Here is a 144,179-nt window from a genome sequence, read left to right as displayed (position 1 = left end):
CCATTCCAGCTATCCTGGAAGCGGGGGCCCAGGTCTGCTGTTTAACCAGTGGTCACTGTGGCTTCCTTCCAGGGCAGGCTTTTTCTCTACAAAAAAAGAGAGATTACAGTAGCAGAAGAAGACCCTTGAAGACCTACACTGAGACCAGCTCTTCAGACACAGGTGAGGAGGAGTGAGGTCAGTGATTCAGAGGACGAAACAAAGGGATTTGACAGTAGGATACCAGTCATGCGATGTGCTGGTTTATCCACCTTCCTCTTTGCATTCTGTGGGGCTACTGGAGCGGCCCGTCTGCTCCTCCTCCTTGATTCTGTGGGAAGACTGGGGACTCTGCCTTCACCCGGATCGCCTGTACTCTTGTGGTATTGTCCTGGGGGCGGGCACGCCCCCACAGCCTTGCCTGTTTTATCCCAGTGGGCTGGAGAATGAGACCCGGTGTTGCTCCCCTTTTATTTTTCTTATTGGCCTCCTTTGTCCCCCCGGGGAACGCTGCTAACAGCTGGCTGGGCCGCCACACACACGTGGCCTCACACACCATATTCCTTCTTCTCCACTTTGTGGGGAGCGGGCGCGCGAAGACTCGCTGCTCCTTCCGGTACTGCAGGGAGTTGCCAGCTGACCTTGGCGCTCCGCACTTCCACCGCCGTGGGTCCAGGACACTTCAGGCCACACTCACTCGCTTTGTGCGACTGACGCCGCTCCTTCCACTGCTGCAGGCTCGGGACAGTCCAGGCCACGCCCACTCTCTTTGTGCAGCCGACGCTGCTCCTTCCACCACATGGCTGGCACCGCTTCTCAGGTGGCAAACAGGCTTCCAGCAACCCGCACCGAAGTGCACGGGCCCAGTCCACCTCGTTGCCAATGTGGTGACCTGCGGACAGGCACCAGGGCTGGGCGTACAAGGTTCAGGATCACCTGGTACAGACAATAGAACATGCGATCACACATTATCCGGACCGCAGGGGGCACCCTGCAGAGTCCGGATCACCGGACCTGGACACAGGAGTTGGGGGCACCCAGCTGATGGCAGCCTCAGCTCTGGGGGCACCCATGCCGTGGCTGCAACACAGGCAGTGGTCACCCGGCAGCACAAAGACCAATAAGATGCAGAGACAGGGTTGCCACTTCCTGGGGCTCTGCTGCAGTGCCCCTCAGGTACCAGCAGAGCCCCTTTTATTAAGACGAGTCATGACAAAGTCCTGACTCGTTTCCTTAAAGGGGCAATATGCCCACACGGAAATGGGCAATACACAACAGTGGCTTCCTCCAAGGAGATGCCATCTGCAATATGCTGTTGTTCTTCCAGCTTGGCAGTCCCACAGTCCAACGGGTCAAAGCAGACCACAGCAAACCAGTCAATACTGCCGCTCCACATGTGAAATGCAGTTCAGTAGTGTCCTGAACACTCCAAGCTCCACCTTCCAACAGCCAGAGAAAAGTTACTGCCACAACAATAACTCCAAGCAGCAACAGTTGCCCACTCACTGCTGCCATTCCGCAGGAATGTTGACACAAAAGCGTTTTGGCCTTTTCATTGAGATCCACTATCCAATGCAATCTCTTAACTTTTATCTTCTATGATATGATATGGAATTTGTAACGTACCTATACACAAGTGTTTCAAGGCGCGACGAGGCACGGAGGGGGGAACAAAAGGAAGACAGACAACGATCCTACTAGGCCAGGTGTCATTCAGATCGCGCAAGTGCATGGGTAGAGGGGAAGGGAAAAGTGCAAGGGGAAAGGGAGAGGGTAAAGTGCAGTACAGGGGTAGTAGAATAACAAGATAAATAGTAAGGGCCAGCTGGTGGCAAGTGCAAGTTAAGTGCAGACAAGTGATGGGAAGGGGGGCTGTAGGGATACAGAGACAGTCCCGCAGTGCAGGGGTTGCCAGGGAGGCAGTGCAAGGAAAGAGTGGCTGGGCCAAGGACCGAGATCGATGAGAGTGGCCCAGTTGCAGATTCAGTGCAGTTTCAGTCAGGAATTTAGCAGGGGAGAGTGGGAAAGAAAGCAGAAGTTATGAGGTGCTTCCAGAACCGGAGATGGTTCTCCTCAAGTTTCAGGAAGGCAGGAAGGCTGTTCCAAAGGGAGGCCCCTGCCGCGGAGAGAGATCTACCCCCAACTCGTTGCTTGGAGAAGCGGCTGACCCTGAGGGAGTTGGAGGCGAATGAGCGAAGAGCTCGAGAAGGAAGATATTTAGGAAGAGAGAGTTGAAGGTATTTTGGCCCCAGACCCCAGCAGGCCTTGTGGATAATGCAGAGGGTTTTGAACTTAATCCTTCGTCAGGACAGAAACTGCAGAGATCCAATCTCTCAGTTACTGTTAGCGCCTAGTACTGACCTGGCCTTCAGAAACCATGGAGAAAGTACACCAAGGCAAAGAGAGGAATGAGGTCCCGACCATAAAGGTATGTCAGAACCTCTTCCCCTCCCTTCCAGGATGCGACAGAAACCTGGAGTGTTGGGAGCCTTCAGGCGGGCAAGTCTTCAGTCAGAAGAGCTGCAGTAATGTGGAGAAAAGATAGAACACGTGAGTGTATTGAGGTATAACACCCCCCCCCAGCTCCTCCCATCTGAAAATCCTTTTGTATGTGGTTGTTACCTGAAATGGGGAGTCAACCCGTTTGGAAATTGGAAACTGCACAGCAATGCAACAGCAATACTGTGACTAGCAAATAACACTGTGTGAATTGGGGAGGTGGGTAGGAGGCACTCTTCTGAGGCTTCTGCTGTTGATGAAATGCCCACAAAGGAATGGCTAAACACGTGGAAATAGTATTGTAAGGCTAATGTCATCAGTAATAGAACAAATGCAGATGAAACGTTAGTCGTTGCAGTAATAACATAACACCCTGCACTGTTGATCTTGCCAATCACCAGTATGTTTGTAGAAAAATAAATACTAAATATCTAGAATAAGGATGGGTACAGCAAAAGGGTCTTTGGTCCATAGAAATCCTTTTCGCATGATAACATCCGACTGTTCTTGGAGCCCTAGAACTCTCCTGTCGATAACCGGTGTTCGAATGGTAACGCATGTAAAGACTGGAGGGGGGTGTCTGTACTCCTGCTCTCTATGTGGTAGAGGACAGGCACAGATGACCCCAGCCAAGATTCTCTATTACAGTAGCAATGGACAAGCAATCGAGACCTAGCTTCTCAGGTGGTGATGCAGGCTGGTTCTTAAATACAGTGTAGTTCCGAAGCATCCACAAAGGAATGTCCACACACTGTATTAGTTAAAACACAGTCTTTATATAATTAAGGTTCAAGGTTATATACACAATCACAATAACTCACTTTGTGCTCAGTTAATCTACAATGGCAAATATATACAGTTCTAAGTGGTACCACAATTATTATCAGATTTCATCAAACTGCATCAACTGAACGCTGTTTAAAGCAGGAGCCACGGATCGTCGAGATCCCTCGAAGAAAGTGAACTTGGCGTCGAGGCGGCAGCTTCGGTTCCAGCGGTGCTCGTCGATGAAGGTGTGCAGGGCACCTCGATGTCAACTGTTCAGGACCGCAAAGAGTTTGTGAAGAACTGTGGCCCAGCAAGGGCATCGAATTGTCCGGCATCTCTACCGTTGTTGGGTGGCGGATGCTCCTCATTGTGTCGACAGCCTGGCCTTCTCCGGCGGGATAAGGCGGGCGGTGGTGCGGATGAGCATGTTCGTGAATCAAAAGTTTTAGGCAAAGGAGCGTGCAGCTCCGGTCATCGATGGCATGGTCAAGTGGTCCCCTCTTCTGGGCAACACGGCTTCGACGGGCCTCCAGTGGTTGTAGCAAACCTGCAAACCCTGGTCGACGACGGTGGACAGAATGTCCATTGCTTATCTTCGTTCTCCTCGGCAGTCCCAGTTTCCGGTCGGCAGCCTGTCGAGGGTCTGACTTCCAGGGTGCTTCAGCAAAGGTTAGCGGTGCTCGATGGTCCCTTGGAGCACGGGAAGAGGGCACCTAACCAGGTCCTCTCTTGGATCAGTCTCGACGGCTTTCGGCTTTCAAATTTTAGCAAAGGGAGCAAGCAGTCAACCTTCTCCTTCAGGCTCGGCTTCAAGATGAAGCGTCACTTTCAATTTCAGCTTCTGAACGATTTCTAGCAGTGAGAGGCCCCCAAATATACTAGTTGATCTCCCATTCATTCTTCTGGGTCACACTCAGGCAACCAATCCCTCAGAAGGGCATTCAGCAGTCAGTCAGCCATCAGGCATACAGTGCATTCAGGCCATTCTCCTCCCTCTCAGACACTCACAACAAGGAATGTGCATTGGGACAAGTATCCAGCCATTCAAAACTACACACTGCATTCATACCAGTTTCAGGCAGGGCTGTCTCAATCATTGGCCCTCATTCCGAGTGGGGCGGTAAGGGATACCGGGCATCGGTAAGGAGACCAGTGCCGTTAATCCCTTACCGCCCTACTACGAAGTCCCTTCCTTAACGCCTGGTCTGACCAGGTGTTAAGGATGGGACCCATTAAGGGACCTGGGCGCAAATACATACATGGCAACCCTCCTGATTTAGGCGGGAGACTCCCGATTTATCAGCGAAAAATCGGGCTATTTTTCACTGTCTCCCGCCTGAAATAGCTGTAGCCCCAATGCATTATTATGGGGAAATGTTGGTCTCCCGATTTCCCTTTGGTAATCTCCCTCCTAGCTGTGTCTGAATGTTGGCATTTATGCAAATAACAGGCTTAGCATATGACGGCCCGTTATTTGCACCCTCCCCATTCCCATTGAGCCATATGGGGGCTCAAATGGGAATGGGGACTGGTTTGGTAAATGGGTACTTACCGGTCCCTCCAAGGTCGGAATGGACCGGTAAGTCCCCATTGAACCAAACCGGAGTCGGTACCGGTATGGGAGGCAGTCATGGCGCAAAAACCAGACATCCACAACAAGAAGTGCATATTGGTCACACACTCCGTTCACCCAGGTCCCACCCACAGGGTGTACCCACCACATACAGTCACTGGGAAGGCTCCAACCAGTATGGCCTGGATTTCACAACAACACCATATATGGAACTTCCACCCACAGCCAGGTAGGGGTTAGGGACAGTCAGGGCTTCCCAGGTCTTTGGGAAAACAAGGTAACAGGCAATAGAAAGCAAGAGGCAACAGGGGCCATCTTGGTTCCTATCAGGAATCAACTGATTCCCATGGCAGGGTCTGGGTATCCCAAAATGGAGGATACTCCGAGCACCTGTCATTTTCAGCTCCAGGGGCGGACGGACTCCCTAGCAAGTTCTACAAGGCATACAAGGCAGAGTTGCTCCCTGTCTACCAGCAATGTTAAATAAAGCGCTGGAAAAGGGGAAGCTGCTGGAACCTCTGGTAGAGGCGATTATTACTCCGCTTCTCAATCCTGACAAACCACACATGGACTGCAGGTCGTATAGACCGCTATCCATGCTTAACCAAGATATCAAAATACTCACGGCAGTGCTGGCGAACAGGCTGAGACCAGTTATCAACAAACTCATACATCCCGATCAGACTGGGTATGTTCCGGGCAGAAGCATATCCGACAATCTTAGAAGGCTCCATCATGTTATAGAACAAATGGAAAAGGACCCACGCAAGGTTGCAATAATTTTGTTGGATGCAGTGAAGGCTTTCGTCTCTGTCAAATGGCCTTGATTGATGGCGGCCCTGAAGGAATATGGGGTTGGGCCCAAGTATTTGAGGTGGGTATTGTACAGTACACCACGAGCACGAGTTAGGTCGGGAGTGATTATCTCAGATCAATGGCAACTCAGTAGGGGTACTAGACAGGGGTGACCGTGGTCCCCGATGCTGTTTATTTTAGCACTGAAACCCCAGGCGATATACTTGAGGCAACAATATGAAGAGGTGGGGATCAGCACGGGGGGGGCAACACCTGATATTGATGTATGCTGATGATATGATGTTGTATTTAAGATACCCAGAGGAGAACCTACAATATATTTTGGAAGTAATGGGGTGATAAGCGAGGTTGTCTGGTATAACAGTGAATCCCAAGAAATCATGTATATTTCCCCAGGGTAGATATAAAGGGATACCACGAGAGAAATTGCCGGTATTACAGATACAGTGGGAAATTAGGACCTTTACATATCTGGGGATTGATGTGTATCACACGGTCGAGGCCGAATACAAACAAAACACTGAGACGGCGGTGACTAACATTGAGAACAGTATGAGGTTCTGGGCCAGACTCCCCTTAACCATGATGGGGAGGGTGGCATTATTAAAGATGGTGGTGCTGCCTAGGTTGTTGCACTTCTTTGGGAACATACCACATATGATACCCAAGCGATTCTTTGTTAAACTTCAAGGTATATTTAGGGGGTTCATATGGCACAACACCAGAAACAGAATACCACTATGGAAACTGCAAAACACATTTGACCGAGGGGGTATTAAATTACTCAATTTCGAGATCTACTATCTGGCCTGCCAACTACAATATGTGGCTAGGTGGTTATCGGAAGACTCGACATCAGAGTCCAGATTGTTGAGGGCTGAATGTGTCCCATGTTTTCTAAAAGAGTGAATATGGGTGCCGAAACCACAGCAAGAGTGGAGGACAAGAATGTTGGACTTGGGATGGAGGATTTGGCTAAGGGCTTACCAGGTCATGGAGAATCCGGCCAGTTTTCCCCACAGATGCCCCTATCAGCACTGAATGGAGTAGACGGGCAATTGAGGAAGATAATCCATAGGCATTGGAAACCGATTGGTATAGCAATGCTAGGAGATTTATGGCAAGACGGGAAGACAATGGAGTTTGACACACTGGTGGAAGACACCGTCTGCTCCGTAGACAATTTATTACTTTTACTAGATTGGTGCGGAAGATAAAAGGCACTTGGTCAGAAATAGAGCTGGAGAGTCAGCCCGACACAGCCATAGAAATATTTCATGGTATATCAGACGGAGGCCGCAAGGTGTCCCGAATTTACGAACTACTGATGTCAAGAGTGGGAAAGGAGGTGCTCCAGTTGAGAAGGGCTGGGAGGAGGAAGCCGGGCAAGCTACGAGTGACGGATTGTGGGCGAGGGCTCAGCAATATCACAAGAAGGTGTCTAGAAACGGAACGTTGCAACAAATCCAGCTATATATTACCCATAGGGCATACATGAACCTTCATCGGATTGCACGTTTTAATAATGCAGGAATACAGACATGTCCTAAATGTGGGGAGGTGAACGCAGGAATGATACATATGTTTTGGGCGTACCCGTAAGTAGAAAGATTCTGGGGGGAAGTGGCCCACCTCTTGATTGAGAAGGGGATTAGGCTGGAGGTGGATTCTTTGTGGGTGTGCATAGTGGAGGGGTTTTCTAGGCCACGTAAATTGGAACATGTAAGTAAACTCAAAGACTTGGCTTATATACTGGCTAAACGCAGAATTGCCATGGGCTGGAAAGGAAGCAATAGACCAAAGATAGAAGTCTGGTGGCATGACCTTCAGAAAAGGGTGAATGCAGAAACAGTGGTGTGGAGTGAAGCAGTTAACAGAGGGGGAGATGAAGAAGCAGAGAAATTGAGGGCCTGAAGACACTTAGTAGCTTCACTGTCTGAGTCTGTCCCAACAGACGATGACTCCTTGGAGGGTGCAGAGGGGAAGAGTACCTCCAGATAGAGTGGTGGAAGGTGATGAGGTGGAGTAGGCTCGGGAAGGGGGGTAGCGAGAAATCAATGGACAAATCATGATACTTGCCAATTCGTTCAGCTCCTTAATCTCATCTGATCTTGCTAACTACTTTTCTGCCAATCTCTGAACGTTCTGCCTCTCCTGCTCTCCATCATCTGCTCCGGCCCCTCCTTCCACTCCCCAAATACCATCTCTATTTCTTCCTCTTTCTCATCCTTTTCTCCCCTCCATGACTCTGACACTGCCTCATTTATTTCTCATTCTCATCCTGCTGTGTCTCCTACAGACCCTATTCCTCCCCCTAAATCCCTTCCATTCATCCTCTAATTATCCCATATCTTACCAGTGTTCTTAATCTCTCCCACCACCTCGTCTTTCCCTCCTCCTTCAAACAAGCTGTCATCATTCTCCTCCTTAAAAGAATTAGCTTGACCCGTCTCTACCCTCCACCTTCCCACCTTTGTCTCATTTCTGTTTTCTCCAAAATCATAGAAAGAGTAGTCTACTCCCAAACCTCAGCTTTTCTCTCATTCACTCGTACCCCTGAAAGATACTGAACGTTTCTAACTCTCTCATGACAGCATGTCACAATAAGATTTCTTAGACCTCTCAGCTGCCTTTGATACAGTAGACCGCCCTACTCTTCTCTCACCTCCATTGGTTTCTCTGGCAGTGTTCACAACTACAGCACCGTACCGGCACCCTTTCTGGACCACCACACTTCAACGCTGCCTTCCTGGGCCTTTGTGTCCAGCAGGTCTGGCCAGGCGGGCGCAATGGCCCTCGTAGGCAGAGCTGTCACGGAAGCACCGGCACCGTTAGCAACAATACCAGTGCTTCTGTGTCCCCATTCCCACGCCTTGGGAATAGGGACTTAAACTTTTTCCAAACTTATAAAGCCGGGCCGCCGGGACTTGTAATGTCCCGGGAGCACGGGGATCTCAGGCGGGTAAATAGTTTTAGGAGTCTGGCAGCAACCTGCCAGTAGCACCAGCGGGTTACCGCTGGACTCGTAATGAGGCCCCCTGTCTGATCTCCTTGCAGTTTGATTTGTTCGTGAGACTGTTCTTGCTTTCTTTAAAGGCCTCACTGGCATGCCCTCATGCAGCGTCTCATACATTCATTTATTCATTTGCGTCAAAACTGCAATCTCACTATGTGCTCCTGTCACTCGTCTCGGGAGGATAGCTCAGCGGCACCGTGCTCGCCTTGGAAGCAAAACGACACGGAGCAACACAGGTTCCATCCCTGGGTCTGCGCTTAGAAACCTCTGGGTATTAAGCGCGTTATAAATAATTCATCACATCATAGGTACGTGGTGACAAATGCTTCATCCTCACACAGCCTTATATGCATTGCCTGATGACCTCTACACTCCTGCTGCACCATTAGTCACGGATGTCGGGGCTTACTGTGATTATTGCCGATTGCCAGGAAGATGGCTTGAGGAGACCAACCAATAGTCTCTCTCACAATGGTGGTGTGAGAGAGCATAGAGGGAACTAATGATAAAGTACAGCCTCCCCGCGCGCGCGTACGTGTGTGTGTGTGTGTGTGTGTGTGTGTGTGTGTGTGTGTGTGTGTGTGTGTGTGTGTGTATATATATATATATATATATATATATATATATATATAGATATATATATACACACACACACACACACACACACACACACACACACACACACACACACACACACACACACACACACACACACACAAATACTGAAGAATATCCTTTATGCAACAGTGTGTACTAAGGTAACAATTTACAAAACCAGTCAGTACAAAAATCTGAGATAAATATAAACAACTGCAGATTTCTCTGTCTAAAAGACACAGGGTGACCATTTAAAACAAGGAAGCAAGTAGGTGCCAAGGTAATTCACTTTTCAATGCCTAGTTGCAGTTGCAAAGAGTCAAATGTTTTTTCCATAGGCTATTACGCACTGAGTCTGTAGTCAGCTCCTGCTTGCAGGTGAAGGAGGCAGCCGTAAGCCTAACAATGATGGAGGTCACCAGAAACTAGGAGGAGCGTCGGGAGAGGCAGCCGTAGGCCTAGCAATGATGGAGGTCACCAGAGACCAGGAGGAGCGTCGGGAGAGACAGCTGTAGGCCCAGCAATGATGGAGGTCACCAGAGACCAGCAGGAGCGTTGGGAGAGGCAGCCGTAGGCCCAGCAATGATGGAGGTCACCAGAGACCAGGAGGAGCGTCGGGAGAGGCAGCAGCAGGCCTAGCAATGATGGAGGTCACCAGAGACCAGGAGGAGTGTTGGGAGAGGCAGCTGTAGGCCCAGCAATGATGGAGGTCACCAGAGACCAGGAGGAGCGTCGGGACAGGCAGTTGTAGGCCCAGCAATGATGGAGGTCACCAGAGACCAGGAGGAGCGTCGGGAGAGGCAGCCGCAGGCCTAGCAATGATGGAGATCACCAGAGACCAGGAGGAGCGTCGGGAGAGGCAGCCGCTGGCCTAGCAATGATGGAGGTCAGCAGAGACCAGGTGGAGCATCGGGAGAGGCAGCCGTAAGCCTAACAATAATGGCGGTCACCAGAGACCAGGAGGAGCGTCGGGAGAGGCAGCCGCTGGCCCAGCAATAATGGAGGTCACCAGAGACCAGGAGGAGCATCGGGAGAGGCAGCAGTAGGCCTAGCAATAATGGCGGTCACCAGAGACCAGGAGCAGCGTCGGGAGAGGCAGCCGTAAGCCTAATAATGGAGGTCACCAGAGACCAGGAGGAGCGTCGGGAGAGTCAGCCGTAGGCCTAGCAATAATGGAGGTCACCAGAGACCAGGAGGAGCGTCGGGAGAGGCAGCCGTAGGCCCAGCAATGATGGAGGTCACCAGAGACCAGGAGGAGCGTCAGGAGAGGCAGCTGTAGGCCCAGCAATGATGCAGGTCACCAGAGACCAGGAGGAGCGTCGGGAGAGGCAGCCGTAAGCCTAACAATGATGGAGGTCACCAGAGACCAGGAGGAGCGTCGGGAGAGGCAGCCGTAGGCCTAGCAATGATGGAGGTCACCAGAGACCAGGAGGAGCGTCGGGAGTGGCAGCCGTAGGCCTAGCAATAATGGAGGTCACCAGAGACTGGGAGGAGCGTCGGGAGAGGCAGCCGTAGGCCCAGCAATGATGGAGGTCACCAGAGACCAGGAGGAGCGTCGGGAGAGGCAGCCGTAGGCCTAGCAATGATGGAGGTCACCAGAGACCAGGAGGAGCGTCGGGAGAGGCAGCCGCTGGCCTAGCAATGATGGAGGTCAGCAGAGACCAGGAGGAGCGTCGGGAGAGGCTGCCGCTGGCCTAGCAATGATGGAGGTCAGCAGAGACCAGGTGGAGCATCGGGAGAGGCAGCCGTAAGCCTAACAATAATGGAGGTCACCAGAGACCAGGAGGAGCGTCGGGAGAGGCAGCCGCTGGCCTAGCAATGATGGAGGTCACCAGAGACCAGGAGGAGCGTCGGGAGAGGCAGCTGTAGGCCCAGCAATGATGGAGGTCACCAGAGACCAGGAGGAGCATCGGGAGAGGCAGCCGTAGGACACCAGAGACCAGGAGGAGTGTCGGGAGAGGCAGCCGTAGGCCCAGCAATGATGGAGGATGTCCCCTAAAAGGAGATCAAGACCCAGGTTGGAAGAGCAAATACTTTGGTGGGGAAAATTGCCGAACAGGTTCCAAAGAGGAAAAGGAATATTGAGTTCCAGTGGCAGTTTGTATTAAAAAACAAAACTCACAATGTTGTTTTCTCAAATAACAATTTTGTTCAAATAGCACCAACCTCTTTAAATTGATTTTATTTCAATACAGTTTGTGAGAAATTGTTTTTTGTACAGGAATGTCTTTGCAAAATCCATATTTAATTTATAGTATTTGGTGGAATTGTCACTAGTTAATGTCTGCATTAATGATGTTCTATTCCTGGGTAAGTTAAGAAGCATTTAATTTACTTCTAACTAAGGGCAGCATTTGAGCACTTCTGCCCCAAGGTAAGCAGTGGATTTCAGAGTGATTGATCTTGCTACACATCCATTGAAATACACCTAGTGAGAAAGGTCTCAGTGCATGCACCGGAAATAGATGCCAGAGTTGAGAGGGCCCAGAGCTGGTTCTGTGAACAGCCTCTGTGGTTACCTTCAGCCTCTCTAGGAAAGTAAAAGAAAAAGGTGGTCAATAACCCTAGCCACAGGCAAGAAAGCAAGTAGATCGAAGGTGCCGAAGCCCTATGACGAACAAGTTGATAAACAGGATTTCCCAGAGGCTGGTTGCAACACATTTATTACTACTATAGCTGTGGAGATTTCACTGGTGCTTGAACAATCTAGTCCCCAGCAGCATGGGCAGTGGATGTGCATGCAGGCCCCTAATGTGGAGGTATGTAGAGAGGTTTGCAAGGAGAGAGGGCATTGTCTTTTGCTGACTGTGCATACCTTTTGCATCATCAGCCCCAGCCAGTTCTGGACACAGCTCTCCTCCATCTTACATACCACTGTGGACCTTTCTTGGGTGGTGGGGCAGTGCATTCATTGCACTCACCCCACACTTATAGTTCCAATATTTCCATCTGTAGATCGACCTGTGAGGGGTCTTAGTCTTACCTGGCCAAACCCATTTTACACCCCTATATGCTACTGAAAACTGTTATGGGGCTTGAAACCTATTTAATTTGGATTACTAATACGCAACATACCTTTTTTACTGACTACATTTGGGTTGAACATATTACCACCTTATTGTCACAGCTTTATAGTATGGTCGCAATCTTGAGGAAAAGTCTTTCTTAGGTCATTCTGACACTGGAGATTTGTTGCACTTTTTGATTTTCTGCCCAGCTCGTGCCACTGTCAGGTTGAAAGCATTCATGTCTATCCTCCGACATGGATGATTAGGACAGTTTCACCCATATCCGATTCATCTTCATCTGCTCCTAGATTCATGTGTGTGTTTTGCCAATGGCGAGGTACTTAGTTTCTTCTTTTGAACTAAGGAAGTCAGGTTGGCTCTAGCCTGTATTATTTTATCCTAATTCAAGTATCTTCATTGTATACAAAGCTGAATGTATGTGTGTATGTTTGTCCGGCTATACAAATCCACACCGTTCGTTGAGCCCACTGCTACCAAATTTTGCATGGATTCCTCATTTGTCTGGGGTAAGATTGCAGTCTATGTTTGGATGCAAAAAAATGCACTCCGTAGACACCCTCAGTTACTGATGCTCACTCTGATTCACTACAGTAGGTACCAGAAGGAGGAAACATTTTGAAAAGTGTCTGAAGCAAAATGTTTGATGTGTTGGTTATTCCTTTGAAATGTATTACTACTGTATACAGTTCAAAAGTGTTAATTACATTTTTTTTTCAAGGGAATACAAATATTTTATATCCCGCCACTCCAAATATGGGAAATGGCAAGGTTACAGTTTACTCAAGTTCATTCACGAGAAGGGTGCACAATCAAACAATCTTTCTTGGACATTTTCTGAAATCTGCTGAAGCCATTCAGTGACTGGAACAAGGCGCACAAAAAACGAACATCACTTGGAAAAGCTCCATCTGATGCAAAGCAAAAATAAATATCAAGAGCTTCTGAAACACGAAAAACAGCAGCATGATTTGCCGACCAGAGGACAAGAGCAACTTCCTCCAAGATAATTGAGATGCTAGAGCAAACTAAAGCAAGACAGGCTGACATTAGGACACTAGGAATATCCACCAGGGCACATGAGACACCAGAGCAAACTGAAGCGAGACTTGCCAAAAAAAGGACAAGAACAACATGCTCCAGGGCACATGAGACCACTCGATCAGGTCACGGGCAACGCCGGGTACCCCAGCTAGTATACGATATTGTGATTATATAATTCATGGATAAATGATTTTATACGAAAACAAAGCTAATCTGAATCTATTCCTGATCCCAATGAAGACTGAATACAGAAACATATTTAGTTGGCATTCTTAGTATGACTCAGCTAATCGTCACTGAACAGATGTTCATGAAAAAATAGTTCCATATTCTCAGCCCAAATTATAAAATTAATGTTGAGGACTTTATTTTACTCTTATGTTTTGTGTTATTTCATATAGCAATTAACTGGTAGATAGCAAGCAAGTGTGCTGTATTAACCCTAAATGTAGTTTGCCTTTCTATGTCCTAACCTCAGACCTGTAATTGCATGTCTGAAAGGTTTTGCTTTTCATCGTCATGGGAAAAGGAGGCTGTGATAGAGCAGTAAGCAGAAGCAGCTGTGGTTGTGATAGGGATAGAGGATTTACCGGAATTTTAGTGATGGGCATATTGGAACAGTTTACCCCTAGGTCACTCTTTCAAATCACTTATAACCATGTCCCTTGACCTCTACAATTTCTGTAAAATAGGTGTAACCATGTATGAATACATTGAGGAATACATGTTATTTGTAAGTTGGCTACGTTAAGAAGGTGTATCTACGCAATGTATTTATGTGCACATTGGTGCTCTAATAACGTACATTAAGAACCTCTCATGTTATTCTATGTACCTGGTACCAGTTGGTATTGGAATATTATTCATTAACAAAGAGAAAAAAGTATTTGTAAGACATGTCACATATCTCATCAGTTAATGTTTCACAAAAATATACTCAATATATGGTGCTAATTTAATCCACTTTATGTGGTTCCTGACAAAAAGATTCTTCTTGCTTCCAGTTCTTTATTCTTGATCTAAAATATGGAATTAATGTTGTTTTAATGTGGAATGAATGTTATTTCTTCTGTCCATTGTTCTCGGTTTTACTTTGCCAAGAAACCTCAACTTCTCCACTTTATCATTTAAACATTTTAAGTCTTCCAATGTAAGAAAAGCAGGGAACGTTTATCTAGTACCTAATTTGTCCATATAATGGTGTGTTATATATATAGCATTTCCCCCAAAGCACTTTACATAGAACATATATACATACAATTATCACCCAACTGATGTTGGTACTCAACAACCTCGAAGGATGACAGGCTGAGTTTGCCTTGCTGGGATGTGCACCTGCAGATGATGCACAGATCACAGCAGCACGTGTGCAACTTGCTGAGCTATCTTACTGGCATACAAAGTCTATGATCTACACTAATATTGGGGATTTTGAGAATAGTGGAGAGCACACCAACATTGCAGAATACATCCAGCGCCCTAAGCCTGTGCAAAAGTACATGCTGTGAAGGTCCCTGTAGAATGAGCACATAGAGTGGAAGCTAGCAGCCACACACGCACACAGATTCCCGTCTGTAGGTCCAACAAAGCACAAGTAGCCATGTTTTAGTTAACCATAGCACATTCACTGTACAAATGAACATAACTGTGAGCCGTTAGTGCAAACAGCTGCATTTAACATTAGTTAGGGAAACATATACAAGTATTATTAATAATAATAATGAATAACAGTAACCCTTTACACTACACTGAACAGACGGTACATGTAGGCCTCCAAAATCTAGTTAACCACCTCACAAGGATGTAAATGCCCACCCCAATAGCAGGAAACATTAGCCAGACCCTTGGAAAGAAATTCACACATCTCAAAGTTGCAACTTCCCAGAGCAAAAGGCTAAATACCACACAGTGATTGTTTAAGATAAGGGGGGCAAACCAGTTCCCAGGCTTGAGTTGCAGTAGCGAAGTCATGAAAGAGCAACAAAGAGAGATAGCAGACTCCAGAGCTAAAGAACAGTACACTGCACATTGATTGGTCAAAACATCTTGGCCTAGCCAAGTTCCCAAACCATTGTTCAAAAGAAATATAACAATTTATGTTCCTGAGCAGTACAGCAAAATCTATTATAATAAAGGTCACAAGCCAGTAAGGCCAAAACAATAAACAGTGTAAAAACATGCCTGGCGGTATAGAACAAATAAGGCACAACACTGCCCTCTGTAGGATAACTTGCACTAACAGAGCACCAATAATTCAGTGAGAAGCCATGCAAAACCTTATTGCACATGAAGTAGAATTGATTAGGAATCAGTGATGTTTACAGAAGATCACAGATAGTGCTCACAGCATGCACATAATTGTAAAGAACAATTCATGAAATCACAAGTGAGGAATCTGAGGGCAACTTCGCTTCTTTCCCCTTTTTGACCTCTTCTCAGGCAGCCAAGGGAAGCCCGTTGCTCCTAGATCCTGACACTGGGGGTAGATATGTGAGGGAGGATCACCTGGGTAGAGGAGACATGGAGAATGAAAGGGGGGATATCCTTGGGCGAGATGCAGTATCCCCCATTTCCATTCATTATGAACCTTCGACCCCAGCAGCTTTTATGGAATATGGTTACCCTTTTCTTCCTTCCAGGATAATCCTAGAAGATGACATCAAAATAGTGACACTGGGAAGAGGTTGAATAGGAGGATGTCTGGGATCTTCTTTTCCCTTATAAGGCCAACCCTTACCCTCCCTCTTCCTTTATAGGCTGTTGCCAATCATGTCCTCTCACTTCCCCCAAGTGACACCATTCTAGAAATGGGGCAAGGAAGAGCCGACTAGGATTCATGTACATTGACATTCCAGCACACCACTCTAGTAATGGGATGAGGAAGAGGCAAATGGGAGTTATACACGCTAACACTCAGTTACACCACTCTGCTAATAAGACGAGGGGGAGGCTTGGAAACAGGCAGGTCTCAAGAACATTGGAGTCTGGCAATTGTTAACAGGTCACAGGTGCATAAAAGGTGGAGTCACTAGTGGAGAAGGGGAGACTATAAGGAGTGAAGCTGGGCTGGGAGTTATGGGTAAGAGAAGGAAGAAATCCTGCTACAAAGGAGGCTGCTGAGGAGGTACCTGCCTGGATGCCAGGCTGCCAGCAATTGTGAAGGAGAGGCTAGGAGCCCGAGTGGGCTGTGAGAGGGTCAGCACTGCCAGAGCCTCCTTGGTTGTGTGCTCACAGCCGGACCTGTGGAGCATGTAAGAAACCCCAGTGGTGCTGCATGCCACCGCTAGCAGCCGTGAGTAACAGGCGGAGCACCAGCAACCCACAGCAAGACTTCCGAAGAGCGAGCGCTGCTTGCAAACAAAGACAGAGACCTGAGAGAGAAGACGCCCGGAGGAGCCCCAAGGACCAGTGAGTGAATCAGAAAGAACACTCATACTCCTGGGGCTACTACAGGGCAGATGTGACTGCCGGATGAACAGAAATATATGCACAATTGAAAATTAACCCAAAGTGAGGGGTTTTATTGAACAATACAAGCATGTTGAACTTTAAGTGAAAGAAAATGAATACATCATTATAGAATACCAAATTGAAGGGAAGCTTTGATGATGGCATCCTCACAGTAAGAAATTGTAAATAATGTATACTATGAAACTGTATATTATGCATAGGGAGATAAAATTATGTAAATGTATTTGATGTACAATACCTGTATCCTATGTAACTTGTAATGCGCCCATATGCCGGAGAGCTCCGAGTGCCATATAAATGAATAAACTATACAATAAGAAAGGAATGCAAGTATGGGCGAAAATCACATAATGAATAATGAAAGACAAAGAACTAATCATACTGAATAAAGTGGAAAATCAGTATGATCATTGTTAAAGATTTTGGAAGTATGAGCACCACAGAGTGAATGGTGTGGAAAAACACATTGTGGCAAAGTCAAGCCATGGAGTGAATTTTATGGAAGAACACATTGTGGCAAAACCAGAAGACTGGCAAGGAGAAACCAAAGTGAATGTGAACCAGAGTACAGGTGTAGAGATAGAGAAACCTGTGGGAAAGAAAGCCAAGTGATATCGGTTGCGTGACCTGTGATGGGTGGACCTTGTGGTCCGACAACTTTGCCTAGACCGAGGATGCCCTGTCTGAAAAGCCAAGGAGAATGCACATACCAAATCTTCACTTACGAAAATAGATTGCATCCTTTGTAAAATATTCATAGAGTTAAAAGTTGATCTGAAATTCATTTTGAGTATCAAGACACTGGAACTAATTGGGAGTTGGAAAGCTGGACAAGCTACCATCTTGGGGAAGGGAAATGAAATACCTGGTGAACTGTGTTGTCTTCTTGAGGAAGGGAACCCTGAGCCTTTGAGGAACTGTTGTTTGAACTTGGGAAAGGAAAGCTGTAAAGTAAGCCAAGAGCTGGAAGAAGCTCAGGACTTTATTTGGAACACTATTTCTTTTGTTGTTGACATCCCTACACAGTGTGTAGCTTTAGTTGTGAGGGTAATTATAGGTTTTGGACACAGACAGACCTTCAAGTTGAACTTACTGACTCAGACTTTCCTTAGTTTGTTTAGGTAGAGAAATGTGCTTGCTTCGCCATCCATCTCTGCTAAGGCTACTGCCTTTAGCTTGCTGCTGCATCTGCATCATGGCACACCCTGACACCGGAGCCACCTGATCTTGCAAAAGGGAAGGGCAGTTTCCATTGACAAACAACAGCATGGACACTCAAGGCATTTCTGGGGCAAATTTCACCATAGACTTACCCCTCACTATTGGGACTCACAAGATAGTCACACCATTATTGTACAGTACAGAAATACCAGATCTCCTTCAGAAGCTAAATATGACCATTTTATTCACTGACAGAGGAATCGTGTGCTCCACACCAGGGATGCATTTCAACAGAATAGCCATAGCAATACAGGCACTGTGCAGCACAAACAGAATACGAGCATTACCATTACACAATGCGCTATTCACATATGCAGTCACCATTTTGATTGGTTGGTTATCAGTTGTGCAAAATGTAATATTTCACCTGGCAGTAGAATTTATATTTAGACCAGCAGTGCAGCACGAGGAAGCCCCAGGAACAGTCTTCACATTACGGCAGTGATCATGAGGAGGGGATGGAGTAGAGAACAGTACTATGCATATACGCCACACTGCAACTAAGAGATGAACAACTATTTCCAAACATGGATACAGATGGAGAAATAGTTTTTGAAATCAACATACCCAGTCATATGGTAATACAGCATATGGAAGTACCACAGACAATATTGACAGCCGCAACAACACCATCACAAATGCACGAGGATTTAGCCCAAGTGCCTAGTCGACTATGGACTAGTGACCCACATGATGTAAGCAGACTGATCATCATAGGAGCAGTTAAAATCAAATTGAAAGCAGATGCCATACTCCCTAGAGTAAAGCAGTACCCATTGTCCAAAGATGAGGGCATGTATGACACCATCAAAGCACTACTTGACCAAGGCAGTTTAGTGCCTTCATACGCACCATGCAACACGACTATATATCTCCTGAAGAAGGCAAATGGATCGTCGTGGAGAATCTGAACGATATTGTGGAAGCAGAATATCTGCTAGTGCCAAACCCTGCATCAATATTGCTTAACATACCCGCTGATGCAGTTTATTTATAGATCTCAACAACGCATTCACCATACCACTGCATCCAGACCCGGAATACTTGACCACCCGCGTTTTCATATCGTGGAAATAGATTACAGCACACTTGTTTGCCCCAAGGGTACTGCAAATCCCGCAGTGTTTTTTAACAGGGTCCTTCAGATGGACTTGAGAAACATCCAACATGACCAGTGCAGTTCTATAATATGTAGTTGACTTGGTGGTGTTGTGAGAAACCCGAAGGTGTCTCCCTAGCTAGTCCCCAGGGATCCGTCATCCAGGTGGCCAGGACATGGCCATCGGTATTGGATCTAGTTCGGGGGTGGTGGGCCAGTGAGGGAGGATCACCTGGATCGGGGGGTCCTTGGGGAGTGGGACACCGACAGGTGAGACGCGGTATCCCCCCTTCCTTCAACACCTTCTCCCCAGCCTACCACGTAGGATATTCCAAAACAATAAGCCCCCATTTTTCCCACACAAATACTTTTGCACAACACAAAAGACAACAGACTAACACCAGAGCTGTTTACCCTATCCGTCCCAATACAAGGGTCAGGCAAAGTCAGTAAATTGCACAGAATCACACACACCTGTTGGCCTTTCCCTTCCCAACATGGACAAAAGATGAAGCACAAGAGCACAGGACGAGCAAGGCAGATTGCACAACGTAAGAGATAACTCAGCATGGAAGTTCAAGAGGAGGAGAAAAATGGCACAGGCCGAGGGGGTGACAAGGAGAGAATCAACCTTGCATTTTGCTTCTAAGGCCTGTGGAACCTACGCAGAAGGAATAATAAGTCTGCAAACAATAGCCAGCGTGTGTTGCAGCAGATATCAATGGTATGCAAGACCGTCCAACGCTGATAACCAAGCCAGGGAGAGACAGTGTTCTCTGTGGTACCAACCTTGCCTCGAAGGATAAAGAAAGCAAAGTGGTTAATCACAACCAGTGAGTCGAGAGTAGTATCGATAAGAAACCGAACTGCGTTAAATGAAAAGCAGCCAATGGCTAATTTGAACTTTCAAAAGACATTAAGATTCGTGAACCAGGAAGTATTGCAAGACAAAGGGAAGGGAAGTGTCCCCCTTGTCATTTGGGATCCGAGTCCAGGAGTGAAAAGACATCACCCAAAGTTCATTGAGAAAGGAACGGTTCAGTTGTTTGATTGAAAGCAACTTGGGCGAGGTCTGCGCCCAAAGAGGGGGACCCAGGGGTAAAGCCATCACCCAAAGCATTTGTGCAACAGAACTGTGTGTTTGTTGAGAATATCAGGCCTCGAAGGCAACAGACTTTTGTTGAAAAGAGACTTAACCATGTGCTCAGAAAATCCACCTTGTCCCGTGCACACAACCCAGGGAAGGAAGAACCCTGGCAATCACATCCTGACTTATTATTTGTGAACACTTCTTTCTTTATTTGAAACCCTATTCCACACACTTTTTGTAATTATCTGTAAGGAATTGGCAATAGTTTTTTTGTTTTAGTATAGGCCTTTTACTTTGACAAGACACCACAAGAACTGCCTTATTTTCATTTGATGGTCGATGCTTGCTCCCAATCTTAGATTTAGGTTTAGGTTAGGCGTTTTTCCACCATGCATTTACAGTTTCATAAACACCCTTGAATTGTGATCACTTGTGTTGCCTGTCTTTACTGTTGCTACCATGAGTTACTTACAGTGTACAGCACAACAGAAGAGCAGTGCAGAAAGGACACCGTAAAACTACTGACAATACTTGCAGATAAAGGGTACAATGCCGACAGAGACGAGTTGCAATACTACCAAAAAGAAGTGGTGTACTTGGGACAGATCCTATCATCAGCAGAAGAAAGATAAGCCCAGACAGAGCCACGTCAGTGAGGAGCACACCACAACCTGAAACAATCCGAGAGATGCAATTATTGCCGAACATGGGTATTCGACTTTGGAGCCATATTGCAGGCACACAAGGAATCATACAAAATTAAAGGAACACTTGCATGGACAGAAGAGATGACAATGTTTTGAAGACCTAAAAAGAGCAATCAGCAGTGCACCAGTCCTAACAACCCCAGATTATAAAAATCCATTCTTTCTATCCTCACACTCAAATGGACACCTCATGGCAGCAGTACTCGCACAACGATCATCACAGAAACACAAGCCTTTAATATGCTATAGTGGTCTTTTGAATCTAGTAATGCAAGGCCATTTCCCATGTGAGCAAGCATAAGAAGCCACAGAATTTGCTGTACAGAAATCTGCCACCATAGTTATGGGATGTCCACTCACTTTGCACGTTGAGCATGCAGTATTTTCCATTTTAGAGAGAAATAAATTAACGCTCACCACACAGAGAATAAGTGAGCATGAGGTAAATTTGACAAATTCAGCCATCACCATAGTGAGGTGTCACACAGGTAACCCAGCAACATACATCATCAAGACAAAGTCCATGACTGCACAGTATATGAAGGAGAACCAGACAAATAAAGCAGAGTGAGTGAACACCCCCTTGACACAGGAAAAATGTTTTATGAAGATGGGTTATCAAGCATAGACCTGGAGAGTGGTCAGAGACGTACAGACGCAGCAGTTGTGAAATATGTATAGGATAAAGAGGGAGATTTCCAAATAGTGATGCAACAGAGACTACCTGCTCATTATTCAGTTCAAACAGCAGAACTTGTAGCACTCATAGAAGCCTTAGAAATATCATCTTATGAAAATGTTACCATACACACCGATTCTGCCTACACGACATTTATAGTACACTCAGGTTCATTGAGGTGGAAGAGAAGAAGTTACAAAGGTCAGATGGTGCACTCCAAAGGGAAAGATTTCATTTAGCATGGAAATGCAGCTGCCAAGCAGGCAGCTTATATGCCCTTTGCAGAGGAATGTCAAACGCCTGTTACAGCAGTATAGCAGGGAAGAGAAGCCTGCAGTGCATTATCAAAGGAACACAATTGCGTTTCAGGAGAGAGCCCCAGCAGAGGAAAAAGCATTATGGGTGAAAGGAAGTCATACACAGTCAACCCATGAACATCATATGTAGACATAACAGCCCAGGTAAGGTAATAATGCCTATAGAGCTACTTAACATTGCCCTAGAGCAGCTAAGCAGCACATTGTTGCCGAAGTCAGTGAGGACAGGTTTTTACCTAATCTGGCCGAACATGTCCACAAGTTTGTGGCAACACATGCCACAAATTTCATCCAGGACACACACTCAAGACATTGAAGGCAACATTGCCTTGTACCACAGGGCCATTCAAGGAACTCGATTAATATGGAGTATATTAATATGGTGAACCGATGCAATACATAGTCATGTACTAGTGGTAGCATGCCCATATTCCTACTAGATAGAGGCCGGACCTTGTGTCCATGCAGATGCTAAATCTGCTGCTTGGTTTTTAGTGAGGGAGATATTCCCCAGGTGGGGTATATGCGTGGTTTGAGAGCCAATAATTGGCCCCACTTTGTGAACGAGATCCTAGGAGAAGTTACAGACTGTTAGGGATAAGTCATTAGCTCAGCACCGCTTACCACCCACAAGCAAACGGGATGGTGGACAGGATGAATTGTGTGCTAAACTAAAGCTAGCTAAACTCTGCGATACTCTTAAAAGAAGCCGGCGATACTGCCTGACCCTGATCAGTTTGTGTAATCAGCCTGGCAAGGACCATCACCTTGCACCCCATTAGGTAGTGACAGGAAGGAGAATGCGTGCCCCGGCTGTGCCCCCACAAACCGTGCCTGATGCACACCCACGTTCCGATTTATTGGGAGAAGAATTCAATGAATATCTTAAGAATATGTCAACCTGTACAAAGTTAATTTCTTTACAGAAAGACATCAAAGCGTGCAAAAGGGCCCCAACTGATCAGTACAACACAGCAACCTAGGAGCCTCTTCAGCTACAAACAGGAGAACAAGTCTACATCAGACAGCAAGTGAGAAGATAGAATGAGCCTAAATTCAATGGTCCCTGTGAGGTGGAAAAGGCAACAGCAATTGCAGCCAAGCTGAAAGATCATCATGTCTTGGTTCACCTTACAGATGTGCACAAATACACACGCACAGCACCACAACTTTCATGATCAACAGACATTGGGACTCACACAAAGGAGCAACAATGAAAGCTGAGTATTAGTATTGAACTATAGAACATGTAAAAGATGAGAATGAAGCCTTTTGGGCACAACAGAAAAAGTCCAGCAATTGATATGCAAAAAGCTAAAGAAAATAATTGTAGAAATTTTAATAATAAGTCTATAGGGATGTGCTGTTTTTCTCTCTCCTTTCCTTTCCTTTAATGAAACTGCTAAAGTTAGGTTTTAGAGGTACCAAGCATAATAATGATGGAAAGATAGAGACTGTAGCTATACTTAGAAATAACCTCATGACCAGCATAAACGGCATCCGAGTGAAGAAGTGAATAACATTCGATGAACATCATTGAGAGGGTACCAATGGGTGGTATGACCTCATGAAAGCCATTAGTAGGGCCCAAGTAAACAAATCATGTTATATATGTGGGCTTATTCGACATGTGGTTGGCACCCCCAGACCTTTCTTATATCAGGGAGTGCCGACTTTAGAGGCACAGTGCTTAGCACATTTGATAATTTTCTGGCTGCAAGGGCAATTCCAGGGAAACACAATTCGAGTAAAAGTGGAAGAGAGATCCAAAGATGTGTGGAGGGATGGTAAGATATGAAGATGCACACTGTCCAGCAAAACCACAGATGATTATAGAAGGTGCAAAATTTTGGAACAAGAAATGGGTGAGGGGCAGGCATTATTTAATGTCCAGGGACTCGTATTTACATAAGAAGAAATGAAGCAAACAGATTAAAGCTATAGATGTGTGGCCACTACATGTTATTAAGTCTGCATCAACATGATCAACCTATAAAAGTACAGCAACTCACTCTATCTTCATTTTGTTTCAGAGGCAAAGAGGGTGCGCCTGGTGGCACCAACAGTAATTGCAACCGAACATACCAGATGCCAGCATTAAGCGAAGGCACCGCCACCATCGTGGATTTCCTGTGGCAGTGTGGCACTGAGGTGTATTTCTACTAACCACCATCACGGAATGGCCTTTGCTCGTTGGTAACTTTGCATGCCCCGGTGATGTTGATACCTGAGAAGAATGTACAATTGCCCAAAGGAGGATCCCAGTCCCCTGAACAGCCCCAACAGTTGTAGGACAAATGAACTCACCCAGGGTGCAAAGAAGGAAATGGTCTAGGTATTTTTCAAAAGGAGCTGAAGAAGCCTTCGGGTAGGTACCTGTGCGGTACCATTTTTTCCCCAAAACGGAGGTGTTATTCGCCTCGCTGCTAGCTCCAGGGATACAGACTGCTACCAATTCAAAATGGATCCAGATCATCTGCTGGAACTTTATGGTGCTCTCTAATGCCACAGGAAATGGTCTCAGTGCATTCTCTGAGGAACTTAATACCCTCAGGCTCATGGTACTACAAAATGAAATGGTGCTTGATCTACTAACAGCAATGGAGGGCAGAGTCTGCAGGAAAATAGGAATCACCCGCTGCACCTACATGTCTCCCAGCGATGCAGACAACAGATCTTTGACTCTTGCGATAAAACAGAGGACCATGGTGACAACAGACATGGACAGAGCAGGAGGAATTGTCAAGGACGATGACTGGTTAACAGTTCTTACATCATGGATTCCACAGTGGCTCACAACCTTTTTCCGAGTTGTGTTTCCTATCCTTGTTCTTTTAATAATACTCTGGTGTACTTATCAAATAATTGTAACTTGTTGTTTGTCCCATGGAAATATAAATAACCTCCTTGAAGCTATGACAGGTAGTGCCACTACTCATTGGAAAGATGAAAGCTGTCAAAACAGTTGAGCAACCCTTTGGTCACTGTAGGGGAGGAAAGGTATTTAGGACCCTCCTCCCCCTACATTTCTCACCTACGTGGGGCCTATGAATCGCCGGCAGCCATCTATGAACCTGGGCCCGGGATGTGGGATGGCTGCGGGCCGACGCATGAGTCTGCACGGCTCACCCTATAGCATGATACAGACTCTATTTTGTGATACACAGACTCCATTTTGAGTACAACAATCTAGGCCTCAGTGACACAAGCGGCCTGCAGGGCTGCAGCTCTCCCCCACCCGACCATGCACAGCGAGCCAGCACTCCCCTCACCCTCCTCCCCATGGCGGCTCCGCTGAAGGCCTGTTCTTACGAGCAACTATCTTTCACCTTCCGCAGAATATCATTGACCTGATGGTGACCGGACCTTAAGCTGGGGTCTGAGAAAAATAAAGCTGCCTCTATAAAACATGTCCCGTCTCCTCGCAAACCCCTGCACCTATAATATATGTTGTGAATAACCCCCAACCCTGTTCCCCGTATGAAGTATCAGACATGAATGTTAAGCCCGTGTGCCACCCAGTTTTATCCATGCTGCCAAGCCATTTGCAAGGAGGATGAAACAGCCTCAAGTCCATGTGGTTGATTGTTCATATTAAAATGGGACAACCTTTGCCCATCCCAGAACACCCACATGTAAGGTTATCAAACATGTATATTCGAATTTGTCATTACTAACCAAGGGTCATTGTTGCTGCGCAATATTTAAAAAGCAATGTGTAAAATCCCTATGCACAATATGATTTCCCGTAAAACACGCAAGTTTACAAGTAAACAATTAAGTGTTGCAACATACATGAGTCTTTTAATGTGATAAGCACCACCTTTTTTTTAATCAATGAAATGTTGTTTAAAGTAATTATTTAACCCTTGAGCATGTACACAAGTCTGATCATAAGTAGAATGTTGTAGATTTTCACTGATGCTGATGTATACACCAACCTGGTTCTACCTCATGTTCTATGCTAGCTTTCCCCCATGTGCCCCCGCACCGAAATGCAAAACTATGAATGATGTGATGTTAACAAAACCTTTCATTGATTCTGCAAATAGGGTACCTATGAAATACGAAAAAGTGTAATACAAATAGTGTTCATAAGCCCACATGATCGTTGATATATATGTATGCATGCAATTGTACTGGCCTACCTCAGTTTCTCATTTTATAATGAGGTGCATGCAACCCTGTAACTTAGACGCACGAGAAGCTACAAGGCCATCTCCCCCTTTCCCTGGAAAGCTGCATACTCAGCCCCCATCCTCCTCCCTCCAAGGCCCGCCTGGGGATTGAAGGTCTCTGGTTTATTGATGGTAGAATAACACAGCTACACCTCCTTGCTTTCTTTCCTGCTGAACCCGCACAAGGTATTTACCTTCCGCCATATCCCCTGATATCCGACGCCACCATAAAATCACTGTGTACCTCCACACTCTGGTTGGAAGAATTATGAGTAACAAGGCCCCACATGCCGCCACCTCTTGATGTACCAGCTATGTGCCCCCTTGACCCAATGGTATTTCAGTTCACCCCAACCTTGACTGGCCATGGTGGCAGTTATTCACTCTTGTACTAACACACTATAAAAATGTCTCTTACTACATCTAACAAAGTAGAATGATAAAGGTACCCCGACTCATGCCCCCTGACAAGACACCTGGGCTCATGAACCTGCCCCTCTCTGTTAACAATGACTTGATGATGATGTATTGAGAAGACCCAGAGTTACATGCCATTTCTTTTGTGATGTTAGATAAACAACTTGTAGGATTCAGATGACAGATTGAAGTAGAAGTTTGTTATTAAGGAGCATGTGTGGCAAAATGTTAGTGCAGCCGCGATGTATCAACTCGAACAGCTCGTGACCGGATACTCCACCCCCACGAGCCCAGCTGACCCGAGCACCCTGCGCTGCCACCACGTGGATCTCTGCCAATCATGGAGCGCTGCACCTACATCGTACATAGCAGCTAGTCTTCACCAGCCAATCCCCACGATTATGTGCCCCCTATAGCTTACCTCACCAATGATGTGTTTTTGTAATAAATATGAATGTCTTTCTATCATCTGGAAGAGCGCTCTCGGAGTTTGCAGAGGCCTCTGCATGCCCCATATTGATTTAGATAAAGCCTTTTATACTTCACCCGCACTTGGTCTTGGAATCAATCCCTGCTGGGGTGTGTCCATTATTGACTCCCATTGTAGAGTTTAAATGCCTTTTTTGGGGATGCTCACTTTCATCACCACCCCCTGATCAAGTTAACTACTTAGAGTGCTATTTAAACACCAAATCCGATTGGCCAACCAGTTACTTAAAATGCACCCCCTGGGATTATGCCAGATGTGGAGAAGGTTTAAGGGATATGTGTGAAATATGGATACTCAGAATTGTGTACGATTGGCAACATCAAGAATATGAATAAGAGTCAGAAATACCTTGGGGGGTTCGAATAGGACGAATCTGGGGCAGTACGAGTATGCTGTAGAGTACCGCAACATTGGAGAACACATACAGCACCCGAAACACGTGTGAAGGTACAGCTGTGAAAATCCCAGTAGAATGAGCACACCGCGTGGAAGCCAGCTGCCACACAGACACACAAAGAGAATCCCTTGTGTAGGTCCATCAAAGCACAAGTAGCCATGCTTTAGTGCACCATAGTGCATTCATTTTATGAACATAACCCTGTGACTCTAGTGAAAACACCGGCAAATAATATTAGAGAAACATAAGAGTATTAATAATAATGAATGACAGTAACCCTTTACACTAAACTGAACACAGTACATTAGGCCTCGAAATCTAATTGGCCAACTCACAAGGATGAAAACATTCACCCCCATAGCAGAAAACATTAGCCAGACCCATGAAGAGAAGCGCACACATTTCAAAGCTAGTCATACCTCCCACGTCCAAACATCAAACTGTCAAAGATGAGAAATGGTGTAAGGACAATCAGAAGGCTATGCTTGAAAAAATAGACCTACTCCAAAAGAAAATCAAAGCCAACCTAGACAATCTACCCAAGTCCCCCCACAACACAAACCTCCCCTAACCAACATAATAGCAACCCACCGCCACCATTTACCTTTAGAAAGGTAACCGCTCCTGAGGTCTTACTCATTATGAAACAAATAAAACCCTCACTCTGTAAAGGGGACATCTGTCCAGCAAACATAATCAAAGACTGCGCTGAGTCCCTAGCGCCGTTCATGGCAACCTTTATCAATGCATCATTTGCCACCGGCTCAGTACCCTCCTCTCTCAAGGAAGCCTGGGTTCCCCCACTGCTAAAAAAGCCCACCCTAGACCCAGACTTGCCTAATAACTACAGGCCAATCACAATAGTGCTATGCTTGCTGAAAATCTTGGACAAGGCTGCTTATCTACAGATACCAGCCTACCTTGACCTGCACAACAACCTAGGCAAGAGACAGTCCGGTTTTCGTCCACACCATGGCACAGAGTCAGCGCTACTCGACCTAAAAACCAACTCCTCATCGGCCGCCAGGTGGCGCACAGATGCAGTCATGCGCCGTGTGAGCTTGTCTCTCAATGGTCCCTGAAGAGGTCTGAGCCCCCACTTCTAGGACCCCCCCCACGACTGGGAACTGGCACCGAGCTGCATGAACGTGTCCCCTACTGGCAGTAGAAAATTCAGCGAAAAAACGGCAAAGAATTCACCCAGAAACAACCGACTGAACAGAACGGGTGTCCACGCAACCAGAAAGTGAAAGTAACCCTTCCCGCTGCCCCGCCGGAGTTTCATACAGGCCCTGTGTTGGAAACGAGGCCGCCCTCCAACGCAGGAAAGTGTCCCATCACCACGCCTGTCCCGCGCCACCCCCCCGCAAAGCCTATCCAGAAGTTCTGAAGTAGCAAAGGAGGGCCCCCAGGACACCAATGCGCCGGCCTCACACGGGTGCTCGCAAACTGAAACCGGCGGTACCTGGAGGGCTCGCAAATCAGAGGAAGGCAGCGGGCAGAAGCCATCCAGCCCACGTAGCAAGATTGGAAGTCGGCCAGGACAGCCGGTGCGCCCCTAACCCACTGAACGGCTTCGGAGACCAGACCAGCGCGCCTTCCAGAGGCCCAGGGCGTGTGATCGGAGGTACCCGTCGAGCCGGCGCCATCACTACACAACCAAAGCAGTCGGAGCAGGTGGTGAGCACACGCAGTAAGTAAATGCTGCAAAGCCTCCCATTCCCAATCCCCCCCACCCACCTACACGGGGACAAAGAAGTTGGACGGTGGGTCAGCAGCACCGCCATAGCCCAAACATGGCACCCACAGACCCTGGTACGCATGAGATCCAGGTCCTGCAAATATAAAACACAGGACGCGCTCACAGGGCACGGCACGCACCCGACTCTCCCATACCCACTCCGACGACCACACGGAAGGGTAACAGGGTCACATAGCACCCCATAAAGGGCGCTGGAAAGATCGTGGTGCCCCGTGCCCCCCCCCCACATTTCAAAATCAGATACGGGAAGACAGACGGGACCTTTTGGTGAATCTCCAGCTTCCGGTTACATGCCGAGTCGGTCTGCAAGGAATGCTCTGAAACCCTACTGGACAACTGGAGATCAGAGGGTTGGGCCCCCAGGACCTGGGGCGTGTGCCCTCCTTGGACGTACCAGGTGTGTCATTGATTCAGCTGATCGAGATTTCAAATCCTCTTCACAGCAACCTCATCTATCATAACACACCGAAGGACGCATATGATCCCAGAGTGAACGGCGAAAAGATCATCCACGCTCTCCATTCGGAGTCCCCCTGGCACTGAATCCCATCCGCAAACTCTGAATTCGTAAGACACATCCCATAAATTGTGTTCAGAAATCAATAGGTCGATAGGCCATACCCAAAGGGTCTCTACTGCGACATGAACCTTCGTCCAGCCCTTTCCCAGGCTCGCTCTGGACCCGTCTGGCAGTAGCCAGAGTTACATCTACCAGTCCGCCAGTGCCCCCCCCAGATTTATGGACGCCAAGCAGAAGTTGGCAAAGTACAAGTTGTCCCAAGCCCCCAACACACCGCAGACTGACTGCACTAGCATGGCATCCAAAGGACCAGAGGCAGCTTTAACCAGGGCAGATATCGCTGACCTCCTCACTGAAATGAAGGGAATGAGAGCAGACATAGGGAGCAAGATTGACAAAATCACAAATAGAATCGATAAAATGGAGGAGAGGCTTGAGGAGGTCGAACATAATCAAACCTCATCGAGCACACTGGAAATGCAGATAGACCAACGTCTTGCAGAAATTGAACACAAGGAAGAAGAAATCTGTTTAAAGGTCGACGACTTAGAAAATAGAGAACGTCGCAACAACATACGTGTATTTGGCATTCCGGAGATCGAGGGGGAATCCGAATCACACCTCAAAAAAGCTCTACACGATATCCTGAAGCTACTCTTCAAAGATGACACAGTAGATGAGCCCAAATTTGACTGGATCCATCGAGCTGGGGGCAAAACAGGTGGCCCGAGAACAGTACTAGCCTGGTTTCACAACTATGCAGACAGGGCTTGAATTCTGGAAAATGCCAGGCTCACACCGCAGATCTCGATGGGGGAAACGGCTATTGTCATCTTTCAAGATTTATCCTCCCTCACACTGGCACTGAGAAGAAAATGTCTTCCAATCACTAAACTACTCAAAGACAAGGACATAAGATACTGGTGGGGCTATCCATACTCACTGACATTCAAATGGGACGAAACGAAGACAAAACTAATTTCCGAGAGAGATATCTCCAATTGCATCGCAGACCTATTTAGGAGGATGAACACCACCCCGGACATGGAACATTGACTCTGTCACTAATCCAATCATTTCTCTCGCAAAGAAACTTTGGACGGCAATGCCGGAGTAAGATAACACGGAATCAAAGGTGATTCTCAAATTACAACCTACCACTGAAGAATGACAGCAGGCCTTTGTGAACTGAGGCACTGACCGGGAAAAAGGGAACATCTGGCTATCTAAAAGCACTGAAAACGTCGGATGGACACTCACTGAGTACCACCAGATGATGGGTGGGTTGTCACCCACCTCACATCGCCCTACTCAACCCAGGTGATTTAAGCAGGAAATGGACAATGGTAAGGGGACAGACACACACACACACACACACACACACACACACACACAGGGTGGGGGAGATCGAGGACTGGGGATGGTCCGGTGAAGAGAGATGGAGGTGGTATTGAAAACCAACATAAAACAAAAACTCACCATACAATGTCTTATTGGGATTCTGACATCAGACTCACATGATTGAGATTCTATGGTTGAAACATGGTTCAGTTTGTTAATATGTTTATATAATGTAGGGGGGGAGTTGGGGGCTCATGGTTAAGACGATATGTATATGTGATCGGATCCGTTCAAGGTGCGGTTCCCGCTGGTGGTCCGAGGGCGACTGGGTGAATATAACCCAGTCAAATCGGATGCCGTATAGGTGGGGGGCAGTGGAGGGTGGGGCAGTGCAACCCGAAGGGCCTGAGGAAATGGATGAGGAAGAGGGAGTGAGTGAGGGAGGGAGGGAGGGAGGGAGGGAAAGGCAAACTTCAAACTTTTAGCGGCAGAGCACCAAGAATGCTCATCGGCCCGCACAGGGCCAAGCAAAACACGGCTCATTAGCAAGGAGTCAGACATGTGGCAGGTAACTAGAACACAGACATTGAGGCAGACACACTTATTGGGCTATTCCACACATGTAACAATGGCGACTGCACCTAGACACCACATGCTACGCATATGCACACTCAATGTGAAAGGTCTAAATTACCCCACAAAACTCTCACTAGTAGCTAGAGAATTTAAGAGGTCCAACATTGATATTATGTTCCTACAAGAGAAAATGACAGAGGGGCAGCGAGAACGGGATCCCAAGTAGTCTGGTGGGGCACGCTTACTGGAGTTCGGGCGTCACCAAAAAAGCTGGGGTGGGAATCCTGATCCGAAAGAGCATCCGCATGAAGATCCTAAATTCCTGGTCCGACACAGAGGGCAGAGCCATGGTAATAGTGGGATCCATCCAGGACACAGTGGTAACCCTTGCCACAATGTATGCTCCCAATCAAGGTCAAAAGAGATTTCTTCTTAAAACAACCGAATGGCTTTTCAACAAGTCCCGGGATGGCCTGGCCCGTCGCAACACAAAGTGGCGGTGCAACGAAACTCTGTGGTCAGATGTGGTTTTTAGGGAGGAACTAGAAAATGAAATTAAACAATTCTTCATAACCAATGACACAGGTGAAGTTATGAAAGTAAATGTATGGGAAGCGGCAAAGGCCACTTGGCGCGAGATCCTATTCAGAGAGGGAGCGAGTAAGAAGAGAGAACGCACCTTACTGGAGACTAACATCAGAAAGAAACTAGACAACACAGAACCTAGCACAGACATCCCCACAAAGCAGATCTAGACACCTTGCCGAAGCCAAAGATCTAAGGGAGGAGCTAAAAGCCCTGGAAATGGGTAAGGTAGCTCACACCTTACAATACCTTTAACAAAAATACTACGAGAAGGGAGATAAAGCTGATGCCCTCCTCGCGGCAAGTCTTTGTGCACAAAGGGCAGAAAGATGGGTGGACACGATAGAGAGGACGGATGGTACCCTCATAGACACAGTGGAATCTTCCCCAGAAGGCATACACGCATACAAGAGGCGTTTGCCTTCTTTTATGAAGACTTGTATACCAGCGACCCTCCTCCCCCAATGGGGAGTGTAGAAGCTTACCTCAAAGAGACAGATCTCCCTACACTCACGCGTCTCGAGTCTGAGGCCCTCGACACACCGGTCACTGGGGACAAAGTTTCGGAGGCCATCAAGCGTCTTAAGTCAGGGAAGGCACCAGGGGATGATGGCTTTACACCTAGCTTCTCTAAAACGTTCACTGCATTCCTCACCCCCTTCCTAGTTACCCTATCCAACAATATCTTTGAAACGGGACGGGTACCTGCATCCTTTGCCCAGGCCCTCCTAACGGTCATTCCGAAAGAAAGTAGAGACCCAAAACATTGTGCATCGTATCGTCCCATATCACTCCTCAACATAGATGCCAAAATATACGCGAGAGTAATAGCAGCCAGACTAGAAACACAACTACCTAAATTAATACGCTCAGATCAAGTCGGCTTTGTAATGGGAAGACAGGGAGCGGATACAATGAGGAAAACACTACACCTGATACATGAGGCACAGGGGAGGAGTGACGACCCAATGCTCCTGTCGCTTGACGCCGAAAAGGCCTTCGACAGAGTGGACTGGGAGTTCCTGGAAAGGGTCTTAGTCTGGATAGGTCTTGGCCCCAAACTCTGTCACGCCATCAAGGCAATATACTCATCTCCCATGACCTCTGTGGCGGTGAATGGTGGCTACTCAAGATGGTTTCCACTGGAAAGAGGAACCAGACAGGGCTGCCCACTATCAGCCATATTATTTGTGCTGTCCCTTGAACCACTGGTGCAGAAGTTGAGGCTTGATAAAAGGGTGTAGGGAATTACAGTTGGAGACCGGGAATACAAACTAGGCCTATATGCGGATGATATTCTCCTTCACACAACCAACCCCCTAAGTTCGATACCGGCGGCTATGGAGATAATTGAGGAATGCGGCCAACTGGCGGGCTTGAAAATGACTACAGCAAAATCAGTCCTCCTTCCGATTGACAAGAGTAGGGACTCAGAGGTTGAAAGATTTGCACCTCTTGGTATGATGCCACGATGCGGTACCTGGGTATCAATGTGACTCGAAACCTAGGTGACCTATTTGAAGCCAACTTCCCCCCGATATTACACACGCTCCAAAAAGATATTGTCCGGTGGACAAAGCTTACTATCTCGTGGATGGGCGTTTGAACATCAAAATGGTAATCCTACCGAAACTGCTCTACTTATTCCAGATGCTCCCCATCCAACTAACCAAAGAATTCTTTGTAACCACTAAAAAAGTTCTACACCTTTCTATGGCAAAACAAAACACCAAGGGTCCCCGCTGCTTTACTTCACCTTCGTTAAGACGATGGGGGGGGGGTAGGCCTCCCGAACATAGAGCTCTAGTACAGGGCAGCTCAATTGCGAGTGCTAATCCCGCATGTCAGACAGCAAAAAGACCTCCAATGGATAGGTCTAGACAACTATCATCTGCGTCCATTTATCGTGGAAGAATGGTTATGGGTACCCGGACCCCAGTTACGAAATAGCACCAAAAACCATCCCATCCTCTGGACTTTATGGGCCATATGGAAACCAAACAAGGGTATGAAAGGAGTCACGACATGGCCCTCCCCATTAGCACACTTATGGGCACCCGGCATTCGAGATGATATCCCTGATGCAGGCAGTTTTGAATCATGGTACCAGGAGCGGCTTGAAAGGGCAGGGCAACTACGGCCAAATAACGCATTCATCTCCATCCAGGACCTGGAAGGAGCCCTTGGCATAGGCCCACTCTCAGTTTTCCTATATTTGAGACTAAAAGGCGTCATGACCCGGGTAGTCTGGAAGGAGGCCCTACAGAGAGACCTCACCCCATTCGAAAGCATTCTAGACACGTACCAAGGGCCTCATAAGTGCAATGTACACAGTAGGAATCAATAGTAGGAATCAATATAACCCCCTCAGCTACTTTAAAACAGAAATGGGAACACGACCTTGGCAGACACCTATCTTATGCCAGTACAAATTGCATGGAATTAAGCTACTCTACAGATGGCAGTACGACCCGCTTAGACTGGCTAAGATGCATCAGGATGTAAATCCTTCTTGTTGGTGGGGCTGTGGCCAGAAATCAGATTACTGGCACATGTGGTGGGGATGCAAGGCGGTCCAAGCTTACTCGGACGAAGTCCTCAGCTGGATCAAAGAGCTCGAAGGGGAGGAGAGGAGAGGGAGAAGCAACAACTCATGATCCTATTTAGCTTGGTCGAGACGGATGAACAAACACTTTGGGCTCCTGCTTGCTGCAAGGGCCTGCTTCACGACTGTGTGGAAAAGAGTAAGTCTAACAACCAAAGCTGAGAGATCAATATCGCCCATAATATTTACAATATGGACAAGCTAACAGCAGCCATTCATGGTGATCGCACCTCCATTGACAATGAGTGGTCCGAATTCCGAGCCAAGTACATTACCTGAGTGTGCAACACAACGTAGCCAAGTCACCAGTTCTTTGTTCTGTCTATTGATTCAATGTTAACCCCAATATGTCATATGCAAGTACCTCTGCTTCAAATTACGAATTTGCCTACTAACTCCACCGTTGAACTACGGAAATCAGTGAGACCATCTGTCGCCTCAAGGGTTGCAGGGTGGGGGGAGGAATTAGGGGCTAAATTGGGATTACGAGTTATTATGAGTCATTGTATTGCACATAACTTATTTCACAATCTTTGTAATGTAAACTAATATCCTTGTTGAAAACCAATAAAAACCAATTTAAAAAAAAAACTAAGAAATATGGATAAAGGCAAATGTGCCACCCTCCTACTCCTCGACCTGTCGGCTGCATTCGACCTAGTCGAGCATAAAATCCTAAAGACACACCTCACCAATACGGCTCACTTCTCTAATGAGGCCACAACCTGGATCTCATCCTTCCTGGAGGGCAGAGCTATGAGGGTCAACTCAGACCAAGCGTCAGCCACTCCCTACCCTATTAAATGCGGAGTACCACAAGGTTCCTGCACTCCCCCAAACTATACAACCTATTCACACTCCCTCTATTCCACGACCTAGAAGAATTCGGCATAACATTCACCAATTATGCCGACGATACACAAATTCTTCTCCCATTATCTGGTGACTACGAGCAAGACTTAAAAACCCTACAAAATACATATGCTATCATCCAGGCTTGGATGGCAGCCAATGGCCTCTGTCTCAATAGAGATAAGACAGAGATCCTACTGGTAGGACCAAAAGAATCCCTCAGTAAACTAGACAACAAATAGAGTAACTTCTTAATTGAGAACTCTGTAATCTCAGTCTCCTCTGCTGTACAAACTCTGGGAGTATATCTAGATTCAACCCTGTCCATGGACAGACATGTTAGTGACATCTCCTCCTCAGCAGCACTAACAACTAAAATAATCAATGCAGTAAAGCCTCACCTATCCACTGTAAACTGCCTCAACATCGCTAGGGCCACCATAGGTGCCAAATTGGATTATTGCAACGTCCTCCTTATTAGGCACTTCGGCCAAAAACATGAATAGACTTCAAATCAAACAGAACAACGCCTTGAGAGCTGTCCTCAATATTCCTAGGAGGGAACACATCTCCTTAGCAAGACAAAATGCCCACTGGCTCCCAGTCAAAGAGCGCATCCAGTTCAAGACTCTCACCATTACCCACAGATGCATATCCCAATCTGCCCCCATCTACCTTACTGAACGCATACAACCAGTCCAGACACTCCGACCCAAAAGGGACCTGTACGCAAACCAACTATCAGTCCCCAAATTCAACAGAACTAAAGCTGGCGGTTCGGGTTTTGAAGTTCTAGCTCCAAAATCTTGGAACTCTCTAGCAATGCAATGAATATTGGCTATAACATACAACATACATGTACCTATGCTCATTGTTCCCATGTAACCTCGGAACTTTAGCTATGTATGTAACCATGTTCCCAATGTCCTCATAATATTCACCTATGCCAAGTAAACCTTCTTGTAACAGCGCCACGATGCCCGAGGACAGTTGTGCGCTTTAAAAATGCAAATAAATAAAGTTACACCTTACACCTTCACAGAGCTAAATGCTGCACAGTGATTGGTTAAGACAAGGGGGCAAACCAGTTCCCAGGCTTGAGTTGCGGTAGTGAAGTCATGAAAGAACAACAAAGAGAGACAGCAGACGCCAGAGCTAAAGGACAGAACACTGCACATTGCTGAAAACATATCAGCCTTGCCAAGTTCCCAAGCCAGTATTCAGGAACATAAATTGTTCTCTTTTGAGCAGTACGGCAAAATGTATTATAATGAAAGCCACAGAACAATAAACAGTGTGACAACATGCCTGACGCGATAGAACGAGTAAGGCACACCACTGCCCTCTGTAGGATACATTGAACTAATAGAGCATCAATTGTAAAGCGAGAAGCCATGCAAAACCTTACTACACATGAAGTAAAATTGATTATCAATCAGTGATTTTTACAGAAGATCACACATAACCCTCAAAGCATGCACATAATAGCAGTAGAGGCAACTTCAATCACAAGTTCGATACGCACATATATATGTGTACACATATCCTTGTCATTGTAAGAGAATGAAGTTTGCAAGCAGATAAGCCCTGTGCAAAAGGTCAAAGGCGGAATAGATGAAATTGTGAAAAAGGAAACCAGGAAAGAAATATTTCCAACAACGAGTCGGAGAGTCTACTGGAGATAAACAGATTACAAAGGAGGAGGGGGCAAATGAAGCAGAGGGCAACAACTTTTGCTAAAGAAATTTCATCCCAAGGACTTTTTCAGGTGCATTGCTGTATTAGGTCAGAGTTATTTTGACACATTCAAATTGTGCCATAACACGAACAAAATACCAGGGAGTGACCGATTAGAAAACAGTATAAAACAAAAGTAATACAAACATAGGGCACCCATGATTTTTGCTTTAATTTTTTAATAGTTCTTTTTACAGATATTGAAATATTGGTAATTGGAAGAGGTTTAAATGTATTTCATATATATTACCATTTGTGTTTTGAATGTTTTATATTGGGCCACTTCTCTTGCTGTAGTACCTTTTGTACATTTGGGCATATGTTTATAATTATGGAACCGTTTACTTGTACAAACATCCTTCTGTGCGAGATATTATTGTTGTAATCAGTGACTGTTTGATAGCATATGAATGGCTATGTGGATTATCTGTGTGATGTTAAGGTACGGTTTGGTGCTTGTTCGCTTCTACGTGATTTGAAAGTCTTTCTTGTGGAAGTCTAGTTTGGTCATACACTTTTGGTCTACCTGAATTCGGCCAATTATTTTTTCTTTTTGTTATTGAGGGGGCGGACCACCAATACCGTTCCTCTGTACCCCAAGAACACACTCTCTATCCCATCCCTCATCCCATATATGCATATATGCATAAAAATGTAATGTAATTGATTGATACAATAAAAGTGTAGACTTCAGTCAACTACCAGTACTCTTTGTCTCTCTAAGCTGAAGATGGGTTATTTCGACCCCCATATGTTGTCACTATCACAGGCAGCGGGTCTGGATATGCTTGGAAGTCCTAGAAGCCTGGTTGGATTATCGACAGCCCTCCTCTCCCCCCACCCCCTGTACCAGGATTGTCTCTTTAGTTACCAGGTCTCGTCTTGCATAGGATATGTTATATCCTCCGGGATTTTAGAATTTGTATTATTTGGGTTTACGCAGCCAAGTCTAGCTAAGCAATGGAGAGCTGTACAGGTAGTTGGGGTTAACAGGAGGTTGGTGGAAGTAGCTTGGGTATCCCATAGTACAGGGCTGATGCATACCTAGAAGTAGAGAATATATATTATTCCCCTTTAGGTATTCCTTGAATAGCACAGTCTTGAATACCTTCCTGAATGGTGCAAGCATTGGATGGATCTACTTGTGACTGTGATGGTGTTCCGGTAGCATGGGGCATAGCAAGAGAAGGCCCGTTTACTGGTTTTCTCCTCAGGTGCCAGTTTAGTCTGGAGCTTCTAGGCGCGCATTCTGCCTGAGCCTGCTTAGGTAGACTCTTGTTTGGGCAGGCATTGGCTTTTATGAGATGCATGCAGGTTTGAAGAGCACCCTGAGTGAGATGGGGAAACTAGTGTAATTCTCCTATGATGGGAGATATGTGGTCAAATCCTTTAGTTCCTGTTATGGATCCATGTAACAATGTTGCTGTGAAACAGTCCGGTTCCGACAACTTTTTCCTGGCTACCAAAATGCTTTCCCCAAATATTCTAGGAGGGGTATAATTATATATTATTACCTCCAGTCCTAGAATATTTAGAGAAAGTGTTTGATAGCTTGGAGGGTGCATAATTAATGCATTTAAAAATTTTTTTAAAAAGTTGCCAACCTGATGACTTTTTTTCCATGGCAACATAATTACCCGATACCCCTACTTTGAGGTGTGCAGCAGCGTGTTGAAAGGCCCCAAGGGGGCATGTCAAGTATGTAGCTGGGATGACAGCGAGGTGGCCATTCCCTACATGGAGGTGTGCGATTACCAGGACCTGGACCATGGTTGTCAAATCCTCAGGTGGGAGGAAGGTTCTTATTTTCCAGAGAGGTACTAGTGGTTATTGCTTTTATTTACTTTACATCTGTATAATGCCCAGACACACGGGTATCGCAGTGTTTCTGTAGTAGGAACAGCGTCAAAGTGCAGCAGACAATGGTAGTAAGACAGACATGTAGTGCAGCAGATTCAGCAGAATGTTAGTCATATTTGTCAGATACGTTTTCAAAAGTCTCTTGAAGGTTGGGTTTGTGTCTAATATGCAATGGAAGTGAGTCCTAGAGGGTTGGGGCCGTAATGCTGAAACTCGATGTTACCACCAATTAAAATGTAATCAGTGTTATTTTTTTTTTAATATCGCTTGTGACATTAGGTTCTTATTTTCAGTAACTTGGCTTGTGTCCTCAGCGTGTTCTGGTATTTGAATTGTATATTGGTAACGCACCTTCCAATATATGGTGCTGCCTGGGAGTCCATGTACGGTTTTTGCAAGAGAGGATATAGAGAGCTGTATTGGTATTAGCGGTCCTGTTCGTTTTTTCTTCTTTTTGTAATAATTTATTATGCAGTTGTTGATGAATGAAGCAGGCCCAACCATGTGCCAGAAAAACAAAGAACAGACACCATGGAATCAGGCCAAAAATGTGCCAAGCAGCTTTCACTCATGCCAATGAACAACTGTGTATAGCAGAATTCCTATTCCCCATGGTCCTGTGGATAGCACAGTCATCTCTTCGCAGAGTGTCAGGTACGCTAATCCGGAGAATAGTACTTTGCCTATTCTGACCTACTAACATTAAATGTGGCCTAATTTCAGCCCTTTTTTTCCATAGTTACCTTCAAAGCCCCTATGAAAAAGGCCACATTTTGCCTGTACACAAGACAGCAGCCAAATATTCTCAAGACCTTAGGTAGGTCGCCTCTCACAGAACTTCCCCTAACCTTATTTCCAAGGTAAACGATCACATTTGTATAACTATTTTATTCTTTAACTTTTTAGATGAATAGAGCAATCTGCTGCAACAGGCCTCTATGTTAACAACACTCTTTATTGTCCTGACGACAGTTCAGAACATCGTGTAATCTGTGTCACGCTGTGATTTTGAAGTTTAAACTACCTCCGAACTAGAAACACCTACTTATTGTGTTGACAGTAGTTACATACTGTTAACGTGCCAGCAGTACATGCAATTTCACCCTTGTTGTTACTAACACAACATACAGAATTGTTTGCCTTTTGACTCTGTGCAAGACTAAAGGTTTAGTCCTTTTTGCTTTTTAACAAAACTTCTTTATGAATACATTTTGTTTTATCTGTACAATTCCTCTTGTTCAGCCATGTGATCTATTGGTTAGTTTATAATTTTACCTAGCCTTCTTTTGCTTGCCTGCAGCTCCTGTGCGTCAGAGAGGGGTAGCCTTTTGACGCTGTACTTCTATTTCCTAGCACAGATGAGCCGACAGAAATAGACAGTGGTAAGTCGAGCATATTACAACATCAGGAGGTTGATAATGATAATGGGGCACATAAGCTGTAATAAGGCCCCACAGGTGGGGAACACATACTGTAGTAAGATCTGCATAGCAGGATCCAGTAATCCTTCCAGGACACCGCCTATCTAAAGGGGAGGACATGAAGGAAGTGGATGCCCGCCAAACTACTGGGGTTACTGTAGTAAGATCTACACAGCAGGATCCAGTAATCCTTCCAGGACACCACCTATCTAAAGGGGAGGATATGGATGAAGTGGATACCCACCAAACTACTGGACCATATAGCCTGTGCGTGGATAGCCCTTACACATTAGAGAGCTGTGTTAGAATGACCGTACATTCATGGTGCAGATACATATCCTGGCCTTTATGCTTCACACACAATCATGCTCATTTTCTTTTTTAAAAGAGCAGAATTCCAAATTATCAGGAAGAAATTGGCACCGGCATGGGCTCGGCATTTACTCCAGCAGAAGCCAATTTATTTACAGCCAATTATAAGGTTAACAATGTTAACTCATTCAGAGACAAATAAATCTAAAGTATTGTATTGTTACATTGACATCGTTTGATGTAGTCAGAGAAGATTGGTGGCTTACACAGCTTTTAAATTGGGCTGGGAAAAAAAAATGGGAAAAAAAAGAATCAGAAGAGTAACAAATGATTGACCATGCTGTGGAGTCATGTTAAAGTACATTTCTTACATTATCAATAAAGAATACTGATGGACTGTTAACACATCAGTTTACAAAACAAACAGATGGAAACACGCACTTGCAGTAATCATCGAACCAGCATTAGGACAAATTTACCAGTGGGTCAGCTTGTAAGCATCCCCAGAAATTGGATGTATATAACAGAATTGGAGAAACCTGCAGATAATTTGAAGGCTTCATGAAAAGAGAAAGTATATCTCAGATAAGAGATCTATCAAGCTTATCGACAAGCATGCCACAGCAGTAAGAAATTGTGACTAAATAAACATATATGCCAAAAACAGGAGAAAAAAAAAATGGTATGGTGGAGGACTTTTTCTCAAGTAAGCATTAGGATTACGAACATTTAAAAATAAAAACTGACCTTTAATAAAAAATAATAATAGGGACGTAATCCCTAAACCAGTTTGTGTTTACGAAATGGAAGAATATCAAGCACCAGTTAGTAAGGACGGATCTTTTATCCAGAGGCAAACAATGTTCATTAACATCCTTCATTCGGGTGGCCACATATACAAGGATATAACATTACATGAATTGTAAATGGACACAAACTTAGAAATCCTTTCAGTACAATGATCAGACCTGGAAATAAAGGGGTTTACTAATTGGCAGACAGCAAATATAATATACATTATTGTGTCCTTGTAAACTCATGTATGTGGGGATGATCACACCGATTGGTACCAAATACATCATCCACATTTAAAAGGAATGGATTATGCAAAAACATTAGGACAGCATTCAAATTGGTTGGACAAAAACCTCACACATTAGAACGGTCTGTTTTTTAAAAGGTTTAGCTAAAGTCCAAGGGAGGCAATCGGGAACAGATTCTTTGAGAGAAAGAACTACATTGGAAATACCACCTTCAAACAACAAAGCAACATTTAAATGAATAAACACATTTGTTCCTAATGACGGTGCATTTGTGAAATGAAAGCATAATGACTTAAGAGTCCTGCAACCCTGCTCAAGTATAGCCAAGTGGAAACATGTCATGTGCCTATGGTTATAGAGTAGCTTTGAATAGGCGTATACACAATATGATCACTTAGAAACATCCCGAGGTTCATCAGATAGTTTTGTAGAAAATAAAATATAATATACTCAAAAACCAGATCAGGCAGGGTGATGCATGTGCTTGATGTGCGTTAGTTTTATTCTAGTGTAGAACACATAGCGCCATTTAAGCACAATAAGAAGGCGCAATTGAATGTATATCATCTATACAATGCATATCTCTGCATTATATAATAATGCGTTTAGATTGAGACTGAAAAGATTGAGCAGTACTACTTTCAAAGAAAGAGTAGTAAACATACAATAACAAAATGAATAATACAATTCTAAGCTGCAGATATTGTTAGTCTTATTTAGATCAGTAATGTCTTTGTACTAAAACAAGGTTATTCACCCTAAGAGTAGGGTATTCTGTGCTACAAGGGTGCACTTGCAGGCCATATGGGTGTCACCCACAGTAGGTGAGATTAGAGTCTTGCAGGATGAAGTAAGAACACAACGATTGTTGCAGTGGGCCATGGAAATAATAAGAGGGTGCATTCTAGCTTTCTATGCGTGAAGCATGTAACACGTCCTTTCTGTTCAATGGCATATGGGGTTCTTCTGCCGTGGGATCCACTATTCCACTGGTGGAAACGAACATGTCAACACAGACTTTGAAAGTTGCAGGACATTTTACGACTGTGTAAAACATGTTGCAGAAAAGCACCTAATCTTGTGATACATTAAGGAAATCACTTATTACACATAGAGAAAAGAAAAACAAATGAATAAACAAGTGTGGGCTATAATATTTGTAAGTCTTTCATTGGCATTACTTGAATGACACTGCCCCTATAGAAAGGAACACAAGGGGGGTGCTAGGGAGCCATAGATTCACATTGAATAACTTGGTTGCGTTCTGTAGGATTGGAGGATGAAGCATCAAATGACAACCCTCAGTAACTTAATAGTCAAATGTAAAAAGCCATGGTTGTTCGGATACATAAGGAATTTCAACCCCATGAGGATCATAATTGCCATTGGATTTACAATTTATGTTATTCATTTAATCATTAAATTGTCTGATTTAATGGTTAAAAGATTGTTTCTAGCAGAAATAAAATGTTTCCTGCACACTTGATATGATGTGGCATTTATAAAGCACCTGCACACACAAGAGTTTCTAGGCGCGAGATGACTTTAGTGTAGAAGGTTAATCGTGAGGGAGTTAATGTCCTGATGAAGACCCCTACCCACTCTTTTTAAAGGGGTTGAAACTTGCAAGTCGACGCAGTATTTGGATGTAGCATTTTCGGGACGTTTTTAGTTATTTTTTTCTTTCTGTTTAGGTCATAGGTGTTTGCTTGCCCATGACTTTTTGGTAAAATTTGGAAATATGGTTATGCTTTTTAAAAAACTGTACATATAGGCTTAAAAACCATGTGCAATTAGGAATAAATAAGTAAAGCATAAAGGCCAGGTTATGCTGTATAAAAGGTATCTATCTGCAACATGAATGCATGGCTATTAATTTGTTGGGCTGCGATGGTGAAGCAGAGGGTAGTGAGGAAATGGTATAGAATTTACCAGGAAAGATACTAAACGTTGGTAAACAGGTGGAGATTGCTGCTATGTGTGTGGTTCTTACACATCTCTCACCAGGTGGGCTGAAAGGTTAATTCAGCATGAGATCCATCCGGTAAATTTTTGGTGAGATGGCTTGTTGGGTGAAACTTTTGAGGCGATGAACATTTTGGATACAAGGGTTTTCAGATCAAGTAGGTGCCTTGACAAAGCTCTGGGGGGTGTGTGGTGCATAACCTGGGGCGTCCTCCTGAGAATGGCGGATGCAGACATTGTAGTTTTCCAAATCCTGCGATGTGCATGCTTAGTTCTTTCTTAGAAAGTGTGTGTTCCTTGTTCCACCGGTGCTCTAGGTGTTAGTGCTAGATTGCTGGTGTGGTAGACATGCTGTCGAGCAGCAGTCTGGATTCCAGACAAAGCCTATGTAGGTGAATCAGGACAGACACAAGGTGCTCAGATCAATGCAGGCCTTAACATTTCTAAACCCTTTTATTCAGCAAGTGGTGCATTTGGAGTTGTGCAAAGGGGGCACCCAAGTATACACACTTAGTAAAACATTTGGTAAGCAATGCCTTATCTCGCCATAACTGATCTCATGTGTAGATTTTAACTAATCTACTATGATCTACTGAGAAACATGCTTCTTAGGAGAGTTCCTTGCATTTTCCAATCTACAACTGTGTAGAATATAGTCTTGTGTTCCTGTATCCAGTTGTACTTTATTTCTTTTTATTTGAATGCTTAGGTTTTGCTTTATTGCATTATAAACATTATTTGCTCATCTTATGTTGCTCCCATTCTTAGATTTGCAGGCTGGGTGGATATTGTATACAGTTTACATTAACTGATTTGAGAGCCAGGACTATCTATACAAATGCAGTACATTCTATGTAATTGCACATCAGTTTGCTCTAATATTTCTGTATGTCCAGTGCAGTTTTCAATCCTGAGAATTTTCTAACGTTACAGATTCCTATGGCTTCGTTTGGGACCTCCAGGATAGAGATTACAATAGTTGTTGATTTATAAAGGCTCCAAACTATTGGGACCACCTCTGGCCAACTCCTCCAAGTGGCATCTCTCGTGTCTTCTCAGGTTTGACAGATCAGTGAAGTGCTTACCACATTCTGTGCACCTGTAGGGCTTTTCTCCAGAATGGATCCTCCGATGTTGACTCAGGTGTGTTGTCCGTCTAAATTGCTTACCACATTCCAGGCACTTGTAAGGCTTCTCTCCAGAATGAATTCTCTGATGGCTGAACAAATTTGAACTCTGAGTGAAGTTTTTATCACATAGCCTACACTGGAAGGGCCTCTCCCCAGTATGAATCCGCTGGTGTGTTCTCAGATGATACCGGTTAATGAAGGTTTTCTTACACAACGTACACTGGTATGGTCTCTCCCCCATGTGGGACCTCTTGTGTACATTCAGATGGGCGATCAGTCTGAAATATTGCCCACATTCCTTACACTTAAAGGCCACTTCCTCTCCAGCAGGGATCTTCTGATGCTGGCTCGCATGCGACGGGTGAGTGAAGCTTTTCTCAAACTCAGTACTCTTGTAGCGCCTCTCACTCATGTGCAATCTCTTGTGTATGATTAGACTGGATTGGCTCGAGCAACACTTCCCACAAACAGTGCATGCAAAGGCTTTCTCATTCATGTGGATCCTAACATGTGCCAGGAGTTGGGAGTGCTCTGTAAAGCTCTTTTCACAGTACATGCACGCTTGGGGTCTACCTTTAATGTGGCATTCCTGGTGTCTAAGGAAGCTGGATGGGTCTGTGGTGCTTTCCCCATATTCAGTACATGTGAAAGGCGTTTGGCCGTCTTGTGAGTGTGCCCATTTATTTTCCATTTCAGAGGACTGATCTTGGCCACCTTCCATAGAAGTGTGAGTTCTCCTCGGGAAAGGTCTTGTTCTGGGGTTTAATAGCAGCCTCTTGGTTTTCGGTCCATCACCAGCTAAAATGGGAAAAAAAAACAAAAAAAAAAAGGAGGATTTAGGTAATATTTTATTTCATTGCACAGCATAAACTTTAATAGATCTAATGCTGACCCCCCATTCCCTTCCAATGCAGTGTGTGATCCTCAGTGACTAACGTCAGAGGCAAAAATAAATATAGCAAACAAAATCTTCCACATGTATCCCAGCCTGGAAACAAACACTGAAGATGTGCACCTGGTAGATAATTCCAATAATAATAAAAAATACATTGAGCCAGAAATTAGAATATGGAGTTTCATTCCCCAACGTTAAATGCATTGCATTTTGGGATTAAAGCGAAAAATAACATGCATGCCTGAAATAACTTTTTTATAGTTAGGAGAAAAGTCTACAGCAGAAGAGAAAGGGAGAGAGAATTTGATACATGGTGTATCGCTGACTGGAAATTGGTTTACCTGGATTATGCGTGCTAGTAAATACCATGTCTGCACGTTCCTGAAATTGTCATCCTTTGGTGACAAGAGGACTATGGATATCGCTTGCCAGGGCTATAGGTCAGTCACCAGATGCTAACCTCGAGTATGACATGCATTACTCACCGTAATAGCATTTCTGATTATTGTATCTGCTTAGATTCACATGCTGTGCATATGGTCCAACATCCAGTGGTAACCGCAGAGTATTGCATTTTGTCTATCGGGGACCGAAAGGGGACATCGGCATAGGCGTGTCTGTAACACTATCCCTATCGTGGCGTGTAGTGTACCCAAAATCCCTCACGCGCCGCGGTCCCACCGATTGTATTCCTTCTGCCATGAGGGAGCCCCAAGCTATTGTGAGTGAGTACATGAAGAGAGAAAGCAGTAAGACGTCCATGTTCCTTCCACCCCGAGCGGGGAGGCAGGGAGGGCACATGTGAATCTAAGCAGATACAATCATCCGAAATGCTATTACGGTGAGTAATGCACGTCTTCTGATGCTTGTTAATCTGCTTAAAAAGTTGTGTACAGAACTCCAGGTTGCCGCTTTACAAATGGACTCGAGGGGAACATTTGCAATGAATGCTATGGAAGCCCCAGTGCCCAGAGTAGAGTGTGCTCTAGGCTTGAAGGGCAGTTCTCTCTTAGCAAGAGTGTAACACAGGGTGATGCATTTGACAATCCACCTTGAAATAGCTGATTTAGAGACATGATCCACTTTTCTGCCAGATGCCACTGAAACGAAAAACTGGTTTGTTTTCCTCAATGGTTTCGTTCTTTCCAGGTAGAACATGACTGCCCTGCACACATTTAGTGTGTGTGTGTGTGTGTGTAGGCTTCTTTCGGCCATACTAGTGGGATTCTGGGACAAAGTGGGTAGTTCGATCGATTGGTTCACATGGAACTTCGAGATTAATTTAGGTGCAAATCTGGGGTGAGTGCGCAGAACCACCTTATCCCTGAGGACTGTAACAAAGGGGTCTAGAACAGAAAGGGCCTGTAGTTCACTAACCTTTCTAATAGAAGTGATAGCCACTAGAAAGGCTGTCTTGTAAGTAAGTTCTTTTAGACTTGCTTTATGCATTGGCTCAAAGGGAGATCCCATGAGTTTGGTTAAAACCACATTTAGATCCCATCCAGGAGCTGGGTGAGAAATGGGGGAATGGATTCTCTTAACCCCTTCCATAAAAGCCTTAATAACCGTTATTTTCCACTATGACACTTTGTTGTGACGTGGTGTATGCTGAGAGAGCAGAAAGATAAACATTTAGGGAATAGAAGACCAGTCCTGCATCTAACAAATGGTTTAGGTACAGCACAATATGTGGGGGAGAAATCGATGGGATTGACGCCCTTGGTATTACACCAGTTGACAAAGCGTTTCCATTAACTGGAATAACAATAGCGCGTGTTAGGTTTCCTAGCTTCCCTGAGTATCTTCATGCATCTGTGAGGGAGCTGTAGGTGTCCAAACTCTATGACTGTAGGAGCCAGGCTGCTAAGTTTAGAATTTGTGGGCATGGGTGTAGGGTCTCCCCATGCCCTGAGAAAACGGCCCTCATTCCGAGTTGGGTGGTAAGGGTTACTGGGCACCGGTAAGGAGACCGGTGCCGGTAAACCCTTATCGCCCAATTCCGAGGTCCCTTAGCGGGAACCGCAAAGAACGTGGGGTCCTTAGCGGGTCCCGCTAAGGGACCAGGGCGCTAATTATGGGCCTGCTAGTTGCGGGTCCGTAATTAGCGCCTTTCCCATTGAGCCCTATCGGGGCTCAAATGGGAATGGTTTACTGAATGGGGACTTACCGGGTCCTGCTAATAGCACCATGGCTACCTCCAATCTCGGAATGACCCCCCAACATGTTGTACGGGCAGGGTAGTTTTACTGGTGGGGAGAGGGAAATTTTCATTAGATGAGCGAACCAGGGTTGGCGGGCCCACATGGGGGCCAACAGAATCATGGTGACTGGTTCCTGGTGCATCTTGTGCAATATCTTGTTGAGTAGGGGAGTCTTGGGGGGGGGGGGGTTAGACACATTTCCCTGACCATGTTATCCAGAGTCCGTTCTCCCTTCGAGCAGTTCTGGGGGTACCTGGAGGCATAGTCTTGACATTGGGCCTTCTCCTGAGTTGCGAACAGGTCGATCTGTGGGAAACCCCATTCTGCGAAGACGTTGGAGACTATGGCCCTCATTACGATACTGGCTCTAAACCATGGCGCTATTAGCACCATGGTTGGTGCCGGTATCGTAACAAGTCCGCCAATGTTCAATAGGGAATTATCACCCCATTCCAAGGTTGGCGGGGTAGTAATTCCCCATTGAACATTGGCCCTTCCCCATTTCCATTTTTGCCCCATAGGGCTCAATGGGACTGGGGAAGGCGCCAAGTACGGTACCGCAAATTGCGGTACCGTACTTAGCACCAAGGTCCCTTTGCGGGTCCCTACGTTAACGGCTGGACTAGACCAGCCGTTCAGGTCGGGTCCTGCAAAGGGACCTCGTAGTAAGGCGCTAATTGGTTAACGGCGCTGCAGCCTTTTATGGCGCCGTTAACCCATTAGTGCCAGGGTCGTAATGAGGCCCTATGTCTTTGTGCAGACACCATTCGTATTCTACAGGCAGTGGGCTATCTGCTGAGCACGTCTGCCAGAAGATGGAGTTCCCCTGGAACGTGTTGGGACAACAGAAACATCTTGGGCCTCATTACGACCCTGGCGGTCCCGTAATGAACGGGGCCGGTACGGGACTGGCACCATTCATTACGGGATGCCCGATTACGAGGTCCCCTAGTGGGACCCGGAACAGACGTCTGGTAAAACCAGATGTCCTTTCCGGGTCCCGCGAGGGGACCAAGAAGCTAATAACAGGCACGTTATTAGCTCCATCCCCATTCCCATTGACCCCTATGGGAGCTCAAATGGGAATGGTTTTGTGCATGAGGAATTACCGGGTCCTCCAAGGTCAGAATGACTGGGTAATTCCTCATTCACAGAACCCGGACACGATTTTGGAGGCAGCCATGGCGCCAATAGCATGGCACCATGGCTACCTCCAAAGTCGTAATGAGGCCCCTTGTGTTTGAGAGGCCACATCCAAATGTATTAGGACAGCTTGGATAGCCCTGGAGAGTGCGTGCCCCCCCCCCCCATGTTTGTTTAGGTAATACATGGCTGTGGTGCTGTCCATCAGAACCAGAACTGTCTTCCCTTGTAGTTGAGTCTGAAAGGCTTTTAGTGCCTTTAACACTGCCAATAGCTCTAGCAGATTTTATGGTTGGATGCTACTTGTGGGGACCACACTCCAGGCATTGTCTGCTGAAGCAGGTGAGGCCCCCCCCCCCCCACACCTCGTGAGAGTGGCTTCCACTGCTGGGGTGGTGAAGGACTTCCCCTTCAAGAGGTTTTCCCTGGACCACCACTGCAGAGAGAGAGAGAACGAGGGCTGTCAAGACAACTACCAGATCTTCCCATTGTCTGACTGGCCTGCCACCACTGGCTGTTGAGCCACTCTTACATGGGACGCATGCGCAGGCGCGTGTGGGGTACCAAGTATATGCATGACACGATCATACCTAGAAGCCGCATGGCCTTGCGTACCGTCACCCCTCGACTGGCCACATATTGAGGGATCTGAAAAAGCATGTTCCGAACCCTCTCATTGGAGGGTAAGACGAGGCCGCCCTTCATCCGGATTACAGCCCCCAGAAATTGTTTTACTTAACTGGGGACTGCCATGTGGTACCCCCATTTCAACAGTGGGATCACTTCCCGTAGCGCTCGCATACAAAACTTTTGAGGATTTATAAATTTGTTAGCTTGGCGCAAGTCTAGAACAGGGCGCATGGTGAGGTCCTTTTTGGGTACAAGGAAGTACACTGAATAAATACCCTTGATACCTGAAGAATAGGGACGGCTTCTATGGTCCGAAGTGAGGTGTCATGAACGTGGCGGTCTGTACTGTGGTGGTTGGGGCGAATTCCACGCAGTACTCATGGACGACTGTCTTTATGACACACTGGTCTCAAGTTTTCCCCTCCCATGCCGCAAGGAAAGATGTTAAGCGCCCCCCGACCGGGGTGACATGGGAGGGGACCTGGATCCGTTGGTCATTTCTGACCAGATGCTGCGGCTCCTCTGGAGTTGGGGCCTCAGCCTTTGCCGTGTCGTTGACCCCTAGGTGGGTAGTTGGTGGGGCTTCCGGATGCTCATCTACAGTTCCAGTTTCCCATATTGTAGTTATTTTGACCTGAACGGGATTGGCCACGAAAGGACCGACGAGAACCACCTCCCCTCTAGGGGGAAGGTTTCTGTGTTATTTGTTGTGAGGATTGAAGAGTCTTGTGCTCTTTCTTGGCCGTCTCAAGAGCATCGTCAACAGCTTAACCGAACAGATTGGTCTCTTCTATGGGTTTGTTAATAGAGCAGCCTGTGTTTCAGGCTTGAACGCAGAGTTGCGGAGAAAAGCATGCCGCTTGAGTAGTGTGCCCTGGGCCAGGGACCTGCCTGCCGTCTCTGCAGTATCCAGAGTGTTTTTAATTATATTTTGATTTACTTGCCTGCCCTCTGCCATGATGGGGAGTAGTCTGGACCTAGCGGGTTCAGGAAACTCCTTGAGACCTTCTTGTACAAGGTTCCATTATGCGTCTGCTTAACTGGCAAGCAACATGTTATTTGCTATGTGTGGGGTGAATGCAGCTGCCGAGGTAACACGTTTACCTAAGGCGTACAACCTTTTAGATTTCTCATCTGGAGGTGCCTCCCCCGTAGCAAGTGGTACCCCTGCCAGTTTCCAGGTGGCAGTGACTACCAAGGAGTCGGGGGTGGCGTGGCCTTTAATATATTGAGGGTCAGTAGGAGATGGTCGAAATAGTTTTTTCACTCTTGGATTCACTGCCCGGGTCTGTGCTGGTGTGACCAGGGAGGGGGCCAAACTTCTTTTAACAGAGTTCAGGAAAGGAATGGCTTGGCTTGAGGGGGGGTTTCTCTTTGAGAAAGTCCTCTAAAAAAAAATCTTGTTCGTGTACCGCCTTCGGGGTGGTGATCTTAAGTGCTCTGCTCCCTTCCTTAAGATGACATTGAAAGCCATTTGATCATCCACAGGCGAGGCCTGGCGTGCCGGAGTGAGGGGAATCCATGCATAGGACATCAGTTTCCTGATCTTGCGTAGGGAGAGCCCATGGCTCCGTCTCCACTTGCTGGGTCTCCTACCCGTTGCCCAGGCCATCCGCCTGGTCATCGGGGTAGTCTTGTAGGAAAGAAGGGTCTTCTTCCTCATCATAGATATCTTGGTTAGTGTCCATCTGGATCACATATTCATGGTGGACAGAAGCCGGAGGGTCTTGAGAGTCAAGATTTTCAGGGAAACGTGAAGCAGACACCAAAAGAGGGTCTTCACGAGCTCTCTTAGGGGAAGGATGCTCTGAACGCGAGACAATCCTTTCTAGGCAGTCCATGCACCCTTCGAACATTTCCCTGGTCCACTTTAACGAACCAGCAGGGGCAGAAGGTGGAAAAAGGTTGGTTTCGAAATTTGTCCCCATGAGTGTTGGACAGAGGCTCCCGACTGTCCTCGTAGGTTTCGCGAGTACTGGGGTGCCATGGCGTGTCTTTAGACCTGTCCGCGGCAGGCTCCATGTGTTTTGAAGGTTTTTTTTAGGCATCAGCTAAACCGCCGAAGTAATCCTGGCGAGACTTTCCTCAATCTCTGCCAAAAGCGGCGTGAGTCAACGGTTCAGCTGTAGATTTACCGCCTAGCGCGGCGCAAGAGGGCCTAGCGGTAGATTTTTCACCTGCGGAAAGGCTAGGAGGCCGAGGAGTAGGTTTCGGGCCTACCGGGGCCTTAGGGGGCGCCGGATGATCGCGCTTCAGCGTCCAAACCAGATTTAGAAGTAGCGCCCTTAACTTTGGAGTGCCCAGTCGCAAGACGCTGCTGCGGATGCGGGGAAGGCTGCTGATCTACCAGATAAGAGGATACTGTCGAAATTATCGGTGGTCCTGTTGGCGCTTTCACCTTTTTCGACGGAACCGTCGAAATCGGTAATGGGGTTGGGGGCTTAGTGTGTGGTTTCTGTACGCCCTTGTTGCTGGGTGTTGTCCCCAAAGCGAGAATTACGTCAGGCCTAGAGGGGTCGGGGACCAGCGTGACAGACCTAGAAGCATCTGCCTCAAGCTCGATGACATCCGACACGGATGTCTGGTCATCATCAGTGCCCCCGTCACTTTCGACGGGTGTGGCGGTGGGGGAAGAGGGTTCAGCCTGTGACATACCATACGTGGCCTTAGGCTGAAGGAGCTAACAGGCCGCACACCGCTTCTCATTGTGATCTAGGGGTAGACAAGAATTACACGTACTGTGCTCGTCTTTCCACGGGTACCTGATGCTACACTTAGGGCAGAACCTAAATGGTGTCCTTTCCATAGCGAAAGGTATAGACAAAGATGACCAGACCTAGAGGGCAAAGAGGGGGGAAGAGGAGAGACATAACGAAAGATACGGCCACCCTGACCCCACTCTCCCTACTGTGTAGGCCAACCAGAGGGCCCAGCCATGTGGATGGCTCAGCATGTTATGCGCCGAAATCCACTGCCGTAGAAACTTTCCACAGTGTTCGCCGAAGGTGCTTGAATCACTGTTGAAGTGATTTATGGGGAAATAACCGACAAAGTCAGTAACAAGATAAACAATGAGCCTCATTACGACCTTGGCACTCACGTAATGAAGGGTGCTGGTACGGGACTGACACCCTTCATTACCTGAGCGCCAATTATGAGGTTCCCTTTGCGGGACCCGGGCCAGACGGCTGGTAAAACCAGATGTCTTTTTTCCGGGTCCCGCGAGGGGAAGAGGGAGGTAATAACGGGCCATTCGTAATGTGCCCATTATTACCTACCTCCCCATTGAGCCCTATGGGGGCTCAAATGGGAATGGGGAATGGTTCCTTCGAGGAGGAATTACTGTGTCCTCCAATGTTGGAATGACCCGGTTATTCCTCATTGAAGGAACCCGATAATGTATCCCGGTTTGGAGGCAGCCATGGTGCTAATAGCACCATGGCTACCTCCAAACTCGTAATGAGTCCCAATGTCTCTTATGAAGAGCTCCGCTATAGGGTGACCAGTTATCTGGGTGAAAAAAAAAAATCGGAGGGACCTCAGCGCGGGAGGGATTTTTGGTAAACTGCACGTCACGATAGGGATAGTGTTACAGACACGCCTATGCCGAGGTCCCCGAAAGACAAGATGCAATACTCTGCGGTTACCACTGGTTGTCGGACAATATGCACAGCATGTTGATTCTAAGCAGATTAACAAGCATCAGAATCTTATTTACTTGTGAGATTGGTCAAACACTTCTACCAGACGTGCCACAGAGGGCAATGAACCTGACAGCACAGGCTGCAGTCCCTTTGCAGAGCACCTTTACAAAGCTATACCAATGAGCAACATAATGTAGGGAGCAGCATTGGTCCATATAAAGGGGAGTTTAGTGACAGGGAGATATACGCCAAATCTATTTTTATTTAGCCAATAGGCCAGTATTTACAGAAATATTATTACATCTATACACACAGTTGTTTTTCACATTAGAGTCGAACCTGCAGGGTGGTTGGAAGTGGTCAATAAGTGTGCCCCTTCACCAGCTAGTAGAAGACAGGGCCTGTTACTGGTTTTAAATAGTTCTACCAATTGTGTTGCATTGATGCCAAGGGGGAGGTTGGGGGGGGGGGGGGGGGGGGGAGTATTTCAGTGATGGGGGCCAGTAGGGAGAAGCAGCCAAAGAGGGGAAGACAGCAGAAGCGATAGTGGGACAGAGAGATTACTGTTATTTGGGGAGCTGAGTGCTTCATTGGAGTGAGAGTAGAGAGGGATACGGTCAGTAAGGTGGTGGGGGCTAGGATGTGGATAGATCTAAAGGCAAAGAATAGAAATCCAATCGATATGGTGCTGGTTTGCTGAGATGGGGAGGCCCCAGGTAGGTTAAGGAAGTGCACATGACAAAGGGAAGCTGTAATAGTGGGGTAGGGAAGTAATCTGGTTCGCAGAAGATGAGGGTAGAGATCATAGTTTTGCCAGAGTAGCGGGTGAGGCACAGGTGGATTTTTGTGATAAGGAGATGGCTGCAGTGGCAGTGATGAAGTGATTGAGTTGGAGTTTGCTGCCTAATAAAACTCTAAGGTTGCAAGATTCGGATTATGAGTGAAGAATTTGGAAGGAAAGCGATAGGAGATGGGAGAGTGGTTAACATTGGAGACTTGGACTAAGACTTCCATCTTGGAGGGATTTAGCATCAGGCAGAGTGGAGCCCTTCATTGGTTGGTGGCAGAGAGGAAGCTGGTTATGCATTTGAAGATGTCGGGGATAAAGGAGGGAAATTGAATCTGGTTGTCATCAGCAAAGAGGTGATATTAGAAGCCAGAGCAAGACATTGGGCCTCATTACAGGTCGGGCGGTCCGGAAATAACAGTGGCGGTAAACCCGCTGCCACACTTAATTCCGTACCGCCCGATCCAGAGTCCTGCAGGCGGGAGGTGGCGTTCCCGCCAGGTCTGACCTGGCAGGTTTACCACCGCCCTCCTGCAGGCGGGCGAGTAAACACCGGCACCATCACAAGATGATGCCGGTGTTTCCATGATCCCCATTGGGTTTTTACACCATTCCGCCTCCGGAATTCCCGGGACACTGGGGTTGTAATGCCCCGGTAATTCCGGGAATCACAGAGGTGGAATGGTAATACGAGTCCGGCGCCAACCAAGCGGTTTTACCGCCTCCGTTACCGCCGGACTCGTAATGAGGCCCATTGTATTGAGGGAAAAGGTGTACATGACGAATCGGATTATGCACATACGGGTCCTTGAGAAATGATCGTTAGAAGAGGGCTGGGACAGGAACTGTGCGAGCTCCAAGAGATGGAGCAGAAGTAGTCGGAACGATAGAAGGCCACCCAGTCTAGTACTTTATCCTGAAAAGCCTAGAGAGGAAAGAGGTTTGAAAATGAATCAGTAATACATACAATATTGGAGTGTGGAGGTCCTGGCGTGGGCTGCAGCATTTCCACCAGTGGCACACTGTGGAGGTCCTACACTCAGCAGTAATCCAGAACTAGCACTGCGGGAAGAAGAAGACTACCTGCGTAATGGGAGGGCAAATGAGCAGCTGTGCGGAAGGCAGCAGAGAGTTCAATGGTCAGAGAGGCTCCTCTTATGGTGGTGGGTGATTTAGCTTGGGCGGCCTATGTGAGGAAGTAGAGACTAAAAGCAAGCTTGTGGAGAGTGGAAAAGGTGATCATCCCTTTCTACAGCCCTGCAAAGATAACTGCCATCTTGGATTGGCCCCCGGACAGTTTACCAGATGTACATTCATCTAAGAATTGCATTAAAATGGCCCAGTGCTTATATCCTCCTTGTGCTCCATCAGTGTTTATAGGGCATTTGTAGCTGGGCAAATAAACCCCGCTCCCACCCCCCTCCTTACGCACAAAGAAAGATAATTTTGTTTAGTTTATTATTTGATAATGCGCTCCAAACCAGGGGTAGCCGAGCGCAGCAGTTACAAGAATACTTAAGCTTAGTTACATACAATAATGCATAAAGAAGATACACTAAAGGTGTTCTTAACAATTTAACAAGCAGGTATATGGGTATAGGAGGAGGGGTGTTCCTCTACAACGAGGAAGTCAGATCAGGGATCACGCGTGACATAATAGTTATTCACAGTGGTTGGTCAGTGGTGAATCCAGGCCGAGAGAATTAGTTGGTTAGTTGTCGTTAGACCAGAGCTACTTTTTCACGTGGCGTCTAAAACTCGGGTATGGTAGGTTGGCTCTCAATGCAGGGGGGAGGGCGTTCCATGCACAGGCAGCTTTCACAGGGAAGCTGGCTCCGCCTGTTTTTTTTAGTTTAAATTTGGGAATTTCAAGCAGGAGGTGGTTAGATGCTCTCGTGTGGTATGTGAAGGATTTTCTATTTAGCCTAGCCGAAATGTAAGGAGGAGCAGTGTTGTTCAGTCCTTTATGGGTGAGGGATAATGTTTTGAGGAGGACTCGGTCACTAATTTTTAACCAGTGATGCTCTTTCCTAGTGTTGGAGATTGTGCTCTACGGGGTATGTCCAGAGCTGCTCTAAGGGCATCGTTTTGTAGTGTTTGCATCTTGTTTATAATAGGCTTGCCCGCGCCCGAATAAAGGGCGTTACCGTAGTCTAATTTGGACATTACTAGGGCGTTAGCTAATGTAATGCAGTCGGTTTTGGAGAGGTAAGGTCTGCAAGCCCTGATTAATTTGCAAGTGTAGGCCGTAGAGGATGCAAGGGCGTCAGTTTGTTTATTGAGTGATAGTGTGGCATCCAGGTAGAAACCTAAAGTTTTTACCTCAGTTGCCACTTTGATTTTGTTGCCATCAATATTAAAAGGCACGGTAGTTGGGGCTAAGTTTTTTAATATTCGAGTCGGAACCCAGGATCAGTATCTCCGTTTTGTCGTCATTCAGGCAGAGGCCGTGGGACGCCATCCATGCCTGAATGAGGAGATATATTTTGTTTACTAGAGCTGTATCTTCGACAAAGTTGCCAGAAAGTGGTATGTGGATCTGAGTATCGTCCGCATAATTGGTGTAGGTTATCCCCAGTCTGACAAGTTTGTCGAAGAGTGACTTAGTGAAGATATTGGGGGTCATTCCGAGTAGGGCGGTAAGGGTTAACGGTCACCGGTAACGAGACCGGTGCCATTAAACCCTTACCACCCTATTCCGAGTTCCCTTTGCGGGTTGGTACTTAACACCTGCTTTTTGCAGGCGTTAAAAAACTAACCCACAAAGGGACCTTGGAGGTAATTACGGTACCGTAATTTACGGTACCGTAATTGCCTCCTTCCCCATTGAGCCCTATGGGGGCAAAAATGGGAATGGGGAAGGGCCCATGGTGAATGGGGAATTACCGCCCGCCAACCTTGGAATGAGGCGGTAATTCCGCCATTCACCATGGCGGAGTTGGAAAAATACTGGCGTCAACCATGGCGCTAATAGCGCCATGGTTAAAGCAAGGGTCGGAATGAGGCCCATTGTATATTGTGGGGGAGACACATGAACCTTGTGGTACACCACAGGTGATATGTATTTGGTCCACGGAAGCTGAAGGGGAGAACACTCATCGTCCGGTTGGCCAGGAAGGATTGTACCCAACCTATCGCTTCACTTGAGAAGTAGGCAGCAGACGCTAGGTGGTTGCATAATACTGCATGGTCCACCAAGTCAAAGGCCGCCGATAAGTCAAGGAGGAGCATAGCTGTTTTACCTTCATCCTTCAACTCAAGGTCAATTAGGGCCGTTTCAGTGCTGTGTAGTGGTCTGAAACCAGATTGGAGCGATCCTAGTAATTGGTTCGTCTCTAGATAGTTTTGTATCTGGAGGTAAGCTACTCTGTCAATTTTAAGGTGAAATGGTACTGTGGTGATGGGCTTATAGTTAGTGGGGATGGCTGGGTTAAGGTTCTGTTTTTTAAGGAGGGCCAATACCCAAGATTCTTTGAGGTTGGTGGGTACAGTGCTAGTTCTAAAGGATGCGTTAATTAACTTAGCTATGAAGGGTGCTAGGTCTCTAGCTGCCTCCTTGATGATTTGTGCCGGGCAGCTGTCGCCTTGACAATTGGAGGATTTCAGGGAGGATATCACTTTTTCAGTTTCCACTATGGATATGTTGGTGAATCTGATTGGTTCACAATTGAATTGGGTGGCTGTACTAGGTGTATCAGGCAGTTGGGTGTTCTGAGTTGCAGTGGCGCTCAGTGAAGCTTTTTTCTTTGCGATTTTAGATTGAAGAGTTGTAATTTTGTTGGCTAGGGCATTTTGAATACTCGTGCACCATTGTTTGTCCTTAGGAGCATTGTCAATGGGAGCGATCAGACTTTCCATTTCCCGAAGGATGGAGAAGAGTTCTTTCGAGTTGGAATTCGCTTTGCTGATTCTTTCGTTGAATGTGCCTTTTTTAGTTTGGATTATTTCCTTCTTCTAGTGTTTGGCAAGGTTGTCGAGTAGTGTTTTATTCTCAATGGACGGTGTGGGCCTCCAAATAGCTTGTAGTTTGCGTTTTTGGGTTCGTAGTTCTTTGAGATGGGGGGGGGGTAAACCATGAGTTAAGGTGGGATTTTCATTTACTTTTGCGTTCTTTGATAGGGGCGATGTCGTCCAAAGCGTTGGACATAGTATTGTTAAATGTCTCAACTAGCATATTTGGGTCGGTGTTGGTGGTACTGGCTCCAAGGTCAGGCAGGAGAAGCGAAAGTCATTTTTCAGCCGTAATGTTTTTTATGCTTCTAGTGGGCATAGGTGGTGCTGTTTCCAAATTGGCTGGTTCAGGAGGCTCTATGGTGGATGAGAAGCAGATAAGGTGGTGGTCAGTCCAAGTTTGTGGTAGTATGTTAGAGATAGTAGTGCAATTTCTGTTGGCTATCCAGTCTAATGTACGACCTTTTATGTGTGTGGGTGCTGAGACTTTTTGGGTAAGGCCATGATTGGTTAAGATAGATTGGATGGAGTAGGCCTGTTTATCCTCGGCATCATTGAAGCCCAGATTAAAGTCGCCTAGCACAAGGAGCTGGGTGGAGTCTTTGATGATGTTACTGAGGAGGATGGATAGGTCTTCTTCGAAGCTGCCTAGTGGGCCTGGTGGTCTGTATACCAAGAGGACCGTTAGAGTGCTATTATTTGAGATAGGAATTTTAGCCGAGAGAAGTTCACAGGATGTGATTTCAGGGTGCGGCATCATGGAGCCATGTCTCAGTGATCGCAAGAAGATCAAAGTCATCCGAGGCAAGTATGTCAGCGATTTCCGTGTTGTGTGCTACGAGGGATCTTGCGTTGATGAGGGCTCCTGACAAAGTGGGGGTGTAGTTTTTCCCTGTATGATTCTAGGAAAGGGAAGGTTAGGCTTCCTCTGGACCTGTGGGCGGTCTATATGAATTTTGGGTTGTCTATCTGCGGTTAGGGTGGGCAAGTTACAGTTGGGAGCCGTCAGGATTGGACTAGGCCCAGGAGGAATAGTTTTTATTTTTAACATCATATAGATGTGGCAGTCTAGCTCTGAGTCGCACGTTTCTCTCTTGCAAGTTACATGGAGTGATGTGGGTCTGGGCCATTGTTATAGTAATAGCTAGTATGGTCCAGAGGAGGGAGCAAAGTGCGTATATGAGGCAGGTTTTAGGGGTGCACATAATGGACAGTGGCAGTAAACAAAGGGGCCTCTGGGTTTCACAGTGCAGTAGTGACTGGGGTGTGCGCGGCAAATGGCTTCAGTGTTTGGCAATTCTAACATGACTAGGATGTACACAGCAGGGGCATCTAGATTTGGCATTCCTAACACTGGCTAAAATGCACTCAGCAAAAAGGAGGCTTCTAGGTTTGCCAATCCTAATGGTGACTAATATGCACACAGCAGAAGACAACTAGGTTTGACATTTCTAGAAGTGGCTGCAATGCAAACAGCGAAAAGAAAGGCATCGAGATTTGGTACGGCTAGTAATCCGGGCATACATTCAACAGCAAACAGTTGGGGTAGGCAGGCAGGATGCTATTATAAAATGAGTAGTGTGGACAAAGGGCGAGCAGATTGTCACAGTCTAGGTCCAGTTATTGGGGTACTCCGAGGAACATTATGAAGATAATCAGGCAGGAAGAAGATACATTACATATTTATCACAGGTTTTAAGCGTGCTTTGTTAGCATAGTTGGGCAGTGTACGCTGGTAACATGCTTGCTTGGAGCAAGCACGGTGTTAGTGATGAGCATGAGCTGTTACATGTGTCGCCCTAATGCGCTAGCAGGCAGTCACAGACTGGAAAGGTTCCAGGTTCAGGCAGAAATTAAGGCCAGAGTCTGATTCAGGTAGTCTCAATGGATCTATATTATCGTAGGCATAGAGTGTTACCTTAGTGTATGGCGCTGGAGGTCCAGGGGGTTTGGCAGAGGCAGAGTCGGCAGAAAACAGGCACCAGCCTTGTCCTCGAGGGCCTTGACGAAGGAGGGCCGGCTTCGCCTGCCGGCGCCCAATGGTGGGGGTAATGGCTTCTGTAGCCAATCAGCAGTGCTAAGACTGTTACTGGTTGCCTAGTAAGGCACAGATGGCTGGAGGCATCGAGGGGCAGCCATCTTGGAAGGAGGTACAGCGTGTACCTTGTTGCTTATTTTAGAGCACAAATCATGCTCTTTCGGTCCTGGGCGGGTGCGGGCTGCTCGGGACGCGGATTCCTGGCTGGGGGTCGTGTGAGCAGGCAGGTATGGCTGTGGGTGAAAAATCACAAGTGCAGTGATGCAATACGGGGCATAGCGCGGTAGGGCAGCGCTTACCCACGAGCATCAGCTGGTCCGTGAAGCATGCCTCTGTGGGGCCGCGTATGTGGAGCTCCTGCTCCTCTGATGTAAACCAGAACTGTATTCTTGAATCTGAGCTTCAAATCAGCTGCAATATGTCCTCAGGACAAGAAGTCCCCATCTTCAAGCACTGCCCAAACCCCTGCATCTCACCCCAAGATGGATGCCTCCTCTCAAATGAGCTCTCAAAAAAGTGATTTTAGCCGAGCTTTCGGTCATCCAAAATCAACAGCCGCTTGAGAAGCAAACTCAAGAAGTCCAGGGATATGAGCCAACTCACTGGCAAGTTAGGAGATGCACAGGAGAGGACTGCAGCACTGGAGGAGAGGCTGCCTGAAACTCCAAGAGCCAGCAAAAGCAGCTACAGAGTTGGAGCACAGAAACAGGTGAAATAACATACAAATTCTCTGACTACCTCAAAAAGTGGAGGGGTCTGACCCTATGACATGATTGGGCAAATGGTTTGTGAGTGTATTGCAAATTTCTTTCTCCCAGTCCCTGGAAATTCAAAGGGCACACCGGATCGGAGCGAGACCAGCTTCACATGAGCAAAAGCCCAGGCCTATAATTCCATGCCTCCTATAGACCATGTGGCAACGCAGATCCTGGAAAGAGCGAAGAATAAAATCAAGGACCTATTGAATGAATGTTCATAATGGGTTTAGATGGCAAGTCAGTCATGGAGGATTGGTATGGGGAGTTATCACAGATGATTGGTCTATGGGTTATAACAAAAAGGATTCACTGCTCTCTATGGAGGGAGAATGGGAGGAATTACAATAGGCCATTCAAGTATTGTAAATGGGAAATTTATCCTGAAAGGGGAATAACATGTTTCACCCGCTGATACCATCAACCCCTCCCGGAGGCTGTCTCCCCATACATGATCCTCCTTCATACAGCCGTACAGGATCAGGTAGCGGCTGCCATCCCCTGACCCCATGGGAGGTTATGCCTGTTGCAACCGCGGTTATCTCTTGCAACGGGCAAAAGCCTGGCTGATGCCTTGTGGGACACATATACAGCTATCATTTGGGGAGAAGGGGACACACTGGTTTGAGAATTTCATCCAAATCTATCCAGAAAGTCAAAAGTTATTAGCAATAGGATTTTGGGAAAAAATTGCTGCTTTTTCATTTCTGAAGATCCTGTCAGCCTCTCTGCTGCAAAGCACCATGGAAGATCTAAATGTAATTTTGGGAGAAGGAGGCACCCCCCTTCTCCGTCCAATATTTTAAAACTGCTGGACTAGGTACGAAACATGGGCATATTTTAAAAACTACTGGACGCAATAAACCCAGACTCCTCCCGGAAATCAAGCCAACGCTTCATGCCCAAGTTTCGTACCTGGTCCAATTCTGTCTGGCGGTTGGGGAGGTGCACTGTCCAGTCTCGGGTTTCCTATGGAACTCAATACTCAACTTGACTATAGTGCAGCGACTGATGCACTATAATATATCACATTGTATATATATGATATATAATAGAGCCCTCTTTAAACCCTCTAGATTTGGGAAACCGTGGCAAGATATCCAACAGGTCTGCTCTTGGTCACGGGAAGAGGAATCATGACACACATGCTGTTCACGTGCGGCTACACAGGATCATGTTGGCTAAAGAGATGGCCCCTGGTTTTGGGTATCTGCAGAATCTGCATGCACTTCTCCATCGACGCAATTATAGGCGGTGGGGTTCACCCAGTCTTTGAGGGGAACGCGACTCAGCAGGGAAAGATGTACGTTGCTCAGATTGCCAGAACTTGCAAACTCATCACGGCTAACTGGAAGGTTATTTTTAAACTCTCTACACAGCTATGGTGGAATTCAGCTGCCTATGTCCACCCTATGGAAGCACACCTGTACTAGAATGCTGTCCCCCACCCTCCCACGCAGAAGTAACCCAGAGCATCAGTTGGAAGATGTTTTAATGCAATTCTGAAGGATCAGCAATATAAAGTAGGGTCTGCAAATAAGGACGAACAGTCAGTAGTAGTAAGATGTAGGTACCCAATGTCTTGGGCTAAAAGACAATGAGCGACTCAGCCAATGGGTGTATGCTGCTGCCGTATTATTGGTAAAACAGGGTCTTGTCCGAAACACTGTCTGAATAGCTCAGCACCACCCAGTAGGGTGGGGCCTTCTGTCTGGCAGACAGGGGGTGCAAGGGGTACAGGGGGGGTTAGAGTTTTCTGACAATCTGTAATGTTTTTAGATGATGCATTAATCTGGCATCTGACTTAAATGCAACACTGGACTCCATATTTTCCCTTCAATCTCTCCTCCTGGCACCAGCTATGTGTCTTATCTTAATGACTTTTCTGCTCCCCCACCCCACCTTCGAAATTACCTTCTGCATATAATACAAGTCTTTATTTTCTGTGCATGCCCGTAACATCCTATGGACAGCAGTAGTTGCAACCCGAGTTAAAAAGTGAGTGCTATGGCAATTGTTATGGCTGGCGCAACCCTACAGAAGGCAAAGTATTTACATGATTTTGTTAGAGTAAAGGCATACTAAGCGCAGGGCGGTTTCTTCAGGCCAGGGGCATGTTTGCCGCAGTGTGGATTGCCTTCCATTATGTGCAATGCAGTTTTTAGGTTTATCTAGAAGGTGGCTCTTAAGCGGCATGCAGGTGTGTCAGTAGGGACAAGCATGTAGGTGTTGTTTGGTTATTTACCCATTATTTACCCATCCATTGACTACCTATGGCCATGTTAATCTTGTTAGGCAGAAACCTGTGCAGTTCCCTTTGGGAACACTGTAAAAGATTTAGGACTACAGGTGTTAGCAGTAAACCCACTTGGTAGCAGTCTGTACCACCCAGATTTACCTGGTAGATGTGGCTGAGCAGTCACACTTCCCTCAAGAAGAGCCAGGCAGTATGCAAAGTATACACAATAGGCACTCAGATACAATAGCACAAGCAAACACTGACCAGAGCTTTGGTATCAAAGTATATCATTATTTATTTAAAAACACACTGTTTGAAACACTTCAGCACTCTTATTGTAAATCACTCTAAACACAGTTACTATTATTATATATACAACCCTAGTTCCTTATCAGACAAGTCTTAGTTATTACCACTTATTTCCAGACAGAGGTGAGCGCTTAACTATAGATGGCACTCCAATAAGTTCATGAAAAAGGGAGGGAAAAAAACAGAATATGTGAAGATAAACCACTAAGATTTAGGAACACTTTTAGCAAGGCAGAAGAGCAAAAGTCACTGGTGAGCCAAAATCCATAGGCTGGGCCCACTCTTAGAGAGAGCAGAGCACAAATGCGCCCAAGATCACACAGTTACACTAGGCTTTGAAAGTCTTGCAGAGAGTTCGAAAAGAGTTTAGAGAGGCTCAGAAAAGTTTAGCCAGGATGTCCCAGGCTAACCCAGGTTCGAAAGCCATGGGTTAAATCTACCCCGTACAGTCGGTGGCAAGGGAAGCCAGGCGGAACACAGTATCTTAAGTGGGAAGGATCCTCCAGCGGTGGCAGTTGTTCCTGGCAGTGGGTGCAAGTCTCGGCGTCATCCAGAGGAAGAGAAGATCTCGACTTGGAGGAAAGATGAAGGTCGTTGTACTGCCAGGGAAGAAACCAGCCGCAGAGTTTTCTGGTTAAAGGTATTACCCTTTATTTCGCGGTTGTGGTAAAACATGGTATTCCGGTTGCCGGGGTGCTTGGCACAGGCAAGGCGGCCACGAGATGCGTAGGGAAGGCGAAAAGACGGTGAAACTGGTTATCCCCACCAGTCAAAGAAAGAAGACTCTCCGGCGGGCGATCTCCTCTGTCGTCGGGGAAAAGTGGTGAGGCGGTTCAGCAGGGCTCCACCGGTGGTGTCGTCTTAGCAGGTTGGCTCAGCTTCTCCCTCGTCGGATTCTTAGGTCCTGTGGCGACTTCTGAAGTTCCAGTCCCCAAAGCCCTGCTTTTATGCAGGAAACCCCCATTCACTCAGCCTAGCTGTCACTCAAACATGCTAAGTGGTGAGCCTGGGCCAATCAGGACGGAGTGCGACTTGAGTTGCCTAGGCAACCCAGTCCAGGGTGCCTACATTCCCCTCCACCCCTCCTAAGTACCCCAGACAGAGTGGCACCACTTTGGAGGGCTTCTGTGGAGAAGCACGCCAAAATAAGTGGAACAAAGGGCTCGACTTGGGTTGGAGTCACAGAAGAGAACACAAACGCCATTTTAGAACCGAGTTTTGGCAAAAAATACCAACCGGAGAATTCTTTTTTTTATAAAGTATTTTATTGTTTTAGACATGATAGAACAATCACAATAAAGCAACAAGCAAACAAATCAACTTAAAGACTGTCATGGTCATTCAGAATCAGTGGAGATAGAACCCTAGCATCAGAGGTCGAACAGCTTCCACAGAACGTGCAGCAGTATGTAATACAAATACATGTCCCAATACAAAACAAAACAAAACACCCAGTACACATTCCTCAGGCTGTGGGGGGGGGGGGGGGTTCCTCAGGTCGCTCCTTCTTCCCATCTCCCCCATATTTTCAAGGCTTTGTTGGGACAGCCCCGCGCTAGGTAGATCCTATGCTCCATCATTGCGCATCTGTCCATATCTAATTTCCATTGGTCCAGTGTTGGGGAGTCAGGGGCTCCCCATTTCTGCGCTATGTTGCGCTTGATCAGTCCCATAGCCGTGTGTAGGAGTAATGTCTCCCATTTATTAGCCTCCAACTCACCAGGCACACCCAGAAGCAGAGTCTTTGGGTCCTGTGGCAGGGTCCAGTTCAGAACTCGAGAGAGTTCCCCACAGCATGCGTTCCAAAAAGTTTGTATCCGGGGACATGTCCACAGAATATGAATGAAAGTTCCCTCCTCCTCCCCGCATCGCAAACAGTTCGGGTTCGGGGCCCGATTCCAGCCATATAGGCGCGTTCTAGGGTAATAAACCCGATGCAGTATCTTCAACTGCACAAGTCGAAGCCTAGAGGAAATGGCGATTTCTCGGGGGTGCATGAGGACTTGTATCCAGTCCTCTGGATCCATCTCCCCCACATCCGCCTCCCATTTCGCCTTCAGCTCGTTCAGGTCAGGGGTGGCAAAGGAGGACATGGCATTATAAAGGATGGAAGTGCATTTGGTGGGGATGTACGCCGGGAGAATGTTGCGCTCTATAGGGGTATAGTCTGGCAGTTGTGTGTCATCTGTTAAGTAGGGACTCAGGGCATGGGCCAGGCGTATATAGTGGTATCGTTCCGTATGTGGAATCTGGAATTGCAATTGTAGGTCATCAAACGAGGCCAATCTACCCTGCGTGAGCACATTCCCAACCCTAATAATCCCTGCCTTAACCCATTTGGGCCACGGCTCAAACTTCTGAGTCGCAGCTAGATTATAGTTTTGCCAGAGGGGTTGTGCAGTAGTAACTTTGTTTCCCCACCCAATGAATCGGTGTGCTTGTCTCCATACCGTAATCAAGTGTGTTTTAGTTGTGGGTGGGGGGGGTTCTCGGGAGGGGTTGATAAAGGAGGGACAGCGGGTCGGTGTTCTGCATAGTGGCTATCTCAGCATGTATGTGGGGCAAGTCTCGGTTTCCGTGGAGAAGATCATTAACCACTACCAGTTGTGATGCCCAGTAGTATGTTTGTAGACGGGGGACTCCTATTCCTCCCTCCCAGATCGATCTCTAAGTGTGGTTAACGCAATTCGTGGTTGGCCTCCCCCCCATATCAGATCTCTAAGGAGTGTCTCTACCTGGTGAAACTCCAGATCGGGAATTCCAAGTGGGGCATTCTGGAGAAGCTAAAGGAATCTGGGGAGGGATATCATTTTAAAGAGTGCCGATCTTCCCATAAGCGTCAGGTGGAGGAGTTTCCAGTGTCAGACATCAATAGTGAAGCGGTCCGTGATTGGTCGGAGATTGTGTTGTATATAACTTGATAAGGCCCCAGATATCCATATTCCTAGGTATCGAAAGCCCTGTCGTTCCACCCGATACGGGCACCCCTGGGGAATTGCTTGGTCTCCACCCTTTACCGGAAAGAAGACCGATTTCTCCCAGTTGATTCTAAGTCCGCTAAGTTCCCCAAAGCGGATGAGCAGTTGTGTTACAATGGGGGAAGATCTTGGTGGGTCACCCAGATATACGAGGAGGTCATCTGCGTACAGGGACGCACGATCCTCGTGACCCTCCGGCCATCTGAATCCTTTCCCGGTGGTGTTTTGGCGAAGCCAAAGAGCCAGTGGTTCAATAGCAAGGGCGAATAAAAGAGGGGACAGTGAGCATCCCTGTCGTGTACCCCGACCCAGGGGGAAGGGCCTGGAGGACCAGCCGTTTACCTTCACTTCAGCTTTGATATTAGTATAAAGTAGCTGTACCCATCCCAGAAAGGCCTCTCCGAACCCCATACGGCGCATGACCTCCCAGAGGCAGTCCCATCGAATGGAATCAAACGCCTTTTCAAAATCGACTGCCAGCAGGGCCAAGGGTTCGTTTATGATCGGGGATCTCTCCAACGCTAGATGGAAGCGGCGTAGATTCATCCGAGTCGATTTGCACGGCATAAATCCACATTGGTCCGGGTGTATCAGGGTGGATGCAACTAACTGCAAATGGTTCGCTAGTAGCTTAGCGAGGATCTTAGCTTCCCCGTTGATCAGTGATATAGGCCTATAGGAGGCACAATCATGTGGAGGTTTGCCAGGTTTGGGAATGACTACGATAGTCGCCTTACAAAGATCTGGTGGAAGGGTCCCCTGATCCCGGGCAGTAAGGAACAGTCTGTGTAGAGGAGCCGCCATTTTATCTGCTCCCAACTTTTGCCAAGTTTCGACAGGGAATCCATTCGGGCCCAGGGCCTTCCCTGATTGGAGCTGAGACAGCGCCTCCGAGATCTCAGCCTCCGACAAGGCAGAGTCCAACTGGTCTCTCTGTTGTCCCGAGAGAGTTGGTAACGTTACCGCATCTAGGAGGGAGTGATTTAGTGGTGAGGTCGGGGCTCGGTACAGGTCCGCGTAAAACTCTGCGAAGGCCTCAGCGATCCCAGAGTCCGAATGGTAGCTGTCGCCCTGTGGCGTAACTATTTCACGAACATGGCGTTGTCCTTCGTCCCTCCTCTGTAACCAGACGAGCAGTTTACCTGCCTTGTCCCCTAGTTCGTACACCCTCGCTCTAGCCTGCCAATGGGCCTGCTTGGCGTCATCCATCGCTCTGTTCCGGAGGCATTCTTGGGCACGCTGGAGGGATCGATGGGTCTTGGGCGTAGGGTCAGAAATATGCTTAGTCTCCCAGTTACTCACTTCCTCTTCGGCTTTTAGTATTTCCCGAAGCCGGGTCTTTCTTTTATGTGTCGTCCAGGAAAGAATCTCACCCCTTAGCACTGTTTTATATGCCTCCCATAGTATCACGTGGTTATCCACCGACCCCTTGTTAATTTCAAAGTATTCGGCAGACCGGCAGACACCTCCTCGAGGCGAGCCATCAGCTCCGGGGACCCCAGGTAGTAGTTGTTAAGTCTCCACGTTCTAGGGGGGAGGGGGCCCTGCATACATAATTCAACTGAGAGAGGTGAGTGGTCAGAGACACCCCGGGGGAGTAGAGCTGCGGACATCACCCTGTAAAGGTCGGTATGTGGCAAAAAGAGATAATCCAGTCTGGACATGGAGCCGTGAGCGCCGGAGTGGAAGGAATATTCCCTAGCATTTGGGTGTAACTCTCTCCATACATCTCAGAGCCCAAGAGCAGATGTAAAATTGGCCAATCTAGTGGGAGTGTTTGGGTTGCGATTTCGGAGATGGGAACGGTCCACACTATCATTCATGGTGTCATTGAAGTCTCCCCCCAGAACAAGTGTATCAGGGTGATGTTTCCCTATAAGGGTAGTAAGGTCGTCCAGTAACTCCTGTCCCAACCCAGGTGGAGAGTAGATTGAGGCGATAGCCACCGTCTGACCCCAGATCGTTCCCATAACGAACACGTATCGGCCCCTCCGATCCCTTTCAACCATTTGCTGGACAAATGGGATACGCTTGTGTATCAGAATGAGGGTGCCCCTGGAGCCCATTGTATACCCCACCTGAAAGGCAAGTTGGTAGTTAGTCCTCTGAAAAAAGGCACAGTTTGATCCCGCCAGGTGGGTTTCTGTCAGAAGGGCCACATCAGGGGAGTGTCTGTTTAAGAATTGTCTGAGAAGACGCCGTTTGATTCCCGACCCCATCCCATTCACGTTCCAAATAAGGAATTTCAGAGATTTAGTGTGTCGTATGGGTGTCCAGTTAATCTGTGCGGAGGATGCTTAGTACACATAGTGGGACTGTCAAGGGTGTAGCAACCAGTAAAAGAAGACAACATGGTATCTGTCTGTATCAAAAGAGCAGGGATGTTCCGTAAAATAGTACAAAGCGCCATCAGCCAGAGGTAATGATTCGCATGACCTACGAACACATGACAGTCTTGGAATAACTAACAAAACTTTTAAACATTCCCAACTCCTCCCCACCCTATACTCCACCCCAACACGAAGTACCTGTCGCCCCAACATAGCTGAGCCTTTAATTAAGGTATCAGCTCAAAAGCCAGACCCTTGGACAGGGTCTAGATAAGCAAGAAAGAGAAAAAGGAAAAAGAGGGGGGGGGGAAATGGAAGGGAGAGGGGAAAAAAGACTTAGCTAAGGGGGGGAAACGAGAGCCTCCTCCAGAGTTCCTTCCCTTGCGCCAATGTCAGCATCTTCCATGGTGGACTATTTATGCATGGGGCTCAGGGGTGCGAGAGGTGCGCACCCCCCTGTCAGAGCACATCTCCTAGGCCCCAGGAGTAAGGGGGCAATGCTCCGTTTAGTGTCCTTCTTGATCTGCCACCGGCTCCAGGATCTCCTGTCCTTCCTGTTCTGGGTGTCCCCTCGGGGAGGCTCGCCTAGGCCTCGGCCGGGGTCTTCCTCTCGGTCTTCTTGGCCTTGTTGTCCAGTCGCCTTCTACATGGGCCTCGGCCCATTTCCATGCCTCTTGCGGGTCACTGAAGTAAACAGTAGTTCCTTTATGATAAATCTTTAGTTGGGCCGGGAAGAGCAGGCCGTATTTCACATTCAATTGAGCCAGTTGTCTCTTGAGTGGTTCAAATGATTGTCGTGCCTGTTGCACTTCTCGGGTATAGTCCGGAAAAAAGGCGATTCGGGAGCCGTTATGGGTAATCGACCCCTGTGATCGTGACAGTTGCAGGAGGGCGTCCCTGTCTCAATAGTTGAGTAGGCGGGCGATAATAGTACGTGTCGGAGCGCCCGGGGGTGGTTTGCCCGGCGGCACCCTGTGAGCCCTCTCCACTGAGAAAAACTTTGAAAAGGATGTGGCCTCAAAGATATCCACGAGCCACTGCTCCAAGAATAGTTCCATGCATTGTCCCTCTTCCCCCTCCGGCAGGCCCAGGATGCGGACGTTGTTACGGCGGGATCTCCCCTCTCCATCCTCCACCCTCGACTCAAGGGTTTTAAGGCGGTTCAAGGCCTGGGACAGTTGGCGATTGATCCCGCCAATGTTGTCCTCCACCTCAGAGATGCGGTGTTCCGCCTCTCCTGTTCTGGAAGTTAGTTTCTGCAGGTCGTGGCGCAGGAAGGAAACATCTGCCGCCATACTGTCTATTTTGGTCTCCATGGAGGATCGGGAACTAGCAATGGCCGCCATTACATCGTGTAGGGAAAGAGGGCCGTCCCCGTGGGGGAGTTCAGACGTGTTGCTGGGTCCACCGGGGCCGGGGTAGCAGCGACAGCAAATTGGTCCATACTGCTCTGTGTGGATGATTTTTTTGCCCCTGTCTTTCCCCATGGCTCCGGAGACTGTGGAGCGTCGGGCACAGTGGGCCGAGTGATATTATTTATACCCAGTTGAACCCACTTCGATGTGTCGTGTTGCAGGCCGCGGGTCCCCAGAGCGTCCTCCAACCGTATGTATGTATTCTGGATAGGAATTGGGGTTCCACAGGGCCCCCAGAGACCGTACAGGCCTCCTCCGTATCTCACAGTCCCTCGCTAGGTGGTGGTTCCCTTATGCCCCTTACGCGACACCCGGCTCCGTCTTCCGTGTGGAGCGGGGGGGGGGAACCCACCTACCTCTAGCGCGGCCAAGCCGGGTCGCTGCTGTCCTCCACCGCTCGGCGCTGGGACGAGATGGCCCCAAGAACGGGGGGGGGGGGCCCCCGCTTGTCACTGGGCTCGGGTCTGTCCAGGCGTCCTCCGGGTGCCAGCAGGTACAAATGGTGTCCGCCTCGTATACCGCTTCACACCGTGCCACGAGCCACAATCATGCAAAGGAGACCTGCCCTCAGGCCCCGGCGGCCATCTTGATCTCGCAGTTCGGACGGCGCCACCGGCCTTCAGCAAAACTGTAGATTTAGCTCGTCGGGTGGACCGTTAAGTGCCCAGATTTCAGTCGATCCTAGCCCACAGCTTCACGGGCACAATCGTGGCGTTGAAATCGCTCGAAGTCCCCAGGAAGCAGGATAAAGGTACAGGATTGTATCGGCGCTCACGGGAGCTCACTCGGCTCACGTCCGCATCGTTCGCGCGCTAGCCACGCCCCCCGCCCTACCAACCGGAGAATTCATAATAATTAAATAAACCAGCGGTATGTTCGAGGCTACCGTAAATAATTAAATAAAGATAGTAGCCTAAAACAATGGGAAATCCCATAGAGAAATATTCGCGGTTGAATATAAAAAGTAGTATCCACTGCCACCAGCCAAAACTCGATCAGGGGAGACGGAGACGTGCCCCTTCGACTAACAGACCCCGGGGCAATCGAATTGCCCCAGCCAGTACGTCCACATTATGATGGTTTGTACTGGTTCTGTTCAGAATTCAAGACTGTAAAGTCAATGGTGACTTTACATGCCCTGGGAGACAGTAGTCAGTCCCAGGGTATGGAGTCTATACTGGGGGGTCACTACGACACCCCTGTGTTACTGCACTGAGGGTGCTGTGTAACACGCATCACAAAAACACATGAAGCCCTATGGAGTAAAAGATCCCATAGCCCATTAAACACATCTAGAGTCAAAGGAATACACTCAAATCATGCCCAAGAGTGAGTGTAAAAGAGTCTCACTTTGGGCAGGAGAAAAAAATAAACCCCAAAAATCCAGCAAAGCTGCTGGGGGACTCACTAGGTTAGGAAATTCAGCCTAAACAGAGAATTCTCCCTAACAAATCTCTATGACCATTCCCACCCAAAGCACATCTTCCTGGGATCTCTTTGAGCCACCTTTATTAAGCAGTACCATCAAACAATGTGCCGTAAGTGCCAGCCAGTGTTCTTTCAAAGCAGTCTGCTGAGAGTTAATGGCTGAATTGCAGTTGTAAATGTGTTACTGTTATAATGAACATGTCTGAAGCAAGCGTCCCTTCAGACACATGATTTATACGCAGTATTGTATTGTATTGTAATGTATAAAGCACAAAGCCATGGCAATAAGGCATCTAAGCGCTGAGAGCAGGGATGTCTGAGATCTCCGACCCTTAATACCTTAAATAAAAAGAAAATTCTTTAGAGCTTTACAAAATTGAAGGTGGCTATCCATCTCCTGTATTTGAGATGGAAGAGCGTTCCACAACTTTGGGCCAAGATCGCCCACCAGCACGAGCTTTGCGGGATCTAGGAACTGTAAACAAAGTTTGAGAACAGGAACGCAGAGATCTAGAGGGAGTAAGGCGTTTGTGTCTAAGAAAAGGTAGCTGAGTAGCTCGATTCACAATACAAAAAGTCTTGAACCCAATTCCTTGCTTTATCAGAATCCAATGAAGTTGGTGCAGCAAAGGTGTAATATGTGCAAGCCTTGGAACATTAAGTGCGAGACGCGCTGCAGAATTTTGCAAAATTTGAAGACAGTGCAATAGAAAGTCGGATTACCTAAATAATGTCATTACAGTAATCAATTGATCCAATAATTGAAGTGGTGACCACTGAAGATCGAAGATGAAGAGGAATAAAAGGCAAAATCTTCTACAAAGTTCTTCATTTAAGGAGCCAGAAGATTTCAATTTACCTCCAAGTCTTTTCACTGAGGCACTAGGAGTGGGACAAAGGCCAAGAGACTCCGGCCTGACAGCCGAGTTCCACAGATAATCAGACTCCTGGGGCCAATAATTAGGATCTCAGTTTTTTCTCCATTGAGCTTCAGCCAATTTTCCAACATCCAGTCTCCTCTAGACACTAGAGTTCCTGCAGACACGAGATGTGTTCCAGTCGCCTGCAGACACGAGACATGTTCCAGTCCCCTGCAGACACGAGACGTGTTTCAGTCTCCCGCAGACACCGGACGTGTTGCAGTCTCCCGCAGACACCGGACGTGTTGCAGTCTCCCGCAGACACCGGACGTGTTGCAGTCTCCCGCAGACACCGGACGTGTTGCAGTCTCCCGCAGACACCGGACGTGTTGCAGTCTCCCGCAGACACCGGACGTGTTGCAGTCTCCCGCAGACACCGGACGTGTTGCAGTCTCCCGCAGACACCGGACGTGTTGCAGTCTCCCGCAGACACCGGGCGTGTTGCAGTCTCCCGCAGACACCGGGCATGTTGCAGTCTCCCGCAGACACCGGGCATGTTGCAGTCTCCCGCAGACACCGGGCATGTTGCAGTCTCCCGCAGACACCGGGCATGTTGCAGTCTCCCGCAGACACCGGGCATGTTGCAGTCTCCCGCAGACACCGGACATGTTCCAGTCTCCCGCAGACACCGGGCATGTTCCAGTCTCCCGCAGACACCGGGCATGTTCCAGTCTCCCGCAGACACCGGACATGTTCCAGTCTCCCGCAGACACCGGACATGTTCCAGTCTCCCGCAGACACCGGACATGTTCCAGTCTCCCGCAGACACCGGACATGTTCCAGTCTCCCGCAGACACCGGACATGTTCCAGTCTCCCGCAGACACCGGACATGTTCCAGTCTCCCGCAGACACCGGACATGTTCCAGTCTCCCGCAGACACAAGATCTCCTGCAGACACTAGAGCTCCTGTAGACACTAGACGTACTCCAGTCTCCTGCAGACACTAGAGCTCCTGTAGACACTAGACGCGCTCCAGTCTCCTGCAGACACTCGACATGTTCGTAGGGGATCAGACTCAGGGGAGTTAAGTCGGAAAATCAGCTGCGTGTCGTTATTATAGTAGGTGTAAAGCATACTCCATGGGACAAAATTAAATCTGCCCGAGGGCAAAGGAAGATGTTAAAAAGAAGGAGACAAAGAGGAACCCTGGGAGACAACACAAGTGATAAAAACAGACGTTGATTGAAACGGGAATAAAGAGACCACGTGAGAACGATCTGATAAAAAAAAAAGAAAACCACGTATGGGAGGGTAAACCCATTGCTTCCGGGCATCTAAGAGTGTAATGATCAATCGTATCAAAGGCCGTGGAGAGGTCAAGGAGAATAAGAACTCGGAACTCACTGCGGTCCTGGAGCACGGCCGTGTCGTCCAAAACAGAAATCATCATCGATTCCATCCCCCTAAGAGATCTAAACCTACCTGAAAAGGATGAAGACGAGAATTCGACTCGAGATGTGAAAGTTGGGGGGTAAAAATAGATTCCATGAGCTTCATCCGCATTGGCAGGATAGAGCTAGGCTGATAGTTAATAGAATCTGAGGTATCGAGATGGGATTTATTTAGAAGAGGAGCAGCCAATGTGCCTTTTAGAGAAGCTGGAATTGTACCATTCAGAAAAGAGTGACGCAGAGTTTGATGGGAAAGCTTGGAGAAGGTATAAAGGCATTGGATCAAGTGGCAATGAGGATTTAGGTTTGCCTAAAGCTGATGCCAACATCCCATCAGTTGTCCTAGTCATCACAGGATCCGCAATAAAGGTGGGAGTTAATCAGTCGCTCCAGCAGGACCAGTTTGGTGAGGAGTGTTACACATTATTTCCACAGTATGTATGTCCTTGCACTGTAGCCCGGTTCAAAACAAGCACTAGCAAAGCCAAAGCCTTTGGCTTGTTTATCGGTATGAGATAAGCATTTGCCAGGCACTGCCTAGGTACTCATTTTCCTGCTATTATCTTATGGCCAGGTGGTACCATTTTAGGAGTTTATGGGAAAAGTGTTAGGATGTACAGTGCATCCATGTTTATATGCTAATTTACAAGTGTCTAACATTTCCTACACTGGGTCTGCTGTCACCTAGTAACCATAGAACACAGAACTGCATCTTATGGTAAGGGTTCTACTGTGGGCCAGTGAGGAAGCAGGACCCTAGTGGGACGGTTGTGTCCCTCCTGCTGGGGGTCGTCTTATGTTATGAGCTGAACCTTATCTCCAATAAAGGATCCCATCATTTATCTACTGAACGTCTCAAGCCTGCTCATTTGACATAACATTTGGCGACGAGGATTTCGAGCGGACCCTGAGGACGACGCCCGGCACAGCTGAAGAGTCTGGACGTGAGCCAGCTGCAGAGTGAGGCCTGGCAAAGCTGGAGAGGGCCCCTGTTTGAGGATCATTGACGGACCAGCACAGACCCAGCTGTCTCGTGCGGAGCAATGGCTGGGCGGACTCCGCAAGTGCTTTGGGAGGATCCCAAAGGCCTTTTCGTGGTCTGCGGCAGCAGAAGGTGAATGCCCTGCAGTTTATTGGGTCCCCGGCTGAGACAGCGGAGATAGTGTTGACGTGTTGGTGCACTGTACTTTGCGTACATTGCCGCCCTGCACCCGGAGAGGGGCGAGTGAAACCGCTGAGAGACAGTTGGCGTTCCAGCGTCATTTAAGTGAGTAAACCTCTGAATGCTCGGCGCGCTCGCACGCAAGACAGCTGCTTACCTTGCAGGTGCCTTGTTTCCTCGCGCGTTCCCCATGGTCGCCATTCCCCTTGGTCCTTGTGCGACTCTGTGCATCCATGTGATGTCATCGCGCATTCAAGGAAAGCACCTAAAGGCGTGGCGGCCATTTTGTTTGGCCACCATTTCCATAGTGATCTGCTTCGATCCGCTCAGCTGATCAGTGATACGGCGGTTTGTTGACAATATTACACGCCGCGATTGTTTTGAGGAGAAGGCGCGCGGAGTCCCGGAGTGGCAACTACCGACTCCTGTGTTCAGATGCTCCTTGGTGAGTACACTGGAAATGCACTGGGGGAGCTAACATTGAATTCAGCATTGCAGGACTGATAATGAGTGGGAAATCTAGCTGAGTGAAACCACAGTGCTGGTAGCTATTATAAATTCACTTTATATCTGCAATATTTGGAGTGAAACATGGTGAATGTGCCTGCACCTGTGTTTTTTCTTGCAGTTCCAGGTGTGCCCAGGGTTAGATGGGTGGACTGGAAAGAGGGATTCAACAAGTATGCGCTGGCGGTGTTTGGAGCTAACTACTCCAATGAGCGCAAGGAGGCACTGTTATTTCACTGTTTGGGAACTGCAGGCCAAGAGGTCTTAAAAAGATTGCCAGAACCCTCTGATATTGTAGATGCTGGTCCATATGAAAGGACATTAGCGAAATTGGACAGACATTTTAGAGTGGAGGAGAACATCATATTGGAAAGATATAGATTTGCCACGAGGGAGCAAAAGAATGGTGAAAGTATTGAGGATTTTATCACCGCTCTGAGGGGTCTAGCGGTAAAATGCAAATGTACACACTGTCAGGATGAGCATCTAAGAGACCAACTAATGATTAAATGTTCCAATGACAGTATTAGGAAGGAACTATGGAAAGAGAGGAATCCCACTTTGGATCGAGCAATTGAGATAGCGAAAATGGTGGAACACACCGACAAGTGCATTAAGGTTCTTCAGTCAGATACTGTGAACAATGGCAAACCCAAGTTGGATGAGAGTGAAGGAACAGTGCAAAAGGGGTCAAAAGCTGTTCAGAGGCAGAGTACTGGGAATTCTAGATGCACCTCGCAGTATGGGAAAAAAGGTGAAGAAAATAGACCTGCAGCCGGCAGGGGGTGGCGTCAATGGGTTCCTACAAAAGGACATTAGAGGAACACCCAAAGACATGAGTTAATTCAAGATGGTTAAGGATTCTGGACCTTCCAGGGGTTTTCCTGGTAGACAGTGTTTTAGATGTGGAAGCTTATCACATATAGCATCGGATAAGGAATGCTTTGCTGTTCATATTATATGCAATGAGTGTAGTGTGAGAGGGCACATTGCCCGGTGTTGCAGAAACTTCAATGCTGGGCCAAACCAGGTGAATGAAATAAGTGCGAGTTATGAAGATGAATCATATTGTGAGGATGGCAGGGAAGTTGTCTTTTCAGTGAATGCTGTCAATGGCATGGTGAAAAAACAAAAACCTTATGCTGAGGTTGTAATTCGAGGTGTACCTATACGCATGGTAATGGATAGTGGTGCTGATTATACCTTGATAAGTGTGGAAGTGTGGAGGGACAAATTCGCTTGTTGTACTCTGTGGGAGAATACAGTCAAAGCAAATGCTTATGGAGATATTCCCATAGACATTATAGGGTGCTTTGATGCCGAACTACAGTTTAAGGACAGGAAGGCTAAAGGTTATGTGTATGTTACCAACAGAGGGGGAGAGTTGTTGTCATGGAGTGATCAGGCTGAATTGAAGATAAGGCTTGAGGCAAGTCACCCTGAGCAGGTAATGTCTGTTACGAGTGGAGATTCTACAGAGATACAAGCAACCTCATCTGGAAAGTTGGGGTGTCTGAAGGAATTTGTGCATGTAATTTGTCTAAAAAAAGGTGATGTCCCAAAAATTGCAAAACTGCGAACTATTCCACTTGCCCTTAAAGGAGATGTGGAGGAGGAACTCAAGAGAATGGAAAGTGATGGAGTCATTGAGAGAATAGATGAATCCGAGTGGGTTAGTCCCATAGTGGTGGTCAGAAAAAGTAATGGGTCGTTGAGGCTCTGTATTGATCTTAGACACCTGAACAGCATGGTTGTGGCAGACAGGTTTCCTCTTCCCAGAATAGATGATTTGATGGTGGGAGTAGCTGGGTCAAAGGTGTTCTCCATACTAGATCTTAAGTCGGCCTACCTTCAGGTAGAACTACACCCTAATTCCAGGGATCTTACCGCCTTTATCAACCCGATTGGTTTATTCAGGTGTGTTCGCATGCCATTTGGTTTGTCTCAGCTGCAAGTGTATTTCAGAGCATAATGCATAGATTACTTGGAGGTGAAAAAGGGGTGATGTGTTATCAGGATGATGTTCTTGTGTGTGGGAGTGACGAGAAGGAGCATGATGATCTGTTGAAGAGAGTTTTAGACATTTTGAAGGAAGCAGGGCTCACTATTGCTATGGAAAAATGTACTTTCAAAGCCAACAAAGTGGTGTACTTGGGTCATGAGATCACTGGGGAAGGTGTCAAACCCAAGGAGGAGACTATTGAGGCCATAAAAAGAATGGAGGAGCCCAAGTCAAAAGGGGACATACTATAATTTTTAGGACTGGTGGAGTATTATGGCAAATTTGTCAGAGGCCTATCAGAAATGTCAAGGAACATGAGAGCGCTTACCCGCAAGGGAGTAAACTTTAAATGGAATGACCATTGCAAGAAAGAATTTATAATGATAAAAGAAGCTATTGTCAATGCTCCCATTTTGAAAATATTTGAGGAAGGTAGACCTAGTTTACTCTTCGTTGATGCCAGTGATTATGGTATTGGTGCTGTTTTCATGCAAGAGAATCAGACAGGTTTACAGACTGTGGCTTTTGCATCCAGGTCCTTGAAGGGGCCGGAATCTAGATATTCTGTTATTGAGAAGGAGGCTCTGGCGTGTGTTTGGGGAGTCGAGAAGTTTAAAGGGTTTTTGTGGGGAAGGAGTTTCACTATTTGCACAGACCATAAACCCTTGGTTGGAATTTTCACAATAGGTGGTTTGGAGGGAGTGTCAAGACGCATTATGAAATGGGTCACTGCATTGCAAGGTCTACAGTATACCATGCTTCATGTGAAGGGGGGGGGGGTTAATGTGGTTGCAGACACATTATCTAGATCTGTCCAGAGAGACGTTTCTAGTAATGGTGATTACTTAAGTTCAGGTGAGAGTGCAGAGATATTCCAGGTACATGAAACATTGAAGAAGAGTGTGTGGGACGTGTCTTGCACCGAGGATGAGGTATATCAAAAGATACTTACCCTGGTTGTGGAAGGAAAAATTAAGAGCCATAAAGGTGAGATTAGTGGTTTTACCAAGGTAAAGGAGGAGCTATGGGTGCAGGATGGTTATTTATACAAGGGTCATCAGATGGTTGTTCCAGTTGGTATGAGGAAATCTTTTTTGGAGTTAGCCCATGTTGGACACCTAGGTCTTGCCAGAACGAAGGATTTGGTAAGATCTGAATTCTGGTGGGCAGATATCGACAAAGACGCTGAGGAACAAGTCAAAGACTGTGTGGAATGTGTTGAGGGGGCACAAAGGTTTGAAGGTGCAAAAGGTTCCCATGTTAGTGAGGGTGTCTCCAAGTGTCCCTTGGGACGAAATTGCTTTGGACCTCCTTGGTCCATTTAACATTGGTGGTGGAAGAGATAGCTACTTATTAGTGGTCATGGATCTATTATCTAAATGGCCTGAGGTGTGTGTACTTAAGGATATATCCAGCAGTAGCATAATGAGATTTATGGAACAACTATTCTGGAGAGAAGGGTTTCCCAGGAGGTGTTTGTCTGACAATGGACCTCAATTTGTTTCCAAAGAGTTCAGAGAGTTCTTAGATAAACATGGAATCGAGCAAGTAAATACTTCTTTATATCATCCCCAGAGTAACGGGTGTGTGGAACGGTTCAATAGGACTTTAATGGAGGCTATCAGGATAGCGGTGGCTACTGGAGGAGATTGGGTGAGAACGGTGATGGAACGAACGTTCCAGTATAGGTTAACTCCCCACAGTGTCACAGGTGTGACTCCGTTTGAGATCTTGAGAGGAAGAAAACCAAATACCCAATTATGTCCAGGTTGGATGGGCAAATCAAAAATGGTGGGTGTGGATCTAGAGAGTGTGAAAAGGACAATTTATGAATCTGGAGTTAGATCCAAGGAGAGGTATGATCAGAAGAATTGTTGTAGGGAATTAAAGGTCAAAGAGGGTGATTGGATTAAAGTCAAACTCCCCACCAAAGTTCGTAAAGGAGCCTCATTGTTTTCTGAACCCAAACAAGTTGTGAAGGATTTGGGTTTGTCAGTGTTGGTTAAGGGAGGAGGTATTTGGAATAAGGAAAGGGTGGCTCTGTTATATCAATCTTAATGTTTCAGTTGGTTGCATGCAGGAACCTTCACATGCAAGGACTTTGTCAATCATTTGACGGGATACCTTATTACTGGATTCCATATGTATTGTTCTCTATGTAGATTGGATGTGCAGTGCATCCATGTTTTAAATGTACAGTGAATCCATGTTTACATGCTAATTCAAAAGTGTCTAACATTTCCTACACTGTGTCTGCTGTCACCTAGTGTCCATAGAACACAGAACTGCATCTTATGGTAAGGGTTCTACTGTGGGCGAGTGAGGAAGCAGGACCCTAGTGGGACGGTTGTGTCCCTCCTGCTGGGGGTCGTCTTATGTTATGAGCTGAACCTTATCTCCAATAAAGGTTCCCATCATTTATCTACTGAACGTCTCAAGCTTGCTCTTTTGACATAACATTTTATCCCATACATACACAAAAGTCGAAACTGTTGTCTTTGACACAGCTTGTTTTGCCCAAGCAAAGTACAGCTTTCTTTTGGAACATACAAGTAAATATGCAATTTTGCAGTGGATGGAGAGATCACTGTGTGGTTTAAATGCTTCACTAGTGCGACGTAAAATATGATGCATTAGCAGTTTATGTTGATTGTAAAAAACACCACTTTTAGTTTGTGCTACCCATTTCATTATAGTAAAGTCAAGAGAGCAATGACGCGAGGAGGGACACCAAGCCTGTGCTTGTTCTTTGATTATTCAACCAATCCATTCACAACCTGTGGCCATACAAATCCCTATAGCCATGCCCACCCACCACCTGGCCCCTGCCCACAAAAAACACATCCTTCTGGAATCTGTGAGCTCGCTCTGTTTTGCATGCCAGTGTTATTTATAAGCAGTCAGCTAAGGTGAATGGCTCAATTGCATCTGTAAATACACTACTGATGTAATAAAAATGTCTCAAATAAGCGTGCCTTCCACCACTTGATTTAGAACAGTCCTGTTAAAACAAGCATGGACAAAGCCATATGCTCTGGCTTGTGCATGGGCATTTCCTAGGTGTTGCCTTCATATTCACATATCTCATGGCCAGGTAGTACTAATATGGCATGCGTGGCAAATGCCTTTTCTTAGCCTAGACAAAAGCCAAAACTGTTGGCTTTGAAAATGCATATTTTCACTATTTCCAAGGAGGAAGCACCGAGCATGGGTTGGATATTGCCACAGCTTTGCTCGATCTCTCAGGACTGTGCAGGGCCTCTGGGGCAGATAGAGTTGGAGGGGGAGGCACAAGGGTCAGGTCCGTGCCTGGCCCCTTCAGATGAAATGTAAATTAACTATCATATTGTTAGTTCCGGTTTATAGTCATAAAGTCGAATGTCAATGTCGCAAGTCAAAATGTCAAATAAATAAATAAAAAGTCGAATTTCTTTTTTTGGTTGCTTTTTGTTCGAAATGGGGTGCACCCCCCCCAACCCACCTTTTTTGTAAAAATGTTTTTGTTTTACCCCTGGAACCCAAAAAAAAAACAAATACATTTTTTTTTAAAAAAAGTAAAAAATAAATTAAAAAAAACAAAACAAAAACAAAAACAACTTTTTTTCTCAACATTATGTTTTAGACATTTTTGTAATTCAACATTATTTTTTCGACATTATGACTGCACACCGTTAGTTCCATGTGTATGCTATGGTGTGGGGAAATGCATGTGTTACCAGAAGGTTTTAAAATGGTTTGTGCAAACATCTTTTATTTTGAAAAGCGCAAAAACCTTCTTACAGATTAGGATAGGTTCACATAAGTGACATTGGGGGTCATTACGACCCGGGCGCAAAGGGATACCGGGCACCGGTGCCGGTAATCCCTTTGCGCCCTATTCAGAGGTCACTTTGCGGGTCCTTCCTTAATGCCTGGTTTTAGCAGGCATTAAGGACGGGACCCGCAAAGGGATACCGGGGTCAATAACGGTACCGCAATTTACGGTACCGTTATTGCCGCTTTCCCACTTCCCCTTGAGCCCAATGGGGGCTCAAATGGGAATGGGGAATGACTTTTCAAATGGGGACTTACCAGTCCGGCCAAGGTTGGACTGGACCTAAGTCCCCATACCACCAAGTCGGTGGCGGTACCGGTACTGGTGCTAGTCATGGCGCTAATAGCACCCTGACTAGCACCAACCTCGAAATGAGGGCCATTATGTGTGCTAGTCTGATAAATGCACACATCTCTTACAATCAACATAACTATAATTATTAAATGATGGACAGGGTGGGTTTGTCATATATTGCATTCGTCTTAGTACCCGCCCCGTTCTTGAGGGAGATTCATGATAAAACAATCTTACCTGTGGTGGCATTAAGCAGCAGGATGTCTGGGGTTGCTTCTAATATTCCCACCGAGTCTATGAAGCCAGCTCCATCTGAAGGCAGACTATCAGATGCCAACGGTGGAAAAGTATCAAGCGGACCATGTGGATTGGACTTTTGATCTGGAACTTGTCCAGGAGACAACGGTTCTACCTTTAAGTTCTGCTGTGGATTTTGCCTGACTGGAAACAATGGTTCCAGGTTGTCGCTCTGCCTATTGGTGCACAATTGTTCATGGCTGAAGTTCCAATGGGGACCGGGATCGCCAGGAAACACTTGTTGTGTAACTCGATACTCCTCTTGTCCCCGTTCCTGAAGACAGAGTGGTTCTAGCTTCAAATTCGTATCTGGCTTCGGTGTGTTACTGAATGGTGAGTTTGTGCACCGGTTGTGAGATTGACCTCGTCCACCCGTTACTACTAGCCCTAGGTGCTGTTGACCACTACACATCGTCTGTGTGGGTGCTGTCTGTTCCACCTTATTACCAGGAAACGCTGGTGTTCTACCCTTGTTCGGTTGACACTGTCCATGAGTAAACACTGGTCCTATGCATTGCTTCTGTTGGCCCTGTTCATCAGTAAGCACTGGTTGTAAACAATGATTTTGCAGTTGATCTGGTTCTGGCTGAAGACATGGGCCTGGCTCCCGTGTACTGACTGTAAGTGTGGGAAAGCTGCTGCCAATACAATCACTGCCCGATGCCGGACTAACCATGTCCACAATCGCTACTCCTTTTTTTAGGAACTCTTGACCATTTGTTCGCCAGATGTGCCTCATAATCCCCTCTACTTTACTGGGCATGACCTCCATGGTATTCTGCAAGTGATCCATTTTTGCTTCCAGTCGCTGCAGCGTAGCTAAGAGGTCTCGGTTATGGACATCCCCAATTGGGAACTCAGACTCAGGAATCCTTGGAGCTCCTGGACTCCCCCGGAAACTGCATTTACTCATGAAAGAGCTTTCCTCGTGCTCTTGATCATTTTTGGGGAGTGTGTCTTGGAAGGCCCTTTTATAGAGGCTGCCTGATATTGTTAGATGTCCAACCTTTTCACTCATTGGCCTTGCCCCGACTTGAGTCCCCAAGGCTTCCAACGGCTCCATGGTGGCTAAGTGCTCAGACTTCCAGAGGCTCGATGTTGGGAAGGCTTCTCTGACCTTCAGAGACTCCATGCTGGAAAACGGTACGTAGACCTGGTCATGCTTCCAGAGGCTCCAGCCTTACAAAGGTGTCAATTTTGAAGGATGGCCAGGCTTCTAAAGGCTCCAGGCTGGGATGGGATGGGATGGGATGGGGGCTCAGGCTTCCAGAATGGGGTGGTTGATCAGTCTTCCAGAAGCACAAGCTGGGAATGCTGCTTGGAACAAGTTCTTGATGGAGGTACACTGCTACAGAGGTATGGTCTGTATCGAGTCAATAGTGCACCTTTCTTCTTCCTTAGAGGTTTCATCTGCAATTCATATCTGTGGATATCCTAGTCTCAGACCTGCAAAGAAAGATAAACCGAAAATAATAAGTATAATGATTAAACAAGTTCATTTGCTACATTCATCAAATCTATTATCGAACTTTAAAGAATCTTTACTTTTAACACATTAATGCTCTATTATTTGTTCCATATTAAGATTATAAACATGAATTGATTGGCCATGCAGAGCAAGAGTAGGTGTCATATATTCCACTGCCCACTTCTCCCCCTCTTGCTCGGAGATACCAATGATATCAGCCCAACCTTAGCTTCAAGGTATTTGAGGGTAATAGAAAGGGGAAGCCTATAGAATAAAGGATTAGTAAGGGCCTTTTTGCAACGTAAGAGCAGATTCCTGCCGGCAGTGGTTACCATTATCACCAGTAGGAATCCAAAACAATTACAGCGATACCACTGGACCAGTAGTATTGCGAGTGGATTTGTACAAAATACAGGTGATGGTTTTCAAAAAATCCACTTTCCATTAACATATAGGTGTTTTTCTATCCATGTCCACGCTCATTTTGAGGGTGGTAACAACGGCATACAGAGGTTGCTCATGTGAATATTGTGCATATTTTACAAACAGGTTCGTTCGGAATGTTTTGATACATTGCATGGGAAAGGTAGAGATTCCCACATTTTAACCCCTTCCAAAAGTATTGAAGAAAAGCACTTGTAGGTACCATCCATACTGTCAAAAAAACATTTAAATTCATCAGGTGCCTTTTCACAAAATTTGCATCCACCTCTGAGGCTATATTTAGTGTAAAATAACGATATAATGGTTTGGGGGTGGAGCGGTGAATATCCCAGAATAGCCATTTGTTAAACCCAAGGCCCAATGAATAGACTTGTGACTTTCTTTTGCAATCAGGTTTGAGTCTAGGGCCCTGCCGGATAACTAGCAGTCACTGCTGCAGCGTGGTGCTACTCACGGAAGATGCAGAAATGGTGTAGCCCTATAGCTGATGCACATGTAGAGACTGGATGACTGTGTGCTGCGCAGCCGCACATGCACCATCATGCACTCAGTGAAATGTGGGCACATTGGCTTGCAAGGGACAATGCCTGAATGGACTATCACCGACTGCCAACACACACATGGGGTGCTCTTCCTAATGGGGTCCCGCCTGGGATCACATTCTAGATTGTAAACATAAGTGGGGGACGGCCAGAGCAGGGTTCGAAACCGAGGGGAGCTGGGAGCTCTTTGGCTCATGTGTCTAGCCTAGAAGAGTCTACTTTTGGCCACCCGGGCCAGTTGTGCCTTACAAACATGCACATATGACATGAACTTTGAGTATTTGAGACGGCTTGTAAAGAAGAAGAGGCGCACACCAGTACACATGTAAACATAATGAATCATACTAAATGGACACAAAGTTAAAGTGTGCATCTCATGTGGAAGTGAGATTTGCAGTGCGCTGGGTACTCGCTCCTGGTTCACCAGCAGTCGCTCCCGTCTACGGGGTGATGCCTCGCACCCAGGAGCTGGTTTTAGCTCCTGCTTATTATTGAATCGTCATTTCGAACCCTGCAGAGTGATAAAACATAATCAAATGTCTTTGAAATCTGCTCTTAGTTTCAAGTTGTGAGTCTACATTCAGTGATCATGCGGTTAACAAAATGTTTGGGTTACGGTGTTCCGCTTTCATGTTACCTAACGGCCGGATCGCGTAATTTGCACATTCAAAGGGAAAAACGCATTGCATGGCAACCTGAATAGGTTCTAAAATAAAATCGTTCATTCCTTATTTGAAGACCATGCATATAATCATGGGTAAGATTCAGTTTCTCTGGTTAAGTTTATGCAAGATACAATGACAGGGCTCCGACAAAATGAAACTATAAGCATCATGGCCATGCTTACAGTATGCAAGAGAAGACAAGATACAATGATGGGGCTACCCCAAAGGAAACTATAAGCATCATGGCCATGCTTACAGTATGCAAGAGAAGACAAGATACAATGATGGGGCTACCCCAAAGGAAACTATAAGCATCATGGCCATGCTTACAGTATGCAAGAGAAGACAAGATACAATGATGGGGCTACCCCAAAGGAAACTATAAGCATCATGGCCATGCTTACAGTATGCAAGAGAAGACAAGATACAATGATGGGGCTACCCCAAAGGAAACTATAAGCATCATGGCCATGCTTACAGTATGCAAGAGAAGACAAGATACAATGATGGGGCTACCCCAAAGGAAACTATAAGCATCATGGCCATGCTTACAGTATGCAAAAGAAGACAAGATACAATGATGGGGCTACCCCAAAGGAAACTATAAGCATCATGGCCATGCTTACAGTATGCAAGAGACAAGATGGGGGCGTGGCTTGGAGCGCCCGTGATGAGGCTGCTCCCTTGAGGCCAGCCGTGTGAAGCCTGCCGTAATTGCAAAAAGATGCGGCTTTCCGCAATGTTGTCGGGACCCTAACTACATCTAGGGCCGTCGGAACTCCTGGGGCACCCGTGGACCGAGGATGGGGGCTTAAGGCTCTGCGGGGACCCGGCTGCGCCGCCAGCTTTCTGCAGCTCTGGGCGGCTTCCGCGGTCCAAGATGGCGGACGCCGTCGGACATCGAGGCGGGGGTCGGCACTGAGGGTGCTGGGGGTGGCCCCAGCACTGGATGACCCCCCAGACCAGCCACCCTGCCCCAGCATTCCTGATCCGGCGGCCCACAGCCTCTGAGGAGCACAGAGCATCTCCTTCGCGCCAGCACTGAGGGCAAGGTGCCCGCACATCACTCTGCATAGCTCCGGCGGTGGCCCCGCCCCCGGCGTGATGCTCGGCGGGGTCCGAGGTGCCCCTCCTGGCGGTCTCTCCTGTCCGGACCTGTGCCCTGCTGTGGGGTTGGTCCAAAACGCTTCTGGCCTGGGCCCCACACCGGTGGGGATCTCGGACCTCACCTCGGCTGTGGGGGTTCAGGCGGTGCAGCCGGCTCCTTCCAGCTCCCCCCCCGTACCTCTCCTTCTGCCTCCTGTGTTCTGCCTGCGGATCTAGCTCCTGGGGCGCCCCCAGCCCATCTCCAGCCTTGCTCCCCCCCACCCTGGCTGACGAAGCCGAGGATCCACGGCTCCCCCTCTCTTCCCGGATCCATCGGGTGCCGGCTTATTACAAGGCTTTTGCCCCTGGGCCCAGGAGCGCTCGGGCCCACCTTCACAGCTACTACCTCCTCCCCGACTGAAGAAATAGAGGTCCTGCATTCCTACAACAGATTTGGGAGCCCCCAGCTGCCACCACCACAACCTTAGGTGACCCCCCCCCCAGCGGGGTCCCTGCTGCGCTCTCCTATTGGACCAGTTTCGCCCCAACAAGTTCCCCTACTTCGGTGGGAACCCATGGCCACCCTGCGCCAGACGCAACCAGAGCCACCAGGCGGCGGCCCCTGCCCTTCAGGCCCCCCCAGGCCGTTCGTGGAGCTCACAATTACTAGCCCAGGCAGCTGAGGCACCGCGGATGGCTCCTGAGGACCTACACCTACCGTGAATCTTCTCTTTCTGGGGCGCCCCGGCCCATCGCCCCCCCACTCAACTCCATTGCGGTCTCCGGAGAAGCCCTCGCTGTTGCAACCATGAGCCAACGTTCCCTAGCCCAAAGCAGCGCCTTCAAGGCAGAACACAAACTTGCCGCCCCAACACAGCATCCATCCCACGACTGGCACCATCTCCAAACAAACAAAAGCGTCTAAAAACGTGGATATAGCCACCATGTTAACGGCCCCAGACAGGGGGAAAAACCCGAACCCGCCAGACCCACCTTGCAGGACCATCAAAAGGAGGGTGACCCCCTCCCCAGCTACCAGAGGCGACTTACTAGCATTTATGGCAGACATTAAGGCCGAATTCACAGCCTGCATGACAGCTCTCCACCAACCTTGAACAAACCAACAATAGATTTACTGAGGTGGAGCAGAGACTGGGTGAGGTCGAGGACCACGCGCAGGACCAAGCAACCATGCTGGCCGACATCCAACAATCAGTCAGAGCCCTTCAAGATAGGTACGAAATCCTGGAGTCCAAACAGGAGGACTTGGAGAATAGGGCCCACCGCAAAAACCTTCGCATCCAATGCGTTCCCACCTCAGTCTCGGACAAACAACTAGCAGAATATGTGAGAGATTTCTTCCAGGCCCTCTTCCTGGACTTGGACAAGTCCCCATTATTACTGGACCACACCCACAGACTGCGCCCACGCCGGGGGGTGGCATCAGACCCTCCTCCAGATGTCATCACCAGGGTCCATTTTTACTCCACGAAAGAGGCTATATCCGCTATCAGCCGCTCAAAAGTGGAGCTCACCTTTCTGGGCTCGCGCCTCCAGATCTACCAAGATCTCTCGCTCCTAACCATTCAGAGGAGGAAAGCACTTCGACCCTTAGCCCTTTTCCTGCAAGAACGTCCGGTCCGGTATAGATGGCTCTTCCCAACAGCCATGCAATTCTCATATAACGGCACCCTGCGGAGGATTGCCCATATGGAGGATGCCAGCAAGATTATGCACCCTTCGTCCCCCACAGCGGCTGCCCTGACGACCTCAGTGGCAACAGGAGACCGGGAGTCCACCCCCGCTCCACAGCCCAGACGGTCCGCTTCGTCGAGCGCTTCCCGAAACAACAGGAGGAGGTAAATGGCATACAGGCCGTACAACTGGAATCAGCGCCACACAGTCAGTCTAGGGGCCCTGCCCCCCTTTACACCGACTCACCGCTTCCGACGCAGCCGAAGATTATTACAGCAAAATGCGGCAGGCTTCACCCACGGCCCATGCCAAGGTTCGTTCCACCTCCATGTCCTTGGAAATCCAAGTTACTTCAATGATTCAACAGGTCCCGTTGTCCAGGGGTTTGGCCGCACTCACAATGTCGACCACCCCGCCAGTTAAAAAGTTGGCCTCCCGTTGGGGGCCGGTGTTAAAACCCCAAGAGAAGGACAGCACGCTCCCTTCTTACTTCGATGATGGCAACTAACGGACGATCTCCCCCCCCCCGGAACAGGGGGTAGCAGAGGCTCTGACCCAGGAGCATCAGACACTGAGATGCCTTTCACTGAACGTTAATGGGCTCAACGCCGCCCCCCCCCAACCCAAGCGCAAGCCAATCTTGCAGAAACTTCAGGACGAGGAAGCTGGGGTGGTGCTGCGCCAAGAAACCCACCTCCTTCCAGCTGACTTTGGTCGCCTTCGATCCCGTATCTACCCTCGCCAGTTCTTTGCCTCGGGAGACACTAAAAAAGGGGGCACAGCGATCCTGTTTAGGAAAGACCTAAATCCTCAAATTTTGGACTCTATAACCTGCCCAGAGGGCCGCTTCGTGGCCGTCAAATGCCTTCTGCTGGGGGACCTCTATAACTTTGCGTCAGTATACGCCCCCAACTCGAGGCAGGCAACCTTTTACGACTCGCTGGGCTCCTCCCTCGTGGGCTTTATAGAAGGCCAAACAATAATAGGTGGAGACTTTAACGGAGTTCCAGACCCCACCAGAGACAAATCCCACCCCCCTGCTCCTGGTGATTTCGCGCAGGCCGTCAGCCTCCTGCGCCTCTTCAGAACTCTGGAAGTAGTGGACTCATGGCGGGTGCTCCATCCCACCGAGAAAGATTACCCCCCCCTCCCCCATGTTCACCGAACTTTCTCCAGAATTGATCTCCTCCTCTCTTCACCCCAGACCCTCGCTTTCACCAACGAGGTGACCATTGGCCCGAGGATCCTACCAGATCATGCTCCTATAATAATGGAACTTCGCATCCAGGCCCCCACAACCAACACCCCATGTAGATGGTCGCTTTATGACCCAATCCTCAACGACATGCTAATCAGGGATAAAATCCCAACCACCATCAGGAACATCTTCGAGGAAAACCCAGTCACAGACACCTCTCTTGCTAACAACTGGGATGCGAAGCAATGCAGTGGTTAGTGGAGCCCTAATAGCCCAAGGGGTGGCATTCCACCGGGATCGGAGACAAACCCGACGAGCCCTGGAAGAAGAGCTGCAGACAGCAGAATCAGCCCAAAAGAAGAACGGGTGGATCCCCCAGATCTCAACGAGCCCTCCGTTCGGCTAGAAAGAAGTTGGAGTCCCACTATGCGGAGCACACTGCGCAATTACTGGCCAAGACCAGACAATTTTACTATGCCAAAAACAACAAGGCTAACAAGCTACTGGTAGCTAAACTGGCCAAAACGAAACGCACCAATACCATCGCAGGGCTCCGCGACCCACAAGGGGTAATTCACTACTCTGAGACAATGAAACAACTAGCAGTGGATCACCTAACCCAGGTTATGACAGCACCCCCACGAGACCGATCCAAACAGAAAGCCTACCTGCAGAGGGCCGCCCTGCCACGCCTCCCTGATTCTGCGAGAAAGAAGATGGAGGCTCCAATAACAGACGAAGAGGTCAACGAGGCTATCAAGGTCCTTAAATCGCAGGCCCCGGGCCCGGATGGGTTCTCCGAGATTTTATAAAGTATTCAAACCTTAACTGATTCCCCACATGGTGACACTGTTTAACTCATTCAAGGGATCGGGCTCTGTGACTCCCTCAATGCAAGAGTCCACAACTGTCCTCCTTCCGAAGCCAGGCAAGGACCCGAGAGACCCAGCCTCGTAAAGACCTATCGCATTACTGAACATAGACGCCAACCTCTATTCTAAGATCCTGGATAACCAGCTATCACACATACTTCCAGAAATAATCCACCCTGACTAGACGGGCTTCATCCTGCATAGAACTGCGGGAGACAATATCCGTAGGACCCTGAACCTGATTGACATCACCGACTGAGACTCCCAAAGCCTTGCCCTACTGGCCCTAGATGCAACCAAAGCGTTCGACAGGGTTGACGGGTCATTTATGGAGTGCACCTTAGAAGCTCTTGGCTTTGGCCCCGAGTTCCGGTCCATGGTCCTGGCCAACTACAAAGCCCCTAAAACCATCCTGAGGATCAATGGCGCCCTCATCTCGATCCCCATGACCTGCGGGACAAGACAGGGCTGCCTGCTGTCTCCCCTTCTCTTCGCCCTCACAATGGAACCTTTCGCCCAGAGGATCAGGCAGAATGAACTCATCAAGGGCCCGCAGGTGGGCCCATCCCAACACAAAATAGCATTGTACGCCGACGACGTACTGCTAACGCTTTCAGAAGCTAGCACCTCAGTGAGGCACGCCTTGGCAGAAATAAAGAATTTCAGGGAGGTCACCGGCTTCTCTGTCAATTCCTCCAAATCACTGGCCCTGGGCATCTGCCTCCGGCGAGAGGAATGGGAGACACTAACCAGGCTATGTCCAATCAGGTGGCGGGAACGGTCCATCCCCTATCTGGGAGTCCACATCTCGGAAAATCCGAAAGACACCTACCAGGCAAACTTCCCCAGATTATTTCGGGAACTAGAGGGCGACCTGAAGCGCTGGACCACGCAAGAAATCTCACTCATGGGACTGATCACGGCTACCAAAATGAACTTTCTCCCGAGATTCCTCTACGCCTGTTCCTCCCTCGCAGTAGCCATACCGACTCCAGCCCTCCAGGATCTACAGAGGAAAATGTTAAAGCCCTGAGGACCAAAGGGCTGTGGACTTCACTGTTTAGCTATGGCGAGTTACCGTACCTTGAACTCTGTTGTGCTGGAGGCGCGTGTGCCTGTACCTTTAACCACCAACCAGGTCACCTGGTACAAAAGGCCACCTCTGCCGCCCTTGCGGCGCTAAGCCCTGAGGAACAAAGGGCTGTGGACTTCACTTTTTAGCGAGTTGCAGACTCTATGTCCGACAGTTTTCAACTAAGTACGCTGCCTGTGATGTCTGCACTGAAAACTCGTGCTCAGAATAAATGCGAGAATTCTGTTTCGACTCAGAGAGCAGTGCCCCAACGGAATCGGCAAACTAAATAAGTAATTACTACTCTTGCGCATCAACAAGTGAAGACACTGACACGCTTCCTCACACGAAAATGTATCACTGTTGCTGTTGCCGCACCAGTAACATATGCCAACCTTGATGACGATGTATTCAGTGAAAATTTAACTTCCAACACACGGAAGGCAGCAAGGCTCATTGCGAAACTTATACTTAGGTGACTCATCTGAGCAACGTAACTCAGAACCCGAAGCACCGGGAGCATTGAGAGTACATGACGCACACGATGCACCAGAAGCATCCGACACTGGCACTACTTTGACCTGTATAGAAAGCCACACAACATTACCTCTGGTGTGCCGTGACCCTGTGGTCAGTGGAAGTGAGCATTCGCGGTCTGTGGCGCGGCTCGAGTTGGAGTTGGCAACACAAACTCTGGAGGTCTCGTCCGCGTTCTCCACCCGGCGAGAGGAGCCATCGTGTGGGACATGTGAGTCTTGTCCAGTCGAGCGTCGAATAATCGATACCGGCCCTAGTGTTTCACCTCCCTTGAGAGCCAGTTCGTCCATCGATGGCCCGCCCACAACCCTCTCTCACAAGTCAGTTGCAATACACCAAATCCAAACACAAAGCCAGCTGAAGAGACATTCGGCGAGACATTCGGCAGCCGGGTTGTGGACAAGCCTTGCGACCCTCACACAAGCTCGCAAGTCGGCTCTGTGATGTCGGTTTCAATTAACGATCAAAATGCACGTCAAGACTCTTTGAATCCCGTAAACAATGTGCTTTATAATCCAATTACACTGAATAAAGCAAGGAAAAGCAACAAAGCTGACACCCTATCAGAAACCAATATCGAAGGGGTGAAAACCTCGTTGAAACATAACACGAGAATAGCTGACCCCTGTGAATAGTCAGTACTGAGTATGCCTCGCAAACGTGCAAAAATGTTTGAAAAAACCGAACAGCCTGCGCTCCCCCCTGACTTGACTGGTTTACCACCCTTGTCCCAGAAAAGGCTAAGTATCAATAAGAACTGCCTACCAACTTTCAGCGCCTCGAATACAAAAATGCCACAGTCATTAAGCATTGATAACTCTGACACTGACTCGGACTGTGAAGAGACTACTGACTCTTCCTTTATTGAACGTCCATTCCCAAAAATTAGAAGGAATAGAGCCAGTATTGACAGAGCGTCCCATCGCCTCAAAGCATCGGCCCACAGTTCCGCAGCAAACATTGCAATGACGTCTACGGGATTGCAAGAATTGTTGCTATCTACACTAACTATCTCCCTTGACCCATTCATAAAGCTGTATGAACATCTACATGAGGCTACCCGAGACCTGACTACTGTTGTGGCTTTACTAAACTCTAAAGTTGTGAACTGAGAACAAATATGTGGTCACACAAACAAGAATCAGCTTGAGGGCACAACAAAACTAGATGAACTATACAAGTTTATAAACAAAGGTGCATCGACGCGGTCAACAAAAAATTATTTGCCGAAGTTGCAAAGGAAGCACTCGCGTTATTTAAATGGGACAGAAAAAGATCACTCTCAACAGCAAACTTGAACGGACCTAATGCCTGCACACGACCGACGACAGATGAAGATAATCATGGAATGAGCGACAGTGGTGACACGTCAAACCTACCTGGTTGCCTGTTAGCAACAAAGACTAACCCACCACAGTCGACCCCTAAAACTCCTATTGAGATGTCACAGGTCCAGACTCCAACCACGGAACCCTTAAGCTTATCAGCCAGCAAAAACAAGACAAACAGCTTGTCACTTACGAGACCAAGCTTACCATTGATTATGGAGGCTTCAAGCCTACATGCAATTCCAATCATCGAAATTGCTGATGTATCCTTTCACACTGCATTTGAACAAGCAAAAAGCTCTGCAAATTTAGCACTAAGGGATTCCCAAGCCGAATCAACATCTACCACCAATCCCAGAGACACCCTTATGCACGGACGTTGGTAAACAAATGAACGCACCCCACGTAAAAAACCTAAAAACGTACCTGCAAAGAAAGGTAACAAACAGAATGGAGCCCGTAAATTCCTTCGCATCATCAAGGTGGTACACGTGCTAGCAACGGAAAATAAAAAACAATTGTCTAAGCCTACTCAAAATCAAGTCTCTGTAATTCCGTCTGCCACTGAGTGTGGAGACAACTTAGCCGACAAAGAGTATAGAGCAGGAAACCTCAACCGAACTGCTAAACATGTCAACTTACGATGACAATGAATATGAGGACATTGAGTCTACCACCTTGTCCAGTGTAAAACTACAAACTGGGGTCGAGAAGCTAACGGATACCCAATCTGAAAGAGCGCCCATTGTGGGAAGACTTGTTCTTATTGGGAAGAAAGTGCAAACACGAGAAACTGTCGCACCAAACAAGGCGGCTTCAGAGCCTTCCCTTGCACAGCCTAGTTATGGAAGTGTCAAGGGGGGAGTCCCACCAACTGTGATGGCGCAGCCAAAGAGTCCCATCTTCCTGACAATGCAGGCGAAACGAAAAGAGCTAAATAGAATTCATCAAACGAAAATCACAAAGCGCCTGGACCTTGATCAAGGAGACAAAGACCTGAGAGAGAGCCAAGCTCTAGGACGCGAGGAAAGGGCTGCACCTCAGCACTCAAAGCAGCCAGCGACAAAAAAATAAGGACTACTCAACAAGAACTTACAAAGGAAATCATTTACCGAAAAGGAGTACTTCTACCAGGGCTCACTCAATCAGCCCTTGGTTAGACTATCGGTCGAGCGATTACAGTCCTCCGATAATCTGATCCTAAATCGCAGGAACATCATAAAATGACTACACCATGTACCTTGCACATCGTTGAATTTCCAGAAGAGTGCCGAAATGATAAAGTGGTACTTCACATAACATCTCCCTTAATAGCTTCTTCTATTTTGGATGCAAATGTGTCCCTTTTCTCCTTAGGCTTTGATGTCTATAAGATGCAAGATGGCCTGTCGGTAGCATCAACAAACGGTCAAGACGAGCATTTATATTCTGCAGAATGCGTTTTGATCCCTCATAATTCATCAATGGGATCACCTGCAGCAGTCTTGAATCGTTCCATTGGACGCCCCACGTTATCTTGTAAGACTTCAAGCAACCACGCTTTTAAAATACAAGCAATAAACAAAAATCTTTCGTCCTTTGAAAAGAAACATGTCTCGTTTGCCAAAGTTCAATGCTCAGAAGAAAGCGACGCGAGTGACCAGATCAGCATAACTATACAAGGACACGCGAAACTTGATGACCTAGCGGTCAACCCTCACACAAGTAGCCTCCACCATGAGGTAGCACAAAATTGGCAATGGCTGGCAGCAACACTGAATAGTAATCAACCACAATAACGCCAGAAGAGCTTGCCCCTCAGCAATGCTCATTAGGCTCCTGGAACACGCAAGGCTTTAGTCATGTGTTCAACAGTGAGTGGTTGGGCGAATTGTCCATTGCCTGTTTACAGGAGACTTGGCTAAGCGACATCCCGACTGTAAAGGGCTTTCAGATCGCTGTAAACCCTGCCAAACGACTTGAAAAGGGGCGTCCTATGGCTGGACTTATAACTTTGGTAAGAAGTGCATCTGGCCTCAACATTTCTAACTCTGTAAACCACTCTACGTTTATCCAAGAATCAACAATCACCCGAACCAATCGTGCGTCAGTAATTGATCAAATGACGATCATTAATGTATATTGGAATCACGGAAGAGCGGGGGAAGGACGAGTTTATTGATGCAATCTCCACCATTATAGATCGCATACTTGTGGAACAAAAGGGCTCCAACATAATACTCTGCGGGGACCTGAACATTGACAACTTCCACGCGAGGACATCTTTGGCAAAAAATGTATTGTGGAAATGGACGAAAGAAATGTGCAAATGTTGAACGGCCGCACTCAAGGGGATATACCGCCAGCCCTGACATGGAATTGTGGGAGCCATGGTTCCACAATTGACTATATATTTGTCTCAGCAGACTTTCACAAACGAGTGAAAACATTGAAAGTGATCTCAAAAGATAGGAGCGACCACGACATGCTAATCATGGAATTCGTGAATCTTACACAAAACGTTGGATCCAAATGGCAGCAAACGATCAAAGTAGAATCAGAGTGAGGCTAAGGTTAGCGGAGGAAGAGGTCGCTCAGATATCCAATCAATACTGCATGGGAGGAACCACGCTTGAATATGTAGGCCTACTGGTCAACTTTAAAACAAACAACGGTGGCCTAAAACATTCGATTATAAAACGCCTCCATTGTTTTGATCTAGATATACTGAAACAGAAACGGCTGATGAGGCGTACTATTCGACAAGCCCACACAGCTGACAAGGCCTCCTGTGTAGGAGTGAGGAAAGCCGCCAAACAGCGTTACAAAAATTGGATCAACACATATAAATGCACAATGATGCAAAGACATTCGGAGCGTATGTTAGAAAGTCTCCAAAACAAGAATACTAGAGACTTTTGGATCATCATCAACGATACACAAGCTCCCCAGGCTGCTCTTCAAGCATCCATGGTTCCGGAATCAGCGCGGATTGCCCACTTTAGCGATCTATATAAAAAGAACTCAAAAACAACTAACTCGCCTGTTCCAACTAAAACTAAATGGGCCTTAACATTTTGCAAAGATGACATTGTAAGTATAATTAAAGCTAACAACTTGCGTGCACCAGGGCCAGATGGCCTGACAAACTTTACACTCAAGCAACATCCAGAGTTATGGGCTGACCTTTGCGTGATCCTTTTTCAGAGAGTAAACAATCAAGGTCAGATGCCCAACTCATGGAAATCGGCCGTGATTGTGCTGTTGTATAAAAAGGGAGACAGAACTTGCCCAAAAAACTACCGACCGATCGCCTTACTTGACATCTTGCGAAAGATCTATGCAACTATGCTACAAGTCAAGTTAGTCAAGTGGGCCACACGGTCAAATCATGTTGACATCAGACAGAATGGATTTGTAAAACATGTCCGATGCTCCCTGAATTTATTGCTGCTGAACTTCTTGAAAATGGAGGCAATCAGATCACAAACAATTGTATACCTTGCCTTCATCGACTTCTCTTATGCTTTCGACACGATAGATCGAAAACTGTTATGGAAAAAACTGAGTACATGGGGCTGTCCTGATGACCTCTTGGCTGCAATAAAAGATCTACATACCGACACCTATGTCAGAGTAAGATTAGATCAAACCGGCACCCTGTATCACCGATCGAAACATTTAAGGGAGTCAAACAGGGTTGTCCCTTGGCAGCTGCAATATTCAGTTTGTTTATATCGGACATTGGCAACTCCATCGAAGCTGTAAGATCCTTCCCGCCAAAGACGCACGGATCCAGTCCGAGCTGGCTCTTGTATGCGGACGACCTCATACTGCTGGACTTAACACCACTTGGCCTGCAAAGAAAAATCAATGCAGTACAGCAATATGTGGTCGAAAACCATCTACTTATTAACACAAAGAAATGTGAAATCCTTGTGTTGAAAAATCTCAAAAGTGGTCGGATAAGAACGACAAAGAGCCAATCCTTGTTTATGGGACAAGAAAAACTGATATCATCTAGTGTCAAGTACCTTGGAATGATCAGTAGCTCTAGTCTTAATGACGACCCATGGACAATAGCGACAAAACGCAAATGTAAACAACTGGCAAACCAAGCCCTAGTGCTAAAGAAAAGATTCGGAAGGTTTTCCCTCAAAGTAGTCCTACGATTCTACCAACAAAAAGTAATACCAGCCATAACGTATGGGGCAGAAGATGCTTTGGGCTGTTCATGAGAGATGTGGTCAACGCTTGAGAACATCTTTTGGACAAAAGTTCTGGGCATAGCGAAAGGTACTTTGACGGCTTCAATCAAGTATGAACTATCGCTAATTACTATTCACGCACGAGTATGTTGGAGTCGGTTATCCTTGTACCGGGAAACAAGCTTGTGAACAAATTCCGCAATTTGCTATTCTTCACAATGCCGGCTCGTCAGCCCCAGGTGTTTCGGCAATGTGGTTGAAACGATGTGAAAGTTAGAGTATGACATCAAACCAGAGCTGCTACAGGGAAATCCGGATGCAAAACTAAATTGTGACACCTGGACTGGGAGTCGACATGCTCCGAAAGAGGGGCCTCGAAGCTATGGAGCGAAGTGCCACTGGAGACTCGGACATTCAACAGCCTGCAAAAATATATTGAATTATTCCCAGATCCAAATACAAGGAGGCTGTATATGTGCTTTCGGATTAACATGTTTAGAACTAAGGAACGCTTGAGAGCTTGGACAGCTAACGTAAACTTGAACCCTATGTGTCGATGCTGTGTCCAGGAACCTGAAACTCTAAAACATTTGGTGCTATTCTGCACCAACTTACATACAGAGAGAACCTGTCTCCTGGGTATTTGGAGCGAGTGTCATCCATCACTACATGCAGAGGAGTGGTGGCAACACATGTTCAACGGAACGGACTTGAAATTGATACTGCCGCTGACAAATTTCTTGGCGATAATTGAAAATCGTTTACTGGACTAAATGCATAATACTTGTGATGTGTGTTATTTGAAATCTTTCTCTTTCAGTGGCTAATAACACGGAAATGCAAAAAGACACCTACAACAAAAAAGCCGTTGGCCAATGTGGCGGCCTTTAAGAAATGTAAAGAGACGTAGTGAGGGCTAATGAATGGTCTTATTTTATAGGTTTGTATGAAAACCAATAAAATTAATTAAAAAAATAAAAAGTTCATATGGAGAGGCAAAAAGGCCAGGATCCCCCACAAGACCCTGGTTGGCAATGCCAGGCTTAGGGGACTGGGGGTCCTTGATCTCCAGGCATATAGGGCAGCAGCGCAGCTAGCACACATCCACGCCTGGCAGATGAGCACAGCCCGCCCTAGATGGGTGGAACTGGAAAAAGCTCAACTCCCGCTCCTCCTGCGATTCCTCTCACATATCCAGCCCCCCCCCTCAGGGAGCACTGGAGGAACATTTTGCGAACGACAAAATACACCTTAAGCTCCTGGGACTGGGCCCAGAAACGGAAGGGAATCCCAAGAGGCCAGAGTCCGCTCTCACCAATCTTTCATAACCCAAACTTATCGCCGGGGGCCATCCCCGTAATTTTCGAAACTGGATAGATGGGGGGCCTCAAAACCCTGCAACAGCAATACTTGGGGAACAAACCCCGCACCTTTGAGCAATGCAAAGAGGTATTTCAACTCCAGGGAGATAGATTCACTTATTGCCAACTCCGCCACTGGTGCTGCCACCCCCAAACCCTCCAAGCGGCTACCCGCCCCCTGACGCCCCTTGAGCTAACACTTAAAGATCTACCAACCAGAAGCAGAACCTTGAACCTGTATAGATGCTTCCTGGGGGACTTTCTAGTGGCAAAAATTCGATGCATGACCCAGTGGGAGGCGGATTTCGGTCACTCGATTGATGATCAAACATGGGTGAACATCTAGACACGCACCCACACCTCATCCTCCTGTGTCATCAACAAGGAATGCGCCTACAAGCTCATGCTGCAATGGTACTACCCCCCTCTCAGATTACACCATATGAACCCACGAGTGGACCCCTCCTGCTGGAGGGGCTGCACCCAGCCTGGCTCCTTCTTTCACATGTGGTGGACTTGCCCCAGGATTCAGCAGTTCTGGGCTAGGTGCCTGTCGATCATCGAACAGATTACAGGGACCGCCCTCCCAATGGATCATGAAACCATCCTCCTGGGGGGTCCCGACCCCTGGGATCTATCCCCGCTCCAGAAATAGAGCAAAACTATTGACACAATGCCTCTTAGTGGGCAAAACAGCTGGCCCGGTTCTGGAAGGCCTCGGACGGTCCCTGCATGGCTCATTGGTGGGGAAAACTTTGGGACATCCTGATCGCAGAAAAGGTCACCGCGGCGAGAGCGGGGGTCCTTCACCGCTTTCAGAACATCTGGGCCCCAGTACTGGACCACGACCAGCGATTCCACGCCTTGACATTCAAACCGATCAACACCCGGTGGGCCCTGAGAGATCAGGAGGCCTCTCAACAGGCGGGGGCCGTGTGCTGAGACGCGGCTTGGGAGAACTGGAGGAGAGGGACTGGAGTCCGGGATTGGGAAAGTGAGAAGGAGGGGGGAGGGGTAAGAGCACAGACTGAATTGTTAATACCATGCAAAGTTGCCATATAATATTACTTGTAACCTATCCTGCCTTGCTTTAAAATAAATTGTTTTAAAAAAAGACAAGATACAATGACAGGGCTACCACGAAGGAAACTATAAGCATCATGGCCATGCTTACAGTATGCAAGTAAAAGAGAAGACAAGATACAATGACAGGGCTACCACAAAGGTAACTATAATCAGGGGAACTGGGAAAAGGATGTTATAGTGCCTGAGATCCTGACTCATGATAATTAAGAGCTTAAAACAGAATTATAAGAACTGTTGATTGGCTACAAGCATAAATGCTGCATAGAGATAGCAAAGCCATGCTTGCAATTTTGTAATTTATGGTCACTCATTAATTATTCTTTAACCTGCCACGCATTTACAGACTAAAATCGTATACATGAATCAGCTTGGGTACAATTTTTTTAAGATATATAGGCAGGGGGTGGGCCGAGTGAGAAGACAATGGGCCGCATTACAAGGTCGGCGGTAACCCGCCTGTGCTACCGGCGAGTTGGCGCCGACCTTGTACCACAGTTTCCGCCACTTTATAACCCAATGCCACTGGGATATTACAAGTGGCGGCCGACCGGGATGTCAGGCGGCGGAAACAGTAAGTTGGGGACACTGAAGCACTGGCATCGTTGCTAATAGTGCCGGTGCTTCAGTGAAAACAATGCCGGTGGGGGCCACAATTCCCAGCAGGTCAGACCTGTTGGGGGATCCGTGGCCCCTACCGGCATAGTGAATAGTATGAGGTCTTGAAAGGGTGCCAGCACATTGCTACCGGCATCCTTGTTTCCAGGCTGCCATGCTCGTAATAAGGTCCAGTAAGACTTGAATATATAGTGTCTTCTTCTCTCTCATTGCAGGAATCAAACTCCTCCGTCTCAACACCGGCTTCACTGTAGGAAAGGATCTAGAAGCCCAGCTCAACACTACTGAGCACCCAAAAATAAGAACAAAAAGGTATTTTAAAGGAGCCGCATCACCAAAGTAAGTTTTAAATGACGTTAGTGACTTGTAAGCTTCTCTTCTATACCTTCGAAAGACATACCATTGAACAATTGATATTGTTTCTATGGGCCTCATTACGAGGTTGCCGGTCTGGAAACAACAGTACTGGTAAGCTTGCTGGTACCGTTGTTTACGGACCGGCAAACTACGAGTTCCGTGAGCTGATGCCTTGGCGGAAATCACCCGCTCAAGGCCTTGACGGAAGCACCGGCACCATTGCACACAGTGCCGGTGCATCCGTCCTCCCCATTCCCATTGAGTCCAATGGGACTCGAAAGGGAATTGGGAGAAAAATATTTTGGCACCCGGCAATGAGGAATTACTGGGACAGCAAGAGCCGTAATGCCCCGGTAAGGCCCCATTGCCTGGAATCTGGTGGCAGTATCGCCGGACTCATAATGAAGCCCTATGGGCCTCATTACGACCTCAGCGGCATGGCTGCCGCCGAAATCGCGTCCGGGTCCAGGTTCCCAGAGTGGGGAATTACCGGGCCATTCCGAGCTTGGAGGGCCCGGTAATTACTCCCTCCACTAACCCGGCTCCGGACCTTCCCATTTCAGCCCCCGTAGGGCTGAATGGGAATGAGAGAGTGAGCAAACAACGGGCCGATTACGAGTGGCCCGTTGTTTGCTCCCTCTTCCCCTCGCGGGATCCGGTAACGACGCCTGATTTTACCAGGCGTCCTTACCGGGTCCCATGAGGGTACCTCGTAATGTGGCGGAACGGGTTTAACGGGTCTGCCTCCTTTTGCCCAGCCCGTTAACCCATTCTGCCAGGGTCGTAATGAGGCCCTATGTCTCTTGCCTGAACATACCTGCTTGTCAAGCCAGAGTGGCTTTTAAAATCAAAGTTCTGCATTCCCCGGGTCTCATTACCAGAACCGGCACCGTTCATTACGGGATGCCCGATTACGAGGTCCCCTAGCGGGACCCGGAACAGACATCTGGTAAAACCAGATGTCCTTTCCATGTCCTGCGAGGGGACCAAGGAGCTAATAACGGGCCCTATGGGGGCTCAAATGGGAATGGGGAATGGTTTTGTGCACGAGGAATTACCGGGTCCTCCACAGTCGGAATGACCCAGTAATTCCTCGTTCACAGAACCCAGTACTGGAACCCAGTATGGAGGCAGCCATGCCCTTATTAAGGGCATAGCTACCTCCATACTCGTAATAAGGCCCACTGTCTTCCTTTTACAGGGGTGGGATGTTAGTGTTTTTCTTTAGTTTATTTGCATGGATTGTCTAATAAAGTCCCTCTATTTTTATAAAACCTTCATTGGACATTCTTTTATTTTTTAACCATTGTACTAATGCAGTTTCAGCTCACTGCCCCAGCCTGACATCTCACAGGGACCTCCTGCAACTGTAGCATCTGAGGCTGCATCTATATAGCACCCCAGATACACACCTCATAAGTCACTGGCTGCCATCACAAATGTCGGGCCTCTGGGCATCAAACCCCCTTCTTTGTGGGAGTAATCCTCCACGAAATGATATGTCAGCATTTCCACAGTAAAACAATTGCATATTTCTGGTGCACACAATGTATGCCAGCATTGTGTCTAAAATGAAAACTATTTCTGTTACCCACTAAAATAAGTTAATGTGTTCAGTAGTCCTGGCTCCCGTTCCCATATAGGCCATGGCCCCACGGGGCCCGTCTAGTGGGCTGCATGCCGGCCCTCTGAGGGAACACAGAAAGAAAAGACACAGACATCAGCTTAATAATAAAGGGTTTTATTTAAGTGTAGTGTGTGTGTGTCCTTTATTTATGTGTTTGGGAGAAACCATGCAGCCCACCATGGAGCTGGACAGAATGTTGAAGTAAAGGACAGCACAATAGAAAATAACTCCCCTGCCCAAGAATGGGCTGGGCAAGGGAAAGAAGAAAAGATCCCTGAAGGATTTAAAAAAGACAACAGTTGGGAGAATAGTTGGAGAGAGGGAGAGAAAAGAAGATTTACCTTGGGGGGCGGGTCGCTGCCTCGAGCAGCCCGCTGGGGCCTTAATCTGTTGAAAAGCACTGGATGCTGCAATGGGGAGCCACCACAGAGACCGTGCAGGGGGGGCCGAGCTGCTATGCCAACTGGGATGAAGAGTAAGCAGTGTATAAATCCCAGGTCGCTCCGTTGAGAAGAAAGCCCCAGGCAGCCCAGCGGAGCGGCCCGGGTGAAGACGCGGCGCACCCTCTGCGTTTCCACAACGCATTGCTGAGGGGGCGGCGCAGGAGGAGGCCTGACAATGGGGCCCATCCTCAAATAATATATAAATACCGCGGGTCACTGGGTGAGCGCGGGCGGTCGTCAGGTGTATAGGGGGCCGCCCAGGACAATGTAAATAATGCACGATGTGCAGTAGCCCCACGTGGTGGACAGGAACACCCTGGAAGAAAAGGAGAACAGGAGGGGGTCAGGCCTCAACCAGTCATCAGCCAGTGTCACCAGGAGCAGCCCTGAACATTGGACAGACCTACGGGTACTGTGAAGTGGTGGCTGTCTGCAGCAGTCACCCCATTTTGACATGGAGTTTTGTGTTTGTGTAGTATGTCTATGTATGAATATAACTCTGCATGATTAAGTAGGGTACATGTTAAGTAGGGAAAGTTGGGGGGTTGGGGTATAAAGGGAATGTTAAGTAAGGTAATTGTTAAGTGGGAATAGATCAGATGGTCATTAGTTTAAGTAGTGGGTAGAGGGGAGGCACCCTGGCGTGGGGTGGTGGCATCCTCTGGCCTCACTCTCCATGGGGTGGTATGTGAGTTTAGGAAGGGATTGCTTGTGGCAAGCTCATCCTTAGGGTCCCCGGGACCCCTCCAAGGAAAGGTGAGTTGACCTAGCCGGTCCCTGTTTAGATGGAGTTCAGACAGGGGAATCCTAGGGTCTTATAAGGGTATGTTTAATAAAAGAGGGGCTCAGTCGGGGGTCTCTATAAAAATCTGGTGTCTGCGTCTGTTAATTATCAAGCAACTCAGGGTGGGACCCATCTCCTGTATTAACCCTACTATCTGCAGGTTGCTTAGCGGCCCACCAGAGCAAATAGTCTGGGATGGTGGGGTGTTGGCGACTCCCAATTGCCCACAATTGTGGTCAATACTTCCAATCAAGGAATCATCAAATCTGCAAATTAATATGAATTGGTTAGTGTGAGAAACCTGAAGGCGTCTCCCTAAGAAGTCCCCCGGGATCCGTCATCCAGGTGGCCAGGACACATCCATCGCTTTTCGATCCAGTTCCTGGGGGTGGGCCAGTGCGAGAAGATCACCTGGATGGGGGGGGGTTCTTGGGAGTGGGACACCGATGGGTGAGACGTAGTATCCCCCGTCTTTAAATACCTTTAACCCATCGTATCAGATAGGATATTCCAAAACACTGCCCCACCGCTTTTCGACACAAACAAGTTCTCACAACATGAAAGACAACGGACTAACACCAGAGGAGTTTACCTGACATGTCCCAACAAGGGTCAGGCAAAGTCAGGCAATTGACCAGAATCACACCCATCCAATGGCCCTTTCCTTTCCCCACAGAGCTAAAAGGTGGAGCATGACAGCACCCTATGAGCAAGGCAGACTGTATGACGTGAGAGGTAACTCAGCACAGCAGTTCAAGTGGAGGAGAAAGACAGTGCAGACCGAGAGGGTGACAAGGAGAGAATCGGCCTTGACCTTTCCATCCAAGGCCTCTGAGACCTCCGCAGGAGGAAACATAAGTCTGCGAACAATAGCCAGCGTGTGTTGCTGCAGATGTCTACAGTACACAAGACCCTCCGCAGCCGTTTACCAAGCCGGGGAGAGACGCTTATCCCGGTGGTTACAACCTTGACTCCAAGGAAAGAGAAAGCCAAGAGGTTCATCACAGCTGGTGAGTCGAGGGGAGTGTGGATAAGTAGGGCCCTAGCTGCACGTTTCACATAAATCACTGTAGCGGGCACATTAACACAAGAAGCAACCATTCACGGGGAGTAAAGGTGACAGGCATTCTTTAACTATTTTATAAACTGCACACCATTCATAGAATGGCCCGTTGCAATTTTTAAGAAACATTGCCATTGTTGCAAACCAAATAAATTTACTAAGAGCAAGACTGTGTAAAAGCTGTCTGGCACATCTAGCATTAAGCTGGCTGTATTTATTTTGTCAGAGGAGATTGGTGGCTGGCTTGCAACCGATTTCTCCCAGTTCCTTCTAGCCTTTCACAGATACTTGCCTGTAATTAAATCTCCCCAATCATTGTACTTGTCAAGCATATCGTACAGCAATATTATAGATACCTTGCTGCTTTACACAATAATTAGACCCACCAGTGTAAAAGTAGATATATCTTGCACTATAATGTTGGCCTAAGCGCATACACATAGAACGTACACATTGAACCATGCCATTGCTTTTTTCAAAAATGCCATCTTGGCTGCTTTGCTCTCATTTCCGAGTTTTCCTTCTGAACGCGGTGAAAGCTCACAAAGTCACAGCTTTGGGAGCGTCCCTAAAACCTGCCCCTGCACAGGAATGCTCAGAATCAGTGAGCACGCTGAACTCTGCAACAGAGAACCTTGAAGCACTGGCACGAACGGAGTTAATCTGGAAACTAGGTGCCATTCTGTTTTCATTGACCGTCTTGTTTCTGCAGCTAATTGTGAACGTGCCAACCAGAACAATTAAAACAAAGCACGATTCACTGCATATTCTGTTTCTATGATGATCAAACTACTGAGTAGACATACAGACTGACATTTTAGCTTAGCACAAACATAGATAAAGTAGCACAAGGAATGTTACCTTGTACTGAAGAACACAATATCCTCCCACGCCTTACTTCCCAGACAGCACATAGTCTGTAGGGTGACATGGAGTGTTTGACCACATGTTGCCATGGAGAATTGCCAACGTTCATGGGTCTTTAGGTCACAAGCAATTATGTGGTGAGCGGGCCCAAATTCGTCATGATATTGTACAACTGTATAAAACACCCGTATGCTCACAAGTTTTGGCTCACTTTTCCTATGCTTGTATGCCGTGCATTTGTAAAAATCGGTTCGCATTCGAATGTAAATAAACTGTTTATACCTTTGTTCCTTGTGACTGGTGCGTCTTCATTGTTTTACAGTAGCCTCCTATTTTCGGACGAACAGAATGGCATCCGGAACGTGGGCTCCAACGACCAGGACCCATCGTTTGCCGAGGACGGACTAAGATCGGAATATCACTTCTTGAGACGCTACTCCTCAGCATACTGCTGCTTGCGATCTCCGGACGCCACACGTTGCCTAGAGGTCCTGGTGGCAAGAGACTCAGACTAGAGGCTTTTGGGAAGACAGCCAGCCACAACGATGTTTGAATTAAATTGGTAGGAGATCTCTCTTTGGAATCAGGTGAGTCTGTTTCAAACCAACAGTGCCCTGCCTGATGTTGTTTTGATTTGAACACGTTGAAATGTAGGCCTGATGGAATAGCTTGTTTAGACATGCTAGGCTTTAGTAAGTTGTAATCCTGTTCAGCAACGCTTTGTTGTAGGGGGAAGACAATTGAATGATTTGGAACATAATCAACCAGCGCCACCGCCAGGTATGCCGGCATATGATATGTTCATTAAATATTGTATAGGAGCTGTAGTGTTTAATTCTATTTGGCATCGTCAAACCAGACATGAACCAGAACTCTAGTGAACTAAATTGGGGAGTTTTGAGAATTGGGCATTTAGAAACTGTGCTGTTGCAAAAGAAAGCGAGACCGGCAGCATTTGACGTGGTTAGGGATTGGAGGAAGGAAGCAACGTCTTGGAAGCAGAGAGAAATATGCACTCAAACATATTACACAAGCTGGCAAAGCCTTAGCATATGACCAGCAAAAAGAGGAAGAGGTCACAAGGAAAATGGATGGGGGTTTCCAATTAGAAGTGCAGTAAATATATCCGTCACAAGAATGGAATGTGTCCGATTCATTAATAAATACATTATTAAATGAGGATAACGTCTCCTACCGCACCGCCTCCATACGTATCGCCACAACCACAGCCACAAGCAAAAGTGCTACCAGCATTGCCTACACCAGTTACACATTCTAATAGTTTTCCTTTGCCTCCCAGTTCACACGACTTACTCTTACTTTCATTACTGACCACTTCTAGCACTCCACTGTTGACACATGACGATACTGTTGATGATCCAAGAATTGTAACTTGTAGCACGATATTGTCTGCACGATAGAAGGAATTACGGGATTGGGCAGAGAAGTATATAGAAGGGGGTGATGAGGCAGCGACTTTGCATTCTCTATAAGAGCAGAGGAGTATTTCCGACCAAAAGACTTTGATAGAACAGATGGGTTTATACTTAGCAGAGGTTTGGAGTGATTTAACTGAGTCGACAGTACCACAAGAATTGCAGGATTTCAATGTTCTGCAGCGTACTAGGGATACCACACCGAAAATGCACAACCATGTGTCGAAACTATTTTTCTATAAACGGGAATTAGACCATCTGCATTAAACAGCGTTAGACAAAGGCACGCGATTGCCATAGTATGTGCAGAATAAATGTTTGCCATGCTCAAAAATAGTCAGCGAAGAAACGCGCATATGTACAAGAGACGCTCTTAGATGCATTTCAGACGATTCCATTTCACCCATTGAAGTACATGACACGGTTAATCAATATTCTCCATCTATGCAGAGAAGGGTATTGCAAGTTATGGTAGAGCACTTACAAGATGAACGTTTGAAAAAAATGTGTGGTGTCCTGCTGACATTATGGTAATTTATAAATGTGCGTTTTCTGCTGACACATACTAACTTTATTGCCACTCGATTTGGCTTTGCTCCTCAATAAACGTTTTCACAATGCAATTGCTTATGACAGAGGTTACTCCAACTCTTGTCCCGAAGGTAGAAATACCTGCTGTAGGGGGAGCACCTGCCACAAGTATTCCAGCTCATTACATTTCCCAATTTGTTCATGTTCCCTTTTCTCGACAGGAAGTAAACGCCCTTAAGCAATCAATTCCAGCTATTCGAAAGAATCGTATATGATTTTACAAAGAAATAGAGTACGTTTTGAATTCATCAGTTTTCACTTTCGGTGATATCGATTTACTGTTCCCTGTAATTTTACCAATAGATTTATGGAAGCAAATTAGAACCATAGACGATCAAGCTGCCATGGGAGATACTTGGTTTGCCCTGGAATTAGCTGACAGATCTAGGAAAGCTGGAGAAAAACCGCTGCAGAGTATATTAATGTTTCCGAACCGTGTAGTGACTAAACTCAAAACGTTAGTGCCCGAGAAGAGAATTATTTGGGATAAACTAACCGCATGTATGAAAGGAAAGACGAAGGGGGCAACCGAGTTCTTTTATAGGTTTGAACAAGTGTTTTCAGATTTTAGTGGTCAAGACTGGACTACGGAACCAGGGAAGAGATTATTTGTTGACAAATTTGTGCAAGGATTACTGCTTCAGAAAGTGCATGGCAGGCAAAATTTCAGTCAGAGGTTTTACATTTGGCTCAACACTTTGAAAATAGAGTGAATAATGAGAAAGAGAAAATAGAGAACAGAAAATCTGTAACAGATTTCTAGAGAAACACGGGGTGGGAATAATCGAAATACACAATCAAGAAAGCAGTTCATGCCACAAACAGGGCCAGTACATGTGAACCAATGTGCCTATTGTAGGCAAGAAGGTCACTGGTGGGCACAGTGTCCGACCCTCCAGCAAAGAGCAGTGAAAGGTTTGATCGGTAGAAGATCGAGAGTATGCAATGGCATGCCCAGTCTGAATAGAAATCAGTTTGCTCAGAATGAACAGAATCAGCCACAGGATAATAACGCAAATAATCAGGGAGGTCAGTGTGATGCTGGAAATCCACTGGAGGGACAGGGCCTCCATGTCCTTGTCCTGTAGGACTTTTTCATTTGTGTTCTGTTTTCATTTGTGTTCTGTATTGTTTTCTGCCCAGGAGTCCATCTGGACACCTGGCAGTGCAGCTCTTCCTGTTTTTGATCTGGTGTACAGACCCATGAGATACTCTTATGGCACCCATTGGTGGGGGTGCAACCCTGTGCCCCTAGTGTTTGTTTTTGGGCACCTGTGTGTGTGGCCCACAGAGCAGGGTATGGGCTGGTGGCAGCTCCATGTTGAATTTGACAGGTGCTCCGAGTATCCTCCATTTTGGGATACTCAGGCCCTGCCAGTGGAATCAGTTGATTCGTGATGGGAAACAAGATGGCCCCGTGGTCTCTTGCTTTCTATTGCCTGTTACGTTGTTTTCCCAAAGTCCTGGGAAGCCCTGACTCTGTCCCTTCCCCCTGACTGGCTGTTGGGTGGAAGTTCCATATATGGTGTTGTTGTGAAGTCCAGGCCAGACTGGCTGGAGCCTTCCCAGTGACTGTATGTTGTGGGTACACCCTGTGGGTGGGTCCTGGGTGAATGGAGTGTATGACCAATATGCACTTCTTGTTGTGGCTGTCTGGTTTCCCTGCCCAAAACTGGCATGAATGCAGTGTGTAGTGTTGAATGGCTGTGCACTTGTCCCAATCCACATTCCTTGTTGCGAGTGTCTGAGAGGGTGGGAGTATGGCCTGAATGCACTGTATGCCCGATTGGCTAACTGACTGCATGAATGCCCTTCTGTATGATTGGCTGCTGAGTGTGACCCAGCAGTGCGGATGAGAGACAGGATAGTATATCTGGGGACCTCTCACCACTGGAAATTGTTCAGAAGCTGAGTCTACACTTGAAGACTAACTGGAACTGCTTATCCTCGACGCCCAGCTGGAAGATGAAGAACTGCTGCTGCATTTGCTTTGACCTGATCCGAAAGCTGTCAAGTTCGTCGAGGACTGATCCGACAAAGGACCTGGCTAGGCGCCCTCTTCCCGTGCTCCAAGGGACCATCGAGCACCGTCAAACTCTGCCGAAGCTCCCTGGAAGTCAGACCCTCGAAAGGCTGCTGACGGAGACAGGGACCGCCGAGGAGATCGAAGTGAAGCACCCGGACATCAACACTGCCGAAGTCCATTGCCGTCGACCAGGGTTGGGAGTATCGCCGTAACCACTGGAGGCCCGTCGAAGCCGTGTTGCCCAGAAGAGGGGACCGCTTGACGCCGACGACCCAAGCCGCCTGCTCCTTTGCCTAAGACTGTTGAATCGAAGGACTCCCTTGTCCGCACCGTCGACCGATTTATCCCGCCGGAGAAAGTCGAGGACGCCGACGAGAATCCGCTGGCGGGTTTCCCGCCACCCAAAGACCAAAGATTTTGACAACTCGACGCCCTTGTCGGGCCACAGTTCTTCAGAAACTCTTTGCGGTCCTGATCTATCAAACGCTGAGGTGCCCCACACACCTCATCCTCGCAGGACGTCGCCGACGACCACCGCCTTGATCGACGCCATGGCCTCAGCACCCTCAAACTTTTCATTGATGCCAAGTTCACCTTCTTCAACGCCTCTCGACGATCCGTGGTTCCTGCTTTAAAGGGAGTCACTGAAGAAGGAACCATCGACGCCTCTTCAAAGAACTCTGCTCCACCAGGTACGTTGGGGGGGTAGAAGCATTGTAGAAGGAAATTAGACTTATAGAACAATATATGGACTGGGTTTGTGTTATATCTTTATTTTACAGGTTGACCAGGTTGGGGGGTGGGAGGGGTACTCCACACAGAACTGTGTCTAGTGGTAGGGGCCAGTATTCTGCCAATTGTTCAAACCAACTGCTTTCCTCCTATGTCCATTGTTGGTTGCCTTTATTAAGTGATCTGTGTGACATTTGACCAGAGTATAGTTGATGCACTTTAATGATATCGGATAATAATTGCGGTACCACTTTAGAACTGTATATATTTACCATTGTTGATTTTCTGAGCACAAAGTGAGTTATTGTGATAATGTACATAACCTTGAATATTAATTATATAAAGACTGTTTTAACTAATATAGTGTGTTGACATTCCTTTGTGGGGGCTCGGGGACTACACTGTACTTAAGAACCAGCCTGCATCACCTCCTGAGAAGCTAGGCCTTGATTACTCGACTATGTTACCAATAATAGAGAATCTTGGATGGGGTCCTCTGTGCCTCTCCTCTACCATATAGCGAGCAGAAGTACAGACCTCCCCCTCCAGTCTTTACAGTCAGCAACAGAATACTGGTAATATAAACGCTTTTGACACCAATTCACACTCCTATTTTACTGAAGATTGCACATCTAATGATGTTTTGTTTCGCTAGGACAGCCTGAAGCAGAGTCTGGAACCTATTCCTATAGACCAGAAAGGACCCTACGTTGAAATGAAAGTCAGGAATAGAGAGCATGTTTTTCTAGTAGACACAGAAGTGCTCCACTGACCATCTGCAGGTTCCAGATATCCCACTGTCGTGGCAGAATAATGTTTCTGTAAGGTTCTCTGGTACTCCAGTAGTGAGTCCAGTTTCTCGAGCGGTGCCGATAGCTTTGGGCCCATTCACTGACTAACGTCCATTTTTGTTGACTACGAATTGTGGTGAGAATCTTCTGGGATTAAATTTGTTGAAAAAATGTAATGCAGTGATTTACTGTTCGTCAGATGGAGTGTATTTGTCCATTTCACCTCAGTTGAATTCCACTTCACAATTTATGACTTTGCCTTTACCGAGTGAGCTACAACAAGTGCCTATGCATTTATGGGCAGTAAACGACAATGAAGTAGAGATACTGAATGTGGAGCCTTTACGAATAGTATTAAAATCTGGTGTTACAGTGTCACGTATTCCGCAGAGTAAAGTATCTGTAGAAGGTGAACATGGGCTTAAGGGTATTGTTTCAGATTTAATACATCAAGGCGTTATTGAGGAGATTTCTGGTAGTACATGTAATAGTCTGGCTCTGCCTGTCTACAAGAAAGTTGAAAATGCTTTACCCTACCATTTTGTTATTGGTTTGCGTGCGATTAACAAGGTAGTGGCACCACAATTTCCCATTGTCCCTGACATCACCACCATTTTAACTTTGATTCCTGCTACGGCTACACATTTTTCTGTAAAGGATTTGAAGAATGCATTTTTTTAGCATACCCATTCATCCAGATAGCAGATACCTGTCCGCATTAAGGACCCTCTTACTTTCAAACGCATACCACAGGGATACACTGAGAGTCCTAGTATTTACAGCAGAGCACTCAAGGAACAACTCGATATGCTTGATATGCTTGAATTGCCTTCCACTTGCACATTAATACAGTACATTGATGACCTACTTATAGCTGCTGATTCCGAGGAAGCTTACAAGGAAGGCATTGTGTTATTATTGAAAGCTTCTTTGAAGAAGTTCCAATATTGTCGACATGAGGTCACCTTTTTAGGCTATCTCCTGTCAAAGGAGGGTAGACGGCTTGCACCTGAACATATACGAAGCATCTCTGGTATGAGTGTTCCAAATACGCAGAAAGAAGTCAGGCCTTAATCGGCATGGCTTCATATTGTAGACAATGGATTCCAAATATTTCACTTTTGATTAAGCAAATGTTCGCATTAACTAGGAAGGATGTACTTATCCTTATCTCATCCTGGGCTGGAGCCCAAGCACAGCAGCATCCGAGTCCTCCTCTGACTGGACACCATTGCTGCAGGAGCAGCTGTACCCAGATGACTACATCAATGCCTGCCGATCTGCGCCTGCAATTTGTAACAAATTGCACTCCTACAACATCCCAGCAAGCGCCCCCTGCCAGTCTCAGCACCCTTCGTTCCTACATTGAGCCACGAGGAACCGCCAAAGCCGTGCATCAGCTGTGCACAAAATGGCCACCGTCACTCACGACCGCCATTTGTTTACACTGGTTGCCTAGCAACCATCATACTCGTTTGGCCAAAGGAGGAGAGGCAAGCCGGAGGCGGAAGCTGGCCCACCTTGCCTAAGGCCCACAGAGGCAAAGGCCCCTTCCTGTCTGCCCCTGTCCGCAACTGCGCTACGGCGCAGGACACTGCTCCGCAACACCTTCTCCCTGCGTCTGCTCGCCGACGATATTCCTCGAGTCGCTGACTACGCCCACTCACAATCTGGTCAAGGCTCCTGAGGTGTACCTGCTAACATTACAGCTCCTGTTTTGAGCCTGTTTTGCCGTGGTTGCCGTCGCCATCTGCCAGCCCCCCTGGCTCCTGCTCTTGCCCACCGTCAAGGTAACACCAACATCTTTATTTAATGCTCTCAATGCTCATCTGTTACCTAATCATCATCCTCGCACTACATTAAAGTTAATAGTGCCTCCCCCTATTGACTGCACGTGAGTCCTCTGCTGCCTGTTGCTCATTCCGTGTGCTCGCCATAATTTGTCGGCACTAGACTCCAAGTACACTGCAAACGAAATCAGATGCAGGCACGCTGTCCTGCGCCATAAACTTGACACTGGCTGCTGTACCATACGACAGCCGCACCGGCGAACACTGCTGAAGTCTGTCTAAGTGCTGCCCGAGATCTGCTCCTTTGCCGTTAAGGCATACTTGCACGCGCCGCTGCTTTCTTCCCACAGACTACCACGACTCCCGACCACGGCCTCTCACCATGCACTTCCTGGTGATCTAATCATCCAAATGCAGACGGCCCACCCTGTACTTATTGCTGCACCTTACCATGCGCATTTCGCATATTCCTCTGTATTACCACAAGCATGACCTTTTGATTGCGCCTACCTGCTAGCCATTGTGCGGACCACTGTGCCTCACTTTGATTGTGCCTACTTGCTAGCCATTGTGCCTTAGCCTGCTGACCACTGCGTCTCACTTTGATTGTGCCCACTTGCCAGCCATTGTGCCCTAGCCCGATTGACCACTGTGCCTGCCTACAGTACCTTATTCTGATTTTGACTACTTGCCTTCCTGCCTATACTGACCCAGTCAGCTCCCGCTCCACCCCAAACTACTCTATTGCCATCTAGCCAACCTCACCCAATTACATTCAGGTCTCTCACTAACCACCCATGGTAAACCTCTACTTAGCCACTCTCACCTTAACAGCCACACTCGCCTTGCTCCACCACAACACCACCACCTGCCACAAACCCTGTACACGATCACCCCCAATCCAACATCCCTCATACACCTCGACTATGGGTTTTTTCGAGGCCCAACATACTGACCAGCCTAACGGCGCCCTAAGCCCCATAGAATGGATCTGCCGATTTGCTGCTCCGCCCATTCCTTGGAACCCATGCACATTGAAAGATAGAAACCTGAGACTCGGCTCTCGGTTCATAACCCCCTCCCCCCACCCCCAAGACTCTCGCCAAAAGACACTCCCCTCAGCCCACGCTCAATCAAGCTAACACAGCTCAAATTTTGAACGTCACCCAAACAGCCCCCTTAAGCACCTCTGAACAGCCACTGATCAAGGGTGCCCTCATCGGGGGGCGTGGCTTGGACGGCCATGTAGGAGGCTGTGCTTTCGTGGAGCTCCGTAGATCCTGAACTGATCCTGTGGAAATGGAGCGCGTGCGGCGACCAGCCAGCGCTGTAAAATCACACACAGGTGTATGAACATTTTGGTGCCACTCGCTGAAGGTTTGGTGGGTGGGGAACGCTCGGATCCCGAGTTATTCCCACTGTGTTGCCGCGGGTCCCGGATCGGGGACACAGACAAAATGGCGGCCAGAACAAAGAAGAAGGCAGGAGTCACAGGGGCGCCGCTGCAGTTGCGTGCTCAGGACCTGCAGGGCCCCCGCTGCGAACTTTCCGTTCGTCGCCCGAAGGCAGACTGAGAAGCGGAGCAGGAGTGATGGGAGAGTGCACGTCGGAGGCTGCAGGCATCCACGACCGGATTGACCCATGGGCTGCAATGCAGCCGAGATCCTGCTGAGCGATCTGCCTGCGGTGACTGGGCCTGTGGTGGAATTGCTTAAACGCCACCGGCACCCAGGAAGATACATTGTTGCTGCGCAGGGGGTGGGGGGGGGGGGGGAGACCAGCGTGATCCTTACTGGCAACAAAGTCGCCGCGGATCCTGCGAGCGGCGAAATCGCGGGAGCGGCTTTTGCTGCGGGCCCCCTGGCACTGTGTATTCGCTCGGGGTGTGGAAAGAAAAAACCCCGTCGGAACTGCCGACGGACAGTGGCAGATCTTCCGTGTGCCCTGCAGGCCCTTGAGCTGGATCGCCTGATAGGAGGGCACTTGTGTGCACCGGGGGTGCGCTGGACCCCCCCTTGAAGACATTGGGCGCAATGGAGGCCGTGCTACGGAAGGGCCCAACATAGACACGGCACACCAGATAAGTGTGCACTGGATTGCTGGTGCTGTGCCCGCATATTGGAGCATCGACACGGGCTTCCTGAACGGGCTGATCTGGACCTTTGTGGGCCCATTGCTGCCTACTGGGGCCCCCCCTTTTTGGCGCTCACGGGGGCCCTTCGGAATATGGGAGCGGGAGCACCATAGTTTAGGCCACCCCACACGACGGATGACTTTGTGATTGTAAAGAAGAGGCACCAAGGGACTGGGGAGCGCTGTTCAGGGATCATACACTGCAGAGCCCGGTAACATAACGCCGGTGGTGTGAGAGTACGTGGGAGGACACAGCCCACTCGGGGCGTGTGCTGCGGATAAGCACAGGTTTGGACAGCAGTGGGTGGTCTGTGGCCACGCGAACAGCGGTGTGAGGAGAAGCACGGCGGGATCAGGTTCAACTGACGCGGCAGGATGTCCTCCAAAGTGGTGAGACCCCGGATCAAGCAGCCCACGATGGAGGCCTACGCCAAGTCGCCCCCGGGCGCGGAGGGGGGCAAAAGTAAAGAGACCCCTGCGGCGGCGGACCCACCAGGCACTATCCAGGAGGTGCTGGCAGCAATTGCTGACTTGAAGGTGGCCTGGGAAACGAAGTTGGGCCTAGCCATGAAAGAGCTGCAGGAGGGCCTAGACCTCAAGATCGGAACCTGCTGAGACAGGACGTGCGAACGATCGCGGAGCGCACTGGGGCACTGGAGAAGGAGTTGGCCCCGAACACGGAGGCGTGCGCTGCACATGCTAAGGAGCTTCATGCCCTTGTGCAACGAGTAGGCAACCTGGGAGGACAGAGCAGAGCAAGCAGAAGGGCGCGCCAGACGAAATAACATTCCCATAGTGGGTGTACCGGAAGGGATGCAAGGATCGAACCCCACAGAATACATCGAAACCATGCTCTTGCAGGAGATTACAGGCGGGGAGTTGACCCAGGGGTTCGTGGTTGAAAGGGCGCATAGGGCCTGGACCAGGAGACCGGCCCCAGGTGCCCCCCCGCGGCCGCTGATCGCAAAGATCTTGAATTATCGTGACCGCAAGAAGATTCTCAAATTTTTCTGGAAAGGAGGAACGATAGAAAGGGGGGTCAGCGAAAATAACGGCATACCCAGACTACACGCTCCTTGTGCAGCGTAGTCGAATGAACTTCGGATCGGTGAAAAGGGGGCTCAGAGAAGCAGGCCATCGCTACATGTTGCTCTATCCCGCCAGGCTAAAGGTGTTTTACAAGAACAGATCCCTTTTCTTTGAGACGATGACTGAAGCGATGGATTGGCTGGATATGCAGGGTCGACCTTAGGAACAGGATGTCCAGACGGAAGCGGCTGGAGATAAGTAGCACGTTGCGAGGGCACCCGTGGTGCCATAGTCATGACACTGGGACTGGAATATAGAATGGTATTGTGCTTGTGGAGAGGAAGTCCATGGTATCTGCCGGCGGGTCCCGCTGGACGCACCTCTCCTAAAATAGATGACTGGGAGCTCCTGGAAGCACCCTCTGAACCCAATAGTAGTATACTTAGTTAGGTCACCGTTAGATTGGTGATGCCCTGCGGGGTCCTTGTTCTCGAATACGAGGCAGGTCCAGACGTGGGTAGGCCTGAGATCCAGGGATGGAGCCGGGCAATTGTTGGGGGTTGGTAGGGAGGGGGGGAGTTGTGTGCTGTGGTGTATATTTGGGGGATGGGGAAGGGGGGGTTTTGTTTGTAAATAGTAGGGAGAGAGCCGGAAAATGAACTAGCAATGGGAGCATTAAAGGAAGGGTTAGGATGGGGATAGTCCGAATAGATGGCGTCGGGTAATCTCAAAGTTGTGACCTGGAATGTACGGGGCCTCAACAGCTACCTGAAACGGAATAAAGTGATGCTGTACTTAAAGAGGATGCGCATAGACATAGCCCTGCTGCAGGAGACCCACCTTACTAGGGAGAAGGTGGAGGTGGTCAGGAGGAAATGGAAGGGCAATGTTGTAGGTGCTGCGTACTCGGCATATGCTAGAGGGGTCATCACCTGGGTGGCGCCGCATGTGCCGTTTCGGGAGCTTGGCTCCACGGTAGACCCGGAGGGTAGGATGGTGGTGGTAACGGGCCTCCTGGAAAACAGGGAAGTGCACATCATAAACTTGTACGCCCCCAATAACGACACAGCGGCTTATTTTAGGACCCTTTACAGTAAACTTGGGCCCCTGGCAGGGGGTACGGTGGTGTGGGGGGGCAGGGGGGGACTTTAATTGTACCCTGAATCCCAAGATGGATAGGTCAATGGACAGGGCAGGAAAAACGGCGCCGGCAGCTAAAGCGCTGGGAACATTACTGAAAGACCTAGGCCTAGAGGATGTGTGGAGGAGGTTGCACCCTGTGGATAGGCAATATTCACACTACGCAGCGCCACATGATTTGCACACAAGGTTAGATTATATATTTGTAATGGCTGCAGGACGAGGGGTTCCGGGAGGATCTGCGGGATGCCATCGAAGAATATTTTGATATAAACACGGGAAGCGTACGTTCAGTGGGCACTCTGTGGGAAGCGTTAAAAGTGGTGGTGCGTGGGGTAGCCATCTCCAAGGCTAAAGGGCTCCAGGGGGGTATAGAAAGGGAACTCCAAGAAGCGGAAAGGGAGCTGGAGGATCTCACGCGTTGTGAAAACACCGCCCATAATAACAGAACCAAGATAAAAGAGCTACGGGTGTCCTGTAGTGCACTCTGGGATAGGCTGTGCAGACTCAATTACAGGAAATACACAGAGAGGATACATGCGGGGGGCGACAAGCCAGGCAGATTGCTGGCCTGGCTGTATAAGAGTGAGACCCCCCCCCGCTCGGTGATCAGTGAGGTAAGGGATGAGGGAGGTTGCATTTGCAACACCCAAGATGGGGTAAACAAGGAGTTCCTTACGTTTTGCAGACACTTGTACGAGGATACGGGGGAGGATATGTGCCGAGACATACTGGACACATTGGAGGACATAGAGTTGCCCACCCTGGACGTCCTAGAATGCGCAGAATTAGACGCACATGTCACCTCAGATGAGCTGGAGGTGGCGATTCAGAATCTGCCCACATGCAAGGCACCTGGTTCAGATGGGTTGCCTAGTGAGTTTTACAAAACATAAGCAGGATCTGCTCCAGCCACTGCTTGCCACTTTCAACGAGGCCTAAGAGCAGGGGGAACTCCCATTGTCCCTCCGCGAGGCTGTGATCATCCCACTCTTGAAACCAGGTAAGCCGGCCGTGGAGTGCGGGTCTTACAGACCGTTGTCCATGCTCAACCAGGACAGCAAAATACTTACTGCAGTGCTGGCTAATAGGTTGAAGAAGGTTATTGGGAAGCTGATACACCCAGATCAGACGGATATGTTCCAGACAGGAACATCACCGATAACCATAGGAGGCTACACCATATCAATGACCAAACTGAGGAGGATAAGGGCGAGCTGGCCATAGTGTCGTTAGACGTGGTCAAAGCCTTCGATTCGGTAAAATGGCCCTGGTTGAAAGCGGTCCTGAGGGGATACAGAATGGGACCTGGATACCTCAGGTGGGTCCAGTTGCTATACAGCGCCCCGATGGCGAGAGTCAAAACGGGGTCCACGGCCTGGCAACTTAGTAGGGGGACCAGACAGGGATGCCCCTGGTCACCCATGCTATACATACTGGCATTAGAGCCGTTGGCGATATGCCTGCGACAACAATATGGGGAGGTGGGCATAAGCACTGTCAGTGGTAGGCACCTGATATCACTATATGCGGATGACATGCTTCTTTACTTGCATTATCCGGAAGAAAATCTGCAGTATGTGTTGGAGGTAATGGAACGGTACGCCACACTTTCAGGCATATCGGTGAACCCCAGAAAGTCTAGTCTGTTTCCTTTGGGCAGATATAGGAATGTCCCGTCGCAGAGGTTGCCTATCCTGCCAATACCATGGCAGACAGAGACATTTAGGTATTTGGGAGTAAATATTTACCACAAGATCGAGGCGGAACACAAACATAACACGGAAAGAGCGATAGAGGGGATCAAGAATAGCATGGCGTTTTGGGCTAGATTGCCCCCGACTATGATGGGGAGAGCGGCCTTGCTCAAGATGGTGGTATTGCCTAGACTCTTGCACTTTTTCGTGAATGTCCCGTTTTTGATACCCAGAAGCCTATTTGTGAAACTTCACAGCGTGTGCAGGGGTTTTGTATGGGGTAACTCCAGGAACAGGGTGGCCCTGTGGAAGCTTCAGAACCCGTATGACAAGGGGGGTATTGGCCTGCCAAATTTTGAACTCTATTACCTGGCAGGGCAGCTGCTGTATGTAGCCAGGTGGCTTTCGGCGGAAGACCCGGCAGAGGCTAGGCTTCTGCGTGGGGATTCAGCCCCATACTTTTTGAAGGAAGTGGTGTGGTTGCGTAGAGACAAACTGGTGGGCAGGGGGCGGCTGCTGAGGCTGGGCTGGGAGATCTGGCAAAGGACTTAGAGGATGATGGGGGATTTGGAGCCGTACTTCCAGCAGGCCCCACTGGTGGCACTGTGCGGGAGCGACTATCAACTACTCGAATCGGTCCGGAGATACTGGGAACAGGTAGGCCTGGCCACCCTCTGAGACATGGCAGGAGGGGGAGGCATTGGACTTCCAGAGGTTGCAGGAAGAGACGGGGGTGCATGGTGGCCAATATATAACTTACGCTAGGCTTGTGAAAAAGACCAGAGAAAGATGGCCCGAGACAGTGCTAGCGGAGGATCCTGATGCCTCCCTGGAAACCATGTGTGATGTATCAGAGGGCGGGCACGAGATAATGAGGATATATGAGCTCCTGCGAGTAAGGGCGGGGAAGGAGTTGCTCCAATTAAGACAGGATTGGGAAGAGGAGGTGGGAGGACCCATGACAGACGGGTAATGGGTGTGGGCTCAGAGGTACCACAAAAAGGTGTCTCGGAATGCGAGATTCCAACAACTTCAACTATATGTTACGCACAGAGCTTACCTGACCCCTGGGAAGATTGCAAAGTTTGGGGGACCAGCTACACAGCAATGCCCCAGGTGTGGGGAGGTGGATGCGGGGCTGCTACACATGTTTTGGGCTTGCCCGGAAATGCTCAGGTTCTGGGATGAGGTTAAAACGAAACTGGCTGGTGGGGGAGTGGTGTTGGATGTGGAATCGGCCTGGTCATGCATGCTTGGGCTTTTTCCTAGACCCCGGCATTCAAAACACATGAGCAAGATGAAGGACTTGGCTTATGTTTTGGCCAAGCGCAGGATTGCAATGGGCTGGAAGGTGACCCATAGACCTAGGGTGGAGCTATGGTGGGCGGACCTCTTGAAATGGGCGGAAGCTGAATCTGTTGTCTGGTTTGAAGTAGTCACCAGGGGGGGCGAGGAGGAAGTAGGGCCCCTGCTGGCCTGGCAGCAATTGGTGGCCTCTATGGCAAATCCTTACCAGGGCAACAACGGAACAGAGGACTCGGGTGATGACCGCTTAAGTATTGTGCCACCTGATAATGCTCCAGTAGAAGACATGTGCGAATTGGCTCTAGTTTAGGGGGGGGGGAAGAGTTGGGGAGTTCTAATGGAAATATGATGGTCTAATGATGTTTTTTGCGTATTGAAATAGTTGTAATATGTGTTTCGTTTGCTTTTGAAAATATAATAAAAATATTCCAAAAAAAAGGGTGCCCTCATCAATGCCCGCTCCCTGGTTGCCCATGCGCTAGATATCGCAGACTTCATCTCTGCCAACAACCTGCACTTCCTGGCTATCACTGAAACCTGGCTGCACCAAGCAGCAGGCCCAGCTCTATCCCTCGCCATCCCAGAAGGTTATTCAATACTAAGGAAAGACCGGGACATAGGCAAAGGAGGAGGAGTAGCCTTCATTGCCAAAACATCCCTTGGCCTTAGATTAACCCCAGCGCCCAGCTTCCGGTCTGCAGAACTTCTGTCAGCCAAGCACCAACTCTCTGTTACACAAACCATACTATTACACCTCCTCTACAGACCCCCAGGACCCATTACCACATTTGAGGAAGAGATATCCGACCTCTTGACCACCAACACCAAAACAGGATCTCAAATTATCCTACTTGGCGACCTCAACCTCGGTCTCAGCGACCCAAACGATGCCAATGCGCTCTCCCTGGAAAGCACCATCTCCCAACTAGGGTTCACGCCCTGGACTGGCTAGCAGATCTCAACTGCTCTACGACCATCACAAAAAATGAGCAAACTGCATGGTCTGACCACCACGCCATCTCCTTCTCCATCCAAGGGAAATCACAACCAAGCACACCAACCCCCATCATCCCTCAAACCCTCACCAGAAATAACCGCAACATCACCTTAAAAAACCTCCGCCCACTTATAGACAACATCCTTACCCCCACAAACTATGTTAACCTAGATGCCGCGAAACTTGCTGACCTCTACAAGAAAACGTTAGAATCAGCAGTAGACACCATCGCTCCACTCAAACTCACCAAAGCCAAACCGACAGCCCACATGAACAAATGGTTCACACCAGAGCTAAAAATCCTCCGAAACGCCAAACGAGCTGCTGAAGCCACCTGGAGAAAAACACCCAGCCTATCCAACAAAACACAACTCTCGATAGAAGCCACCACCTACAAAACCGCCATCCTCAAGGCAAAAAAAAGAGACTTATGACAACAGAATTGAGAGCGCCAAATCCAAAACAAAAGAGCTCTTCAATATCCTCAGGGAACTCGAACCCCCCCCCCCACACACTGGCAGAAACTTGCGTGAAAGATGCAGACTGGTGTGAGAGGATTCAAAAAGCCCTAGCAGACAAAATCACCATTTTACAATCCAAAATTCTACAGAAAAAAAACAGCCTATCCAAAAAAATAAACCATCCACCGTCCACCACTCCCAAAACTCCCACTTGCCCCCCCTTCTTCTCACCAGTATCCAATAAAGAAGTAGAAAGCATCATTAAGGGCCTCAAACCCTCCAGATGCCCAGCTCCCATCATCCAAAAAGGCGCCAACATTCTGGCGCCCTTCACAACAGCCCTTAACGCATCCTTCCAATCAAGTTCAGCGCCTAGCAGCCTCAAGGAGGCCTGGGTCATGCCACTACTAAAAAAACCTAATCTAGACCCCAACAACCTAACCAACTACAGGCCTATCATCACTGTTCCCTACATTCTAAAGATCTTAGACAGAGTGGCCTGCCTACAAATCCAGAAGCACCTGGAAGACAACAACCTCCTGGGTCTCAGACAATCCGGCTTCAGGTCAAGGCACGGAACAGAGTCAGCCCTACTGGACCTAAAAATCCAGATGGATGAGGCAAAGGATAAGGGTAATCTAACCATTCTCCTACTGCTAGATCTATCAGCAACCTTCGACCTCGTCGACCATCAGATCCTCACGGAACATCTGATGACCTCAGCTGCCTTCTCTAAGCAGGTCGACTGCCTGGATCCAGTCCTTCCTAACCAACCGAACCACCCGGGTCTTCTCCCCGGGGGCCTCGGCAATCTCTGTCCCCATCACCTGCGGCGTCCCTCAAGGCTCGTGCGTCTCGCCGACCCTATACAATATCTTCACTAAGCTATTGTTTGACCGCCTGGATAAACTGGGTGTCACATACACAAATTATGCTGACGATACCCAGGTTCTCATCACCCTATCAGGGTGCTACGATGAGGACTCCATCAGAATCAACAACCTATATTTGGAGATCCAAGCCTGGATGGCAGAGCACGGCCTATGCCTCAACGACGAGAAAACGGAGCTCCTTCTTGTCGGCTCCCAACCACGGCTAAACAAACTAGACCCCCGTTACGTGTCCATCAACATAGACGGTAACCTAATCACAGTAGCCAAAGAAATTAAAACCCTTGGGGTTTATCTAGACTCTACTCTCTCGCTCAAAAGACAGGTGAATGCCACAGCCTCAACCACATGTTATACAAATAAGCTTATCAACGCCTGCAAGCCTTTCCTATCTCTGTCCAGCTGCATTACACTAGCCAGAGCGCTAGTGCTCTCAAAAATTGACTACTGTAACACACTCTCTCGGCACGTCAGAACGCAACCTGAACAAACTACAGGTGCTTCAAAATAATGCCCTCAGAGCCGCCCTCAGTATCCCCTGACACGCCCACATCTCCAGCATCAGACAAGATGCTCACTGGCTCCCTGTACGAGACAGAATCACTCTCAGATCCCTCGTCATTGTCCATAAATGCTGCTCCAATGACACACCCAAATACCTGGCAGACAAGTTCCACAATCACACATCAACTAGAACGCCATACTCACATTGCCTCTCCATTCCCAAATTCTCCCTAAAAAAAGCAGGTGGCGCCAGCTTCCCGGTCCTAGCTGCCAAACTATAGAACACTATGCCTCTAAACCTTAGAGCAGAACCCTCCTTTTGGACCTTTAGAGCCAATACTAAAACATGGCTTGCCAACAAAAACTCTGCTTAATGTACTTCTTCTCCACTTGTCCCTGTCGACCATCTTGTTACCTAGTCTACTACACCTAATGTTATTTCAGAGTCTGTATTGTATATTTTTGCCATGTTGTAACTGTCTCCAAGTCTCCGGCGCTCGGTTACCCCAGGGTTCGGTGCGCGGTACAAATAAAGAAACTAAACTAAAGTCATTACCCTTGGGACACAGATTGTCAAGAAGTTTTTGATCTGCTCAAAACCGCGTTATGTTCAGCGCCGGTTCTGGGCACAACAAAATACAGAAAGGATTTTGATTTATTCGTGCATGAGATGGATGGGCGTGCCTTGGCTGTTTTGACACAGGAACATGGAGGAAGAAGTAGACCGTGTGGTTATTTTTCCTCCACGTTAGGCTGTTGCATTTGCTTTGCCGAAATGTCTAAGGGCTGCAGCTGCTGCTGCCGCAGTGAAACGATGTGAGGGTATGGTCTTGGGTCACTCCTTGACCGTAATGGTACCCCACTCAGTGGATGTTCTATTGAATAGAACACAGACTCAGCATTGTGTGCTGCTAGATTTACGAGGTATGAATTGATTTTCATTTGCACCTCACATTAAAATTGCACCTCACAACATTGTGTGCTGCTAGATTTACGAGGTATGAATTGATTTCATTTGCACCTCACATTAAAATTAAGAGATGCTGTTCTTTGAATTCGGCTGAACTATTGCCTCCTTTAAAAATGAGGATTGCACCAATAGTGCTTCCCACGAGTGTCTGCACATTACTGAGCAAGATACAAAAGGCAGAATTGATTTGATCGATACACCATTAACATCACCAGAAGGAGAGCAGTTTTGTGATGGCTCTTGTTTTAAATTACCTGATGGCACTTCTACTGCTGCCTATGCGATTACCACTTTAGACAGCATTATTGAAAGTAAAAGAATTCCACACAACTCTGCCCAGGCTACTGAGATAGTCGCCTTGACTAGAGCTTGTGAGATATCCCAAGGGCTCAGCGTTAACATATACACGAATAGTCAGTATTCCTTTGGAGTCACTCACAACATTGGTAAATTATTATTTTTTTTTTTTTTTTTTTTTTTTGAAACATCAGTCGAAATATGTCGCAGTATGATACCGCGACATCAGACTTTTATTACAACCGAGGTTCATCCGAAGATTCATTTCCTTTAGTCCGTTTCTTTGTAGACAAAAGTTCGATTGATGTGCTCTCCATTAAAAGCATCCTTCTATATTCTCTAGATCAAGTGCGTCTATAAAGTTGACTATCGCACAACAGAGTTTTACAACATTCCCGGCCATTGCCTGCGACCACCAATCACGTGCTTCTGGATCCGCTGGGCAAAAGTTGCCTAGGTGTAAGGCTCGTTTTGTTGTGAGCAACGTGCATTTGGTTATCAGATGTTCGATGGATTCAGGTTCTTTCATGCAGAAACGGCATCTGTCGTTGTTTACTTTGTTTGAATGACGAAGCCACAGTGCTGCTTTTGTGTTGATTGCATTTAACCGAATTCGTAAAAACTGAGCCCGGTGATGGCGGGAAGGACAGTTTGTCAAGTATTTACATAGAACGCCCAACTTATGTTGTCCAATTGCGGTGTCTAGAGTTGTAACCATCTTGCTACGTTGGTCGTAATTCTGGATCCAATGCATTGTGTCGACCTTTTTCTTAACCAATTGCGGTCGCTTTATCAATTCATCAGTGTTTGAGTTAGCATGGGCTAGAATGTTTGTCAGGCGTTGTTTCCACTCTTCAAGTAATACTGAATTCCCCGGGCCAGGTCTGATGGAAAAGGGCTGATAGGCAGGTGGTTTGGATGGCATAATCATTTTTCTAAAAGCCATCAGAGATTTCCATATTACGCAAGCATGAAGCGAGTTTATGGATAGTTCGTATCTTAGTTGGATCATTGAGATGTAGGTTGGTAACTTCAGGACACGTCGCCAAAAAATAGCTTCAAGCTTCTGCCAAAAAACCGCTTCGATGGACCACCCTGCTTCAGATCCATAAGTAATCGCTGGAACGACTTTCTGCAGATAAAATTTCAGGATTGGGGTGAGTGCGAATTTGCCATAAGATTTGTCCAGAAGCTGGGCTTGAATTCCAAATTGCACCATGCGGGCTTTCAAGTCTACTTTCCAAGGAGTTTCGCAGAGTGAGTTGTTAAAGGATATCCCCAAATATCTAATTGAATCGACCACGTCTAGTGGTTTTTTATTTATATGCCAGGTGAAAGGACGTTGATTATTAGATTTTGGTTTGCCGATGATGATAATTTTGGTCTTGTCGATGTTTATTGACAAATCGTTGGAGTCGAGGTATTCATTAAGGTTGGACAATTGCCGTTGTAGGCCTATCTGGGTTTTGTCCAGAAGGACTATGTCGTCTGCGTATATTAAATGACCGATTTCGATGTTATTTAAATTTGGAGGAAAATGTCTCACATTTTTCCGGTGTTCAGGTATGTCGGCAATAAACAGTTTGAATAACTCGGCTGCTAGTGGACATCCTTGTTTCACCCCTGTGTTTGTTGGTATAGGGTTAGAAAGAGCACCTTGGTTGTTTAGTCGAATGCTGATTGAAGTGTTTGAGTGTAGCGCTTTTATTGGATCCATCAGGTTACTTGGGCAATTCCATTTCTTTAGTTTGGCCCAGAGTTTTGAGCGATTAATGGTGTCAAAGGCACTACGTAGATCGATAAAGGCTACGAACAGTTTGGTTTTGGCCCTTATACTTTCCAATTTTAGGATTGTCATTAAAAGCAGGTTTACTTCCACCCCGACTCCTTTTGTGAATCCGGTCTGCCGGATGTCAGGGATTGAGTTCGTCGTTGACCAGTACGTAAGCTGTAAGCGTAAAAACGATGCAAAAATTTTCCCAATGGTGTCCAACAAGGCTACCGGGCGATAGTTGGATGGGTCTGCCCGATTGCCTTTTTTGTAAATTGGGACTATTATTGCTTCTCGCCAGGATCCAGGAATTGTTGTTGTTGTGGACAGTCTGACAAACAGGATTTCTATCAATTTAGCCCATTCCTCCGCGTTATCTTTTAACATGATGTTAGTTATTAGGTCGGGTCCAGCGGCATTAGAGTTTTTCAGTGCTTGTATTGCAGTTTTTATGTCGGCGGCAGTGACTCGTAGCCCCCAAGAAGTTGGATTTGTCTCTGGAGCACTTTGGTCTTCTTGTTGTGTATTACTGAAGATTTTTGCGTAATGTTGTGTCCATTGCTCGGGGGCAATTACGTTTATCGTCGTTGGCTGATGTTTGGAGTTCCCAGTGTTTAAGATGGCCCAAGTTTCGCGGGAGTTTTTCTGAATTAGCTGTTTCAGTAGCGACTCCGCTTTATCTTGTTCAATTATGATTTTTTGTGATTTAAGCCAGGAACGATACGATGGTCGTCGATTTTGGATGTCATGAATAATGGATCTTCTGTTGTCGGTGGTCTTAATCAGTTTCTTTAGCTTCCTCACATCTCGTCGCATTTCTCTTTTTGCAGACGTTATTATCATGGATGAGACATGTTTATGTAAATGACCCATAGTTGCATTGGAAGTACGTGTTGTGACAAAATCGGAGAGTAAAGGAATATACTCAATCAACGAGTCGTCATTGTTGACAAAATTCTGTCTTATTTCCTGGAGGTTCCTTCTATTTATTCTGAGACGGTTGCCACCTGCCGTCACTGAAATCGGAATTTCATAGTAACGAGTGTCCAATGACCATTCCAGCTGACAGGTAAGTCGCAAAAGGTTGTGATCGCTCGTTGACATAGGCAAGATTGTTAGAGACAGGTTTTTCTCAAATAGATTATGTGAGACCCAGAAGTAGTCAATGATTGAGTGGGTCTTGTTGTTTGACCACGTTTGACTTGGCGGTTGGTCTCCTATGACGTTCCCATTAACCATTAAACAGTTCCTTGTGCAAAGGGCACGGCTCCATAACATGCCACGGGTAGGGATGTCTTTGTCTAGAGCAGGCTTGTAGCTCTGTGTTTCACGCTCGTATTTAAACCAAGCACAATTAAAGTCTCCTGCACAAATGATTGAGAGATTCCTGTATTTCAATATGGCCTCATCGAGGATGTGGAGCATAGAACTAAGAAAAAGCTTAGTACTGATTTTATGTGGATTCCAATAACCATTTAGAATGAGCAGATGTGACCTGGCGTCATCAGATTGGTGATTTGATTGTAATAGGACGCCTTGTATGAAGGGATTTGGAGCGAATGAAGCCTTAGGTTGCCACCATGTGTTAATTTTAATCATCATTAGTAGACCAGAAGAGGGGCGGCCTTTTGGTCCTTTGACAGCGGGATTTAATAGGGTCGTAAAGCCATCTCTCATTGGGGGTTCACTTAACCAGGTTTCTTGGAGGCAAATGATAAATGCCTTGTCCAGGTTGACATCAAACCGATTGAATAGGTGAGAAGACCCCCTGGTATTCCAAGAGAGAATTTCACGTGTGCATTCTGTTGCACGAACTGATGGCTAATTCCGATCTGTTATGCTGTGCGTCATGTTGTTCATCGGGATCCGATTTGTCTCAGATCTTTGAAATTCAACTCGTGGTGGTTTCTGTTTGTGCTCCATGTGTCTTTGTTCACGATGACTGGGAGCAGAATACTCCGGACTGGTTTTCCGATTGTTTGTGCCCAGGTTTTGCGGTTCAATTGAAACGTCAAAGCCATAGCTCAGTAATTCATTTGCCGCTTGCAGAATAGTGTTCCGTACTAAGGCAGATGGAATATGCAAGAGCACTTGATCACAACGTCGTTCCGTTGCGTATTCTACAATTCTTATGTCTGCTGACACTATCGTTCGTAGTGACGGAATGCAAGTGAGTAGTTTCATCACGTTCATGTTCACGTCATGATCATCGTGGTGAAGATTTTGCAATCTGAGTTTGCAAGGTGTTAAGCCGACACTAGAACCCAATGAAGTAGATGCCTGAGAACGATAATGGACTGACCTGTTCCCATGCGAATTTGTGTGTTTTGGATTCAAATGGGATAACTTTTGTTCCTTGTTTGGCCTCGTCCTTATTGGATTTTTGTCGATGTTCGTAGATCGATTGGGATCATTCGTGGTCGTCGGTAAGTGAGTTGATTGTGAAGTTTCTTGAGCAAAATCTGGAACCAAATTTTGGTGGTCGAATGACAAGTCCTCAGAGTATGTAGATAGGTCACAGATATCGATTGTAGAGCTGGAAGAATTGTTTGTAGCAATTACTGAGTCAGAGTCTGTTCTTTGACGTTTGTTCGGATGGGCTTCTGGGGCATCGAGCTTCTTTACCTGTTTTGTTTGTTTTTTTCTAATGTCTGAGTCATTTTGGTTAACTGCTTTGGCCTGGTTAAATAGACCGGGGGTGGGGACCTTCGGCAAATTTCTAATCAGGTTTCGAGAGCTCAGAGATGATGTGCATTTTTTGACTCCTGGTCTTGGTATTGTCTGGCGTGAGTTCTGAGCTTGGCGTTTGATGTGATTTACAGCGTTAAAGTCTTTTACTTCTATTTGTTTTGAAGGGCCTTGAAAGATGCCAAAGGAGGCCACAGATTTCATTGCCGGAGGCTGAGATAAAAGGCCATTTGTTGGGAGATTTTTTGAATGGTCACAATCGGAGGCTTCGTGAATTAAAGGAGGTTTGTTTAAGCTGGTCGCAGATGCTTGCTGTGAAACAGAGATCACTGAGTTGGATATTTTTTCAGTTGAGGTTGAAGTTTGATCTGCTGTTGTCTGAATTATTGTCTTTGTTATGGCCTGCAAGGAAGCGTCCTGCATTAGAATTCTTTGGGATTCAGGGTTTCGCGTGGGCGTTGAGTCTGTAGTTTGGTGCTCAGTCTTGGAGTAGATTTCGGTTGAGAAATGTCGCATCCATTTCACCGCCTCAAGAAGGCCGTCGGACAAGGAGTCGTTTTGGCAATGATGTCGGGCATCAAGGTCGCTTAAGCGTTCTTGCCAACGCATTGTCTTTTCGGCTTCCTGAGTCAGCTGTTCCTGTAGAAAGTTTGTTACAGTCTCAAAACTATCCATCTTTTCCTTTAATGAAATGATAAGTGTGGACTGGTCCTTGTAAGTATCTAGCAAAGATTCGTACATTTTTAGAAAAGGCAAGAGTGCTGTTGATGATGCGGCTAGTACGTTGTTATAAATCTGCATTGCTGCTGCTGATGAAAGACTCGGTTTAGGGCCCGCTCCAGTCTGTTCACCTAGATTAGACTGGTTACTATTTATGGAGTCTGAATGAGAGTCTGGTATTAATATTGCATCACCAGTTACATTTGCCGGAACTGCTTTTGGGGCAGGTTGAATGTTTGAAGACAAATTCTTGTTTTTTGTTGGGTGCACGGATGATGTGGTTTGATGTTGTGATTGGGCATAATGCTTCGTATGCCGTAACGCGTGATTAAGTTTGCCGTCAGTCACGCATTTGGGATGCGTTAGCAGCCCAAGATGGGGGGCTTGTCGCGTCAATTCGCTGGTGTGAGGCATCCCTGCTAAGTTTTGCACATCACCGTTTTTCTTGTGGGACCAATCGATGTTGTTTCTTTGGTCTCCTTGCTCTGTTTGAGTCATAAGGGAGGTCCTTTTTGACGGTGTAGTGTCCTTTTCATTGAAGGAATTAGGCTTTGTGTAGACAAAGACAGTGCGTGTGGGAACTTTATCAAAGATTTCAGCAGCTCGATGTTTGACCGCGCTTTGAGCTTTAATGTGCTTCAAGTTTGATACTAAGGAGCTCACGGCCAAAGTGGTTTCGTCGTGCTCAATGATTGCAGTTGCAATTAAATTTGATGCAATAGCGTTTTTTGCTTCAGAGTAACTTGTTGAGGCAAGATCCTCGTTTTCTTGTGAGGCTTCCAAGAGCTCGACATCCGTTAAGTCGAATGGCGTAAAGAACTTGTCTCCTTTGTTCGAGTACAGTGGTTTAATAGAGGTAGATGAGTCTGTACTCCTGTTTAAGGGGGGGAGGTCGAGTAATGATAGTAGCGGTCGTTGTGGAGAACTGATGGTGACTTCCACGTCGGTTCCGTCGTCTGAAGTTAGAACCATAGTTTCGGCTTCGCTGACTTCGCTGGTAGTAGCTGCGTGCAAAGCACATGTGGAGGCTCCACCAGACGTGTCAGTGTTAGGTACGTTGATTTCAGGTTCATCTAGACTTGACGTTGACAGATCAATTAATGTTGTCTCATTAATCGCAATATCAGGTGTAGCCGATGGATTTTGTGGAGGCACGGTGTCTCCCTTTTTATCAAGGGTAGCTGGTGCACATATTTCGGTGGAAATCTCAATGGATTCCTCAGTGTGCTGCTCGTCTGAGTACATTATCATCGGTACGGGCAAGGGGTTAACAGTGGTCATATCGTCATTAGTACTTTGGTCGGTTGACAAGGAATTAAGAGATCTAAGTTCAGACATGTTTTTAGGTGCACTTTTGTGGAGCAAGGAGCTTACCTTTATTGGCTCCACTCTCGCGTCGCTTTTTAGCGCTGTCCAAGGGTTTTGCATACGGCGTTGTTGAATGGTTTTACGTCGGGTAAGGGGGCCAGAGCCTGTTTGGCCGCCTATGCCGGAGTGCGCCGTCATGAATAGCTGAGTCGCACTGCCGAGACCAGCCGTTGACTGCCGTAGACTGACTCAGCTCACGACTCCGCGCGCGCTCCGCGCCGGAATCGAGGCTAAATAGGATCCGCCTCCAATTGTCAATGGCCGATGTTAAAGGCACAGGCACAGTACGCTGCGGCTCCAGCCGGCAGTGCAGAGAAAAAGGGAACACGTTGCTGCAGCTCCTCACGAGAAAAAAGTCGTAGCTGACTGCCGTAGACTGACTCAGCTCACGACTCCGCGCGCGCTCCGCGCCGGAATCGAGGCTAAATAGGATCCGCCTCCAATTGTCAATGGCCGATGTTAAAGGCACAGGCACAGTACGCTGCGGCTCCAGCCGGCAGTGCAGAGAAAAAGGGAACACGTTGCTGCAGCTCCTCACGAGAAAAAAGTCGTAGCTGACTGCCGTAGACTGACTCAGCTCACGACTCCGCGCGCGCTCCGCGCCGGAATCGAGGCTAAATAGGATCCGCCTCCAATTGTCAATGGCCGATGTTAAAGGCACAGGCACAGTACGCTGCGGCTCCAGCCGGCAGTGCAGAGAAAAAGGGAACACGTTGCTGCAGCTCCTCACGAGAAAAAAGTCGTAGCTGACTGCCGTAGACTGACTCAGCTCACGACTCCGCCAGCACAGCAGGAAAAGCCAAAGTGATGTGAAAGGAAGCAGCCCGTCGTTGGTAAATTATAGGCTGAAAGAGGATTTTTAACATCTCATGGTACAAAAATCCTGCATAGTCCTTTGATAGTTCAACTGTTGTCTGCATTAACCCTTCCCAAACAACTAGTATATTAAAATGTGAAGCACACCAGAGGGTGACTGAAGACATTGGAAAAGGAAATGCCTTTGCAGACAAAATAGCTAAACAGCCTGCTACTGACCCTCACTCGCGGATGTATGTGTTAGATTCCACTAAATGGATTGCCGAAACTGGGGTGATGGAGGAGGGCATTAGTGGTGTGAAAGAGATACAGGCTGAGGCCCAGAAGGAAGAGATTGAAAGTTGGGCTTCGGGACCTGGGATATTGGACAAGAAGGGATGTTGGGTAGATCGGTAAGAAAAGAGATGGATGCTGCCTAACGCATACGTAACAGTGATAGTGATAGTTACTATGGCACAGGGACCAGCACACATTCATTCGAAGAGCATTTGTAAACACTTAGACACAGTTTGATATAACGATAACATTACCAAAGCTGCTGAACAACTATTTCAGAACTGTATGATTTACTTACAACATAATATTGGTAAAGGTACACCGGAACCTAAAAGGTCGTTTTGGACCTCCCGCTATGCCATTTGAAGTGATACATTTTGACTTCATTGAGATGGAGAGATGCCAAACCTACAAATGTGTTGGTAGTGATATGTGCTTTTAGTAAATGGGTCGAAGCCTTCCCTCTGAAGGATAACACTGCCATGTCAACTGCCAAAGTAATGTTGAAGAAGTACTTTCCAAGGTTTGGGTTGCCCAGAGTAATTTGGTCTGATAATGGACCACATTTTATAGCGGCTATTATACTACAAGTACGCAAGTCGCTACAAATAGATAAGAGATTCTATTCAGTGCGGCAACCCCAGAGCGCCAGTTTGGTGGAACGTCATAACGGTATCCCTAAGAATAAATTAGCCAAGATATGTGCACACAGCAAATTGAAATGGCCCAATGCTTTACCCTTAGCCTTACTATCAATGAGAACAGCAGCACAAACCAGAACGGGCTTTCTTCTTATGAGATCGTCATGGGGAGACCTGCTAATATATGGAATGCACCTAGACCAAGAAGTTGAACAAGATAGAATATCCGCTATTAACGGATTATTGTGACCTATCGACTCAAAACCGGTGTTTGATTCACCAGCAGGTGCAAGCCACTTTGCCTGAGAAATACAAAGGACCTGGTCACCACATTCGACCTGGGGACTTCGTTTTGGTGAAGGAATTTTAAAAAAAAGTGCTGCCTCGCAGCTTGTCGGAAAGTACCATATCAGGTACTACTGGCCACTCAGATGGCTGTTCGAGTAGATGGAAAATGTCATTCGATTCAGGCAGCGCACCTGAAACGAATGCCCTTGCCTTTACCCTGCGACAAATGGGTTGAGGGGGTTGTTGATAATCCTGAATACAAAGATGTGCCCGTGGCCAGGGGCTATTCTGATCAGGGGCTAATTATTTAGCCCAACCCACTCATTCTACACTTTCTTCAGATCCTGTTTCCTTATTCACCGATCACACTATATCTGGAGTCACAAGGTACAATCTTCGACCACGGAACTAGATAGGGAAATGACATTTCTGCTAGACTAGGAAAGTGTAGTTTGTATACTGCACCCACAAGAAACCAACGGCTTTCCCTCCAATCCCCTCTAAGACAAAGGAAAAATGTTGTTTGAGCAACAGTAGGGCTGAGAAAAGAAGACAGAGACATTCATTGATCCAGAAGAAGATTACAAGCAAGATAGGCCATGTGGTCAAGTGCCACCGACGGATGAATTTACAAAGCCTGTTTTAGAGAGGCTTCTTAACGGACACTAAAAAACTATGCCTATCTTTGGAGCACATGCAAATGAGGACAGAATTGACATCGCTACTAGAAAGCCCATATCTAGTGGGCTATGGTCAACAAAGGAGAAACTAATCGTAATAACGCTTGAAGCCTGTGTTATGATCATTTTAATACCTGTCTTATGGTACCTGGAGAGTTCACATCCGCTTAGTATACTGTTGCCTACTGCCAACCCCACTTTATCTCCTCTTTATGTGCACTCTCACACACTTCGAACACATGATTTGAAACATTGAGAAGGTTACCACAATAACACACTCAAACAAATTGTGAATGCCACACATGCGATTTTGAAAAAACAACTGTTGGGTATGTTCTCACCTACCACAACACAGTGAGGGAGGTTTGGGATGGTACATCTATCCACTTCCACTGTCAACTTTGTGTAATGCATCCTTAAGAGCCATATTCTTTGGGAAGTGGCACGATAGGTAACTTTGATGGGATGAACATCAATGAATTTGATTGTTTGGTATTGTTACCCCTAGGATGCTCTGTCTTTGCAAGTAAGAGTACAACAAATATTGCCTCCACTAGGAATGCTGATAAACATTCGAGACCCCATCAATCTATGATCTCCTTTAAAATGGCACCTGTAGGGAACTGGGACGCAGTCCCTCCCTCCTACAACATTAATCATGATCCAGATATAATACCATTCTTCTTGAGAAAAGAAGAATACTGGTGTATGGGAACATCTGATAAATGTATGAATAATGCTGTTTAACAAAACTAGACCCTTATACAATGGGGGACCCATATATTTTGTTTGTGGAAGAGAGGCCTATCCATGGTTACCTAAAGGTTGGAAGGGGACTTGTTATTTGGGAATATTGTTGCCTGGGGTTTATGTCACATCCACTGCAGACATACTGAAACATAGGCATAGGAGGGGAAATAGATGATGACCCCCCCCCCCCAGGTATTAGGTGACGTAGCAAAAGCCACGATTCCTTTTTCAGGCCAAATCCTTAATTCATGAGATATTAGGAGATTGGCAAGAGTATTAGAGAATACTATTAATGAGACTACTGACATATTGTTCAACATGACATTGTAGCAAAAAGCAATTTGACTAGTGGCTCTTCAGAATAGAATGGTCTTAGATGTAATATTCGCTGAACGTGGTGCCGTATGCAAAATGGCCGGGTCTGCGTGTTGTGTGTATGTACCCGACTCTTCTCCCATGGTGTTCCAAGCTATAAAACGACTACACATACTTTGTACTGAAGTTCTCGTTCCCGGAGGAAATTGGGACATAGGAACATGGGCTTGGAATCTGCTGAAAACCTGGGGTTGGAAGATCTTCTCGGCACTTGCCATCATCGTTGGGATAAAAATAGTATTATGTTGTTGCATTCAATGTCTGCCCGTCTTAGGTCCTGCATTAGGTAGTTGTTAAATCACTAATGAAGCTTAGGCCTGGTTCCCAACCTCCTGTAGATGTAACTAATGCATTGATAATGCAGGAAGACACTATCAAACAATTTATGTCTATCAATATAGAGGACAGTGATGACTCTGGTTGTTCTGATGACAATGATACATGGTCATTTGTTTCTAGCAATGTGTTGGCTTAGACCAAAATGAGGGGTTATAAAATAGACATATCTTGCATTATAATGTTGGCCTAAGCGCATACACATTGAACTGTGCCATCGCGGTTTCCGAAAACGCCATCTTGGCTGCTTTGCTCTCATTTCCGTGTTTTCATTCTGAACGTAGTGAAAGCTCACAAAGTCACCACTTCAGGAGCTTCCCTAAAATCTGCCCCCACACAGGAATGCTAAGAATCACTGAGCACACTGAACTCTGCAACAGAGACCCTTGAAGCACTGGCACGAACATAGCTAATCTATAAATTAGGTGCCATTCTGTTTTCCTTGTCTCTCTTGTTTTCCACCGCTAATTGTGAACCTGCCATCCAGAACAAGTTAAAGCAAAGCATGATTCACTGCATATTCTGTTTCTAAGATGATGAAACTACTGAGAAGACATGCAGACTGACCTTTTAGCTTAACACAAACATAGATAAAGTAGCGCAAGGAATATTACCTTGTACTGAAGAACACGATATCCTTCCACACCCTCAGCGCCTTACTTCCCAGACAGTAAGTATGTCTGTAGGGTGACATGGAGTGTTCGACCACATGTTGCGTGGATAATTGCCCACGTTCATGGGTCTTTAGGTCACAAGCAATTATCACATGGTCAGCTAGCCCAAATTCGTCATGATATTGTAAAACTGTATAAAACAACTGTATGCCCACACATTTTGGCTCACTTTTACTATGCTTGTATGCAGTGCATTTGTAGAGGTCGGTACACACTAGAGTGTGAATAAACTACCTTTATTCCTCGTGACTAGTGTATCTTCATTGTTTTACAGTAGCCTCCTATTTTCGGGCTAACACCAACTTATAGCAATTCCAAGATCGCTTAAAATACTGCAAAATCTGATATTTTTCAAAAAGCTGCAAAATCAGCTATTTTTGCAAAAACACACAATGACTGCCATTGAAAGGCCCTTTTCAAAAAAACAATCTGCATTAAAAAAAGAAACATGTCTCCTTATGAGGGGGGAGAGAGAGGGGAAGCAGTGGGCCAAAAGGGAGAGCAATGAGACCGAGGGGGAGCAGTGTGCTGCCAGAAAGTAGAGAGAGGGGGATGGGCCAGAAAGCAGAGAAGGGGGGGAGGTCGAGTGGTGGGTCAAAAAGAGAGGGAGTGGTGGTCTAGAACATGGGAGCGAGCGTCAAATTGGCAGTAAGAATTGGGGAAAGAGTACGCTAGACTGGGAAAAAAGGTGCAAGGTGGCGGAGGAGCGAGAAAGAATGAAGGACAGTAGACTGCACGAGTATCTGGAGAGCAGACGGTGTGCATTAAGAACATGGTTGGGGGTCGCAGGGACTAAAGTGTGTGAGAGGGAGTGGGTTGGAGTGTAAATGTATGAGCATGAATTTTTGAGTGAGGGATGTAGGCGAGTGGGAGTCATGCAGTTGCTTGGGGGGGATTTGAGAACAGACAATATGATTATTTGCACAATTACAAATGGCAATGATTAATAAAGTTAATGATGTAAAATAGGCTTGCACAATAAACAAAAAAATTAGAGCCAAACATACTCCGTTCTTTCAAGCCGGGGACATGATCTATAGCTTTTTATGGCAAGCTGGCTGTTTTGCAGCCCCACACACAACCTCCGTTTTGAAACCTGTCTCTCTTATACACAGCCTCCTTAGCACCCTCCAGTAAATAAAAAATGTGGAGCAGAAATGCTGATTTTTTGGCTCAAAGTTTTCTTTTTTATACTACAAACTGTTCAATGTCATGCTGCATTGTTGCGGTGGGTCTGAATAATGACATTTTATGCTCGCAATGGAAAAGATATAGGCATAGCAGGCTTTATCAATGATGTGAGCCTGGAGGCCTTGAATGGTGTAACTCTCGCTTGAAATTGGTTAGCTAGATCTGAGAGGGGGCTACATTCCAAAAACGCTTTAACTAAAGAGAAGTGGTTCCATAAAAATGTCTGACACTTCCCATCCAGCCCTGGCTCTTCATTCAAGTGTGGTTTTCATTCTGGCACTTGTAGTTTAGGTTTTCCAAAATATGTGTATTGTAAAGCAAATGCAGATTGTCGTTGGCTAAAAAGCAAACACTGGCCACTATCCAGCTTCTATCCGACCAATGCCTCATTACTCTATATGGCGATTGTGAAGCAGAGATATATATTCCTTCACTCCATGTCAGTCAGGTGTGAGTGGTTCATCCTGCGTTGCATGCTTCTCTGCTTCTGGTATTCATAATTGTGTTTTTCATTCCTCATTGCAGAACTGCAAGTGACAGAATGCAAACAGGGAGACAGGCTTGGGTGCCCTAGTCACGTGTTATATTGCAACAACTTTCTGTGTTTGAACTCTCCTATGGGTTAGTTGTATTATTATTATTAATAAACAATGCGCCTCATTTAGAGTCTGCCGGTCTGGAAACAACGGTGGCGGTAAACCCATTGCCACCGCTGTTTCCAGACCGGGTGATTCTGAGTTCTACAGGCGGGTGGTGTCACTCCCGTCAGGTCTTACCTGGAGGGAATAACGCCACCCGCCTGCAGGCGGAAATGGAAACACTGGCTCCGTCATAGACGGAACCAGTGTTTCCGCTGTTTACGAAATTCTGCCGAATTACCGGGTCACCAGGGCTGTAATGCCCCGGTGATTCCGGGAATCACGAGGAGGTAATTCATTCCAAGTCGGCAGCAACCTGCTGGTTTTTCCAGCTCGGTAACAGCTGGACTTGGTCTCATTACGAGCCAGGCTCCTTTACCGGGTTCCCAGAATGGGGAATCACCGGGCCATTCCGAGTTCGGAGGGCCCGGTAATTCCTCCCCCCGGGAACCCTCCCCATTCCCATCTGAGCCCCTATAGGGCTCAATGGGAATGGAAGAGGGAGCTAACAACGGGCCGATTATGACCAGCCTGTTAGCTTCTTCTTCCCCTCGCGGGACCCGGTAACGACGCCTGGTTTTACCAGGCGTCCTTACCGGGTCCCGCGAGGGGACCTCGTAATTTCGCGGGACGGGTTTAACGGGCCCGCCTCCATTAGCGGAGCCCGTTAACCCATTCTGCGAAGGTCGTAATGAGGCCCATTGTCTTTTTTCAACAATGAAGAAAAATATTGAGCATATCACTGTGCATCGGTGTAAATAAAATAGCATTTTTGGAAAAACATTCTTTTTATGCTTTCAAACGTTGCCAACTTTGTACTTTTCTATTCATATACAGTTTACCTATTCTTCCACAAGTAAACCAAATAGCTGTTGTCTGGGAATTGCTTTAAAATGCACATGGGCCATCAAAATGAACAGCTCTAACATTAGCACTTTGAATGATGTTAGGACCTCCCGGATGACCTGGCCCTGTGTGCCCCTACTTCTGGGGAAACTCTGGCAAGAACGGTGGACTCGCGGGTATCTGGCGGCTGTGGTCTGAGTCTACCGTGCGGTTTACTTACCCAACATGTTGCACTGTACTTCACGTCTCTCCGTCTATTACGGATTACCACCATGAGGAGAGACTCCCGATATGAAGGATATCAAAGATGGTGATCTCCTTGGCATGTCTCGCTCATACTAAGATGGCAGCCACCAATTCGATGCTTCGTTCAGGAGCACACAGATTCTATCACTTGACCAACCCACGATATGACCGGCCTCTTGCAATCCTGCTAAGGAGACGAACGCTAGATCTTGTTATAGGTATATTTAGTGTTTCTTGATCGTTTGCCTACGTAAGTGGATCATTTCTCAAGGGTATTGGCTCCCTAGGGAGTTAGTTATACAATCATTCTTGGAACTATTTTATGAACCAGGATTTACATTTCAAAGTTTCTGGTGGTTCTAGTCTGGATCCTGAGAGTATAAGGTAATTACTCCAAACATAGAAGTGTGGGGAGAAGTACTGTCCCTGTCATATTCATTGGTTAATCCAATACTGTTGTCATCCCACTACAGCTACAAAGCCCCAGTGCCAGAGCTTGTGAGGCGCATCATATAAGCCGCCTATGGCTAGTTAGGTTAGCCCCTAGTGAATGTCCCCTTATTCGTCCCTGGAAATTTACCCGAATAGGGTGCAGGGTTAAAGGCTGATCTTTCCTTGGCTTCCAAAATTCCTGCTCAGCGCTCTTGAGAATATTCAAGTAATACAGAGGTTGCAACAGATGGAGAGTTGGAATGTCGTACCTAAAAGGGTAACTGAAATGAAACTTGCACTGTGACCCTTCTGTTTTAGGTGCCGCCTACTGGGCAGCCTCAAATCACAGCTCCAAGCAATACTACGGAATTCAAATACAACGGACAGCCTTGCAGGCTGACAGACACCTTAAAACCAGTGGCCGCTACCGTTGTTATATCACTGGCTTCTGAGACTTTAAACTTAAGACTGCCGATCCACGGGAGATAGAAAATCTAAGAGTTATTGTCAGTAAACCAGAGACTCGGGCAGTCCGGGTGGGTGGCAACCCTAGGCCCTTTACTTTGAGCACCCAAAGTCTACAGTGTGGGATATTACCCCAGAAACCGATGACAAACCAGGACTGCTCATCTCCAGTGCCCATGCAAATGACAGAAAGAGAATGTCCATGAGTGAGGGAGGCTGCGGGAAGTCTCCTGTCACCCATGCTCATTGTCTCTCTTTGCAGTGGTGGCTGATCAAGGGTAGGGTACACTTCCATCCCCGCTAATGGACAAGCTGCACTTTCAAAATTGAAAAGGAGTGTGGGGTGGCATCTACTGGGAACGAACATGGGCTGAACTTTTAAGCACACGAAATACAAGAGCTCTGTTAAAGAAAGCTACAGATTTGTTTGCCAGAGCATCTGGGAGGAGAAATACCACAGCGAGGTCATTGTATTTTTTTAACCCAACCCCGTTTATTTTTCATGCTACCAATTAGGTGTGTCAAGTTGAGAGCTGTTCGAGAATTACAAGAATAATATCCACAGTGTGCAGAGAAAATAAAAGACTCAAGCTGATCGAACAATCACAGAGAGAGCAGCAAGGAGTAAAAGTGGGACATACACCACCACATCCCCACCAGCCCCAAGGCACTGTCTGCAGTTTGCGTGTAATGCACTCACCTGTCCCCAGGTCTTCTTCCCTGGGGGATAGTGAGCAAGGGCACCGGACTAAGACACAGCGTGTGTGTGTAAATGCAGGGAGTCAGAAGCTCATTCTACGATGACCACCTGCACCAAGGAGCTGCACATGCAGATCTCACATGTGGCGCCTCTGCTGGAAAGGGAAGCACTGGGGGACTCGGGGGGCCATGCTGCTGATAATACACAAGGCCCAGCGAGAACCGGGAACGCCCCGGCTCTTGGCAGCGCAAGAGACTGGCACTGGGTAGGCGAGCAACAGTCCTTCCTGAAAGCACTTCCCTGGTGTCCAGAGCCCTGTTCTGCCTCTGCCGCTTCTGACCCGGAGCTGAGGCCCGCAAGCAGCGCTTTCCCATTGGGCAGCGCCCACTTCCTGTTAGAGCAAGGAACCTAGCAACGCGTACTTCTCATCACGTGACGTGCGTGCCGTGTCCTGCTACGTGACGTGCGTTCCTGCGCGGTCTGGAAAGAACTAGGTGTCCATGAAGTGGGGTCCCTGAGATGCCGACGCCCACGCCAGGCCCGCCAGAAGGGGGGGGGGGCAGATTGCAAAGAATTGCGGGATCTTTTCAACACTTCCCTGAAAGCCCCTGTGGTGGTGTGAGTCTCGGGTGTGCGTGAGAGGTGGAGGGCGCCGATGATGAAGAGGCCTGGCGGTCATTCGGAGGATAGGGGGGAGGACGCCGATGATGAAGAGGCCTGGCGGTCATTTGGATGATGGGGGGGAGGACGCTGATATAAAGAAGAGACCTGGCGGTCATTCGGGTGATGGGGGGAGGGCGCCGATGATGAAGTGGCCTGGCAGTCATTCGGGTGATGGAAGAGGCCTGGCGCTCATTCGGGTGACGGGAGAGACCTGGCGCTCATTCGGGTGATGGGAGAGGCCTGGCGCTCATTCGGGTGATGGGAGAGGCCTGGCGCTCATTCGGGTGATGGGAGAGGCCTGGCGCTCATTCGGGTGATGAAGAAGCCTGGATGTCATTCGGATGATGGGGGGTGCGGGGGGGGGGCGCCGATGATGAAGAGGCCTGGCGGTCATTCGGATGATGGGAGAGGGCGCTGATGATGAAGAGGCCTGGCAGCCATCCGGGTGATGGGGGAGGGCACCGATGATGAAGAGGCCTGGCGGTCATTCGGTTGATTGGGGGGGGGGCGCCGATGTTGAAGAGGCCTGGTGGTCATTTGGGTGATTGGGGGGGAGGGCACCAATGATGAAGAGGCCTGGCGGTCATTCGGGTGATGATGGTAGTGCAGTTAGGGCTGCGTGTGAAGCAAAAACCAGCCTTGAGACCCCGCCCCTTTTATAAATTTGCCACTATTACGTAAATATATTCATTTAAAACAAAAAAGCAATCTCCATTATTAAAAAAATGAGTAAGCCCAAAATCACATATGCCTTGACCTACTTGACCATCTTGCCAGATCAATAGATGACGCTGATCTTTTAAGTTCTGAAAATATTCGTTTTAAAAGTAGGTAAAAAAGATGTACTTTAAACATTGAAAGCTTGGACTTGCTCAGTTAATTTGGAACTGGCAAGAGCTCTACCTGCAGTAATCTCATAAATCACTGGAGAGGGCCCATTAACCCACCAAGCCAACATTGCAAATGATTCTTACCTGGAGGATGGGTGGCAGTGATTCTTTAACCATTTTATAAAGCTTTCATCAAGAACAGATTGGTATATTGCATTTTTTGACAAATGCTCCCATTATTGCCTAACAAATAATAGTATAAGATCAGGACATTTTAAAAATGGGTTTTGGCACTTCTTGCATTAAGCTGTCTATTCCTGATCCCTACCAACCTTTTACAGACCTAGGCCAGATCCTCCTATTTTTCACCAGAATCGTATACATTTTGTCAGATTAGGAAAGAGGCGGAGTTGCAATAGAGTTGTCCCAGTTTCTCCTTCGCCTTTTACAGATACTGTGGCTTGTTGTTAAATCTCACTCTTTTATATTTGCTGTTGCACTCGTTAAGCATATCTCGCTTATAGTGATTTGTCTATCACTTAAAATCGAGAGAAATAGGATGTTTTCAACAAAAACCGTGAAATCAGATGTTTTTGCAAAAGCACACCGAAAAATGGCAATTTAAAAAAAGAATCTGCATTTAAAAAAACTAGTACCCGTATGAGAGCCAGAGGGAGACCTAGGTAAGAACGCAGAGGGCTAGCGATGGGTAAGAGGGGTAGCATTTGGCAAGAAGAAAGCAGGAGTGGTGGACTACAGGGGGAACAGTCGGAGCAGTGGACCAGAAAGCAATGTGGGAGGGATGGGCCCGAGAGCAATCTGGGTACTGTAGGGAAAGCAGTAGGCCAGAAAACAGAGGGAAAGAGTGGCCAGAAACAGACGGAGCGGTGGGTCGGAAAGAGGGAGATAGCTGAAGATGAGGAAAGAGCGGAATAGATGAAGAGAAATGAGTTGAAGAGGATACTTGTGAGTTGGGAGTGTAGCGCAACGGAGCAAGTAAGTATGCGCATGAATGACAGAGTAAGTGGTTTGGGAGGGTAAGTTATGATAATTGGTGAGGGGTGTTCGTGAGTGGGGACGTGTCAGTGCTTGGAAGGAATTAGAAAACATAGATGGGGAATAGTTGCACCATTGCAAATACTGAACTGTAATAATGTAAAATAGCTTGCGCATTAAACCAAAAATGGAGGGCAAAAAAACAATGTTCTGTCAAGCCTGGGATTAAATTGAAAGCAGAAAACACATAAAAAAGATGGAAATAATAACAATCTAGCTTTTACAGTCTTGCACACTGGCTCCCTTTAACCCTCCAGTCGATAAAAATGTGCTGCAACAAATACATTTTGTACTGCAAACCCTTCTTTTCTTTATCTTAAACATTTTCAGTTTCATGCTGCAATATCATGGAGGCTCTGAATAAAGATATTTAATGTTCCCAATAGAAATGCAGATTACAAATAGCAGGCATGAAGGCTGCTGTGAATCTAGCTGCCATGTATGGTGTAACTCAATTGGTTAGCTAGACGGATCCAAGAGAGGGGACTACATCCAACAAAGATGTAAGTACAGAGAAGGGCCCATAACGTGTCTGACACCTCCCATCCACCCCTGGCTGTTCACTCAACAGCAGTTTGCATTCTGAGACTTGCAGTTTAGCTTTTCCTAAATGTGTGTACTGCAAATCAAAAGCAGATTTACATTGGCTAAAAAGCAAATGCTGAACACTAGCCAGCTTCTATCCCAACACTGTCTCCTTACTCTATATGGTGGTTGTGAAGCAGAGAGGTTGTTCTCTAAAGCTATGTCGATCAGGTGTGAGTGAAGCATTGTGTGCTGAGTGTTTCTCTGCAGGTGTCTTAAGCCTGCAGTGAGTTATTCTGTGTATTGTGCATAGGTGTAAATAAAATGTGCAGTTTTGCAAAAAGTACTTGTTTTGCTTTCAAGCAAGCAGGCAGCTTTGTAGATTTCTGTAAATATATAGTTTTCCTTTTCTTTCACAAATAAAGCGAATGGCTGGTGTAAGGAATGCTTGGTATCAAGAATAGACAGACACAAGTGATCACAGTTCCAGGGTGTTTATTAAACTGTTTGTGTAGGTTGGAAAAATGCCTAATTTAAACCTAAATATAAGATGGGAGCAAGCTACGACCATCAAATCAAAATAAGGAAGTCCTTATGGCATCTTGTCAAAATAAAAAGGCCTATACTAAAAAACCTATTGCCAAACCTTACAACTAAATACCAAAAACAGTGTGAGATATGATTCACAAGAAAGAAAGAAGTGTTCACAAATGATAAGACGGAAGAGGAGAGACAGGGTTCTCCCTTCCCCACGTTTTGAGCATGGGACAAGGTGGCACTCCTGAGCACCGTACACGCTCAGGCTTTCTCAGCACAAGACAACAGTTCCAGCTTCAGCTATCGGGGCCTTTGGTGGTTAAGTGTCTTTTCTACAAAAGTCTCTTTCCTCCGAGA

The 144,179-nt window shown here is 47.3% G+C and overlaps 1 protein-coding gene across 1 annotated transcript; it reads right to left on the bottom strand.

Moving 5' to 3' along the window:
* Nucleotides 1-41,784: 41,784 nt before the first annotated feature.
* LOC138565890 (uncharacterized) lies at nucleotides 41,785-140,540 on the bottom strand. Its single transcript, XM_069643032.1, has 3 exons — nucleotides 140,212-140,540; nucleotides 82,165-83,670; nucleotides 41,785-45,891 (listed from the first exon to the last, which is right to left on the bottom strand). Exons 2-3 carry the CDS (start codon nucleotides 83,354-83,356, stop codon nucleotides 44,951-44,953), a joined length of 2,133 nt encoding a protein of 710 aa, XP_069499133.1. The 5' UTR covers nucleotides 83,357-83,670; nucleotides 140,212-140,540; the 3' UTR covers nucleotides 41,785-44,950.
* Nucleotides 140,541-144,179: the final 3,639 nt, after the last annotated feature.

This window comes from Ambystoma mexicanum, chromosome 1p (genome assembly GCF_040938575.1).
Source record: "Ambystoma mexicanum isolate Mex_15411 chromosome 1p, UKY_AmexF1_1, whole genome shotgun sequence".
Lineage (NCBI taxonomy): Eukaryota > Metazoa > Chordata > Amphibia > Caudata > Ambystomatidae > Ambystoma > Ambystoma mexicanum.
This window is presented reverse-complemented; position numbering and strand designations above follow the sequence as displayed.

Bases quoted from the DNA above. Each gene is read 5' to 3' on its own strand.
- LOC138565890 (XM_069643032.1), bottom strand. From the start codon at position 83,356: ATGGAGTCTCTGAAGGTCAGAGAAGCCTTCCCAACATCGAGCCTCTGG. The intron at 45,892-82,164 runs GTAAGATTGTTT...TTCCCATTTTAG, and splicing joins GCTGCTTAATGCCACCACAG to CTGGTGATGGACCGAAAACC.